The sequence below is a fragment of the Rhodamnia argentea genome, chromosome 5, assembly GCF_020921035.1.
Source record: "Rhodamnia argentea isolate NSW1041297 chromosome 5, ASM2092103v1, whole genome shotgun sequence".
Lineage (NCBI taxonomy): Eukaryota > Viridiplantae > Streptophyta > Magnoliopsida > Myrtales > Myrtaceae > Rhodamnia > Rhodamnia argentea.
In genome coordinates, this window is record NC_063154.1 from 3,811,353 (window position 1) to 3,928,565 (window position 117,213).

Consider the following 117,213-nt stretch of genomic DNA (forward strand, 5'->3'; position numbering starts at 1 on the left):
CTAAACTTTTGATTTAGTTCCTCTCCAAAACTTTTTTTTGTCTAAAAGAATTTCAACTTTAGGTTTAGTCTCAATTCTGTCTAAAAATTATCTCCAAAAAAGTTCGAGATAAATTTGGTACTGAATTTAAAGTTCGAGGGTTTTTCAAAGTAAAAAAATTAGGGCAAATTTAGACTGAATCTAAAATTGTGGCTTTTCCTTAATGGGAAAAAAGTTCAAGATGGGATGAGGACTTAAACTAGAGTTTGGGAATTTTTTAAGGCATCAGTGTTAAGTCTGTTGGAGAGAGTATCTGAAATACCGTTGTCTCCTCTCTCTCTCTCTCTCTCTCTATCTCTCTCTCACATTTTCACTTCCTCTCTAGCCATGGACGACAAACGAAGCAATGGCACCGCCAGCAACGACGGCCCCGGCAGCGGAACCAAAGCCGCCACCACCTCCACCAACGACTATGCGAACGCCAGCTATGTCTGTAGCGGGTTCGTCGACACGAGCAAAGCCGAGAGATCGGTATGGCTCATGAAATGCCCGCCCGTCGTATCCCGGTCTCTGTCCCTGGCGAGCCCGCCCGCGTTCGAAGGAGGCGGAGATGGCGTCGCGTCCTCCGTCCCCGCCGCCAAGGTCATTTTCTCCGTCGATCTTCTCCACGGCGGCGAAGATAACTCTGAGGTATGTATGTTTCGAAGTATATGCGGAGCGCGTCGCGGTTGTTGTTGTAGTTTCTGAGGTTTGTGGTTTGGATTTTTATTTCTAGTCCCTCGTCGTTGCGTCGTTGTCTAGGGCATGCCGGTTTTGCGTTGAGTTTCATTGCGTGAGCTCGTCGCGTTTGTGTCCTGCATTTTCCACATGTTTACTTCCGTGGAGTTGTCGAGTGAATTTGGTGGTGGTATTGTTATAGGCTTCTGGCCTCGATTGGCGTTTTTGGTTCGTCTTCAATATGAATTGGATGCGGTGTCTGGTCTTTTTATATTTTGAGTTTGTGATTTGTGATTGTCTGCTTGGCATTCTGGTTTGCGTCACTGGAATTTTGATTTGAGGTCTCCAGCGTGCTTTCTGTTTCAGGTGTTCCAGGCTGCCATTTGACAGATGAGTTCACATGTTTTCGCACATGCTTGTTGCATCCGTTTCTCAATTTATGGCCGTTTTCTCTGCTTAAACAAACGTGATGTGATCATGTCAACTTCACCAGCTTCTGATCAAAATAGTGACCTAAACTTCGCCATTTGTGGAGTTTTCCATTTCTGTAACAGTGGTTACGTTTGGCATTGTAGTAGTTTTCCCCTCTCTTTTCGACATTTTCTTCTTTCAGGATGAACCTTAAGAAGTAAAATTTGACACGAATAGTCAGAGTAAGCCCCCCAAAACATGTTAATTTGGGACCAGTTGATTATACATATCCTCTGTGCCCAAAAGCCGCCATGGATGATGTGGAGACTCGTTAATAATGCTAAGAGTAAATTTTAAAGTTCTAGGTTGTAGGGCCCAAGGAGCATAAACCTCACTGATATATTTGCTTTACTTTGGACTGTTCTGATATAACTTTTTGCTGGCACGCCTACTGCCAATTTGTGTACCTTATATAGCATATGGTATGACATGTCTTGGAATGCTTTCAAGTTTCACACTTGTTTTATTGAGTGGAAAATGAGTATTGCACTTCTGATAGTAGACGTGTGGCCATATGATTAAATCTGCTTAAGAAAGATAACATTTTTTTTAACTGATAATACTGTATTGGGAGAACTAGAAGACCTTATGAAATTGCTTATATGCACCCTGCATCCATCCTTATGGAGGGTGACACATAGACCAACGATTCCTACTCCTAGTTGGAGGAGTAAAATTTTAATTTGTTTCCAGGGTAAAGTAGCTTGGCTACATCTCCTATAATGTCCTCCCAGCTCTATCTTGATGCCTCTGCTACTTTTGCTACACCTTCCTCATCAACGGATTATCATTTTTTTTCAAACTCAGCCGCGTGCTTAATATTAAATCCTTGCATTTATCTTTTGAAAGAAATAGATGTGGATTGTGTTTTGGTGAGCACAGATTGCAGTTTTATTTCCAAGTCTTGGGCTGTTGCATTTATACGTTTGCTGAAATGACCTCAGTTTATGATGGAATTGGCTTCCACTGAATCTGGAAACGTACCAAGGCGGTACTCCATGGAAATGTCTAAGGACTTCATCCCGATGTCTGTTTTTTCAGAGTCTTCTCAAGGTACACAGAAAAATAATCTTTCTCTAAGATAAAGTAGGCATCAGTTACTTAGTTGTTAAATTACAACCTTAGTCGAATTTCAAATTCTTTCATATTTTCGTTCTGACTGCTTAGGTCTCAGGCCCTTCTCCAACATGTTGTGCTTCAGTTTATTTTTGTTACCAATTCTCGCGAAAACTGCAGATGGATCATTTAAGTCATTGCATACTAGTATCTCAGTGTTCTCTGGTGAAAACAGTAGTTCTTAGAGATGTTTCTGTACTCCTATTTTGAAGGATAGTCTGAATTTTGCTGCAGACTTTTACTCTCGCAATCCCAGCTAAAAAGTAACGGTTTTTGCTTAGGAAAAATCTCTGTGGAGGGAAAGATCCTGCACAAATTTGATATGAGGCCCCATGGTGAGAACATTGAGACTTATGGAAAACTCTGCCGTGAACGAACAACCAAGTGTATGAACAGATCTAGACAGATACAGGTTTCTTCAACTTGTTCCACTGTCCTCACTGTCTATTATAGAGATGCTCCATAATTTACCAAACTTTCCTCTCCCTTAATTTAGGTGATTGACCATGATACTGGCTCTCTTATGAGGACTATGCCATTGATGGTGGGTCTCTGGCTTCTAGCTTGTTTACTACTGGTTGATTTTCTTTCCTGCTTTGTGTCCGCTTGGGACCTTTAATTTGCTTGCCATTATCTGAGAATGCTCCTTTGCTACTGCTTATCTGTCATGACATATGAGGACCTGTGTGAAATAGGAGAAGAAGAAATTGCCAACTAAGGTGCCAGAAACAAAAAGAACAAGAAGAGATCGTGGAGAGATGGAAGAGATCGCGTTTAAGCTCTTTGAAAGGCAACCAAATTGGACTTTAAGACAATTGATCCAAGAAACTGATCAACCTGAAGTATGTAGCTCCTTCATCCTAGCTCTCTGAGTTATCTCGGTATCAGTATGTCTGCTAGGTGAATGCTGTGAGGTATGATTAGATATCTATGCAATATGGCTTCATATAAAGATGGACCGTACATATGCTACGCGACAAGCTGATTTCTAGTAATTGCCCATTGTGCCATCAATAAAGGCCTAGTTTAATGAGTCCACACTTGTCTTCAATCTCTTCGATTGAGGCTCCAATGCTCGATTTTAAGGTATAACCAATGACACTGTCTACACATTCCAGTCATGTATGACACTAGTTTGGGTTTTACACCGTTTCGGCAGATCGTGTTTAGCAATAGGGCTTTGTCCTCAAACTACTAGGGCATCATACTGCCCTTCAGGCTTGTATACTTCCCACCAGTGGAGAGTTTGGTGGATTGACTGTTTGCAAGCGCTTGCATTGTTATTTTACTGTTGTTTTTGCTCCAAAGAATTGTAGCTACTTTATGGAAGCAAGAAGTGATACTGAGCCTCCTAAACCTGATGAACCTACGTTTTTGTGCTTGGGGATCCAAACATTTTTGTAGTTGATGCCTTGTTCTCTCGCTGCAGCAATTTTTGAAAGACATCCTGAAGGACCTCGCTGTCTACAATAACAAGGGGCCCAATCAAGGAACCTACGAGCTGAAGCCAGAATACAGGAAATCAACTCGGGAACCAACTTCTGGCTAGGTTGTCTTACTCTGCCTACTGCTCTGTCGAAAGACGGTGATTGAACTAAGATTTTGCTCTTATGACTGGAAAAAAAAAAAAAGCTAAGATTTTGCTCATCTGTGCTCATTTTGGTTCTGAGAAAAAGGTCAGTTTTTTTTTTTTATCTTTTTGGGGGTCAAACTGAGAAAAAGGTAAGTTCAAAGGGCGAAAAAGCACAGGCCCTGTTTCTTAGTGTTATGCTTGGGCTTAATATGTGAATATACTCATCTCTCTCTTTTCGCGCATTCGAGCCTCAAATATGTTGGAAGACTCCATGATTCATTTTGTTATCGGTAAATCAAAGGACGATGAGGTCCTAAAACCTTGGCAGCCTAAATTAGGAAATCCTAGCAGTCCTAGGAAAGCAACAGCTTCGACAATAAAGTTCCAAAAGCTTCAAAGATGATGATGATTCACGCTTGTTTAACAATGCTATTCATTCTTCGACCCCAAAAAAAAAAAAAAAATGCTATTTATTCATCGATACATCTGAAACTTGAGAATGTACTGTTTTCAAAATGAAAATGCTTGTAAGCGGTACGAGTTGTATGTGCTGAAACTAAAAATATCTTACCATGCTTTTTCTATGCAATGAATTCTTGCTATTAGAAAGCATTGATGTAAATTCATGGAAAGGGCTGCAATAATTTTAGCCGAAAAGTTTCGGAAATAATAGTTGATCTTAGCCAAAAGGCTGAGAAAGGCATGAAAAAGTTTGTAGATTATGTAGAACTCGCTACACTAATGGTTATCTTATCGTCTCCTAAAAAAGTCCTGTGAAGATTAGAATAACATCCACGTCAGCAATTTTTTTTTTTTTCTTAGTTGTTAGTACAACAGCTAATTTTGCCCTTTTTGAATTTGCGTTTTTTGTTAAGGAATATCTAATATGGACACTCACTGGATCATGGGAAACCGAACCCGATCCAAAGAACAAACCTGAGCACAAAAGGACTGGACCCGCATTTGATTGATTGGCTATGTAATCAAATGGACCAGTTAAATCTAAAGAACAAACTAGGTTTTTCATTTTTGTCCAAAAGAAAAAAAATTCGAACAATCGAGGAGATTCCCAGTGCCCGGGCAATGACGACTGCGACTCCACGCACATTCGGACTTCCGTGGCCGGAGCTCAACGACGGAATCCTCTACAAGGACGTCGTTTCGTCTTCCGATCACGGTTACCTCTCTCTCTCTCTCTCTCTCTCTCTCTCCGTGCTTCGTCTTCAACCTGAAAGTTTTTCAACTTGCATGCATATATCCTTGCAGAGATGACGCTCATTCAGTTCTATTCGAGCAAATACATAAATTCAGCTCCAGTTGAAGGGTACGTCCGTTTGATTTACTCGAGTGCTGTCTGTTCTGTTGATCGCCAACTCCTGGTCGCGCTTGTTTCAAGTTTGCGCTAGAGAAGAGCGTGTAGGGTTCATTATTGCGGACGAGAAACCGCGCGTTACAGTGGATCAGAATCCAGAGCATCGAGAAATTTTGTGGTATTGGTGATTCGATGCGTTATGGTTTGAGTGCGTGGACCAGGGTGGGAGTGGAAATTTATGGTGTTGATCGGAGTTGTCCTCCCTTGGATTGCAGGGACTAGAGAGTCTCGTTCTTTTTCTTCTTGCGTTTTCTCTTCCATTAACGGATTGGCGATTGGTATCCATACACTGAGGGTTTTGCTTATCACGATGCAGTTGGTTGCAGCGAATCCAAAATGGACAGGTGCCTCTTCTGCAAAGAACCGAACTTCAGTTGGTTATCTTTCTAGTTTGGTGGTTTGTCATAATGTTGGCAAATGCGAGTCCTTTTAAGTGCTTATTGGCTTGCTTTCACAGATCAAAATCGATGGGAGAGTCGTTAAGGATCCAAACCAAAGCTTAAGGTGTCTGAATAGTCATGCTTATTTGTGTTTTCTTCACTATTGTTGGTTAAATGAACCTAACATCTGTAATTTGCAAATTATTCTTATTTTTCTTTCTCTTTTGTTTTGTTTGCGCTTCCCAGCGCAGGATTAGAAGTAGTCTACCATAGACTTCCTTGGAAAGAGCCTGACGCGCCTTACTTTCTTGAAATCCTCTATGAAGATGATAATATGGTAATTTCATTTGCGTACTGATGAAGTTCATGTTTTCTTATGATGGGAATGTCTAACTGAGAATTTGTTTAGGATATAAATAAGCTGCCTAGGCGCCTGATAAATGTGGACATAAGACGTCCTAGAAGTTAGACCCGTCTTCAGACTGAGCAGAGCTTGCTTACATTTGCTTATTATGGTACATCAATGCATTTATGAAGCCAAGTTATGCATACATATAGCATGGACAACATGGGAGTGAGCTTTAGAAAGGACCACTACAGCATTGGGTGGTGCTACTGACACAAATTCAAGTTGGGGTGTGTCGTGGTGAACCACATGAACAACAGGACTTTGGATAATCTGTGTCTGCTTTGAGGACTAGAGAGTTTCCTGTTTTGGAGTCTATATAGTTGTTCATAGTTTCATTTCATGATTCTCATTATCAACTTTCTTTGGAACCTCTTTTTTCAGATTGCTCTCAACAAGCCCTCTGGGCTGCAAGTTTTACCTGGAGGGCTTTTTCAACAAAGGACCGTCTTGTCGCTGCTCCAATGGCGAGAAAGCGAGCAGAGCACTTTGTTAGCATCACGAGAACCACATCCTGTACCTGTCCATCGGCTTGGAAGGGGCACGTCAGGTTAGTCTCTTTGGCTGCTAATAATTAATGAAGGCTCAGTCTGACTATTCAGAAACAACAATTACTTGTTTGTCTAGCTTAAACATGAGATGAGAAGCATGTTGGTGTAAATAAGTATCTACTAAAGTCGAGGCCATCACTTGAGATTGGAATGATGATCACAAAAGAGACTTAACTGAATGTTTGTCATACTTTTTATCTTTATGATGTTGCTTCAAAATCATGGAAAGTCATTGATTAGTGAAGAAACATTCCGATTGTTACAGGCATACTACTTTGTGCCAAGACAAAGATTGCAAAGTCTTGCCTTTCCATCTATTTTGCGGATGGAACATCTCTCATTGGAGGGTAAAGGTTCAAAGGAATCTCTCGATTGATGGTCTTCTTTTTTACTTGTTCATTGTGTTGAAAGGGAACAGCTGATACTCCCTGATAATTGTTCTTGTCTTCCCAATCAAATGATCTGTTGACAAAACTGCAATTCTTTTGATGTAGAAATACCACTAAGGAGTCCAGTTCTGTCAGGAAAATTTCAAAGATATACCGTGCACTAGTAAATGGACTAGTTGACGAGGATGAGGTAATGCTACAGCATTACTTTATTGTTCTTCCATTCTATTACTTTATTTCCATGAGTCTTAACCTGCTATTTTGATTTGTGCTGTTGCACTGGATTGATATGCTATTAGCAAAAAAGTATGTGACTAAGGCCTTTATTTTTGAAAAATGACTGAATTTTTTTACTTCAGTTTCCATGTGAAGACAACTTTTCACACAAGGTAGATAACCCCTGCAAAACTACCAGAGAATCGTTATTCAATGTGTATGATATCTTTCTATCGCTAGTGAAATTGCTTCATTCGTGTCCTATTATATGATATTATAGTTGATCCCTATGAACAACAGAACTGAAGTACATTGGCATGGAAATTACTATGTATAGAAGCCAAATTCCATATCATTTGAAGTAAGAATTGCACTTTAAATATCATGCACCCCTGGGTGGTCCAGTAAAAGAAAATGCAGAATTTTTCTCATTTTGAGTGGAAAAATTTAGAATAATTGTAAGAACTGATTACATTAGAGACGATTTACAAATTTAGGGTGGGAAATGCTCTACTTGACTTATTTGGAGATTACGTCCTTGACCTTTGCTGGTTCATGAACCCATACATCATCCTTGCGGAGCTGTTATGAATCTTCATTTTCGTCCAGATGTCTCTATTTCTCTTCTTTTGTTAATCTTGAATGAATAAAGAGGATTGGGGGGTGAAGTTGCAAGAAACTAAGGGCATGTTTGGGTAGGCTTTTACTTGTTGCTTGTTGCTTAATCCAAATTTTGCAACGGATGCATTCTGATCTTTTCTTAGGCCGTAACACCTCAAACCTTTCATGAGATACAAATTTTGACACCTAGATTCACATATAACATTTTCATAATCTTTTGAAATTTGGATAATTTTAAATTGCGGTGGAAAAGCAAAAATTTTATTATTGCTTTTTCTGAAACATGAACAGACATGCCTCGAGTCTCTGAAACATAAACAAACATGCCTTGAGTCTCTAAAAGACTCAGGTGATATTTTGCTGTGAAAGTTAAAGAAGGAATGGTAGATGGTTGAGTCCCACGAACTGCTGAGTAAGGAATTGCCGACCATGCAAAGGATGTTCTTGAGATAAGATGGACAGACTAGAGAGAAACATGAAGTAAGGTGGTTCAAAGAAACAGAAGGCATAAGATCACAAGTCCCTTAGCATAGGTCTTTGGTTGCATGGGTCAGCTTCAAAGAGGTAGAAGTATAGTGAAGTACCTAAGCATTAGTAATTTAATAAAAAGGAGTCCAGGCTTATTGGACTTCTAGCAGTTTGCCAAGATGCAGCAGATATTGAAGCTCTCTTGTGATGTTAGTGTTGGGTATTCTACTTAACCATATTAATTTTGAGCAACTCGTCAAGCCTTATTTTGTGGTCAAGCCTGGCCGTAACAACCAATTCCTGCGAGGGAAGCCTAATATAGAGGTGGGTTGCCAGTTCGTGCTTAGGATTTGTGCTCATTGGATTTATTTCTATACAAATTTATTGTAATAGAACTCACTTGATAAATTCCTAGATCTTGCAATGGATCATGTCCTACTATTACACAGAGAATCAAATGCTACACTACAAATCAATGTTCCATTATAGTAACGATACAAATGAATGTTCCATTATTGAATTTTTTTCGAAGTATTTGTCTGAACAGTTGATTCGAAACCTCATCAATTTCTCCGTTGCTAATATAGTTACTAATTTATTCCTTAGTGCTTATGCATCATGTTTTCTTGTCTTTTCTTCTCTAGCTGATTATTCACTTCTTATTTCTTCTGTCTCCATTCAAGAGCGATGCTCGATTCTTGTTATTTTAATAGTTCTCATTTGGATCTAATTATCTTATTTGAAACTTCCAAAGTGAATAAGGCATTGGTCATCTTTGTGCTGATTGCCTTCTCTTACTTTCTATGTTTTCTTTGAACTTTTAAATATTGGCTCTTCATTTTCTTCTCTGCAGGTTATTATTAGTGAGCCAATTGGAGTAATAAAGTATCCTGGTGTTGCTAAAGGGCTTTATGTTGCTTCCCCCTCAGGTTCGATGATATTTCCTAACAGTACTATGCTTTCTACGGGTTCTATGATTTTGCAAATACCATGACCTCAAGGGGACCACAGTTTCCTAGCAATTCTCCTTTCAATTTCTGCTGACTTCTGGTTTCTTCAATGTGTTCTCTTGCAACTGGGATTTATGCATCACTGTCTCATGCAGCTTTTAACTGTTTCAACCAGGTAAGCCAGCTCTGAGCAAAGTTAAGGTTCTTGAGAGAAATGTGCCGGGAAATTGCTCTTTGATCCAGGTATTCTGCACATGTCGCACCGGTAAACCCTAAAGGATTTTAAGTTTCATTTTCTGAAGTACCTGTGAGGGTGAAATCTAAAGGAGAAGTCCTTGAAAGTGATGGCACTTGAATATCCACTTAAGCATGCCCAATCATAAGCATTAGAGCTGGGCCTTCATTGTAAAGGAGTTTGTTGTCTGCTGTTTTTGGACCGTCTTTCAATATTGCACATTTCCACTTGCAAACAGCTTATCTTAGACAAAGTATCATGCACTCTATATTGTTCATAGTTTGCATGTATTTATGCACAAGTTCACTCATTTGCATTGGACTTTAACAGGTTGAGATCCAGTCTGGTCGCCCACATCAAATACGTATTCATCTTTCATTTATAGGGCATCCCTTGTTGGGTAAACATTCACATTTAATATGTTTTTCATCGATATGAATTTGTCAGTGCAATCTATGTAGTGTTAAATCTTTTTAGAAGAATTTGGATATGTTCATTGAAGATAGGACAGTGATGGATTATGAGTTGTTCGTAAGGAAGGAAATGTTGTGATACTGCGAGAGTATAAAAGGGTATCTCATTGTATAAATCAATATAGTCATACTCAGTGCTATGAAGTTGCTCCTTGAAAAGTAATTTCCCATCCCAACGGATATGCTTGTCAATGTCCTCCCTAAAGAACATGGTACAGGAGGTCTGTGATCTAGCCTGAACTGAACAATGGCAGCATGTTCTTATTGAAGACTATATATTAGGTTAAATTCTTACTAAAAGGGTGAAAAGCTCAGTTATGATAATGGCATCTTACAAATTAAGGTTTTTAACTGATGTTGAAAGAATTTCTAGCAGATGATGTGCCATATAGCTAGTCTTACATAAGCAATAAAAGTTGAGAAATTGTGCATTGTAGTAAGACGAAAAAGAAGCATCTCATCGATACGGAGGGGAGAGGCTATTATATCTCGTTAGAAGGGCAAAATGCATTAAGCAGGCCTCAATTTACTTATTCAGATCAGCAAGATATGGATGGCTTCAATATACTGATGCAATTTGTACAAGTCACTAAAAAAGTGACGGGATGAACATAATTTTAACATTGGAGATGACTCAGTAACACAACTTGTGGCAAGAAATTACTTTGATTTGGTTGATAATTTGCCTTTACTTTTTTCTATTTGATGCAAAGAGTGAGTAGCTGGAAATTGGATAGACCAAATTTGTAAAATGGAGTACTGTAGATAAAAGGCCTATACTCAATTTGTGAAAATTCTGGACTTTAGTTTCATTCCCTTTAACTTTATTTAAGATCAACGAAAGATAGACTAATGGACCTACATGCAAACTGATGTCAGATTATTTCTTAAATGTTGATTTAGTTTTCCTTTTCAGAGGTGTCAAAATTTTGTTGATCTTCCTCTTTTGTTTTAGTATGAAATTTACCTCTTGCTTGCAATATGTAGTTTCTGATGTTTAGTTCGTCTGATGTCATTTATCAGGTGACCCTCTTTATGTTAGTGGTGGGAAACCAAGATGCTTTGATTCTCAATCTGTTGATGAAGGTTTTGCGCAGGATGGGTATGTAGATGTCTTATGGATTAATAGTGGATAATAACAATTCCTTCTTACTTTTGAACCTTGTCAAAGCATCTCTCTTCTTCTGGCCTCTACACTGCGATAAATAGTGTGGCAATATGATCTCTCTTCTTCTGGTCACAGTGTGTTTAAATTTAGAAACAAAATGTAAAACTGGTTAGAAAACATGAAGCTCGTCTTAGTGAATAAAGAAATTGGTTAGAAATAACTTTTGTCAAAGTTTAACAAAACAAAACAATTTTCTCGAAAACTGGAAAATAACTGTTACAAGTGAAAATGCCACGAAAGTGTTATGATGCTTTGTTTTTCTTAAACTGTTAGGACAAAGTTGGTTAAAAACCCGAGTTGTCTCACTTGAAAACCCTATGCCAAACATGCTTTTAAAGAATTCTTTGAAATTTTTTAGTGAGAGTGAAGAGACTGTTCTGTGGAACCTCTGATCTTTGAGTGTTCAAACTAATTTCAAATGTTGTCAGTGATTTGACTTCTTTGTTATTCCAATGTTCAATACAAGTTGGGGCCCACAAACGTGAGTTTAATAATTGATGGCTCTTTGAATTTGCGTAGTCATCCTCATTATTGGAAAATGTGTTCCGTTTAGAAAAGGAGTGGAATGGAGAAGATTTTGCCAGAATGCATCATCCTCCTTACCCATCTTTGAAAATGAAAAGATGAGAGGACTGCCTAACTGGTTTAATCCACTTGATTTGCTTGATTAATTTATTTAGAGAAGTACGTGCTGTCTTACCATGCACTTTATTTTGGCTTTGCTTAGTGGGTATTGTAGGCCTCAACACGCAGTTCCAGGGGACTCTGGCTATTTCTTGCACGCACATCAACTGCTTCTGTCACACCCAGTTACAGACGAGGTAAGTGCGGGACCAAGCCTTGGCTGTCAAGCCATCAAGCTATCATTCTTATGTCCCAACATATTGGCATTACCCTACTCTGAGCATACGAAGAAAGGTTTTTTTGCATTGGTCGCATGGATGAGATTGTGTAATGGACCAAAATCACACTGCCCACGTAAAATGCATGCTAACCGTTTTGTCCTTGAATTCTGAGAAAGCTCGTCCCTCGTTGGTTTGCTTTTCCCACTTATCATGACAAGACAGTTGTGTATTGACCGCTGTGGCAGGTAATTAAGATAATTGCACCTTTACCATCTATCCTCCAAACTCAAGGAGAAGCCCAGAGCATTCAACAAGAGTCGGTTGGAAACTTTCAGTGATCTTGCTGGGTAAGAACAACGCTGCTTGGCAATCGATTGCGCATAAATCATCGTAATTCTCATATGAAAGATCGGGACCAGAAATCTAGCATGACTGCATTGAGGCGCTGGGTCAGCGCGGGGATGTCAATGCAAAGCTTGTTTCCCTCTTTTTGGGTGTTGAGGGCAATGTTTTCTGATGGATTAGGCCTTTCTTATTCGCGTTTGACCCTTTTTTTGCTTCCATGATAATTATGATTAGTTTCTTAGATAACTCGACAAGGAAAGGTTTAGAAATGAAAATTGAACGAGGCCGTAAATAGACTCGGGCCATAAGGTATAACAGGCCCTTTCTATCCTGTTTAGCCTGGGTCAAGTAAGTCCCCATGCCCTCCCTCACCAAAAAAAGAGTAAACCCTCCTGCCAAGGCCACTGGAAATGACGGGCCTGGCGATTGGGTCATGCCCTCTTCGTTAGGTCTTGTCAAAGCCCTATAACTATGCTTCGAAGCCCGATTTCCGGTTAATGGGCCAAATATGCGCTCTCGACTAGGAGATGCCTATTAGGCCCAGCCCATGGACTTACGGGACTACTTAAGGGCCGTAAAGGCCAATATAATGTGCAATTGACAGCCCATTTTGACCTTCAGGAGCTGAATTGAGGCTCGATTTTCAACTAATGGACCTATGCTATGGCCCAGTGGGCCTGATCAATGAATATGGACCATGATGGACTGTGCGAACCCCTTTGGGAAAGGAAAAGAACTGACAGTCCTTGCTGTGGGCCTTAAAGCCCAATAAATTGGGGAATTTGGGGCCCATACGTTGACCTTAAGCAATCCAGTTGAGGCCCAACTTTCAACTAATGGGCCTATTGTGGCTCTGAGTGGCCCATTAGGCCTAGACCATGAACCTAACGGGCTTATTAAGTGGGCCTTGAAATTCAATGCAATGGGCCCAATTTCAGCTATCAGACCGACAAGGCCGAAAGTGCGAGGGCCATTGGGCCCAGCCTTTGCACATAATGTGGGCCTTAAGGCCCAAAATATTGGGCTACGAGAGCCCACATCACGACCTGCATTAGCTTAATTCGTCTGTTGGACCTACGCTAAGGCCCATTGGGCCTGATGAATTTTCTGCACGAGGCCCAGTGAACCCAGCCCATATTCACGGTCCTAGTTGTGGGCCATAAAGCCCAATTCTTGGGGCTATTGCGGGCCCGATAGAAAAAAGAGGGGTCGATAGGCTATCTTCTTTTTCTGGGTTCTCGAGTTTCCGTCCGTCTCACAGAGAGAAAATGGTACCAGCTAGGCAACAGTGTGAACACACCAGTAAAGCAACAGTATGTGAACACTATCCGTCCGAAAGCGCCACTTAAATTGAACATAAAATTCAACAGACGTGATTATTAGTCTGACTTTGGAATATAATAACAGCAACAACAAAGAAAAATACCTAATGGTTTCGCAAGCTTGGCACATACACCACAGCTATAGGACCCAACGCAGCCACGAAGTCAAAAGACAAAACACACAAAGCTATGACCTACCCACCACCATATTCACCACTATAAAAGGGTCAAAAGCATCTTTTGACGATAAGGCGAGATGCTCCATCCCGCCTCCAGAAGAAGGGTAGAGAAAAGGATAAAAGATTTCCAGAGATTATTGCTGTATATCCCACCTAATACAACAATACAAGGACTGCGGCTGCTGCAGCTGCAACATTACAACCAACTACAATCATTTCTTCTTTTTTTCCCAAAAAGCAGACAGTTCTCCTGTCCGTCTCGCCTACATTTTAATTGAACAATACGAAATCTAAAAGAAGACTTAAAATGGAGCGATACAAAAACTATTATACAAGTCAAAACGGCAAAAAGAGAGAATTGCCGTTGAGGACCCCTTTCAAAAGGCCCGCCCACCGTTTCAACTACCTTCCTAAGTCCCCCTTACCTCTCCAAGACTCTTCCTCTCTGACAATATTCCCATTCTGATGCCCCACCAACGGATCAGACTGCGCAAATTGCATTTTGATAGCCGTCACAGGATCCGAAACGGTATTACATGGGGACCCCACAAGCACACCTCCTCTACCCACTACGTTCATTGCAATCATCCCCCTCCCTTGATGCTGAATGCCGGCAGACACTGCTTCAAACCCATTATACCGTTGCATCTCAGAGCATGCATCTTGACGTTGCTTCACATCTATGGCGAACGGTTGAACTTTCAATTCATCCCGGCTCCTATAAAGCCGATAATCCACAATCCCATTGCCGTTGGTCACTTCTCTTGATGGGAAAACAGAGACACCATTCAAACTACACTCGCTGCTCTTGGACACCGGCTGCAATGTGTGCTGCTCCAGTTTAGTCGCAGGCAGAGGAAAATTACTGAATGCAGCTGGATACTTGGCCAGCAAGAGTGCTGAATCAGGCAAAGACGAAATCTGAATTCTGTTACCATCCCAGAAACCGTAGCTCCTCAAGGGAACATTCTCCAGGCCTGTGTAGTTATTACGGTCGAACTTTAGCATCGCCGAATTCCCACCCTCATTATGATTACTATTGGGTTTCAAATCAGACTCCTTCCTGCCCGACTTCCGTTGAGGGACTCCATTCTCATCATTATCCTGGACATTTACCTTGGGTGTAGGCTGAGACGGTGGATGGCTGAGTATTTGGCCAAAAAGTTTGAAATCACCAGACTTACTCTGTTTCTGGGAGTCTGGTAAACTTGGAATATCAATTTTGGACAAGCCAATAGGTTGTTCTGATTTATGTGGCAGGAGAGGAAGCTCAGCTACAGAACTGTGAGATTTGCTGGTAGTACACTTCCTAAGATGGAAATCCGGCAGCACATATCGACAGGAAAAACTATTCTCAGGCTTCGAATGTTTATGAACGTCGGAAAACTCTCCACTGGTGGACCCACTGTTCTCCTGTGCATGCAACTGTATCGGATAACCTCGAAGTATCTGGGATGATTCCATCTGGCTCAGCAGGGGACTTCCAGAGACATGCTTGTAATATTCGTCATTACTGACAAATTGCTTGTGCTTCTCTTTATTAGGTGGTCCATCAGATGTTGATGACATTCTATCTTGGGTTCTACTGTTCTTGGAATAATTGGGAGCAGAATCTGATGACAAAGATCTAGTGGCACCTTGAAACTTTTCATCATGCCGTGAATCACTGGAAGATTTTTCGACAGGGTCCAAAATAAGCGAACCTTGATGCTCTGACTCAGACTTGAGAATGAACCCAAAACACGGGCTTCTATCAGCAGGCAATCGAGAAGAATTAATCTTCGCATCAAACTCTCCCGACGAGCAGAGCAAACTACTTCCATGAGTTGTATCACCATTGCACTTCTGAGGAAGCAACGCCTCCTGTCCCCATGCTACATTTTTAAAACCTTCCGAGCATGCTTGAATTGCATGATTACCATCAGCAGAAGCTGAGAAAGGGTAGCTGTGATCAGTATCTTCCCTGATAGATGCTGAATCTACCAGAGCAGCACCTGCTCCAGTTGCTTCCACTCTTGTGACGTCTAAATCTGCTATAGATTTCTGAGTTCCAACTGATGCAGAAATGGAACCAACACCTTCAGAAACTACCTCATCCCCATCTCTCATCTGGCAGACATCAGGGACCACAATTTCCATATCTTTGACGTATTCACAGCTTAACTCTCCACTACCAGTGTTCCCATCTGATTTGTTCAGGTCATCCTGAAAGTTCAAGGATTTACAATCAGTTTCAACTCGATTTACGTCTTTGACAAGCAAGTCCTCATCCATTTTAGAGCTTAACTTATCACCACAAATGGCTGAACTAATTTCTAAGCCACAGGCATCCTCCATGTCACCATCGCCATTGGCATCTTCACTGACAGGCGTATCCCTACTTCTGCAGATAGGAAGCAATGAATCCAAGCCAAGGCATTTTCGAGCCTTACTAAAGAAAACTCTACATTGATCTACGGATCGTGTCCCAACGAACCGTGAGATCAATGCAAAATCTTTACCATAAGATGATACAGCTCGCATGAATGCAGACTTCTCATCATCCGTCCAATCAGAGGCGTCCATTTCCCCAGAACTCTCACCTGAACATGTCTCCTCCTCTACATTCTCCATAAATTCAGGTGTAAAAGGCCGTTTTCGGACAAAATCCACCTTTGAACACTTCAGTTCCCTGCTTCCCTCAGCTGGATCAACAGAACTTGTGACACACGAACTCATTGCTTCCGATGAAAGCGACCCGCATATTCCAGCTAAAACATCAGCAGCAACTGTCTCCCTTTCACTCCCGAGAACATCAAAACTGCTACTCCTCTCCAAGTCACCACAATCAGCTCGTGATGATCTAGAGTTACAATAGCCATTCATATATATCCCTCCAGCGCATCCTTGTCGTTCTAGCATGAATTCATCCTCCCGGGCTGCCATCGCAGAAGCAGCGCCGAGGACATCAAGGGAGACAGCATTCACCTCACGGCTCCATCTTTTCTTTGATGTTACCAGGTAATTATTGGCAGCTAGTGACTTTCCTCGCTTTCCAAAGTCCAGCTTCTTCATAGTTCTCTCAAAAGTATCAGACTTGTGGTTTTTGTAATAGAAATCAACACAATCCGCAGTTGTCTTGTGATCAAGGAAAGAAGCAATCTTGCTGAAATCTTTCCCAATGGTTGCCAACTTATCCAGAAAAATTTCTCTTTCTTCTGCCGTCCATGGATTAATCATTTTCTTCTCTTTCTCGACGGCACAAGGATCTTCAATTAGACCATTCATGGAGATAAACCTGGATGCCATCTTCTCCCTGTCATCTGAGATCAATGCCGGCATTTTTAAGTACTTCCTGTAAGACTTCATTTGGGAATCTGAGAGCAGCTTGCTTGCATGGCTTAAAACATGTGATGATGGTACCAGGCTCAAATTGCCCACTGTAAGGACAAAAAAGGTATACAGCTCAGAAAATCAGAACATAAACAAACGGCCTATGTCGCCTAGAGTAAGACTTCATCAGAACATCAGCGCGGTGCAAAAAAGTGGCAACCTACACTAGTCAAACGATTTCAGTGAACCACTCAAAAATCAAATCACAACCAGAATGTCAAACCATATATCTACTTTCAGCAAAAAATGACGAGAATCAAGTAAATATCTAAAAGATAAGTAGAACCACGAGAAATTCCAATGCAGTTAAGGTGTCAACCCAAATTTCTACTTTCATGGAAAAATGACAAGAATTAAGAAAAAATATCTACGATAAGTAGAATCACAAAGAAATTTCAAATGCAGTTGAGGTGTCCATCACTGTCATCATTTCTTATAAAGACAAATGGCAGCCAGCATAAACCCAGTGAATAGCTACTGTGAGAAAATGGTGCTAACACAGACGTGCGCGCGCACGCTGCAGACTAAGGATGTAAGCAACTCAAGCTACTGGAGCTCAACTCTTCTAGTCCCCTATACAATAGACCCCTTAGCCTAATTGAAGAATGGCATCTTTGTACCATTCTATGATATATGTTCACAAATACAGGATAAATGGTGCAATTTTTCAATTTACTTATTGTTGTGAACTTCATTCAAGCTAATAGAAAATTTCTGGTCAAGTCCCAATCAAATGTGAGTCAAGAATTGAGCCCCGCATATTCATTTGGAGTCGACCTTTAATATCAAATTGCGTCAACTCCACCCAATACGACCCCATCGAAGACTAATTGGGATAATCCAGATGAGTTTGTTGGAGAGCCTAACAGAGAATAATCCAAAAGTATAAGCCCAATTTTCAGCTTAAAGTCATTGATTATGATGATAGAAAAAATCATTTTCCATCAATCATCCAATTTCACTTTGCATGCCTAGTTTGACGGTTTTTAGGTCCAAAATACGTATTATGAAAAGGTCCCAGCGTTGAAAATAATTTAACTGGAAACGAGTTAAAAGATAAGTAGTACAAACAACCAGAATGGAACTTCTTGTTCTGTAGAAGTAAAAACAATTGAGTATTTGCTCTTAAATAAAGTTTGCCAGTAGGAAACACGAAAAAAAAATGTAGGGGAGACAGTATAGTATGTCAACGATAACAAAGGAATAACCAAGAATAACGTCATAATTCATCAAAGTTGACTACAAAGTGACAATTAATTGATCTGGTGGCAAGAAAAGTAAAGTCAAATGCAGCTTGAGCAAAGCACAGCATCGACTACTTAAGAAAGGAAAAACAGGACTCCTACCATAACAGACATGCACAAGCATATTTACGTAGACCCCGACTTGGGTAAGTCACTTACCAGGTGAGGAGAAACGAGAACGAATGGAGGAGCGATTCTTCTGAGATCCATTAGGGGTCACACGAAGGCTCGACTCAATCTTCTTCTGAGATTTTGCACGTACTTTCTTCAAGGAAAGCAAACGCAGATCTTCCTTCCAGATGTACTGAAAGGCCTTAAATTTAAGTGTTACAGCCCTCTCCTTAAACCTTAGAGCACGCTTCCTCATCACAAAGTTATTTATGATGAGTGAGTCGATCTCAGGTGATGCCACGTAAGCAACCCTCGATACATCAAAACTACTTTGATCTCTCGGCAACAGCTTGTCAAAAACTTCACATGCTTTGCTTGCAGTTTCCTTATTAGAGGCCACAATAAACTCGGGTAGCATCATTTCTGAGTTAATGAGCATATTGGCACTATTATTGGCCCTATCTTCCTCACAGAACAGCACCATGGTTTTATCCCTCGAGGGAGATGCATTAGTTTTCTCCACAGATATTTCAAGCGATAATGCTCCTCTTCCAACGTCTGCAACCTGTGCTGCATCCATATCTTCAGCACGTTCACCTTCCTTCACTCTATCAGTGGTTACAGCTCCCTTCAAAAGACAGAATGGTTCAGCAAACTTAGATGTAGCAGTTCCAGGGCTATCAACACCAGCATTATTTGCAGCATGAGTTTCCTCTGATCTTCCATCACCAAGAGGCAACCCTCCCTTGTCCATGTTCCCAGAAGAAAAGATCTCCAAAGGAGATGGCCGAGAAACAACGTTAGAGATTTCATCATTTTCACCAGGTTTTGCGTCGGCCTCAACTACCAGAGAACTGGACGATGCTGTGCATGGACAGTGATCTCCAGACAGAGAAATGAGGGACTTACGTTCAGTTTCAAGAGAATCAATTTCCGATTCAGTCATCTCCAAGGCTTTCAAAACATCTCCCCTCAATAAAAGCAACTTATTCAGTGCAGTAGATCTCACGAAACCAGAATCCATTGAGCTAGGATCATCCAATTGCAGCAACTCAACAAGTGAAGACCCCATATTAGCAATTGAATTTGCATCCATTGTCTCCAGATTAAAAGAGAAACCCTCCTGTTGATCCTGGGAACTAGGATATGGCGACTGACATAGATTATTGAGATCAGTATCCCCATGTGATCCCTTCAGAAAAGATTTATCCTCAATCCCTGTTCAACAAAATAAAACTCTACACATCAAGAACCAACAGCAGAACTAACAAAAAATATCTGTGCAGCATTTTTCCAAGTTAAAGACCAACTGCACCTAATTTCATTGATGCAGTAAGACAACAAAAATCAAAGTACTAAAATCATATCAAATGTACAAAAATTAATCTCATCTTTGAGACAAAGAACAACATAATCAATAATCACTAACTGAATTTACCAAATCAAAATTCGAAAAAGGTGCAAATACATGTCAAAAAAGCAACTATTCAAAGCTATCTCCGTGATAAACTTAGAAACAGACAAAGAAATGTGGACAGACTAATCCAAACATCATATTCCCCCGAAATGTGAATGACATCTCATGGAGTAAAACGTGGAGGCCAAACCATGAAGTCAGAGACAGAATTGAAGTTTTCAAAAAATAAGTTAATACGCTAGTAATAACAATGGCAACATCATTCCACATCCGGATCTGGTGGTTGTGGATTCCACGCATGATGTCAGTATACTAAGTGAGATGACCCACCACCAACACGGAACTGGTTTTGCTTCTTGACTTCTAATAAACATATATTCCACTTTTGCATTTCAAATCATATTTTGAGCGTGTTGATTCTTTCATTGAGTCACTCATAGTCAAGCATACAGTACACATAATTTTCACCAATGCTACTCAGGAAATTGAACAGTTTTATATCAGTTCTACATAGCTTATTTACTTCATCTATCGGAAGTCTCCTTCTGACAGAGCTCACACGATGGTTTTGGTTTCTTATCAAATCACCCATTTATCGGTGCATATACTTTATCTTCCCTAAAGATAATGAAAACTAGATAATCTTTATGTAATTTCACATGTTTTTTTTACACATCTAAAGTCAGCCTGATGTCTGACCGAACTCGCGCTTGGTTTTGTTTTTGCATCAAACCAGTCCAACTTAATCCCAAGGTGGAACACGATATGGAATAAAGCACATGTATGAACATCAAAATCCAAGTGAATACAAAAGAACTGTTGGCTGCAACGCTTAAGATAGCTCAGATGGTGCTATTCACCGACTCAACTTGATTCAAACACCCACCAGCACCGCAGCAGACTCAAAAGCACACTTGACTAGAAGATCTACAAGGCATCACATTCAATGGAAATCGACACGACCGTCGACTTTACACCCTACAGAAACATGCACAAAAGCAAGCTCTAAAAAAGCTGCTATACAAACACTACCAATTGAACAGAGGAGAGCAGGTATTTCATGGAGGCCAAACATCAGCTTAGCTAAGAGTTCTTCCATCTTCATATTTCCGAGGGCAAATTTTATATAGAAGCATAGTTAAAAAAATTGCCCGAAAAGAAACTTTATTAACAAGAAAATTCAACATAATACGCAAATGACTTCACAGCACAAGAGCAAGCTTTACAAAAGCTGCAATGCAATATAATAGCAATTGAACACAGGATATCAGGTCATCAGAACAGAGGCCAAACATTAGCTTTAATATTTTTTCCATTCACAAATTCTCCAGGAGAAGCAAGAAGTAGCTGAAAACTTTGCCAAGAAAATCAAAAAGCTTGTAAAGCGGTCACAAACGGGTGCAATTTGTGTGCATCTATTTAATCATTTGCATATGCACCACAAATCCTATGCTAGTCCAACCGAATACTCATTACTAACTCTAAAGGGCTATACGCCAGTCCACAATAATTGTCGTGAGCTGTTCAGAACATCAAAGTGATTGTAATCCAAACAGATACTGAACCTTGCAGTATAGAACGACATCTAAACTCCCATATGCATTCAACAGAAAGATAACTGCTTCAATCATACTGAGATCATTTAGAATTTCAGTTCCATGTGAAACCATAAAAAAAAAAAAAAAAATTAATTGACTGCTCAGAGTACGTACACAACCTACCTGGAGAGGAGCTGCAAGCAACAGAAGATGGAGTTGCAGGAGAGGCGCAATCAGAAAATGCTGCAAGTCTAGGGCTTTTGTCAGCCACACTAACACCAATAGAATGGGCAGGCTCCATGACATTCTTCAATACATTTTCATCTAGACCTTCAACTTTCTTCTTCTCATACTTTGCCAGCCCTTCACCCCACCCAAGTCGAGGCTTCTTCTTTGAAGTCATCTCCTCAGATGGAGCAGCAGAAGTCACACATGTAGCTGCATCCTGGGATGGGGATGGCACTGAAGTTACATCCTTTGTCGATACTCCAACCTTTGTTTCACTGGAATCAACGCCCCCCATGCTTTTTGAGCTGCTAGAATGACTCAAGCCTGACCCACGAGAAGACAAGCTCCCAGAACGGGACCACTTAAGAGGCTTCCACTCCATGGCCACTTGTGACTTGTCAGGCTTTGGGCCTGAGGTCAACCCATTGGCATCATTGGTCTTGGCACCGATCAACTTCACATCACTAGACTTGTCATGATGGTCTTTTGGGTGCAGCTGATGGTAATCCCTTAGGTTTGTGAAGTCACCATTAGGGGAAGATGTTTGAGTGAGCATGTCAGCTGGCCTCTGACTATTATTATCAGTTGGCCTCCCAGGTGTATAAGAGCCGTTGCTTGTTTCCCATGAATGAGAGACCTTGCAATCTCTCTGCCCAAAGGACCCTCTATTGTCCCTGTAGCTTCGACTATACTTTCCATCTCCACGGAGACCTGATCTACGGCCGCTTTCGTCCTCCAACAGCTTGTCTGCAGACCGAGAAGGCACATAGCCATAACCAGATTCCTCAGGAAACAGGTGCCACCCACCCTGCTTACCATGACCTTCAGAAAATATTTAAAACAAAACAGGGAAAATCTTAAAAAATCAACTTGAGAAATATCCATACTCCGTCCCAACAAAGAACAAAACTTTATCAATCTCATCGCCACAAAAAGATATTATTCCATACTAAAACCGAGAGAAAAAGAAACTAAGATCCATGGACAATAGAAGAAAGATAAAAAGGTTCACAAAAAAGCTCTTACGGACCATCTCCTTTGCTTTTCACCTAAGGACCAAAGGAGATTAAAGCGCCTCAACTCAGATCATCTGGCCGAACGATCGCAGGCTTGCCAGAATATTAAATGAATATGCAAACCAAAAAATAAATATCTATCTTACACATGCTACAGAAGCAAAACCAGAAGAAAGAAAAAGAAACGGCACCACAAATGAAAAAAAAAAAAAAGCTACCTGGTGGCCGGCGAAAATCGGCAGATCCCCAGCGAGTGAAGCCACGAGATCCGGCGTGATGAGAGGACGACGACGACGAGTCCCTCCATCTGGCGACAGAACCCAACGACTCCGATCTCTCGTGCTTCCTCTCCTTGAAGAAGTCCTTCCGATCCCAAGGCAATGGTTCTGGCGGCATAAATAATCTGACCACCCCTATCGCATGGGCTTTCAAAATCTCCGCAACCCTAATTCGATCAAGATCCAACGCACGACGCCAATATAACTCAAATACCTCTCACCAAGATCTCTCAGCTCCACCGTAACGAATCTAGGGTTTTCAAAAGCAGGCACGAGAAAAACAGCGCCTGCAAACTGTAGCTCCCAACGTTTTCAACCGGAGATCGGATCAAAACCGCCTAGCAAGCGAAGTCAGGGTCCCCCGATCAGTGCCAGACACCGGAGACCTCGAATCTAGGGTTTCCGCCGCAGAAGTAAACCGCAAATCCCGTCTGCCGACCTAAGGAGGGACTGTTTCACAGTTTAGGGCACGAAAAATCCCCAAAAACCGCCAGCCTGGGCACAGGAACTGCGAGAAGCTGAGTGCTGGGACCGACACCTTCCCCGACTGAACCAGATCCAATGGATTTCGACTCTAGGGCTAGGAATTCTCTCCAGGGGGAGGAGGAGGTGTTTCAGGCTGTAAATTATTCGCGAATAAAATCAAAATTTTCTCTGGTTTTCTCTCTCTTTCTACGCAAAGGAAAGAAAATCTATGGAGCAAGAAAGTCAGAACGTGAGCCGATAAGGGACAAAAGCGAGCCTTGAGTGAGGAGAGAGGAAGAGGCAGAGGAAGGAGAGAGAGAGTTGTGTGTCTGTGCGTGTGCGCGCGTGTATTCGGATCTCAACGCCTTATTGAACGGCATTGCAGACCCATTTCGGGTCCGCATTTATTAATTTCCGAAAATAAATGGCGAGGCAGCGAAACAATTCTTTATTATATTAAAAATTAAATTTAATATCCTTTCTTTTTTTTATTATTATTATTCTCGCGCTCAATCGACTTTATCTTCTTCTTCTTCTTTCTCTCCTTCGTTTTTTACTTTGGGCCCCTCACCCCAGCGGCGTTTTCTTCGGTATTCCGGAAATGCCCCTGTGTCGGGCGGGATTTTACGGTGCAAAAGGGAAAGTGCTCCCACGCGCCGCCCATGGGATTCTTTGCTTTTCGATGACGAAATTGGCCTCGGGAATTTCCGGAAATGGCATCCCCGCGCGTGTCGACATAGTGTTTGCTTGACCCTCCGAAATTCGGATGCTCACCGAATCTGCCGTTTGCCTGCCAAACCAGGGACGGGCCTCAAATAAAGGGATGCGAGAAGGCGGTGACATGGCCCAAATTGGACAGGCCCATTACCTGGTCTCTAGCAGGAGGCCCATTACGAAGTCCAAACTCGGCCCGTTTTAAGCCCGTATGAAGTTCACGCCCCCTCGGGCCTCTTCCTCTTCTCTCTCCCTCTCTATGAGCATGGGCACTTGCGTGGCGAATGAAGCAAATGGACGCTCAACTTTCAATCTTTTTAACGTGGGTTCTTGAACTTCAGGTCAATATGTAATATAATTTCTAAACTTTAAATTTATTCAATACAAACTCTTGAATTTTTTATACATGTTCAATCTAGTCTATGAACTATATAAAATTATTCATTGTCGCCATTCCAGTAGTCCAAGATCGGATATAACATTAAACATCTTCATATGGTTCGGAAACTAGATTAAACATGTACCGAAATTTTACCAATTACATTGTATAAATTAAAAGTTTATGGATAATATTGCATGTTGGTTTAAAGTATCATGTGATCTGATTAAAAGTTCAAATATCACATTAGATATTTAGTCAAAGTTCATGAATTATTTGTATAATTATCTTGCACGTATCTTGCACGCATATTATTGGTCGTTGACCGTGAATGAGCTCTCATTGGTTGATGACCAGCAGTGCGCTTGTACTCATTGGTCAAACCAATAAAAGCTATCAAATTATTTTCGGTACGTTACTTTATTTTTTGCGACGACTAAAGGCAAAATTTGACAAAACCCTGGCTCGAGCCGACCCCACCAAGAAGGGTGCGGCGTAACCGCATCAAGTCTTTTGTAATCCTCTGCTCTCAGACTAGGGGGAACAAAAACTAGGGAAACGTCGCGAGCTTTTTGGGTGAATGAAAAACGGATTATAGACAGATTATAATGTTCGGGAAAGGATCTTTGATGAGATTCGAATAACAATCTTTCAATGTTTGAGTCTGAAACAATATGGGTGATGTAGATTCGAATTTGAAATTTTGGGTGATTTGAAAAACAATCATCGCCCTATTTATTTATGAATTACTATCTTATTGTTGCTCTTGTAATCAATCATTAATTGATTGATTATGCGTGGATTATGAGAGATTATTCTATGCGGTACCAACACATTCCCCGCATGCTGTAAATTTCATCATACTTGGAGTCACGTATGTATGGATTTCAATTTTGATTAGTTGGTTACATCACACATCATTGTCGCATAAAACGCGCGTTTTTGGTTTAGACCGAAAATAGCATTAGTAACTTTGTGGCAACAGACATGGGTCCAAGCAAAGGCCAACACCAACCTTAAGTAAATAGATAACCAAATGAAAATATGACATTAGGATTTCAAAATTTAGGAAGGTTTAAACAGGAACGCTCGAAAGCATTGGTGTCAAGTGAACTCGACACGTGTGAGCAATCAAATCATAAGAGGCAAATAAAGTATGATATCTCACACACGATGAATTCACATGAGTCTGGTGAATGTTATAATATTTCACCAATGAATGGTACATTCATCACCAACAAGTGTAGATCCTTCAATAATCTCGTCGAACTAACATCATTAGTCTACCAATCTATTTGTCTATACTATGCATAAAACCAACTTTTAAATAGATGTCCATTTTTCATATTACCAACACCCCTTTATCCCGTGTCGATATAGAAAAAAGCAAATAGATTGGTATCTAGTATTGATAATTAAAATTTGCATTTCTGGATGATTACCAAACAAATCTCCTATTTCCCCGAGCACGTATGGTCGCATTGTAAGTTCATATACAATTTCTCTACCAACAATCATTCACAAGAAACCAATATCTATTATATGTACAAAACTAAGTTTTCATTGTTAAGATAATTACTTTGTTGTTACATTTTTCAAAGCACTCGTGATTAAATATAGTTTTCTTTATCAAAAGAAATATTACATTTATATATCATAATAACAGTTGAAATGGTAAACGAGGACAATGGTGTTGACATAAAGCATATAAACACTCGAAAGGAAAATTTCAAATAAGGGTCCCGAAGTGCTTTGATTTTATCAAATAAAGATTTGAAGTGGACGTTGCTTTAAAAATTGGTCTGAAGTGCCCTCTTTAATTCAAAAAAAGGCATAATCAAAGGGCATTTTCGTCTTTTACTATTTATATTTTTCCTTTTTTTTGTTTTCCTTTCTTTCATTTTTTATTTTCTTTTTCCTTTTTCTTTCCCCTTTCCTAGCCAACGCCGGCCTCGCCCGAGGGCCGTCCACGCCACCATCGGGCGGGGTTGCCCTGGCCTCCACGCCGGGCGTTTGCTTGCCCTATCTGGCGAGGAAAGCCCTCATCTACATGGTTGCCTCGCGGAGTACTTCAATTGATCAACATTTCATGAACTTGTAAAACTCTTCGGTATCACTATATCTCAGTATCATCTCTTTCAGAGGTTGTACTCTCTGGAAATCAGCCCGATGGATCAGCCCATCTGGGGATCTTGCAGGAGTGGTTCGGCGTTCGCTAGTGGAACTCTCGAGAATTTGCTCTCCTCTTCATTCTAGCATTTGTGATGCTTCCATTAGTCTTGCTGCGCCGTGTTGGTGAGTATTTGTAGACCATCTTTCTTTTGACTCCCATGCAGTCATCGGAGCGAGCAATTGTGGCTAGAAAAGCCCTAACCTGAGCTGGTGGGCTGGTGTCAGGCGACCCTCGTCCAACGGTGGCATGGGCGGCCCTCATGCGAGGCAGGCGTTGGTTGGGGAAGGGGAAAGAAAAAAAAAAAAATTATAAAACGGTAAAAGACGAAAATGCCCTTCAACCGAGCCCTTGTTTGAAACAAAGAGGCAACTCGGGCCTTTTTTGAAACAAGATTCACTTCAATACTTTATTTAAAAAAATATATCATCTCGAGTATTTATTTGAAATTTTTCCATACTTGAATGACCGGATATTTACATACCCATCGACAAACTTCTCTACCGTTCAATATTTTTTTCAGTTTGTTCTGTTCATTCACTCTCAAATTCCATTATTTTTCCATGATTTCGCAATTCAAGTTTTCTAAGAATATAATCGGATACAGAATAATATTTCCTTCAGAAAAATATATTCGCGTTTCTTAAGTAACGAAATTTAAGTGAAACTTTTATTTTACTTACGTCTATTTCGGGAGAAAATAAAAACGGAAAAGGAAGAAAAAACCAAGTGAAAAAAAAAAAAACAATCGTCCTTTCCAATCAAACGGAAATGGACGTATACGGTTCCCGCTCTTTGATCCGTTCCGCTAGATGCCATTTTCGGTCATCTCTGAAATCGTCCTTCCTCGGCATACGTCAGGCATGACGCTTGACGACACGTGCTCAGTGTCTTTTCTTCTGCGGAAATATTCACACGAACCCGATCCCCACCGAATCACAAATCAGGACCGTCGAATTTTGTGGGGCCCATATCAGAAGATAAGTTACTGGTTGTGATTTACTTAGATAGTGTCCTGTAGTCAATGAGCAGGAAAGATGTACGCAGCACGTGCAAGCACATCCGAGTTATACTCGAACTGGTCGGGCACGACAAGCGCGTGAACGAGGGTTGGCGTTGATATACAAATAGCAACTGCTAATATAAATTAGGAAAAAAGATTTTTTTTTTCACATAAAAAATCCTAAATTTCTATTGTAACATATTTACCCTAGATATTTTCTCAACCTCAAATTTATACTCGCTTGACACGTTTACCATCAATTAAGATTTCATAAAATGATGTTTCAACCAAAAGGACATCATTTTTATTTGCACGGCCTGCCTTCTGTCATTCATACAAGCGGATTTTTAAGGTTGTTCATTGACGAAACCTTATCGAAGGGTAAATGTGTCATATGGATACAAGTTCATGCCTTTTGGTATTATAAATAAAGTTTATGATTAGCGTGTCAAAATAAAAATAATTTGAGATTTTTAATGACTTAAAAGTTTCGTTAACAAGTGTGCCAATGAATCTAGGCCAACCATGCGAGCATTTCAATAAAATGACATTACTGACCTTAAACAAAGGTCTTGAGGACACTTTTTATCATTTAGGTTAATTTAATTAGCCTAATGGGCAAATCTATACAATACTCATTAGCCAAATGGGTATTTTGTGTGAAACACTAGTGTAAGCTAGTTCACCCTTTTTTTTTTCCACAGGAAAATTCCAAATAAATCAAAGTCCTAAATGCGAGAAAACCGTCCATAAAGTTATAAACTTATTGTACTTGTGGCAATTGAGTTATAAACCTTTTAAATTTGCTAATTAAGTCATAAATCTTTTCACCTTTTTAGATAATTTTCCCTTGATCTGGCCATATCCAACCCACGATGAAGTACGAGATAGCCAAAAGATAGTCCTACTTGTTTTAACTATTTTTATTGATTTTTGTTTTTTTTTTTTTTTTGTTTTAAAGGGGTGGCGGGGCCGTCGGCCACTGGTTGAGGGCCAATGAACCTTGCCAACTATTGACTTGTCGGACCCCAAGCGAGAGAGTTGTGACCCCTTGCCTAGGCTCTTGCGAGCCCTTGCTAGACCCGGCGAGGGCTTCGTGACCCTCACCCGGGGGTCGGTGACCACCTAGCGGGCAATGGAGGTCGCCTGTCCTTTGAACAAAAAAAAAAGATTAAAATTATATTGATATATTATTAAAAATTGTCTGCGTTATCAATGGCCATGCCATATAAGCCGACGTCCACATTGACAATTTCCAGCTAAAATTGATCGTATGGACTTAATTGGAAAAATATGAAAAGGTTTATGGTTCGATCGATAAAATTAAAAGGTTTAAGAATTTTTGGACAATTTTCGCTCTTGAAATTTGAAAGGTGATTCTTATGGATAATATGGAAAACACATTCTGCCACATTCAATTTAAGTTGGTAACTAGTCTGGGTTAAGTTTTATTTACTATCGAAGGTATACTTGCTTGATAGCCATCATACTATGTTATGTACAGATTTTTATTTTATTTTTAAACAGCGGACAGAAACATGAATTCCATTCAGGTGGGTAAGGGCTTGGTTTGACACAAAATCGGTCGTTCCCGCTCCTGAACGACAAGCGAAATTCTATCTATTCTCACAAAAGTGTCGACCTTAACTAGATGACCTCTATGGGATGGGATGGACCAACTCTTGTTACTATGGTCAGATCGTCCCAGGCTAAGGCGACTAATTGAAGTCACTTCCTGCTTCAGGGACATATGGTCTATAGTAGCAAATGAGCCGGTGGCACTGCAATCGAACGCGATCTAGGCTGCAAAGGCACTTTTGCTCTTGAGGCCTTTGATCGGAAGCTTTGGAGCTTGTGGCCAAGGCAAAGGGAGCGGAGGCCTCTAGACTTGAGGCGGGAAAAGGAAAGGCTTATTTTCTCAGGGAATACGCACACCGCGACCCAGGAACGGTGCCAATTGGTCGTACGTCAATGCAGTTCGACAAAAGCGTCTAGGCACATTCGCTCACCTGCATGGGTATTATTGTCTCCTAGAACTTTAAAAACATCCCATGACACTTTAAAAGCATCCCATGACGAGGTCCATACAATCTCCTTAGGTTTGCTTCCTTAATTATAACTATCATTATGCTATGTACATTAGGTGATTTATTTACATGTTATTTGTGAAAGGAAAATAACAGACTTAACGTCAAAAACATTTGAAGATGGCCTCGGGAAGCGGAAACCGTGTGGATGTCACGGCCCAATACGTGCAATCATGCATCAGCTCGTCCGAAAAGCCATCATTTCTTTGCTTCACTTATTTTCAGTCCTCAACATGGTAGGTCCATTTTGTGGTCGAAAAAGAAAACATGGTAGGTCCATTTGAAGGCAAGAACACATAATTGTGTCGTGAAAAAAGTTCTCTATATATTGGAATTGTCCACTCAGTCCATTCGATTTTTTGGCCGGAAAATCGTTGATATGAATATTTTTTTTTAATATTTTTTAATTCATTTTTATTATTTTCACATATTTCCTTTTTATTTTTATTTTTTTCATTATGACTGGAGAGGTCCGACAAGGTTCGAGCCCTGCCTAGCCACTAGTGAGAGTTGCCCTCGCCGGATCTAGCGAGGGTTAGACACTCGCGGCCCTCGCCCGCCCAGACGTTGGCGAATTCAAGCCCAAATTGAAAATAAAAAGAATGAAAAATGAAAAAAAATAAAATCATATATATTCTTAAAAATTATAAAATTGTTTACATTAATATCGATGGTATCATGTAAGACGATCAATATTTATGTCGGTAAGTTTTAGCAAAAATTTTATGGATGAACCGAATTGACAAATTAAAAATGTTAAGATTGAATTAATGCAAATACAATAAATTTAAGACTTTTTTTCTTGTAATTTCCCAAAAGTTGGAGTTACACCTTCTGTGAAGTCGAAATAATGCAGCGTTCTCCGTAAAATCCATGTGATCTAAATATATCGGCATATTAATCATACATGTCACCTCGACATCTTCAAGGACAAGGCTACTTTTTGTTGAAATTCTCGTCGATCAATACAGGGTTGATGGAAATTGTCCACTCACGGCAAGATTTGCGTTTCACTAATGCTCTCTATTAGAGGATAAAGATATAAGTGGTGAACCATTTTTTAGATTTGTGGATGAAAGCGAGGACCTGACTTGGTCGGTCAGTCCTATAGTCGTAGTGGTGGCTCTAACATAGTGTTTTTTTCCCCACTAATCGTACGATGAGAGTAGCCGTCGATGGGTATCGAATGAAGCGGTGTAGATAAATGCTAGATGGTAGACAACATCGTCAACCTCCGATACATTTGAAAGCTGCGAGTGATGGCCATTCTGCGCGATGTCTTCCTTTTGGACTAGTTCATGAGCAAGGGAACTGTAAATAAAGACAGAAAAGTGCTTTTGTTCCTAAATTAGACGAAGAAAGTGGATCAATAGGCACCTAATTAAATCCTCCAATTAAGTGGTATTGCGTGGGAGATGTTGTTCCATAACGTCTCAAGTCTTAACAAGCCATGCCAAATGAGAATACCATATTAGAAACCCAAATCGGTTTCCCCCCCTTTTTAAAAGCTCTACGTAATTTCATCTAGTTAAAATGAGACATAGAGAAAGATTAGTGCGTATTGGGAATGATTAAATTTGAATTGATTGTTAATTAAGGACGAAAATGACGAAGTACCTTTGTTTTCGCATTTCTAACACCTAAGTATCGTTGAAGTATTGTCTCACATCGCCTTATCAATGGGCTCTAAATGCTATTTATATTCATGGCGTCTCCATCAATTCATCAATTTAAGTTTTTAGAATAATTAATAGTAATCCCATCAAAACCTCATATAGTATCAAAGTAGGAGGTTTTGTCAAATTCAACACATCTTCAGCACATATGAGAGAATGTGTTGAAATATCGTCCCATAAATGATTTTTACATTCACGTGGTCTTCCTCCACTATCAACTTTAAGTGTTTAGAATAATTACTAGTAGTCCAACTTCTTGATTTCTCAAAGGGCATTCGGAAAGGTTTAAACTCCAAAAAAAAAAAAAGTGAAGTTGTGGTCGATGGATTAATGAATTGAAAGGGTTAAGATTTAGAATAGGAGGGCAAAAAGCTTTCCTTTGTTGGCTTCTCGAAAAAAAAAAAAGGTTTCGTTGACTTTGACACTACAACAATTTTTCACACAAAAGATGCCCATCATGCGATTTCATAAGTAGATTGTTGATGTAAACCGAACTCAGAAAATTAGTTGAGTAGAGAAGAGAGTGCCGAGTCCGTACTAGGATGTTAGAATTGCATTTTCTCGTGAGTCCCTAGTGCGGCGCCACTCAACATATATCGTGCGCTCTACTAAACATATTACATTGTAATTTTACACAAAGATTTAACGCTAAATTGATAAAATTGAAAAGTTAAGATTGAATTAGCATCCGTATAATAGGTTCATAACATATGAGCACCTTTTGATCTCACTTTCAGTATATTCCTAATAATGCCCTTCTAAAATCAAATAAATTGCTAATAAAAGGGACGAAACCGTCAATGCACATGTTACTAGTGGCATGTAACTTCTATGTGTTGGTAAACCTATTGATTCCTTATCTTCCGGATCCACTATTAAATTTTCTCGCCCTATTGGATATTCACCCCGCCCTGATCCGACCCGACCCGTACAGAACCGGCAATCCATGGTTTTGGGGTAGGGATGGAGCGAACTTTCATGCGCTGTACCACATGCAGGGAGGTTGGGAATGGGTTTGGTCAGCCCCACCCACTCCGCAAATCTCCATTTTAAATATTCCTAATTCTAGTTTCCTTAAATGAATTGTTCAATAACTTTTTTATTTTCAAATTGTTTTCATTTTATATTCCAAAGGGTTTTAATAATAAAAACTTCTTGTTTTCTTTTTTCATTAATTGCTTTGGTACATGAGGAGATTCGCACGTCTGCGGAATTGAGGATGCGGCGTATAAACTTGCCCGGCATAGGGCACCGAGCGGGCTTAGGGCGCCTCCAGCAAATGTGGGCAGGGGATGGAGGATGCAATCCCGTCTCCTATCTCACCACATTGTTATATTCATATTCCTCAATTGCGGCTTTAAGACGAGAATCGCTCTGGATATTTGGTAATCGGATTTCGGCATCCTCAGAAGAGAGACTAATTGCGCACGGGCATAGCCGCGTGAGCCCGAACATCGGTACTTCTAGCTGAACTCGGATCCGCCCAAACATTCGCAAGACGAGTGTGCAAGCAATTAGCTACAAGTCCTATTCTTTCTCTGTCTTTTGAATGTTCAAAGCCAGAATTGCTCGAATTGTACATGGGATTGATTTTTCCCGCCCCCTTTCCCCAACTACCCGCTTCTTTTTTCTGCTTGCTATGTTTGACTTCACTGCATTTAAGTAATCAAATTCGTCGCACACACCTCCTCAACTCGCCTCACCTCGCCCGGCCAACCCAGATGGATCCAAGATCACAGAAAGTGCCTTCCGCTTTCGCGCGTTGAATATGACTAAATTCGACAACCAACCCCATGTGCGCCTCCGTAGTTGTAGATTGGTCCTCTTTTGGTTGCTTGATTGGCCGACTAAAAGCCAAGCATCGCACGAGAACACACCACCTACGCTCAGTCTACATAAACAAGCCATTGAATGCGTGGACCCTGCATCGGGGCCTCTGATAACTTTTCCACCCGATGGTTTCGCCGCAGTCGCAGGAATCCGTTCATCTTCTGTGGCTGGGGCTCTACTTTGCAAACCAAGTTGATTCTCTCAAGCTCGCAGAGTGATCAATGGTCTCTTCAGATTTCATGCTTTGCTATGCCTAAAGATATCATAATGCCATTGCACTCTCACTTCGAGTTCACAGTGCAACATTCGTCGACTGATAATTGCTTGGACATTAGATTCTTTTCATTATCTTATAAACATTACATTTTTGCTTTAGTCGTTAGTCCTGTTTCTTCAAAAAAGATTTCCACCAACATGATGGCGGTGATGAATTCGTTAGGGGAAAAAGACAAAAAAGGAAAAAAAGAACCCAAAAAGCTGAAGGAAACACGAACTAAATGCTAGTACAGTTCAACCTAATTCCATACGTAATTGATTTCACCACAAATCCTTCTTTAATAGGCGGCTAAAAGTAGTGCCGTATTATAAACGTCTCGAGGCAGTTATCGAAAATACTCGAAAATGAACGGAACTTCGTATATCAACATTTTTCTATCAAAAGAAAATATCAGCATTTCAATTTCGTATTCTCATCTTTTAATTTCTGAATAAATCTAACTCGTGCCCTAAATCAGTTTACTAAGACACACATGCAATTTGGCGGTGAACATGGAAATAAAATCAAGCCCGGATTCCCGTTGTCCATTGAGCCCGCTCTGAATTACCCCTGACTGTCTTAGTCAACTGCTGCATCTCAATGCATTTCAAGGAGAACCGGCTAGCTTTGGCACGTATTTGGCTAGATGTGACCGGACAAACCTCTGGACCCTGGTAGATAGAATTACTACAAGCATTATTTCTTCCGTTTTCGTCAGGACACGAACGATGAAATGAATGATGATCAAACGTTACCCAAAGAATTCCTCGTTCCCAATCAATCATTCCCATTTTGAAATTTTATTGTTTCTCTCTCTCTCTCTCTCTCTCTCTCAAATGGAATCTCCTTATATTCCTGTGAAGTGTGAAAGCTTGTCGGGATCCTAACCTCCCATCTCCCCCTCGGCCGCAGAAATATCCCGTCTCGCCATTGAATGGGCTCTGCTTCTTTCCCCATAAATTTCACTCCTTTGCACGGCAGACTGCTTCGTGAATCGCGATTCCCGTCCCTGTTCTTGATCCCATCGGTCCGCAGTCAATTCTGCATTCGACCTCGTGCGCGGGTGTGATGTGTTGTTGACTGCGAATCCATATCGGCGCTCGTGACTTGTGCCTTTCTTTTTTTTTGGGCCACGAATCAACATGGATCGCTCTCGCCTCCACTTCCTTCCGCTCTCTGTGTTGCTCTGCCTTTCGCATCTATCCGTCTTCGCTCCTAGCGCTTCGACCTCGCAGGAGCGAGAGCGGGACAGGATCGAGGAGTTGCCCGGGCAGCCCGGTAATGTGGGCTTCGCTCAGTACTCCGGCTACGTGACTGTGAACCAGCAGGCCGGAAGAGCGCTGTTCTACTGGCTGGTTGAGTCGCCGGCGAGTCGCCGCCCGGAGTCGAGGCCCCTCGTGTTGTGGCTCAATGGAGGCCCCGGTTGCTCTTCCGTCGCTTACGGAGCAGCTGAAGAGATCGGGCCTTTCAGGATTAGGCCCGACGGGAAGACTCTTTACTTGAATCCTTACGCTTGGAACAAATGTGAGTGCGGTGACGTGAAAATTCGATTTTGGTTTTGTTACCTATTAAGCACCAGTACAGAGATATCGGAATTCAATTGAGTCGTGTCGAATTGTTTGGGACAGTGGCGAATTTGCTGTTTCTCGAATCTCCAGCTGGTGTTGGGTTCTCGTACACCAACACGACATCGGATTTGTATACTGCGGGCGATCAGAGAACTGGTAAGTGCTGACTGCTGAGTGAGTCTGTTTGTTTGTAGTATACGCATAGAACATGGGCTCCTGCAGAGCCTGGTTTTAGCATAGAAGACGAAGAATTTGAGTTTGACATCCATGGTTTGCTACATGAATGGTTTAGCTGAAGATGCGTATGCTTTTCTGGTCAACTGGTTTGAAAGATTTCCAGAGTACAAGCACAGAGATTTCTACATTGCTGGGGAAAGTTATGCAGGTTTCAGATTTCTTCTTCGTCAATTCTTCCATTTATTTATGAGTCTCCATGTGGGAAGTGACCAGTTTAACTTTACGTACTTCATTTGTGACAGGCCATTACGTTCCACAGTTGTCTCAACTTGTTTATGAAAAAAATAAGGGAATTCAGAATCCGATCATCAATTTTAAGGGATTCCTGGTAATCATAGATATTGATCTCAAGCTCGAAGAACGATGTCCTGGCATCATCATTCCTTTACTTTTCCTTTCACCCTTTTTCAGGTCGGGAATGCTGTTACAGATGATAATCATGATTTCATTGGTACTTTCGAATACTGGTGGACCCATGGCTTGATTTCTGATTCTACCTACCATGCCCTCCGAGCTGCTTGTCTGTATGGATCTTCGCAGCATCCCTCGGCGGACTGCATGAAGGCCCTTGAAGTCGCGTCGGTGGAGCAAGGAAATATTGATCCGTACAGTATTTTCACGCGGCCTTGCAGTAATACTTCGTTGTTACGGCACCACTTAAGGGGTCACTATGTGAGTACTTGTACCTGACAATGTTTGCTTGAACTGAATAAGCGGATTTGACGCATGCTTGCCGACGTTTATCAATTGAGCTTTACCATAGATCCCGAATTTTCTCCAGTTCAGATTCTACATAAGATATTGAAGAGCTTGGTAACTACTAATGATACACTCTGGTGGGTCATCTGAGATCCTCCAGCACCCATGGGATTGATCATTTTAGTGAACGCCTTCCTTTTTCTGAGTCTCATCCTCATTGGATGAGTAACTTTTCTGGCTTATCCAGGGATTTCACCCTTAAAATCTCTCATGTTAGAGTTTTTGGCAGAGTCCTGTGAGGGTCGTGACACCAATGCCTGGTGTTTCTGCAGATTCAAGTTATTTATTGTTTCATCATCATGGACACTCTACATGGCACTTCTCATTGTCACAAAAGATATATACTGTGATTTTTCCTCTGTTGCTAAATTGCAAACTGCCTAGTGAATTTTGCTAAATCAAGTTCTCTGTTGCCTTCTATACTCAGCCGTGGATGTCCAGAGCGTACGATCCCTGTACAGAGAGGTATTCCGAGGTTTATTTCAACAAACCGGAAGTTCAGAGAGCACTTCATGCAAATGTGACCGGCATACCATATGCATGGAAGACATGCAGGTGCAAGATTGCTCTTGAGTAGATTACAAATATGCGCCGGTCATATAGTAACTGCCCACCAAGCAAAAGTTATGCCTGCTAATTCATTGAATTTTGTTGTCTACAGCGATATTGTTGGGAATTACTGGGCAGATTCTCCACTTTCTATGCTTCCTATATACCAAGAGCTTATTGCAGTCGGTTTAAGGATATGGGTGTACAGGCAAGTTTGTGCAGATTCTCCCACTGTTCTGTTTCTATAATCTTATTTTTTTTAGAATATCCTTGATCATGACACTTGATAGTCATTAAAATATCTAGACTCATCTTCTGCACGACCAGGTAGTGACTACTTCATTTGATAGAGGCAACCTTTGATGGTCAGAGTACCATCACTTGTTGAAATCTGTTCCTCTTTCACTGTTGTAGCGCACATCTATTCCAGTTGGCCGATTGGCTATTATCAATCTTTAGCAGCTCCTTTTCCTCTTAGAATGCGATATCGTAGCTTATACTGAAGCCTGATTTAGTTTTGAGTTGAGTCTGTCTTTCCCTGGCATGGGTCCTTAATTTACCTTGGAGATTCCTTTTGAATGATTATCTAGTGAGGTGCTCCAGGAAGTCTTCCAGAGAGAAGAGGGTGGAACACTGAGCATGACTTGTTCAATGGTTGCCTGTCTACCATCTCTATTGATGCATATTGGTCACAGTTTCATTTTGTCTGTTGCCGTCTTTTGAGTTTCAGCATGTCATGTTAGGGTGTCGCTTGTTATATTATATCCTACATCTGACATCTGATCAAAATCTCTCTACAGCGGGGACACTGATGCTGTTGTTCCTGTTACTGCCAGCCGATACTCAATTGATGCCTTGAAGCTTGCCACTGTTATCAATTGGTACCCATGGACCGACAATGGGAAGGTCTGTACTCTTTACAGTTAGATTGAGATCTTGTTCTTTTACTTGTCTGCAGTTAAACAAACTTGAATTTCTCTTTTGCTCTTCCAATCTTTATCTGTAATACGCTGGCTCAGATCTCACCTGCTTAAAGTAGCAGATCATAGCAGCTGTTTATACAGGTGTTCGACAACCTTTTGACTTCTTTCACTTGCGAGATATCACCTGGCTAGTTAATCAGGCGATATTCACGGCGATACGTTTGTTAACCTAAACTGATAAAACAGAATCTGATTGTTGACCCTCTTCTCAACATTAACCAGCCAAAACCGTTTCCAAGGAAAGTTGATTGAGAACTTTATCTGGAAGTGCTTGCTTGTCCTCAAACTTCTTCTGGCGATACAGGTCGGTGGGTGGAGCCAAGTTTACAAGGGGCTGACATTCGTAACGGTGACTGGAGCAGGACATGAGGTTCCACTCCACCGTCCTCGACAAGCCTTCATTCTTTTCAGATCATTCTTGGAGAGTAAACCTATGACAAGATAGAAGAAGCCATTACTTTGGTGCAGTTCAGTGTGAATATCCGAGGAAAATTAACGGAAAAATTCTTTCTATTTATGAGGATACAGAATAAGAAAGATGCACTCCCCTCGAGTGCCTATTGATTCTTGCCTCCTTTGTGGAGTTCCTATTCAATTGTTTAGGCCATTCATTACAGATTGTTGGTCACTAGAAGAAAGAACGGCCATGATGAAATGTCTTGAAGTTGTCAAATCCTTACCCTTCAAAATCCAGAAGGAAGAATGATTCTTCGCAGTTTTCCTATTGATGAATGTACTGTATTACTCTCTCAACTCTGAGACCTTGCTTGTGGGGGTTCCGGGGGTCTTGGCTTCGTCGAAAACTACTCAATATCTGTTCTATCTGTCATTTTATAATCGTGTTCAGTGATCCTGGTGTCGAAGAAAGATAACATTCGCTCAATATTTCCGTTTGACACATACAAAAAAGTCAGGAAACAACTGATGAAAAAGCAAAGTCATTCAGAGACTTAATAATGCCTAGGCGTGGATTATTTGTCTCCCTCATTTAAAAAACTCCATCTCTTCGCACGGGATCTAATTCTTTATAGCCTAGAACAGAAGCCCGTGAGCTAGGGCGTGGCACGAGGAAAAGTGAGCTGCCCTCACTTCTTCGGATCCAAGAAAATGCCCTGTTCAGGAAAAGTCAAGAAAATGCCCTGTTCAGGCCCAAAGTAACATACAATTCAAATAAAACACTTGCCCTGTTCAGGAAATGTCGAGATGGATCAGCACGATGAAAGGTGTGGATTGAAACCACGTGACCTGTAACTTGTAAGTGATGCCTAATGGTTTGTAAAAATAAACGGCGCCATCCAAGGACTAAGAAAAGGTCAAAGGAGGGGGGGATGTTAGTCAACTGAACAGTTGGCTGATCCTTGATCGTGCAAAAGAGTGAAAAGTAAAGAAAAGAATGGTAAGTAGAGTCTTGAATGGTTCATAGAGATCCGATATTAGGTCAACTGTCCACGATGAGGCCTTGATGTAGATGGCTTTGACTTGTGTGGGATCCAATGAGTTCCTGATTTGATGATGGCTGTCTGAGGTCTTGACTCAGTTTTGTTTCATTCAAGAATTTTTCCAGATCATGAGATCGACGGCAACATGGGTTCTGACTTCTCACAGGTTCATACCTCCTTTTGCTGAGCGGATTCATAAACTAAAGTTTTTTTTTTTTTTTTTTTTGGGGGGGGGGGGTGATCGTCGGATTCATAAACTAAGTTCAGACTGTCCTAAATAAACTCTGCAGGTCTTATGATGAAGCCGAGTGTAGATCTGCATAAAATTCCACAACACGAACTTCACACTCGGCGTTTTCCGTCGAAGAAAAGCATAAAAAGAAGAAGAAGAAGAAGAGAAGTGCACATCAGAGTCAGCATCCAGATGACGTTCTGTTCAATGTATTAGGTACATACAAACCTACTGATCCCCACAAGGCCCTTTCCATAAGTACTAACTGATTAAGCATTTTTTTAGCATGATTTAGAGTAGGTGAGATGGGGAATTCACATCAATCATGTTGTGTCGGTCCGCCTTCCTCCCCAATAAAAGATACAACTCTAGCAAAGACGAGAGATAAAAAGAGGACAATTCGAGAGGTTGAGATTGTTTTTTCGAGAAATTTCATTAATTTGAGGACCTATAGAGTAAAATTGTACTGAGTATCAAGCGACTGGGCGGTCTCCCTCAGTCCGTTAGTTATAAAGTATGGCTACCCTGCCCGGCTGCCCCCATGGAAAAAAAAAAAAAGTCAGAGCCAGCATGAGCTAAGAAATCGAGTTTCACAAGCAACATTAACAATAGTATAAAAACGATGCCGTCCTGGCCATCCTAGAACGAACCTATGAATCATTCACATGGCACAATAAATTCCCAGGGCATCACTTAGAAACCAATTCGCAAAAGTTTCACCGAGCTGAAGACGAACTCCTTTCCAAAAGCTGCCCAAAAGCTAAACAGGGGACGTGTCTTCAAACCCAATCATGAGCAATAAGAACACGAGCAAGGACACTTCTTGTTCTTTGCCTCACCTTCTTCTAGTCCTCGCGATCTTGCTGCTATCTTTTACTTCTGCAACTTCCGTTAATGTCCAACAAAAGAGGGACAAGATCGTGAAGTTGCCGGGACAGCCAGGGAATGTGACCTTCTCTCAGTACTCCGGCTATGTCACGGTTGACCCCAGTGCAGGGAGGGCTCTGTTTTACTGGTTGATGGAGGTGCCGCGCAGTCTTGGCCCAGCATCGAAGCCACTGGTCCTGTGGCTGAATGGCGGGCCTGGCTGCTCCTCGGTGGCGTACGGCGCGTCAGAGGAGGTGGGGCCGTTTCGTGTGAGGCCTAACGGCAAGACTCTGTACCTCAACCCCTATGCTTGGAACGCAGGTGAGCGAGCATGAATTGTGGTGTGTGGAGTGCAATGTGCATGATATGAGATTCTACGTCGTAACATCTTCATGCGCAGCTTGATTGTGATGGGGTTTGGTTTTGCAGAGGCAAACTTGCTCTTCCTGGACTCTCCTGCTGGTGTGGGGTTTTCTTACTCCAACACGTCCTCTGATGTGTACAACCCTGGTGACAAGAGAACAGGTCTCTCTCTCTCTCTCTCTCTCTCTCTCTCTCTCTCTCTCTCTCTCTCTCTATATATATATATATATATCTTTCTCAAGTCGAAACGACAAAAATAGTTCTAACACTCAAATGAACGCGCCTTTATAATGGTTTAATGTGAACAATTCGGATTCATCTGAACCATTTGAATCAATCTGGCTGTGGATCGACTCCTCTCCAGCAATCTCATGCGAGATCACGAATTCACTGCCGATCGGTCTAGGCAAAGATATGCTTCTTACCAGCTGTTTTGGCTGTGCAGCTCAAGATGCCTTCACATTCCTGATGAATTGGCTTGAGAGGTTCCCTCAATACAAGCATAGGCCTTTCTACATTGCCGGGGAAAGCTATGCAGGTTCAGAACCGATCCCATGCACCTCTTTTTTCCGGTAACTGTCTCAATCTTTGTTTTGATTGATGTTCGCTTTCCGTAATCTGCAGGTCATTACATTCCTGAGCTGTCTTTGGTCATTGCACGGCACAACAACGGGACAAGGAACCCAGTTCTTAACTTCAAAGGCTTCATGGTACGTCATTGTGTTGTCCTCGACTTCAAAGACCTTCTTGTTTGTCTCTCTCTCCTTGGATAGAATGTCGACGACACAAAGCCCGTATAAAATGACACCTTATTTTGATCGACAAGCATTAGAGATCGTGACGTACATCGAGATAGAGGCAGACAAGGTTAGTTGGATATGGATACATCTCGTGTCTTTTATCTGATCCAGTGTTGCTGGGCAGGTGGGAAATGCTCTTTTCGATGATTTTTATGATACCATCGGCACGTACGAGTTTTGGTGGAACCATGGATTGATATCGGACTCCACGTACGCGGCCTTGAATGAATCTTGCCCGTACGATTCGTTCCTCTTCCCTCATGACAAGTGTAACGCGGCGCTTGTCCGCGCTACTACCGAGTTCGGGGATATCGACCCTTACAGCATTTATAGCAGCCCTTGCCCAGCAACAGGCACGCTGAAGCACAGGGCGGACCAATCCTTGGTGAGCCTACTCAAAACTCATATTGGACAAAAGAAAAGCCACGAATTTTACTACCCTCATTTCTTAAACGAACATTTAAACTGTTCTCGATGGATCAAGAAAATCACGGTTCAAGATAACTGGCAGCAAGATGAAAATTCTAGGTAGAAAGTCGCAATTCAAGGGATTAGTGGGCCAATTAATCTAATTATTGCTAAACTTTAAGTGTTAATCTAATCGAACATATTTGTGTCAGCATATACTCTCTTAGCTCATCGTCTTTCCTCTTGACCTCAGCCATGGAAGTTCGGAGGGAACGACGAGTGCATAGTGATGTACACGAAGAAGTACATGAACCGACGAAGCGTCCAAAGGGCTCTCCACGCCAACGTCACTCGCATCCCTCATCCTTGGGTCACTTGCAGGTCTCGCTCCCTCGAAACTCGTTGTGGCATTTCCTCAAACGCTTGGGTGACCCCTGATTCCACCCATTGTTTTGTTCCTCTCTGCAGCTCTGTGGTACGGGGAAAGTGGACAGATTCTCCGAAATCGATGCTTCCCATCTACAAACAGCTCATAGCCGCGGGTCTTCGGATCTGGGTCTACAGGTCAGCTCTCGTCTTCGTTATTTCCTCCTCCTTAGCGATGCTTCATCACATCAGACCGTTCTGATTCCCCTCTTGAACGCTGTTGTCGACAGTGGCGACACCGACGCCGTGCTGCCGCTATCTGCGACCCGGTACTCCATCAAAGCTCTGGGGCTCAAGACCAACACCAGTTGGTACGCTTGGTACGATGATCGCCAGCAGGTAATTCCTAGCCTACACGTTAGGACTTTCAAAGAAAATGCAAAGATTTGAAGAGTTGAGAGGAATCTGACATTGGGTGCGAATGGGATCCAGGTTGGTGGATGGAGCCAGAAATACGAGGGCCTGACTTACGCGACGGTGAGAGGCGCGGGACACGAGGTCCCCTTGGGCCAGCCCAGGCTCGCCCTCTTCTTGTTCCGGCATTTCTTGAGCGACCAGTCCTTGCCTGGCTCTCTTTCTAGTTCCTAGTCCCCCCCCTCCTCCCATTTGTACATTCACTTCATTTTCGCATCTTCCTTCTTAATTGGCCCCTGAATTTTTGGCAATTTTTTTTTGCTATTTTCTTTTTGGCTTTTGATTACGATGTCGTTGAATAAGAGGCTCTCCACAAATAAATCGAGACGAGAAAAGGATGCGAATGCCGCGCCCTGCTGCTTTCTCCGTTCGCAGTTTGGTTTCTTCGTTATTTCTCTGTGTTCTTCTCCGTTCGCAGTTTGGTTTCTTCGTTATTTTTCTGTGTTCTTGTTTGGGTTGTACAATTCAAAAAGAAAAAAAGAAAAAACATAAGAAGTGAACAAAAATCTCAGGGCACTAGATTAACGAGTTCCTTAATGGCTAAGAAGTGCGAATTCTATATGGTCATTGTCACGTTTGGGATGTAACTTTTATAATTGAACACCCAACACACGGAAAGCCAAAAAGAACAAAAAAAAAAAAAAGCAGATCAAAGCTATGTTTTTTTTCTTGAATTCTCGAAGCTTTTTGCCCTAAAGCTAAAGGCGCAATTGAACTTGTGTTCTCATTTAAATACACAACCTAAAGGAGACATCGCATTTTGAGATTGCCAGAATCACCTTCCCTTACTCCTTCCTTCCCCATACTCAAAACGGACTCGTAGTATCTTTTGGCAATGTGTCGTTTCATGAGCAACACGGTGGTTGGTTTCTTGAACCTCCTCTCGCTCTTGGCTTCGATACCCATCATCGGAGCCGGCCTGTGGATGGCGAGGAGCGGTGCCACATGCGAGCACACCCTCCAGACGCCGCTTCTCGTGATCGGCTTCGTTATCCTTGTTGTTTCTCTGGTGGGATTCATCGGGGCATGCTTTAACTTGGTGTGGGCGCTCTGGGTCTACTTGGTGGTCATGCTGTGCCTCATAGCAGCCTTCATGGCCTTCACCGCGTTCGGGTTTGTGGTCACCGCCCCTGGCGGTGGGGTGGCAGTCCCTGGCCATAAGTACGAGGAGTACAGGCTCGAGGGGTACTCGACGTGGCTGAGGGGCAGGGTCAAGGACCCTCGCTATTGGAGGACGATCAGGAGTTGCCTTTTCAGGTCAAGGACGTGTGAGAAGATTGCCTCTTGGACGCCTATTGATTACTCGGTGAAGGATTTGTCTCCTATACAGGTTAGGCTATGGTCTAACATGTACTTTGCTTAATCTCGATCTAATTTCATCCGAGTAGGTTCGATTTAATTAGAGGCACCTCTTTTAAGTGCAGTCGGGATGCTGTAAGCCGCCGACATCTTGCGTGTACAGTGGGGAGGTGGCGGTGGCGCAAGACCCGGACTGCTACAAGTGGAACAACGCGCCGACGTTGCTGTGCTACGACTGCGACTCGTGCAAGGCCGGAGCGATCGAGGAGGCAAGGAGGAGGTGGCACAAGATCTCGATGCTCAACGTGGTCGTGCTACTGCTTCTCGTTCTGTTCTACGCGGTGGGCTGCTGCGCGTTCCAGAACGCCAGGAGAGAGGACGATCTGTATCAATACCCTTACGGACGCGACCCTCGCGTGCCCAAAATCTGGCCCGGGACGAGGCGGCACGACAGCTACTGGTGGTGAGTTGAGATATTCATTGCTTCATCTCGTCCCCAATGCCTTCCTTAATGCAATCACTTACTCCTCACCTTTTCTGTACAAGGGGTTTTGACTTTTTTGTGTCTTCGAGATTACCCTAAGTTGGCCCATTTGCTTTTCCTTTTTCCCTCGTGACCAGTGCCCTTTCGGACGTGCACCTTCTGCCACTCGAAATTCAGTGCAATCTTTCTATTATGCTTTTTTAATCCTAAACCTTTTGGCATGATCGAAAGATTTAAGATTAAAGTGGACACATCATCAAAAGGTTTAAGACTAAGGTTTAAGATTGAATTGACCATTATATAATATGTTTAAGACTTTTTGGACAATAATCTCATATTGTAAGATCTCTTTTTAATTTCGCCATATCTTTACATGCGGTTGGCTTGATCAAGTGAATTAAATTAAGACATGATCACTTGCCGGACACGCTACGATTTTCATGTCATTTGCTTTGCTCTTCTTCTCTTTTTTTTTTTTTTCTTAATGGATTTTTCTTTTCTTTTTGATTTTAGGTGTTGTTGATCCGCATAGAGATGGGCTGCTGATGAAACAGGGGCATTGAGCGAAAAGCTGGTGGCTCCACCGTCCAACGCATGCATACAAGAACTATGAATACCGAGCGCAACACCTTTGTGTATACCGTCAAAATTTTCCCTCTAGGAATCCGCAGTTAATGTAGTAACTTCTTTTTGTAACTTTTGGTGGGTAATTTATTCAGAAAAGAAGATCGGGGAGTTGCAAAGCCGATTGAAGGCCAGCTTGTGTGATTCCTCTCTCCGGCCTAGACCGAGTTCGCCCAAGCTCATTATCTCCTTGACCCATGTTAGTATCATCGATAGAAACGTCTTTCGTCGGGTAATAAACACCTACACTTTAGTCCACTTAGCCATCTCCCCCAACTGAAAAAGTACAATCACTATCTAACGGCGTTGGAGAGATATTTCGAATGAAAAAAAATAACAAATCAAGAATAAATCTTCTTCCGAAAGAGCTTTTTAAGAAAAGTTTGTTATTTAGAATGGAGTGTCTATCTCATGTCATGTGTGATTATTGCATTGAAAACAGAACTAATTTTACAATGGCGGGGAGCAAACGTTAATAAGATCCTTGTTAAAAAGCAATAGACGAAAAGGAGGGAAAGAGAGATTCTTAAAAGGCTTAACGGCTCGATCAAGAGTTGTCCTGTAACTCGTATCTTAAAAGGCTTAATGGCCCGACCAATAGTAGTCATGAAACTCGTATAGTTTTTGTTAGAGATATGTTTTCCTTGATTCCGGATATCTCTCAAGATTGTATATTATCTTTCTTGATTGATCCCGCTTAATTGTAATTAATATTTTAATTTCTATTAATATATATAGTCATCCTTAAAAACCCATGCTATACTAAGTCTCTTATACTTTTTATAATGAAATATACAAAAATTACACAATTAATTATTTCTGATTTATGCTTATCTTGGTATCAACACTCTCGTTGTCTGAGTAAGTTCCCATCGAGTCATACGGTGGTTGTAGCCACGTTACGCCAGCGGCGCCGGTGTCTCGTTTCCAACTCTACGTCACCGCCCTTGAGTGTTCTTCTGACATTTTTTGTTGTTTGTTTTGGAAAACGAATATACCACCAGACTCGTCTCAGACTAGCCAGATCTTGGAGTTTTGTCATGATCTGCCACCGGTTGCCTCCTCATGTGCCATTACGCGCCGTCACGTCTTGGAACCATCAAGTCTGATGCGTATGAGTGCTATTTCGACACTTTCATTGGTTGTTTCGAAAAAACCAATACCACCATCGGACTTGCTAGTCTCATATGACCCAAATCCAGAAATTTCGCTGCCAATACCTTTATGATATTCCATCTCAGATATTGCTCATCGGCATTGGTTTGGTAGTCACATGCCGCCACACATTGCTACGCATTCCATGCGCCGCTCCTCGTGTCAATCGTTGACATCATCACAAAAATCATTAGATTCTTACTTGGTAACAATTCGATTCTATCTATCAAACTTCAGTTTGGCCCATTCAATAAGACTAAGGACGCATGAGATCTACTCACCATACGATATTCCATTTCGGATATTGCTCATCGATGGTAACTGTTAAGGAATTTGCATTGCATGCATTAGGAGAGAAATCGGTCTATTAATGATTTTTTATCATTCGTGCATTCTATCTGGGATCAATTAGTCTTATCTGAGCCATAATGGAAAGCCACTTCTGATGCTTGCAAGTTTGTTGAATATCGCAATTGTAGACGTATCATAAAATTTCTGTCTGAAACTTGATGATGAGTTCGAATCTATGCGAGCTCCACTTCTACGTCGAGGTCTATTACGTGTCTTGAAGAAGTTGGCTTAAAGTGTTTGACTGAGGAGGCTTGACTTACTACATTGTAGGCGCAACGCGTGAACGCACTACTTTGTCCACTCCTACAGATTTGGTGCTTGCCACCCGCAACCAACATGGTCACCATGCATCCAATTGCCATCGACGACAACCCAGGCAACCGACAGTTGACTGGAACAGTTGCGTTTAATGTAACATGTATTCAACGAGGTTCACCGCTGCTCGATGAAGCAGAAGCCGAAGCTGTCGCAAGGATAACCAGTAAAGATCAGCAGAATCTCAGCAGCAGCACCGGGTCACTTTGTGCAGAGCCAAGTGCCCTCGAGAAGATAGACTCTGAACAGCGTATCTCTAAAGATGGGCTGATGATCGTAGGTGGATGTGGAACTTCACCTGGGAGCTGCATTGAGCTACTCGAGTGCCGCTTCCTATATAGCTCCAAGCATCCACTGTTGTAGTAGTATATGGGCAATCATTCCTCACAGTTGCTGCCGGAAGAATCCTCCCTCCATTGAAACCATTGCCCGGATCAAAGAAGCTCCATCCTGCTTGCCGAATGCGAATAATGAGAGTAAGAACTTGCACATTGAGATGGCTGCTGTTGAGACGGGCACCAGTAAAACATTAGCGGGTGGCTCCAATGTCCAACTTACTCACCCAAGAACTGTGACTACCAAGTGCTCACATTTGTATAAACTTCCAATTTTCCCCTAGAAATCGGCATTTTTTTTTTGTCCAAATAGCATTGCATTCATTTCCCCATAAATACGAAAGAGAAACAAGGCAGTCCAACATCAATTCAAGACAAATTTCAGACAACTTCAAAGCAAAACAAGTTTCAGATAACAAGATGAATTGTCAAGATAAGGTTATAGATCACACACTCGGAGAATAGATCTTTGCCTTCTTCAAACCAAACGTGCGCTTTCGTGTCTTTCGGTATGGTCAGCATTGGGTGTGTCCGAGTAGCAAGGCTTGCACTCATTCGCATTAATTCAACCAAAGTTCCTTAGCCTTACACACGAATTTTTTTTTTAATGATTTTTGACTTCTTCAAACCAAAATTGAGGTCCGATGACCTAATTGTTCTCGATAATGAACATACACTGAGATTTTTAACTATTGCTGTGATTTTGCCTTTAGGAGGTGCACATTTAGATTGGCATCCCCGACATCATTGCGATTCGGAATAACAAGGTTGAACGAGCAAAGATTTCACATCCATGATTGTGAGAGCAAAATCTTCACGAAACTCTTCCGATTTTCTTCAAAATTGAACTTATACACTACCAAAAAAAAAAAAAAAAAACAAAAAATCAAAACAGCAAAAGAAAAAGAAAAAGGGAGGAGAGATCTAATTCAAACCCTCTCCTCCTTGGAGGTTGAAGAAGATGGTTGTGCAAAGATGATATGAAGAGGAAAGAGGAAGAGATATTAGAAATCCTAGTTAATGCCGTAAAATTTTTGCTCCACCCCCTGATTTGAGTTTCTTGGGGTGTTCTAAAGAGGAGCTTTGGATAAGTTTCAAATACTTTTAGAAAGTCACGTGTTCTTGAGCTTTTTTAACTTCAAACACTAGCTTAAAGGTGAGACTTTTCCTTATATTTATTGATAGATCATCAGCCCCTTTCAAAATCGATATAAGATAATTTCAACACGTGGTAATAGTACTCTCGGAAGCTAACAAGTCGTGTACTCCAACAATTTGTGTTGATGTTGAAGTAACGTAAAACCTAGCGACACCTTCGAAAGGCTGTCGCCACGAGCCATACCAGCAAAATCACCCGAAGGAGCCGCCATCGAATTTCGGGCACGAAGCGACGTGTCCAACCGAATGGACCGGAATCCGTCAAGTCGCGTTAAGAAAATCTAGATAGTTTAGACAGGTAAGCGAGAAAAGTCGGCTAGTGATGCGACATCATTGGGATGTATCAGTTGTTTGTCCCTTCTGCAACGTACGTTTGGGGTCTTCCCTTGCTTGGCCGACTCAAGCCAACGGGTCAAATAAGATCAACTGCAAATTGGCTAAAGGGAAACAGTTACAAGAGGAAAGAGCTTTGATCTGGGTTCGGACATGCGAGCCAAAATCAACTTCACGAGGAGGAAAATACTAACATCACCTTCTTCTTCACATTTCTAACCCTACAATCCGGCCATGTCGGGATTGGTTCCCGGCTGCTATCGCTTTCGACGACGACTCCTTCCACTGGTTCCTGCGAATGTCGAATTGGTTTTTTATCCACAGTCCTGGAATTAGTAGAGAGGACACTGGGATTGCCAGCTTCCTCTATTTATTGCTTATAACACGGTCCTCGTTAATAAACGCAAACCGTCCCTTCCGCTTGCATCGAGCCAGGTTCCGCACCGCAGGGCGACCGAGTTTGGCCCCCGAAGGGCTAGTATAAGAGGGTGGAGTAGTGGTTTGAAAGGGTTACGAATCAAGCACTTGACCATTTAACTAGCTCCTCAAAATTTAATTTAATAATTTTCCCCGATGCACAACATATGACGACCCGTGTACCGGACAGCCCCATGGAACACAGAATTCTATGCTAAATCTTTCTTCTCGGACGCATTTTTTCAGGGTATGCTTATATTTTGGTCACCTGTGTTTTATTCCTACAAAGATCTTAAGGGCTCACTAATTTACATGCTCCTCATGAGGGAAAATTTCAAATCAAGACTTAAAGTTTCTTCACTTTCTCAAATAAAGATATGAAATGAACATTATTTCAAATAAGGGTCTACATTGCTCAAATCGTTTCAAGCACTAGTGAGGACAACCCTCACCCAGGCCGGCGTCGAGCGACCCTCGCCAAATACGGCGAGGGTAGGGGCGCTATGCATCTTTTTCATTGAAGCATCTACCTCTCTGCAAATCCTCAATTTGAACCCAATTCGTCAAAACCCTAACTCTCTCGCGTTGGCTATTGGGCGATAGAGAAACCATTATGAATCAGTAGTGACCCAGAGAGAGAAGCCAAATGGAGCTGAGCAAGGGAGATCTTCACCAAACTCGAGTAGAAATGGTTGTCCCACTGCGAGGCTGCCAAGCGCACTCGCCTCCTCTGCATCAAAGGCGTTGCGGGACCACTTGCATTGTCGCCAGTGCTGCCCTCGTCCGCCTCGAGGACCAGATCCCCATCAGGACCGGCGACCTCCACCCCTCCGTCACGACTTCTTCGACGTCCTCGCGTAGATCGGCATCGGGGGCATCCTCGCCGCCATTCTCGCGATCGACGATGGCTCCGATCGCCCACTGTACTCTGCCAGGAAGGCCGTCAAATGGTTGCAGAAGACGCTGGGGAGGAAAGGGCAGGGAAAGAAGAAAAAAAAAACAAAGAAAAAGAGAAAAATAGGAAAAAAATAATTTAAAAAATAAAAAGACGAAAATACCCTTCAATTAGGTAATTTTTTGAAACAATTATGACATTTGAGACTCTTAGGCCCTTATTTGAGAAAATAAAAGGCACTTAGGCCCTAAGTTGAAATTTCGCCTCACCCTAACGAATGAAGGCATCGGATGGAGTCAAATTGTAATAAATAGGAGGCCCAACGTACTCCAACTTCCGTTATGCTTCAACTAGACGATGCATTGGAGGAGGCCGTCAACTTCATCACATCAGAAGCAAACTCTGGTTCTTTCCACCATTGGTCACGTATTATGCTCTTCTCTTGCCGCCGGTCGTGGGACGTTCCAAGACATTTTCCAAGTGATTGATCGCTTCTTCTTGTCCGAACTTTCTTTCTCCTCCTTCTTTCACTCGAATTTTCGACATTTGGTCCAGTCAAATTGTCCCCCAGCGGACCGCTTCAACCTCCACGAGACAACATCTTGTCAATGCGATGGACGCAAAGGAGACGAGTCACCCGTAATTAGAGCATTAACACCACGAATGCTCACAAGCTTTATTTTTAAGTTTAATCGGTCACCCGTAATTAGAGCATTAACAACACGAATGCTCACAGCATCTTATCAGGCGATAGACGCAAAGGAGATGGGCCAAATAATTGAGCGGCCGTCGGGGTTAAAAAGGAGGGAGGATTCTTAATTTGAAAAGGGGAATCTGAGACAATCGCACCAAATCCGTGTCAGAAGATAACATATGTACGTAACAAAGGACAAGAATCGAAACCATTAAACAACTACCTTAAAGTCAGAAGTATCAAAAAATTTGAACATAGGACAAGATAGTAAGAAAGGAAACCACGGGGCACACTGGGATTCTTCCACGGTCAAACCGATGAGATTAGCAGCTTAATCGTCCCTTGACTTATCTAATCTAAATCTAACAAATAAACATCTCGTTGGGGCCAAGTCTCTAATCAGATTAGTTTTCTTTTTTCTGGCGGATATTTTATGAAGTCACGTAGATTATTATTTAAGGCTTCCGTTCTTGGAATGAAGTCAAAGTGCCAAACACCCGCGCGTTCTCTCTCTATCGCGCAAGTTTGTGTTGGACCAGTCTCTGGATTCATTGCCCAGTTGGAAGAGTCAAAGCTCTGAATGATCGCCTCTTCCCAAGAAGAGGCATGTCGACTCGAGTACGTAAAATGGATTCTCTCTCTCTCTCTCTCTCTCTATATATATATATAGGAATGTATCACACTAGTAACGTATATAAGTTGTAAACATAATTCTCTCTTCAAAGAGCACAGACGCTAGTCAAGAGCTCCAAACTCATCTCGGGAAGAAGAGGAGAAGAGAACTCATCAAGCTCTTCTGGGAATTAATATTTGCTTTTGTCTGACACTATTTCTTGATCATCATCATCATCATCTTCACCGGAGAGAGAGAGAGAATGTCGAAAAAGCCGGTCCCAGAGTACGAGCGGACATTGGAGAAGACGTCGACATGGAGTGTGGCGGTCGTGTGCTTCGTCTTGCTCGCCATCTCCATCTTCATCGAACATGTCATTCACCTCTTGGGCAAGGTACCCGCTTACATCTACGTAACATGTACAAAGTAGAAATATTTCTTTCTTTCTTCATATGTTTGTCTGCGTCGTAAAGATTAACTAAGTGTGCGTTGCGCTCTCATGCTGCAGTGGTTAACAAAAAAACGCAGGCCAGCCCTTTTTGAAGCCCTTGAAGTGGTTAAAAATGGTACATACATGATCTTCTCTCTCTGGTACTTTCGTTATTCTGCCGAAACTTGTTCAATCTGAAAACGCGCGGTGCTCAATAAGTTAAATATCATTGAAATCGATTAGTGATCCGAGTACTAACAACTTATAAGCAAAAAACTCAATCCAAAAGCTTAAGCACACTGAGACATGTATGTCTAGAGCATGAGACCGAACGTCTTGCGGAATTAACGTGCAGAGCTCATGCTGCTGGGGTTCATATCCTTGCTCCTGACGGTGTTCCAAGATCCCATTTCGGGCTTCTGCATTTCAAAGAGCGTTGCGTCCTCGTGGCTTCCTTGCAGTGAGGACAAGGTTAGCGACGTGAGTTCTAGCAAAGGACGGAGGCTCCTTGACTTTTCCGGCGTCGGGACCGTCGCTCGCCGGAGTTTGGCCACTAAGGGATACGACAAGTGCTCGGAAAAGGCAAGCTAGCTCTTCCAGTTTCTCCTTTCTGAATCTCAATGCTCAATAACTGACAAGAAGGTGGCTTCGTTGTTGCAGGGGAAGGTCGCGTTTGTGACAGCATACGGAATACACCAGCTGCACATATTCATCTTTGTATTAGCCATTTTCCATGTGCTCTACTGCATCACAACTTTGGCTCTCGGCACCATCAAGGTAATGCCTCTCTTTCTCCCCCTCGTTCTCTCTCTCTCTCTCTCTCTCTCTGTGACAGATCAACTGCTTTGCAGATGAGGAAGTGGAAAGTGTGGGAAAATGAGACAAAGACACCTGAACACCAATTCGCTCATGGTCAGTGTCATCTTCGACTCTTGATTGTCGTAAGGGTGTGGGTATCTTCAGTAGATATTTTTTTTGGTCCATGGTCAGTGTCATCTTCGACTCTTGATTGCCGTAAGGGTGTGGGTATCTTTAGTAGATATTTTTTTTGGCGGACCAGCATTTACTGAGCTATCACTTGGCATGACAACTTCTAATATCTGATTTGCTTATCTTTCTAAAATATTACACGTCCAAGATTTGTAATATGCAATTCCTTCAGTTATTATCAAGCAATTACATGGATATAAATGCACAAATATCAGGTTGTCATTCCGACAGGTAATCGGCTCAAGTCATTGTTCACTCAATCATTTTTGGGTCGACTCAGTCCACTGGTCGCACTATGTAGTTATGCAGTCAGTTATACGGCACGGCGACTTAGAGCCGCTTTGTGGAGTAGAAATCAGTATTCAAAAATGGTGCTGTGTTGCAGATCCACAGAGGTTTAGGTTTGCAAGTGAGACATCATTTGGGAGAAGACACTTGAGCTTTTGGAGCCGTTCACCAATTTCCCTTTGGATTGTGAGTCAATCTTAGACTTTATCAATTTTCTCTGACTGTGATCATTTCTCCGTCATGGCTATAACCATGTGAAAAAGCACGGCTTTGAACTTTTATGTTGATATAAATGCAACTCGTCACGTAATCATTTATCTATCTCAAATGGGTTTCCTTGTTTTTGCACCAGGTGTGCTTCTTCAGACAATTCTTTGGATCAGTCACGAAGGTTGACTACATGGCACTGAGACATGGCTTTATCATCGTAAGCATCACCCCAATTGATAATTCAATTGTCCCTTTCAAGATAGTCAAAAGCTAGTTTCATCTGTCGATCATCTGTATTTGCAGGCGCATTTAGCACCTGAAAATGAAACCAGGTTCGACTTCCAGAAGTACATTCGCAGGTCGCTCGAAGAGGATTTCAAAGTGGTTGTTGGGATAAGGTTCATTCTTTCGACCCCGCCAAAGTTTATTGTCATTATATCGTATCCGACCGATAATGCAACTAAAAATTCTAACTTTGCATTTGCAGTCCTACTATATGGTTCACTGCAGTGTTGTTCCTGCTGTCCAATGCACATGGTAAGTTCAGCTTCGAACGTATGACCAATCGCTACAAGAAAATTTTTGCAGAAGATGATACTTGCATCAAACCATAGGAGATCACTATATCAGCAAGTTCACCAATAAGCAAAAAACGGATATGCAGATCCAGTGGTCATTTTAAGGTCCAAATGTGTCATTGGGAAAGCAATACACAGTCAGACTCACACAGTACAACCAAAAATCTTACCATCAAGCATTGCTCATAACATGTCAAAGAACTTTTCATAAGCCAGCTTTAGCATAAACAGATGAAATCTGTCTCTACTTGGGCTAAGATGAAATGAAAAGCTTTCTCTTATATGTTGATATCGGTAATTTAGAATTAACATTGGAATTGCTCCATCTATCTTTTGATGACTAAAGATCGTTCCTTTCTCTACAACTTCAGGGTGGCACTCTTACCTGTGGTTTCCATTCATTTCTTTGATAGTAAGTACTGATCTATGACATATTTTACTTCATCCGTATAAGTTGGTTCACAAGTTCTGAGTAAATACCCGACATGAGATTGACAAAGATAAATTGACTTCTGCAGATAATCCTGATGATAGGAGCCAAGCTACAAGTTATTATCACAAAGATGGGACTAAGAATTCAAGAGAGAGGGGATGTGGTTAAGGGAACACCTGTGGTTCAGCCAGGCGACGAGCTTTTCTGGTTTGGTCGGCCGCACTTCATCCTCTTTTTAATTCACTTTGTCCTGTTTCAGGTACTTTCCTTCATGTTGCTACTTTCAAGCATCAGTTTTTGTTAAGAACATGTTTAGCTCACGCCAACTTCGAAAACTGAAATAGAAAGGAGCACAGAATAAGCTCCTTGGATTGTCCTGTAAGACGAGATGAGAAAAGTAGAACTTAATTTTCTTCTGAACTAGAACAGAGAATATGAAGACACATGAAATTAAACTAGACATACTGAGGTACTGGAAAATCCTGTATATTATCATCTCAGATCACGTTTTGTGCTTACAAGTTATTCTGTCATTTTCTCTGCAGAATGCTTTTCAACTTGCTTTCTTCGCCTGGAGCACCGTGAGTATTTCGGTTCAGCGAGCACTTTCCCCTAGTTTAACCATCGCCTGATCACTGAACATGCTTCTCAATAGAGGGAAGCCACATTCTTGGTTTTGTTTGGGAAGAAGACAAATGTCTAAATAGCCTTTGATGATGCCTTCTCGTTCGGACATCCGGTGCACGCTACTGAAAATAAACTCGTAAAATCTCCAATGATCAAAGTTTCACCTAGCGAGACTTGTCTAAGATGTCAGCTAACTTCCATATTGTATCTACGCGTCATGCAGCTAAAATAGTCTTGCTAACTATTCCACTAATTATGCTTTCAGTGGCAATTCACCTTGCGGAATTGCTTCCACCACAAACTCGAGGCCATCATCATCAGAATTTCAATGGGGTGAGTCTCATTCAGTAAAGACACAGATAGGGTTCTGGAATGCGGCAACTAATGAAGATTTAAAATGCCATCGATCCATCCATCCCAACATGTGTAGTTTCGATTTTTCAAAGGATTTCTATTAACTGGATGGTCAGATTTTATGGTGAATGTCTGTTTCCACCAAACTTTCCTCCAAACAAGCTTCTAACATAAAGCATATACCTCAATTCTCCAGGGTCATCATACAAATCGTGTGCAGTTATGTGACTTTGCCACTCTACGCCATAGTGACCCAGGTTAGTACTTGTGGCTTACTTGATCATTTCACTCTGATAATGCAGTGAGTGTCACAGTAGTGATTGTTTTCCCTTAAGAATAAAGGCAGCCTCTTCTTGGTTGATCATGGAGATAACACTTCTCTTCCGTTTTGCAGATGGGATCCACCATGAAACCCACCATCTTCCACGATCACGTGGCGACAGCACTAAAGCACTGGCACCACAGGGCGAGGAAGCATGTCAAGCACAGCCAACACTCGGGTATCTCAACACCCTCTGCGAGTGCGCCAGCAACTCCAGAGCATGGCTCGTCGCCGATCCATCTCCTGCACCAATACCAACAGAGGAGCCTCGAGAGTGCTCGCAATTCTCCAAGGAAATCCGATGCCGAAAACGAGCAGTGGGCAGTTATCGGCTTGCAGTCCCCACAGAACCAGGAAGTTGGTGACATGCCCTGGAGCAGGCATTTGGAAACCACAGGACAAGAGGGATCGACCGGACAACCAAACTTGATGAGTAATCAACATGAAATCGACATAACACTATCTGATTTCTCATTTCAGAAGCAATATTAGTGGTGTTGATTGATAGTTCGCTGCCATGCATCTTACTTAGAGGTTTGTACACAAGCAGTACTTGAGAGCTTCTATAAAAGGATGTTCAAACAATAGCCTAAGTGGATTTGGCCAGGGCCAATCATTCTGTAAGAATACATGGATTATGCATATGTAGTTTCTATACTGATTCTGTCAAGGAAAAATATGGTACGACTTTGGGAGTATTCTTCTGTGTCAAGCATCAGATTTTGACGTGCACCGGAGAATGCGTCTAGATTTCTATCCTCTGTGTATTAGTTTAAATGATTTAGATCGAGTAAGCTGACTCTCGCTCCATTTTGGCAACTTAAAGTACGGCTTTCGTACTGCCAAAGGCGCAAATAGAGGGGGAATATTTTGTGCTTCTTCACTTGTATAAGAAAACTCAAACTCTTTCAGCAAAGGATAGAAGACAGGACAGGAAAATAGAATCCTTCGTGGCTTTCGTAGTGACATTCGTTATATCTATGTATAGATCAATCAAAGTACAAGCAATGCAGAGATGAGGAGAAGTTTCTCAACCAAAGGCCTGGGAAAACATGAATTGATTTGCGGTGCCATCAAGATGATGGTCCAAGGTAGCATGAACCAAGAATGACTCGACTGCAATCGTAATGTAACATGTTTTTGAGGCAGTTACCTGACATTCAGATTGTCACGAGTAATCAACCATTCCGCATGGCATCTCTTCGTGGTTCTTGCTACGCGTGCCTCAACCAACCTCTCTACTGCAAGCATTTCTTTCAGTGCCCGACCTCCTCAATCTCTGAACAAAGGTACTTGCCCGCATTCAGGAACTCTGATAGAATCAGCCTTGATGATTTTTCTGTTAGGCAAACAAAATATACTGTATGCACTATCCATGAATGCAATCTGCCAGTTTGCTATGAAGTCTGGATGCATCTAGTGCATGCCTTGCCTCTTCAGTTAGAAGAATACACTAGTGCGGAGAGACCAATATGCAAGCTTTAGTGAAGTCCACAATCACATAAATAATGTACTCTTTAAGTGCATTATTACACTACCGCTACAGACATTCTTACGTAAACCAGGTGTTAGTATTAGATTGTGCCATTCTGGGCACAGACGTTTAAATATTTCTGTGTATACCCATGTACAACTACCACCTCGTTAAAAAACCACTCAGAAGCTTCGTGCCAGAATCCAGCAAAGCACCGAACAGGACGAGATCTTCCTCAGATCACGTCAATCAAGCATGAATACGCACTGCAGATACCGCAAAATGATCCAATTTGAGGGGGGAGTGAGAGGGGACTGGGGACGACAGAGTAGGAGAGCCCACCGATCGCAGGATTTTGGCAGCATAGCTGTTCGGTTTGCAGAGCGCAATGCATTGGTGGAGTTTAATTCTGAGTTTAGTTCATTTTTCCCTGTTTTCCTGATTTGCGGATATTCAGAAGTACGATGCTCAAAGCTTTAAGTATTGATCAAGCTTAGATCAAGAACCTCTGTCCATCAATGGTTCTAGTGAACGAATGATCGGCTCGCGAACTGCCTGTCTGTAGTTACACCCCTCTAACGACAGATACAGCGGCAAAAGGCACTAAGAAGCTAGTTTTGAGTTCTGCCGCCAAAATCAAAAAGGTTACTTTGAGAGCAAACGGAAAAGTTTATGGCAATTTTGGGCGTTCAGGTTTAAATAAAACTATGATTCGTACTTTAAAAGGGAGAGAGTAAGGCCTAAGTCAAATGCGAAACCCACACGACTGATTTTCGATATGATGGTTCCACATGTTTGCACTCGCTCAGCAATTTTTCCAATGCTCCAGCTTCTCTTACGACTTAATTACAATGTCTCAGCCTCAGAGTCAGAGGTACTCGTATCCAAAATAAGCAATCGCTCCCAAGAGGATATATCAATTCTCTCGTGTCCTACACAGCTCACACAACCGAAGTTTGCTGTATAAACTGTTAAAGCTTTCCGTATACTACACATGTACTCTACTCTCTACATGATTCATTTGATTCTACACACCTCTCTCAATGCAAGATTGACCACCCTCCATCCTGATCACTTCCCGGCTCCAACCACAGCATGCAACTGAGGTTTGGGTCGAGTGGTAGGTAAATAACCGATAGCTCTATGTAGATAACTCAAAGAGCAAAAAGAAACTGCATGTCAGTCAGGCTTCTTAGATGATGCTCGCCCTCCCCATATGTACCTACCAAGAATCTTGCGAAATCTGCCCCCAACTTGGAGTTGGTGGCCACTTATTCCGACGTTACCAGTTAGGAATCTCATGTGCTGATTGCGAATCGCTTGGGAGCAAATGGCATAGGGCCGAGATAGGCTTCAGAGAGATTCACCACCACTTGATGACAAGCCAAAACCGAAGCTGTCATGAAGATAACCAGTGAAGACCAGCAGAATCTCAGCATCAGCACTGGATCACTCTGTGCAGAGCGAAGTGCCTTCGAGAAGATGACTCTGAGCCGTCTATCTTTAAAGATGGATTGATAATCGTAGGTGGACATGGAACTTCTGGAAGGTGGACCTAGTTCACAGTCACTTGTCCCGCTTGCCAACTTCACCTGGGAGCTGTATTGAGCTACTCGAGTGCTGCTTCCAATAGCTCCAAGCATCCACTGGTATAGTATATCCACAATTATCCCGCACAGTTGCTGCCGGAAGAATCCTCCCTCCTTTGAAACCATTGCCCGGATCAAAGAAGCTCCATCCTGCTTGCATAATGCGAATAATGAGAGTAAGACCCGGAGATGTTATCTGCATATAAAATTGTCCGGAGGCAATGCCAATTTATGGTTCCCATTAACCACCATGAGCTCTATATGAGTTTATCCCTGTTAGTAGCATTAAACCGATTACATTTTTCAGAGCCATCAGATGCAGATGAAGCATCATGCATTTCTCTAACCACTGAAAAACAGATACAGAACACTCTAAAGGCAGATAAAAAGGTCCAGCTCAGATGCACTTACTGCAGTCATTAAGAGTCTTCTAAGAACAGTGCCCTGTTTAGATGGCAGAAGTCTTAAGACCAAATTCGCAACATCAAAAATGCTGGTGGCTCTGTTTGGGGTAATATCAGGTGAAGTGTCATCATTTGAGGCTATTATACCTTGCATGCTTTTTCTGCAGAGAAACATGACCAACATAAGAAGCTTGGTGACGAAGATTTGTAATTATTCTAAAAAGGGGTTAGAAACTGACTTTGAGGTATTCTCATGTCTCGTGAATATCTAACAATGGATAAACTTCTACACAATTTTCTGACTGTAGGAAAGCTGTCGGACAACAGATGATGTTGAACACGAAATGACAAAACTAGTAATCCCCTCTTTAAATATCAGAGAAGGATAAGTGACAGAAAAAAGACAATCAGTCTATGAGAAAGATTGAATACCTAGTAACCCCCACTTTTAAAAACAAAGAGAGCCTTTCCCACCGGAACTCCTTTTTCTTGGTGAAAACCACCTAGTCAATAAGTAAAATGTCATCTTAAAAAACATCATCAGAAGTCACATTGCTCACGGAGAGACAAGCAGAAACACTTGATCTCAATGTTCCAAAGCTATTTCTTCCGTGATATTTGCACATTCAGAACAAAAACTTCTAAAATAATTGTCATCAGCAACAGAAACTCATTAAGTAAAGATGGGCCTCAAGACCCAGAAAGCACATCAGAGAAGTTACTTCCGGATCCATAATTGTTCATCAAGTATCAAGTACATTATGTATGACAATGCAGAATGTGGCAGCACATTTTAGGACTTGAACAGAAGGTGCTTTTTTTCGGGAGAGTTTTCCTACCGAATGAAGAATTTTCTTTGTCGCTGCTGTATTTTCAGTCAAGAGCTTCCTGACAACATATGGATATGCAGCCTGAAAAGTCTTAAAATTTGGATCAGCTGCTACTGCCAAACCTGAAAGAATATGTGGAAGAAGAAACATAAATAGAACAAGCTGTCTTCTCTGAAAAAAGGTTAAGGACAATCTTCAAGATCCAAAACTTGCATAGTTCATATTTTAATAGGCAGAGATCTTCCAGGAATTTCTCATGCAGTCCTTACTGCATCTTAAGAGGATATATAACCAATGGCCAGCAAAGTAGTCTTTCATACTCAAGTATCTTTTACCTAATATTTGCATCTGGTTTCCATTGAAGACATAATAAAAGATCCACAAGGACATAATATAGTCAATTTAGGACTTTCCAAGGAATGTTGATGTTACGATAGAGATGATCCCGTGGAATAACCATAGAGTCTCCTTTATTCATCACAATCATATTCAGAGAGAACTTAGTAAAATTTTGCATTCATTAGGTAGATATTCTGGTAACCATCGTGAAAATAAAAAATACTGTGAATGCATATTGATCAATCAAAAACATCTTATTGCAAAATTGAATAATCTCAGACTTGTAAACTTTGTGTACCCCATACGCGTTCGTTTTGTTTTGATCTAAAGTTTTATGAAAGGCTCATTGAGAGAGACTTGATCAGATAGCTCAATCCAAGAATGCTCTAAAAATGCCTCTTTTCTTTGCTGCTGGTTCTAATAAAGCAATTTTAACTTTTTGTTCTTTTCCTGTGTTGCCGATGAGAAATATAATCATTACACTCCCCTCCAAAGAAGGACACTTTTCAGTATGGTTAATAGTACTATACTTAATTTCTGCTATATTCTAGTTTATTCTGGTCTTCTTCAGTTCAGCATGACCCATGAACAATCCCCCTGATATTATAATACAAAGAGACACTCTAATGAGAAGAGCCTAACTTTTACCTTCCAAAGATGCAAGAGAACGTAGGACCAAAGTGTAGTATGGTGGCATGCGGAAATGGTACTTGATGGCAATGGACCATATTTTTCCAAGAACCTTAAAAGATGAAGTCAGTTTTAGTCCTTTAGTAACTAAAAGTAAAAGGAAAGACCTTGTTTTAATAAGTTTTCAAGTTTCCACTGATTGGAAGTCAACCGCATTGAATATAATACTGCTGTACGCTAGGCTCCTAGCTAAACAGAGTTGACCAACAATAAAAAAACTAGGTCAAAATGTCCTTACGCGACTGAACTTGACATCAGGAATTCCATCTCTAAACTCCACTTCTCCCAATGCATCTTCCAAATCCTGAATGATCATGCATCAACATCAGAATCATCAAAGCATTCTCACAATTAGCCAATTTGAGTTTATTTCTTCCAAGGCTTCTGACACAATGCTACAAATACTGTCATACAGTTTCATGGACTAGTTCTCGATCTCCCAGCAATAGTATAGCAAAGTTGCTGGAAAGGAGAGATCTATACCATGGTAACACGCCGTAGATTAGTTCCGGGCCTTACGACATCCATTTCAGTCAATGCCTGAATAAGGGATGCCCAATCCTCATTTACTATGTGTACTATGGACGCAAGCATTGCGAGTTGATGTCTCCTTTCCATTCGACAAATCAAACCAAAATCTAGAAACCTGCCACACAATCACCAGCAGATATGGCATGATATTACTGTTATAACTAGATTTGAACCGCACAACCATGATAACATCTAATGTTCAGTACAAGATGAAATACCCTATTTGTCCTGTTGATGTGTAGCGCAAGTTACCAGGATGTGGATCTGCATGCAGCAATCCTGTTTCAAGGAGCTGAACTAATGTTGACTCGACCCCTTTGCTAACCTGAAATGTGCCATGAAGAAGTATCCATCACCATTTGCTTGAGAAATGCAGAAATTTAAAACATGATGCATTTGAGCCTCTTTCGAAACGAGAGGTCACCTGTTTTTGAGTAAAAGGATTGCTAAACTGCATAGCCTAGCACTTGAAAGAAAAAAACAATAGCCAATATCAAGTAATCATTTACAAACTCAACTTACCAAATCAAGAAGGCGTCTCTTTGCATCAAATATTTGCTTCTCAGAGTAAACATAGCCACCGACCACAGCATTTGAAGTAGAAACTTCAAGTAGGTCAGTCGGGCTCTCACCAACCATCCACTCCATTGTCAAAACCCTCTTCCGAGTAAGATGTTTCAATACTTTTGGAACACGCATAAAAGTAAAGGGGGAATGAGTTTCCTGTATTACAACCAAGAGTCACTAAGTAGCAAGAGCATTTGCACATCTTCTAACTGACAGAGAGCAAATTGGTGTCAGTCACGCTGCCAAAATAAGGACCTATGGATAACAACCAGTCATTTTGCTAAAATAAGGGTCTAACTATTGACATTTTGCTAGCTCCTCTGTGCTTTTCTAGATAGCGTCAGTTATCGAAACTTTCTCAGTTTGCAGAAGGATGCTGATTGTCCAAGTTAGATGAACGGTGCTCAGTCACTGAGCACTGTCTAAAAGTTCAGATAAATGAACAAATTTACTTTGAAGGTGCATCGTAGAACAAAGAATGGTGAGTTGTAGTGGTGGTTAAATTTGACAAGTATTATGAACTCCAAATTTATGATTCGATAAATGAAAATGAAAAGAATAATTCAAGATATAACTGGTACCGAAAATTCTGTAGCATTTGATGCCTCCAGGGTGTAATCCAATTCTCCCACTAAACCCCTCCCAAGCTCATCAGCATACAGTCGGAGGTCACTTCTTCTCTTAGCTATCTTTTGCACTAGCCCCAGCTGAAAATTCAAACAAATTTTTTTTTTGGTCGAAAAAAGTCCAAACAAATTAACTAATTAGAAACCTGAGAAGAAAATAACACAAAGAAGAAATAGCTTGCTTCTAACCCCTAGACGGAGAAGGTAGATATCTCGCACAACCACTTGTCGTAAATTAGGACGTTGAACTTTTATAGCCACATCAAGTCCATCAAGAGTCTTTCCACGATAGACCTGCAATAAATGCCAGTTTCCACGCCATGGAAACAGCAAAATTTCATATTTTAACCTACAACAGGACAATATGAAACGCAAAACACTGCAATTGTGAAATATTGAATTACTAATGACGGATCATCGGCAATGAACTACAATTTAGTGCAGAGGCACCTGACCAAATGATGCAGCGGCAACAGGATCCTCAGAAATGTAACTGAAGACTGATTGGACAGGAGAGCCAAACTCTTCCTCAATGATTTGCATGGCCAGAGTCCTGGGAAAAGGAGGTATCTGCTCATGCAGCTCAGACAGTGCCTGCAATCATAGCATTATTTGAAGAAAACGAAGATTCCCTCAATACTTTATAACTGCATGCTGTTTTATCAACGTGCAGTCCAAAAGAATACTGCTCAACATACAAACTAATTTCATCTAAAGGACTTTCTTTTCCTGACTGTGAAGATCAAGTTACCAATCCCTGCTCATAAGGATATATTGAGCGATTTGGGTGAGATCATACTCAACCAAGTCATCTTGGAGGACTATGCACGAGCAGTAAGAGCATGATTGACACAAAATGTAAAACAGGATCATCTTGCAGCTACCAAACACTATTTCAGATTATAATCAAGCCTCTCCATTTTACAGAGGCCTTCAGCTAACCTTTGAAATTTCAGAACCGATAATATCTGGCCTCGTGGAAAGTGACTGTCCGACTGCAGCAGCAAGCAAAGGGACATAACTAGCATATAAACAATCTTGTGACTGCATGGCAAAATAAATTGCCGAGTATATGATTCTAAAAGCATTATGAATAGCCAGAATGTCATTCAGCAAGCATATTTAAGATGCGAGTGTGAGACACTCATTGCTTAGAACGATCCCAAAAAAATTTACCTTTGATGAAAGTGGGCCCCAGATTTAACATTGTTTCTTTCAACATCAACCCAAAATTGTACTGGGAAATGTTGCTATCAGTGTCCTTATCTGAATTCAATCTTAAGAAACTGCCAATTCCTGATGCTCGAATTTTGACAGTGGCAGATGCGAAGGAGGAGAAGACCTATGTTTGTAGTGTGAGCAAGTTAATACTGTCAGACAAAGAATTTTTTAACCGAAAAAGAAGAATCTCATCCAACATGCAGAAGACCAAGTAAACAACGACCCAATCCAGCATAATACTCCCACTAGAATGTGTTAATCAAATATGAGGAACTTAGCTGCCTACCTCAAGGAGTCGAAGGGCCACAAGATGAGGTCTACAACTGAAATAATAAGCGACATCTTCCGCATTATAGACTTCAGGAAGTGGCTTTGACCAGACCCTTGATAGACAGTAAAAATAAGCAATGTATGCCTCCAAAGCTCTGAGATCAGCCATGAGCAAGTCCAACCCAGAGAGTTCTGTCAAACGTGACATTAATCAATGTTATAGAGGGCTGAGATGGTTTAAAATAATGCCCTGAACTTTCATTGTGCGGTCAATATCCTCCCTAATCCCCACTCCAGCCGTCAGGAGTAAAGAAAGGGAAAAAGCCAGGTCGTCGTTGGAGCCTCCAGTTCTCACTAGTTGACTATTGGCACCAAACTATGGAACAAGACAGCGACAGAATATGAGACTAAAAGAGCGAACTTTAAACAAGACATCTTTGTTAATATGCCTACGGTAACAGAAACCGTTTCAGTTGATATATGGCCACACTGAGGCCGATAATTTTTGGAGATTTTAAACAAGAGCAGGTTCTGCCAGTGTTCCCTCGAGTGGTCTTCGAAAAAGGAAAATGCACTCTAATTAGCACGGACAACGACATGTTAGTGTTGAAGGAAGCATCATATTTATCGAAGCACACTCCATGTAAAGACAAGCGGACAACAAATTCAGGGAAGGGTTACCCTGATAGCAAGGTCGAGGCCAAGGACAATCCTCGACAGGAGGAGCGTCGGGATTCTCCAAAACCCTAAGCCACAGCACATCGTCGAGGGTTTTGGCGACCAACGGAATGCGGAACGCCTCATTCGCCCATTCGATGCCTCTACCGATCCTCTTCTTCAGGAAACTCGCGTCCTTCTTGATCGCGTCGGCGAAATGGCTGAAATCCCCGAACGCTCGGACTCGGTTCCGGTTCGTTCCAGCCGACGCCGTCACCGCGAGCGTGCGAGAGTTGAAGCTGATCGCGGAGACGGGCATGGACGGCGGCGGCGACAGAGCGACCGCCGTCGTCGCCATCTGGTGGCGATGGTTGGGTATGATTATGACTGATTCCCGATGCTGTGAACGCGTTGTGATAATTCACCGGTCGGCGAAACGGGAAGACATCGGGGCAATGGCGGACTCGAGCGACGGAGCGAGCGAGCGAGCTCTTCCTTGTGGCTCAGAGAGCGAGTGGACTAGAAGCAAACGGGAGAGGATTCACTGTTCTCGGCATATCTAGTCTCGCCACGCGTAAGGAGGCTATTGGTTTTCGAGCGGTCCGGGACGGGGATTCTCCTCTCCGGTTCGCATGCTCTCCAATGATGTCGTGATACGTGGCAGAGTAGCTTAGTTGCTCGGTTAAGTGCCCGCACGTTTTGGCGGTGGCGCCGGTGGGGTTGGCAACGTCGTCGAGGGTAAAAAATTTGAATGTTTCCTAGAGGCAAATTTTTTTTTTTTTTGGGGTCATAAGCTAGTTGGTAATATTCGGATATTACGATTCTTATTAACGAGTGTCCTTGCGCTAATTTTTTGAAGTTAAGAAAACATATTTCTTAATCATAAAAGGTGAAAAAATATTTTTCTTAAATATTTTCCCGATTTATAAAGTGATGCATAGTTGCATACAATCATTTTATGAAATTTTTTTTGAGATCATTGGTTTTTTTGAAAAAAAATATGTAGGTTTGTGAGTTCCCGTTTTACTTTTCTCTTGAAGAGATTGGTGCAATTATTTTTAAAAAGTATTTTTTAAATCATTCATTCTTTACAAAAATAAATATATTAGTTTGTGAGTATCTATATTACTTTTCTCTTGAAGAGATTAGTTTATCATGGTTATTAATAGGAAAATTTTCAAATAAAGTTTTCAAGTGTTTTTATTTTTTCAAATAAAAATCTGAAATGCCCTCATTATCTTAAACAAAGACCCAAAATAGCCATGACTGTTTCAAATAGGGGCCTAACCTCGCCGGCCTACCAGCTAAGTATTCCGATAGATCAAGAGAAGGGCATTTTCATCAAAATATAAAATTTTTCCTAACTTTTAATTGAATTAAATTAAAAATGAAAAAAATAAAAGAGACAAAAAAAAGCAAACACATGGGGGATGTTAATAGAAAAAAGGAAAAAACCAAAAAAAAAATAGAAGAAAGAAAAAAATAAAAAAAATAGTAAATGACAAGAATGTCCCTACTAATCTATAAGTAGGCCATTTTTTGAGATTAATGAGATCAATTCAAGCCCTTATTTGAAATAATATCCATTTCAAGCCCTTATTTGAGAAAAAGATAGCACTTTAGGCCTTTATTTGAAATAAAATCAACTTTAAGCCATTATTTGAGAAAATGAAGCCGCTTTGAGACCCTTTTTTAAAAATTTTTCCTTAATAATGTTTGAAACTTCTAACGGGTATTGTTAGTGGGAGAACTTAGCCCGGTAACCACCTGTTCGAAAGACCGATTTTGATTAAAATGGGATTTTTTATATTCACGTTAGTCCGATCCTTAGAGATCGGGGTTGGTCCGGTCCCAAAATTTCTACCTTATAATGGAAACGCGTTTAATAACTGCACAAATTTATGTTTCAAAATACTGTTTCTCTTCCTAAGTTTTTTTCATTTAAGTCAAATAACTATGTAGTTCTTTGAACAAAATTTCACCCATAATATTGAATACTAATTTTTACATATATACAATTAAAAAAATGAAGCTTTCATTTGTTTTAGATGTTCATTTCTCGAGCCATTTCCATTTTTAGGCCGTATATTCTTGAAATTCGATTGACAGCTCCTCAATGTTATGAATGACTGATTTTATCCTATTTATTATGGTATTTTTCAACAATGCATTGTGTGGTGAGTGTACGCATAGCATGTAAATTATCCTCCTTGATAAGAAATAATTCAATCGGTTCATTTAATATAGTGGTAACAATTTCTTATTGTTCAGTGCGTGTTTACTTCATTTCAATGAGTAATCATATATTTTGTATTCTATATATATGTTATCATGTGGAATCCGTTTAGTGAACAACATCACTATTAGTACATGTCTTCACCGATTAAAAGTTTTTATCTGAAATTTTGTCCCAAATTTATATATCTCTATGCGTGTCAAACGGTTAGACCAATATAAGCTTATTATGTTTTTGGAAACTTACTAAATTTTTTGTGTTTTAAGACATTTACATCCTTCATTATTGAAGTTGAACAAACTTGAAACAAGCGTGTTTTTTTAATTTAAAAGTGAGTGTATGAGATTTTGTAATTTAATTCTTTCTAATAGAACCATATTGTATTTCAAGGATTAGATTTTAGCCGTCCCAAATTATTCGGGATTCTCTAAAATTGATTATGATTCTCTAATCAGAATCAAATTTATTTGCATTATCAAATGCAATTCTCATCTCTTTTTGTTCCTAATAATCGGAATCGGACAGAATGAGACCATGCACACCCTAGGTATTGTGGGAGCCCTTACTAAATAACCAATTAAGAATGAGAGTAGTTTCAAATATGCTACCTTGTTGGAGTCAATCAATGCATTTGAAAATCAAAACATCATCATATTCAATTACTCAATAGACGGACTTGTCGATGACATACCCATGGTTCAAAAATACCGAGTGAAGAAAAACATTTATAACCAAAGAAAACGTCCACGCTAAAATTAAGAAAATGTATTTCCGATTATGGATAGAGGATATTATTTTCCCAAACATGACAAGTCTCTTGCTACAAGCGCTAGGCAACTTTTTCACCTTGTTTGTGTTCAACGTTTTGGATTACACTTTTCACCGTACCATCAAACAAATAAAAATTTGCCATTTTCTTGTGAAAATGAATTCTTAGGAAATCATTTTCTTTTATCATGAACTTATCCGCCAAATAAACATACCCTTAAATGAATGCTATATAGTTACAAAATTTTGAATGTGTTGAGACGATAGAATGTTAGTTACATATGAAGTATTTAAGGCTATGTTTGTTTCGCATAATACAACATTTAGGAAAATGTTTTTTAGATTTTTTGGCATTTGGTTCAAGAAAAATAAGCTAGTCAAGGAAAACAATTTTCACCCATCAAGAAAACATCATCAAAAGTGGGGAAAATATTTTTCTCTTTTTGAAAAGAGAAAAACGTTTTCCTCATCTTTCTTCCCTCCACTCATTCACATTTTTTTTTTTTTTTTAACTATTTTTAATAATAATTCTCAAAATATTTTAATACTACTATTGATTTTTATTTTTCTTAAATTTTTATTTTCTTTCTTCTTTTTTTACCGGTCGTCGACCATGAGGCAAGGGACAAGCCTTGCCATATTTGGTGAGGTCAAGGGTTGAGCAAGCTCAACCTAGTCGTGAATGAGGCTCGAGCCTCACTAGCACCTCACTTGTGGCCGGCAACTTGTAGAGGTAGAAATTAAAAAATAAAATAAAATAATATTAAAAAATCAACAATAATACATTATTAAAAAAGGATTTTTTTTTAAATTACAAAAATCATAAAAAAAAATAAATCGAATTCTCCATACTAAATGACGAAAAATATTTTTTAGCTCATTTTTAGGTTTAAACCAAACACCAAAAAATATTGCCATTTTCCTGAAAAAGGATTTCTTGAAAAATATTTTTCCAAAACGCCACATTTTATACCAAATAAACGGAGCCTAAATGACCACATATTTGATATATCATATTAGAAATCAACAACATAGACACACCTTTCGCTTGCGCGGTGTATCATGCGATGAGGCTCGGTCCATGAAAAAGCTTGAATGTGCGTTTGAGGTATTCACAATTGCAATTTTGAGATTAAGGTTCTATTTTTTTTCGCAAAAAAAAAAATATTTAGAATAAATTTTTCTAAAAGTAATTATTTGTATTACTTAAAATAATTAGTCAATGAAAAATATTTTCGTTATCAGCAACAATCTATGTTTATATACTTTCGTAAATGATAAAAATATTTTTCATTTACTCATTTCTTGATGTAGAACATTTGGTGTGTGATTTCTTAGAGAAGCGTGATCGGTAGAAATCAGGGCGATTCCGTCGCTAATTCATTGATCGGTCGGGTGAGCTCGGATTACGTTCAAATTTGGTCAGCTGATGCGAAACGGCCTTCCGATCAATACACACATACGTCGTTTTTTCGTATTTCAGAATCGTTTAGATAGGTTTTCCGGTAATTTTTCTATTTTAGGAAACATTGAAATGTAGATAATCGCAATATTCAATTTGAATTCCGGTTTGATTTGATTAGATTAGATTAATATTATCTCGTTTTATGTTACCCTAGTTTCCAAATGAGTCATATCTATATAAAGGACGTCCATTCTATGTAATCGACACGAATTATTCTATCAATTTTAGTATATTTCTTTGGAAAGCTTTTTGTGTTATCACTTCCACTGCCTCATTTCTGTAGGCAACACAAAAGATTTCTTTTTTCAAAAATATTTTTCAAATCATTCATTTTTCGCGAAACAAACGCTCTACGAAGTTCTAGAGAGACCAATTCACTTTGGTCGGTTGCGAACACGGGAATACCTCAAAAACAATGGCAAGAAAAGGAAAACTTAAACTTATGTATTATAAAGTGACTAATGTTCCATCAAATAGATCATTGGCCCCTATTGGTGATTGTACTTTTCCGAGATCGACGGACCCGTAGCCCAGTTGGATTGAGGGACCCAAGTCAAGATTGCGGCAACGATTGACTTGGTGTTTTAGAAACCGAACCGAACCGTAAAAATAGAACCCTTCCAAGATGTTTGCTCAATCCAAAGTGAAATTTCCCCGGTGAAATTTTGTTAGAGCTATAGAAGATGCGAATTCGAGTGGTTTTGAGTTTTATGCCGGTGCTCTTGGCAACATGAATTTTGCACGCTTGATGATTTTCCAGGACAATGCGAATACTTGTGATCTTCCAAAAGCACTCAAACATTTCCCAAACCAGCCATTCTAAATCTAAGTGACGTTGTTGATGTTTGCTTGTTGAAACTTTTTCCATGTTGACTTTACTTGAAGCGATGAAAGGCACACTAAATATTATAAGGGCCTCGTTGATGAGTGCCTCCTCATCGGCATAAGTAATAAAGAAATGTTTTAATTTCCGGTCCATTGAACACCCAATGCATTGAAAATCACGAACTTTTTATATGTTGAAATTGAACAAGCTTTGCGGATGCACTTGTTAATAAGGTCCATACATTAATTGAAGCAAACAAACACCGGTCTATCTACCCCTTGGTGGGCCAATTCGGAGAGGATTGGAAGTAGCCGAATGAAGATTTGGTGGAGACATACATGAAACCTTGAATTACAATGGCTATTTCGTTGAAGAAAGATGTTTATTTCCAATGGAAAAAGAAGGGGGTTGTGAATTTTGAAGGGGAGGAGGTTGATGTTGTTGGGGTGTGATTCATACTCCCCAATGACAGGAAAGCATGTGGGTGGTTCGGGAGAGTCGCTCCGGCAGGGGTCTCAAGGAGGCAACGCCCCTTGGACATCAGAAAGCTTTTACGATTTAATCCCATTTTTTTTCATTGGTAGTTTAGGTATATATATATACATACTATTTTTTGTTTGTAATTGAGTGATATAACGAGAGATGCTATGTGCTAATTATAGTGGAATTCTCTCTTGGATGTAGCCCTAATTTAAGGATGAACCAAGATAAAATCTCGTGTCTCAATTTTCTCTTTTTCGCTATGCTTTACTACATTGTGATTATGCGACAAATTCTAACGGATGTTACCTTGCTACATGACATGAACTTGAAACTTAGGTTTTCCACATAACTTATTGGAGTTCGGTTCAGCATGTACAAGAAATCATTAACCCCGCATCTTTGACTTTTGACATTTAAGTTGCGTTCTGTCGTCCAAATTTCTAATTAGGTCACAACTAGATGTGATAGCACATGAAATTCAAGAATTTTCTTATATCCTATTCACTGTCTGGTAAATCGCAAAAATAAAGCCAAATATTTTCATATTGTATCTTTTCCATTATTTGGGAGGAATCGCAATAAATATGCCTTCCTTATATGTTGCTCACGGAAAAATACACCGCTCTCATTAGTTATTAAAAGAAACGTTACTGGTCAAAATGCAAGAAAGGATATCAATTGGAGAAAAATATAGAGGAAAATATATTCCCCTCTCTTTAAAATTTGTTCATAAAATTAGCAAATTGAGCAAGAAAGATAGAAGATTGAAAGCTCATTTGCTGTTCATATATATTTTTTTTGCTCGAGAAGCAACAAACGAGTTTGTTACAACATCCCAAGGCCCTAGTACCAACTATGACAAGAAATGTAAACAAGCTGCACATCATCAATGAAATGGATCAGACAGAGAATGTTAGATCCGATAAAAGAGAGAGATATCATGATCATTCACCTTTGGTATTTCGAAAAGTATATTGTTTCGGCTCTCTCGCAGCTCTTTGTGAAGTTGTGATGTGAACTAAAGAATTATAAAGGAGCTGTGAAGCTTCAACATGAACTAGAGTTATGGAGGAGATAGAAAAAGAGAAGAAGAGGAGTGGTCTTTTCGAGAAATAGATTTGACAGCATCAACGTAGGACACCCGAGTTATATCTTTCTTACATTAGGCCTTTATCCTGTCTTAGACAACAGCAAAACCCTGGATAGGATGACAAACCTTCTCGGCTTTTCTTTTGGCTACCAAACGTAGCCTCGGAGAACAAACATTTTGATCTCGATTGAAACCTTCCGGGGCTTACTAAGAGCGACATAACTTTAGCCATAAGCGACGCCCAAAATCACCGGGAGGAAAACCAGACAGAACTTCCCCGCGTGAATGGACACGACACGGATGAACGATCGAGCGTGCACGAAATACTTTTCAGAGTGCATGGCACCATCACTTCGAAACCGATCGGCATATCGATCCGCCACAAACACTGACTCCAAGGGGAGAAGGAGCTTCACAAGCTCCCGAGATTGGTGAATAAAAAACAACTTTGGTTACAATAATGACGCGAAGGACTCGGCTTTAAACATCCGAGAATGGCTCGAAGCTTGCTCTCTCTCTCTCTCTCTCTCTCTCTCTCTCTCTCCCCCTCTCAATTTCTCGACCAAAAAGGCCAAGAGAAAGGAATTCCTGAAAATCCGAGTATCGGAGAGAATAATACATGGAGCGGGTGCTTTTACCGTCGGTCAGTGTTCTAGCCCCCAACAGAAGATCAAGGTAGAATAGGAAGGAATCTGCTTTTCCTACACAAACCCGAGTACAATCGAAAACAGCATCTCAATTGGGCTTTGGCATACTGTCCTGAGGTAGGAGTAGGGCCCCCACTCTAGCTCGTACTCCCCTTCTTCTTCTTCTTCTTCTCTCTCTATTTTTTTTTTTTTTTTTGGTCTTTCTATTTAAAATTTTGTACTTACCAAATTCCAAATTAAATTTTGTATTATCCAGTTGAGATGAGAGGGAGGTGTCCATATGGGTGGAAGTGGTCCACCACCCAAAAAAGGAAAAAAGAGAGAGATAAAAAGGAAAAGAGAAAGGAAAAATTGGGGGGATCATAGTTCCTTTTCTTTAAGCCTGACCCCCAATGTCCTTTTTGACCTTACTTTGACCGTATAACATATTCCCTATGACCCAATCACAGAAAAGATGGACAGGTGTGGTCCCTCCTTTTTGTGCAACCCAAGATTCCCTAGTGCCCCCTTTGATTTCTTCCTTCTTTTTTCTATTCTTTTCAATCTTTCTTCTTCTTTTTTTTCTACTTTCTCCAGAATCCAATACCTCTCTTTCCTTTCTCTCCCATCTGGCCCTGACCAGATGGGTTCTTGTCTTTGTGACTTTGGCCTGTGTCTAGAGAGAGAGAGAGAGAGAGAGAGAGAGAGAGAGAGAGAGAGAGAGAGAGAGAGAGAGAGAGAGAGAGAGAGGGTGCTCATGTGCCCTAGGAGGAGGCTTATCAGGATAAACCCTAACTAGCTAAGCTCATCATGTTCCTAGCTTTTTGTCAATTTGTTGCTGCTTCATTTCTCCAACCCAAGAAAGGAGATGGGACTCTTCCTTTCTGTTCTTTATCCCCACACCTTGGGGGTGAATAATGAAGAAAAGAGATGGGACATTTCGAGCTTTTCTTCCTTCTAACGATTTTCACAAGAATACGCTCCACCGACCTCCAGTTACTTTCAGGAATCTTCGTCGTTACGAAATTCGAATAATTCGCCGGTTCTGTTTCTGGCTCTACATCAGCGATAATCGGCATTCGATTCGTTGGGCCCTAAACTTCTCGAGTGACCGGTTCGTTCGGTGATCACGTGGATAACTGTATACGTGACCTCGAAACACGTTGTCAGAAGCATATTGTGTAAATGCCACAAATCCAAACAGATTTGGTTGGGCTTTGGCTCTAGAAACTCTAACACGAGCGTCCTTTGTCATACTAAAGGTGCCATTAAGTTGGAACTTAATAAAAATTCCAAGATAGAAACAAAAGTCTCCAAGTTGCTAATGAAAATTTTGAAAATAAACCCTCTTAAGGTATAGATTTCTACATGTTTGTATCTGTACTTTGTACATGATGATGTCAAATGATCCCGAGTCTTCCCGCGGATATTAAACTTCGAAACACACATCCAAACGGGTAATCATACTCTGCCTAACCAGGTTATGGCTCTGAAGGATTCCACTTAAATTGTTCTTAACTAAGAAATCACGACATTTCTTGGAGCGGTATTTTCCTCCTTAGTCGGATTCACCAGCTTAATTAGGCAATATCCAATGCTCAGCTGATGATCAGCATGGCAATTTAATGATACAAAGATGAACAAACAAGTGCTAATAATGCTGCTCCATCTCTCAGCTGATCATTGTAAAAGTAGAAAAAACCAAGCAAGTAACAAACGATATTACAAGAACTACCGGGTGATAAGTCATATCACTTTGCCTCCTCGATGAGGCCAAAAATAGACTGGTGTGTTCTATTTAATCATATAGTACATGTTTTCTTCTGCCAAGAGAAGGATGTTTTAGTTTGCTTCTTGTCCATGAGACAGTCTAAAAGCCCTGTCTCACTCATGCGGTTTTGCTGTCCCTTGTTTCCTATGGGGGGAAAACCGGGCATGTACTACTGATTTACAAATCAAATCCCAACTTGCATATCAGAGACCTGATTCTAAATTCATGTCTTGAAATAGATTTTGAGTTTGATTATACGGAGTTGAGGTAGCGGTGTTATGGCACATAAGATATCACAATGTTTAACAAGAAATCATCTAGAAAAACTGTCTGAGAAGTGCTTTCGAAGGCATCTCTGATCAAGTCAAGCACCACCCAAGTTCGAACTCAACCTCATCAATGGATAACATTAGAATCAAACTCGAGCCGGTGTCGTCCAAAAAAAAAAAAAAAACCTCCACCCGGTTGCTTTGCCTCAAAGCCCTCATCATAATACATATTGCACAGCTTCTATTCGCAATTCGAATTACACAAAAGCACCGAGTAGGAATAATAAAGAACATCGTTTTGAGGGAGCATTCAGTAAAAGAAATACTTTACTAACTTTCTACCTGAAAAATTGCATTCTCCGTCGAGCATTAGAAGGACGAGCTGGTCCATCAACAAGAAGCAAAATTTCAAAGCAATGGAACATCTAGGAGACAAGGCGTGAAGCATCAAATGGTTCTTTTCAGGAGAGAAATGATGGGGGGGTGAGGGTTTTTAATGTGAGCTTTTGTGACTCCGATGTTGTCAGAAAACGTTTTACGATTTTAAAAAAAGGAGCAACGGGAATTTTTTGTTCTTCTGAGAGTTCCGAGGAGGGCATTCCTCGTTTCAAGCGTAACAGATCTTGGTTCATCACGGTCCCTATTAATCCCGTCGAATATTCACGATTCGAGACTGCTAATAAAAGGTAAGTACTTCAAATCGTAATATCAAGAAAATCTCCTGATTCAACTCTGCAAAATCGTAGAAGATCTATTACCTTTCGCGGATACAAAGCGTTCGTTTCTGATTTCTGCAGAAATCGCAACCTCGCCATTGTTAGATTTGGCCTCGACATGCCTCGAATGAACCGCGAAAAGAATGCGATGATGCTCGATAAGTCGTCGCCGCGAAGGTCTGGAGCTTGAACCACCGTATTCTGTAAACCTCCCTCGACTCCGGTCCCTCTCGGGGAGAACGGAGAAAGTCTTCGGCCCTGCGAGTAAAAGAATCATGGGCAGGGAGGAAGAACATATTGGGGAATCTATATGCTTGGCTCCTCATACGCCATCCGCGGAGGCCATCGATTCTCCGATGCGCTCTCTGCACATGGCATACAGGGAGCCAGGCACATACATAACGCGAATATGTCCGCACAGCTGTTTTGCTCGCATGATCTCATGCAATTATGCAGAAGGCCTATGCTTCCTGTGCAAAGAATTCGTAACGTGGACTGAAAAAATAAGATGAAATTCAAGAATGTAAGGAGCAGCGAAAGAAGAGAGCGAAATGTCCACGACTGTATCGCAAACTTGCAATGCCCTAGCTACGGAGCTAAAGCACTGAAATGACCCACGGATGGAGCAAGAAACTAGGGTTCGTAGCAGCATATTCCACTGAAGTAAAAGATTTGGAGATCTGTGGGGGGATTTGAGCTGATGAAAACTGGGTCATGATCACGATGACGATCAAACCAAAGGGTTTTTTTTTTTCCTTGCCAGGCTCCAGAAAGCGAAACCCTAATCAAATCTGGGGCATGTGAAGAGCCAAAATCCACAAAAGCTACGTAATGGCCATGGGAGGCTGGTGCTGTTTCTCTTTGCTTGGGGATGGAAACCTGCTGTGTAGTTTTGAGAGGGAAGGAATGAAGGAAGGAAGGAAGGAAGGAAGGAAGAGATGTGGGGGTTGAAGTTGCCCCCCGAGCCTTGCCACTAAATATAGACAACAGAAGAGAGAGAAAGAGAGAGAGAGAGAGAGTCCTTGGCTTAGGAAATTGCGTGGTCAGTAATCAACCCCTCCCCATGCCCTTATTTCTCTCTCTTTCATTGCGTTTGAAATCTCCTTTTCCTTGGGTCGTAAAGCAAAAGGCTTTGCTTTTTCTCTTCTGAAGCTCACTTTGTCCGAAAGTGCTTGGAACAACATGGATTCCCACATGTCCCTACTCCTCCTCCTCCTTTAAAGATCACTCTTTTTTTTTTTTCCAAAAAAGCAAAAGAGATTGGAAAAATAAAACATAATTATTATAAACTTACCCCCTTCTTTTTCTTCTCCGCACTTTATAGCTTTGCTGTATTTTCTTTATTTATATTATCACAGTGCACGCTAATGGTGTAGTAGTTCCTCTCCCTTTTGGCCATTAGCGAATCTTAATCTCGGTCTTTGTCCATTTCCCCTTTTCTTTAGGCGCCTCTTAGAAAAAAATCCCAAGCCCGGCTAATTCTGTGCCTACATAATCGAACTTTGTTCGTCCCCTTGCTTGATCCGTCGGCACAACTGTCACACGTTACTTGTATCCAGCTTTGATTCTTTTCAAATCAAATCATGCACGTAATATGACATCGGTGAGTCCGAGGACCTCGCTAGGCGAAAGTTAGACAATATTCCCCCCTCTCGAATTGGTGTTATTTATGTGTAGCGTATGTCAAGCACGCGCGCATAGGAACATCCGCACCTAACATTCCAATAAGCATCGAACCGGTTGGTTTTTTCATGTTCAGGGGTATGCATGGGGAGAAGCATCTCACACAAACGTCGGTAAGTTTTTTTTTGAAGGACGATGGCATTTTAAAGTGCCCTTATGGTTAATTGATATATTCGCCTGGCGGGGCTAAATTTTTACGCGATAAATATATTTAGGGTCTTTGGTGATATATCTAGGGTCTTCTTTGAAAGGAGAATGCAAAGTAAAAGATTGAGATTTGCAAGACCAGGTCAAATTCTATGTGCATAGGTTTCTCCGCAATCGAGGAGTAAAATTTTGAACGACCAAATACTTTTTTTTTTCCCTTACTATATGCTTTACAGTATAGTCGAAAATTCAAGCTCGTCAAACTTCTTTTACTCGTCTTTCACGTGGGTATGCAATACACAGGATGTCGATGTTCATGTTGGAATTATCACGTGAACAATCGTTCTCAAAGCTTTTCCTTCTCCCGGAAGCAAACCTCCATGGAAGTTACCGTCGATTCATGGAACTAGAAGTGGTAAAAGAAATGGACCATTTCACCTTGGCCTTGGACCAGGTTAAATTGTAATTCACGCAACGCCCTTCCTCAGAAGGAAGTTTCACCGCAATTTTCCTCCTCTCCTTCTTTTGATTTTTATTCGATTTTACGCACGTCTCTTGCCAGTAATTCGGTTTTTTTTCCACAATGGAATATTAGAGCACAAAGACATGCCGCTGCAGCATTCTGAACTCTGCTCTAGGGTTTCATCATCTCATGCTCGTACAGCGTCGCGATTCCCATTTATAGCAGGACCAGCGGCCCTTTTGGATTTTCCTAATTTTTCGACCATTTACATGGTTTTGTTTTCCCTGAAAATAAGCAAGGTTTTCGCGTACGAGTATGATATATATTATGGGGTTGATGTACACATGTAACATTTAACATCATAGGTGCGGGGTTCGCTTCCCGCACTTTGCAAAGAGGCAGAGTAAAAGTCAGAAAGAGTAGAGTTAGAAATAGGACAGACAAATAAAAAAGAAAAGACTTCTACCGTGTATTTTCCGCCTGTATTTTCGATGAAATTCTGCATCTTCTTTCCTCCTTTTTTATTCTGAAGTACATCGAAAGTGGAGACGTTTTTGACAAATGGTCAAAATGGGTCCATGAGAAAGTGAACGTGAAATCTTTTCTTGTTATTCGAGAGCGTGGAAAAAAACCATATAAAAAAAAAAACCGAAGATTACAATAAGATGGTGATACAAAGTGAAATGGCAAGTCTCGATCGGAGCATCATCCGAAAGATCAGGCTCATACATTGTTACTGTTTCAATCGTCTGTTAATTAGGTTTAACTTACATTTCTTTCTACTTAGTTTCTGGATATTACCTCAACCTTTAATATTGGGGGAAGTTTCTTGATTCGAAGATTTATCCCACTCGTATCCAAAAAAGAGAGCGAGTTCACTCTAAAATTGAATAGTCGAGGTCATGTGCCTTTGGTATGTGAACCTAGCCGGCAAAATACTAATGAGGAGATATTCACGTGAAAGTGCATGGTTGATCAGGCTAGATGTTATAAAAAAAAAAAAAAGGAGTACCAACTCTCGCAACATTCACACGATTTCCAATGTGAAAAAAGTGAATCCGGGGTTGGGCAAATAGCGTGGCATACCCGCATGGATCGTGCTCTCTCTTTGTTTCGTCGGGTGATCTATCCTACATACCACGGTATTGCGATATCAAGATATTATTTCTGATTTTTTGCTTTTTGATTTATCACGTCAATAGACATTTCATGGACGCATACATTCGAAGAGATTATTTCGACAAGGAGACAACTAAAATCCTTGGAACTGTTGTATTTACGTTGCTTTGTTCCATCAGCTTCGTCCACATGCGCGCTTGATAATCATTTTTCCGGTGGTATTATTATGTTGTCTGATGAGGTGGCTCTCCATCCATAATTATGCTCTTGACTAATGGGGGAGTTCTAATTATAGCTGCCAAAGTTGCTTTTTAGTTCACCATTTTGTCCAGAGACTGATTTGAAAGCATTAATTGTTCGGCTGAAGAGACTTATCTAAACTTATCTGTTTTCTTCCCTTCTTTTTTGACTTAATACCATAAAAAAAAATCCAAACCCGATATATATTTATGACAAATTTATTATCCGTTAATTTTTGTTAAGTTTTACTGTCAAATTTTTGAATTGAATGACACGTGGCTGTTGATGGATATATCGGTTCGAGATTTTTACCCTTTATTTTATCACATATATATCAATATGGAGATTTTTGTGACAATAACCCAACTTAACAGAAATTAACAGATGATAAATTTGTCACAAATATATCAATTTGAAGTTTTTTTTGTGGTAAAAATTAGTTTGGATTAACTTTATCACATAATATACCAATTTGTGGGTTTTCTTGATAAAAATGTTAGTTTGAGATAAATTTATCACATAAGTATCAATTAGAATTTTTTGTGACATTAATTAACCAATTTTTTTTTCTTGGACTAACTGAAAAATGTCCGGAGCACAACGATGCCATCTGCAAAGTGCACACGATCAAGAACCAAATCCTCCTGAATAGAGAACAGAGAAGAGTCCTTTTTGAAAGTCAAAAGTGAGCAACCACCCACCATCCACTTTTAAAGGGGGGAAGAAAGAATGGGAAAAAGGTCAATGGCAATTTTGCTTTAGCAACATGAGTGATGCTTTAGGCATACAGTGGAAGTACAGGTACAGCTTTTTAAAGTGGATTGGTTCCGATCTTACACCTTGGATATGCTTGATCTAGTAGGGTTTCGGCAAAGTCCTCACCGATACCCCCATGCATATTTTGGTGAAAAACACACCATGCACAACAGCTTAAGTATGCTAGAAACTTCGCCCCTACTTAAAAGGGGTAAATTTTTTAGACTTGTTTGAACGTATCGCTTAAAAAGAACTTTTCTTAGGGTCGGTCCATAAGTGAACAATAGTTACTTCCAATTCGGGCAAGAGCTATCTAGCTCTTGTCCTCCGCACGGTGACAATGTATAGTTCCAACGGTCATCGCCCGTAAGTAGCTCTAATAATTCGCATCGATGCAGTTTTAACTTCACAATAGTCAATCGCGATTTTTCGTGCAAGAGAGGCGGGATAAGCTTTGTGTGAATTGGCGGAAAGTGTTTTTAGTTTATATGTAAATAGTCACATTTTAACTCTATCCAGGATAATATCAATCTAGGTATTGGTGACATTGTGGAAATTGAAAAAAAAGAAAAGAAAACCGTTGTCGATTTGAAATATATGAATGTTAATCTTGTCAATAAGTGTCCTCGGGTCACCGTTTAAACATACTTCATGTTAAGTATTTTAGTTTCCAAAATATTGATTAAACATGATTAAGGACAATAGTATGGGCAAAATTACGAAACTCACTTTAATTGACTTCTTACAGGATGTCTAGGAGACGCTTCTTAACGAATTTGTTTAAAGAGTTGTACAAGATAATGGAAAGAGTGAACCAGAGAATGTGTCGGTAATGGTGATTAGCGAGGCTGGAGGAACCCATTTCGACAACTTGCATGACATTGAGAGAGAGAGAGAGAGAGAGAGAGAGAGAGAATCCATGCCAAGGATGGCAAACAAGAAGAGGGGAAAAAAACAAGAGAAGGCAAACAAAGAGAAAGAAATGAAGCGAAGAAAGAGTAAGGCAAGGGACAAGTGTGGGAATCTAATCTGGGTGTCAGGTTTCTCAGACACGCAGCAGGTCTTTGGGTGTTTGCAGCCATTGCTTCTGTATTCCTACTCCTCTTGCTGTTTGTATCTTGTTTGCATGTGCCTCTCTCTCTCTCTCACACAAAAATTACAGACAGTTATTCTTAAGCAGAGGTTGAAACAGATCGGAACTCAAAGATTTTTGGTCGAAAACCATTTTGAAGAAGAACGACATCACCGCATTTAGAACAGTTCTGCATGAATCCTCAAGGCTGTCTTAATGCCTCCATGAAAACGAACTCAACCACATACATGTCGTGCTTGAGCTGATTAGGGTTAGAGAGAGATTTTGTTGATTTGGGTAAATATTCTTGTTAGATAAAAAAAGGGGAAAACAAAAGCATAGGATGCAGTTCATTTAGGCGTTGTTGATTAGGTTCGATTTTGTATTATAATTTTTTCTATCTTTATTTCCATTTAACTTGGTAATTAAAGTGGCCCACGTAAAATGCGTCCGAGATTATTTTGAAAACAATTTCCAAATTAAAACGAAGTAAATTGTTTGAATATTTAAAATATACATTGGAGAGACATTTTTTTTATGTTCTCGTTATCCCAAATGGAAACAAAATAAAAAAATCCTTTTTTTTTTTTTTTTATCTGTCCCATATCTAACTCTCCTCTCTGCCTCTAAGGAGAGTGTGATAGTCTAATCCCATATCTATAATGCTTGCGTCTCCACCTCCCAACCCCTTTACAGGGCGCAGGCCTATTGATATATTTTGATTTCTGAAACAAGAAACTTCTCTTATCGCTATGGCGGAATACTAGTGTACATTTTATTCCTAAAATGGGTTTTTCCTTTCCACTTCTCAAATGCTATTTAGAAGATAACAAATCGAAAAATTTTCATATTTCATAAAAAAAAAATGAAAACATGGTGGTCTTAAGCTCAATTACAACATACTTTTTGATAATCAAAACGGAAACTTTAAAAGACATAGAGATAAGACATGAAACATATTTTATCCTGACACACCGTTCATATCTTATCATATCATCAAGTTGAATCGAGAGACTTGGCGACAACATTTCCTCGTATAAGTTAGGACGCATTAAAACTTATGAATGAAGCTGGTAATTTAAACGCAAGACAAGAAATTCAAATAGGAACCGGTGACCCAACACTAGTTTGTAATTTAGGCTCCGTTTGTGTCGCGAAAATGTGATGTTTTTGAAAAAAAGATTTCCGGAAAGTCACTTTGTAGAGAATTGACGATATTTTTTTTGTGTCTGATTGAGATTTAAAAATGAAATGGAAAGCAATTTCCATCATTTGGCACGGAATAGACTTTCCTAAGAAAAATTATCAAAAAAAATTGATTTTTTTAATTAGAAATTCTTTTTTATTTTTTATTTTTTGATTATTTTTTCTTTTCTTTTCTTTTCTTTTTGTTTGCCAGCCCACGGCCGGCCACAGTGCTTGCCCAAGGCCGGTGGTGGAGAAGTTTTTTTGGTAGAGTTTTAGGAGTCTAGGAGATTTTTTTTACAGGGAGGAGATGCGTTGGCACAGAGTTAACCCATGTTTATTCCCCATATACCATCAGGAGATGCGTTGGCACAGAGTTAACCCATGTTTATTCCTCATATACCATCCCCATCCATAAATATGCTATTTAGTTTATTGAGGTTCATCCCGCTAGTCGAGGAATCAGTTATAACCCCAAACCCTATCTACTAGATCCTTTACGTAAAAATAAGGGTAAAAAGAAATTTTATCCATCTATGAATGTACACCCAATGAATTATTTGATCTATATTGATGCAATGCAGCTAGATGAAGTCTGGACTAGATGTCTTCTAAATAGGTGTCCAGCTCACTAGCCTTGGGCGAGCATATGTGGCCAGTCGTCGGCGATCGTCAAAGTAAGAAAAAAGAAAAGAAAAGGGAAAATAATAAAATTTAAAATTTAAAAGTTAATAAAATTAAAAAAACTAAATAACTAATACGAAATACAATTTTTTTAAATTAATAAAAAAAGAGAATGAATGTAAAGAAGTTGATGGAGCAAAGATGAGGAAAAATATTTTCTTCTTCTCGAGAGGAGGAAAACATTTACCCCGATTTTGAATGAATTTTTTTCGGGGTGGAAAATGTTTTCCTTGACGAGCTTATTTTTCGAAAACCAAGCCCCTGAAAATCAAAAAAAAAATTCCTGAAAATCATTGTTCGCGAAAACAATAATTAGTAGATCACTCTAATTTGGATTCTTAATTTCGTGTGCCGGTCAATAAATTTGAAGCGTTGGTAAGCTCCGGATTCAATAGTTGGTTTGTTAGTCCAAGAACTATAACTTGTAAAACAAAATAAAAATCATAAAAGGTTCGATTCCCCACCGCATCACAAGCACTGAAGTTTCTTTCCAAATTTCCCAACTGGAATATCATCTCAAGAATTCTCCGAGTTGGAAAAAAAAAAAAAAAGATCACGAGAAAATCAATATTCAAATTCTTTTCCCTTCCTCCTCTTGAATATTCCCAATTCTGAGTTGCTGTGCTCTAGAGCTGGAGTCGCGTCTCGTCTCTCCCCGCAGTCTTCTCCGACCGCCTCAATTCTCTGCTAAGCCACCCGCCTCATCAAGCTCCGTCCGACGGTCGCGCATGAAGCTGCTGCATCCATTTGACGAGGAGGAGGAGCGCGCAATAATTTTTTATCTATTTTTATGCTGTCTTTTCTTGCAGGATCGAGCGGTCTCTGCATCTCTAACCATTCGCGCAATCTTTTTCTTTTGTCTTTCTTTTTGCTTATGGCCTGTCCAAAGAGAAAGCAGGAAAAGGAAAAAAAAAAAAAACACATTCAAAAGAAAGAAGTGTTCCCCTCGAAGATAACCCAAAGCTGACAGCGCATGTTTTCAGTTTTCTCTGGTGATCGTGCACCCCCACCACGCATTCTCCCCTCCTCCTCCTCCTCCTCCGCCATTTTTTTGCATTCTGCCGCTTTTTCTTATCCGATGAGTCAACTGTGCGTCTCTCTGTCTCTCTCTCTCTGGGAAACCTGAAACCCTAGTTTTCATCGTTCTCTCTTTCTCAGTTTCTCCGATGGCAAGCGATGTCAGTTGTAGAGCACGAAACGTGTTTTTCCTTTTGTTCAATCAAAGCGATTGTTTCCGAGTTTACAATGTAGTTTCCAGCCTCTCATCTCGTGTGATCATAACCCACGTCTGAACAAGCCCGTGAAGGGATGTATGCGGCATAATGAAACTTTGTGAAAAGTGTGTTTGTATATGCTTTGAGTCGCATGAATGAAATCTTTTCATGACCCCGCCAAATTTCGACTCGTTTGACCAAGCACTTGTGTGACTAGTTAGGGGCTCAAGATGGTTCCAAAAGATTTTAGGCAAATGAAAAGAGGAAAAAAACAATACAAAGAAAGGCTTAATATATACAAGAAATGTGAAAAAAAAATCATAAACATACTGCATTTGTGCCAATTTAGTCCATTTAATCAATTTTGACCGAAAATCGCTGACGTGGACGTCGGTCGTCCCACATGGCAGGGCCGGTGCTAGCGTGAATATTTTTTTAAATATTTTTATATTTTATATAAATTTATTATTTTCAATTTTATTTTTTGTACTTTTTTTTATTAAGGTTGGCGAGTGTCGCCAACCAACCACTGCGGCCTCGCCTAGATCCGGCCAAGAGAGGGTGTCGCAGCCCTTGCCCAGCCCCCATGAGGGCCACAAACCCGTCGCCTAAGGCCGGTAGGGGTTGATCAGCCACCCTCACCAACCCTCAATAAATAAAAAGTGTACAGAAAAGAAAAAGAAGAAAAAAAAAAAAAAAATCAAAGAAACTATTGAAAATATAAAATTATGTTAAAAAATACTTAAAAATGTCCACGTTAGTACCGGTCGTGTCACGTAAGACAACCGAAGTCTACGCAAGCGACTTCCAGTCAAAATTGGCCAGATTAACTCAATTGGCATAAATCTAAAAGATTTAGGATTGAATTAGCACCGATAAAAAAGTTTAAGATTGAATTGGTACAAATGTAATAACTATAGGATATTTTTTATACTTTTCCCTAAAAATACAGTCAACTAGGAAGTAAAATTAGCAAGGAACTTTCAAAAGTCCATGAAATTACAACACTTCTAATGCGGCCTGAATTTGCATCGACACTTCCAAGTCCGGATGGGCATCGTCCCTGTAGGAATACAGTGCTACTAAGATCTCTTGCTAAAATATTCTTCTTCACTAAATGACACGGGTCAATTTCTATATCAGATGCTTAAATAAGCCAATCCTCCTCAACACGAGCAGCACCATCTGTTCCAACACTCGATTTAAACTTGCCGCGTTACTCGATAATTTCGCTTTGGTGGACCTCGTAGCGTTTCTCGTACTCTAAACGGGCATGAATCTTCACATACTCCTAACACTGGCCAAACTTTGATAGGAGTAGGAGGTTTGTGAATTCTTCCTCGACCGGGTTCTAAAGTATGGGCAAGCCCCGTCCACCATAAAGATTCATTGACATGTTTAGCCCGCAAAGAATTTGCAAAAATGCGTACGAATCACCCCCAAAATCGGTCTAACATAATCATTAGTCAACAGCGTGCACAGTGCTCTGATCGTCTTGGCTTTGCGATCAACATGAACATGAACAGGAGGATCATGATGAAAAATGATTGAGACCTGCATTTAGTCCGCATAATCATGACCCTTTTCAAGTGCGTGGAATGCAAAGGAAAGAGAGAGAATGGTGGACCAAACGAAAGGGTCACTCGGTTTCAAAGAAAGGAATCATCACAGCATAAAATCGATGTCGCTTCCCCAGCAATGCAGGGCATATAGTATGTTGGCACTACGATTATCATTCTGCCTTTGCCTTTATGCTTTTCCTTTTGCCTTGGGAGGATAGATTCAGTCGACTCAGATGTGTTTTTCCCTTTTTTTTTTTTTTTTGGATCGGATGATTCTACAGAAAAAGATCAGGTTAATTGTATAAAGAGCAAAAGGAGGAAAAAAAAAAGATGAAGGAGAGGTTTTTCTATTGGTAAGTTTCAGGCTCATGTTGTGCACGGAGCGCGCAGTAGAAACTTAGTGCTTTTACATTGGGAGATCACTAAGTGAGAGCCTGCGTCTGAACTCGCTAATATATTTATATAGACTTACCTTCACTCAAAAATTTAATTGAATTGTGCGCCAATGTATTACCTACCCCACATCGATTTTTCGATGGGAATTTTTTTTATAATTCAACCGACACACGTATTTTAACAATCTCCTTCTCACACGGGAGTTCAGTATTAGATGTGCTCCTCTTAATTTGAGTATCATTCTAAATCTACATGTATCAACTTGAATTTCTAATGCCCACCTTCATTCCTTACCAATTTCTTGAGGCTGAGCCACGAAGTTGCCATCGGAACTACGTCTCTACACTACAATGTCCACCTTCACCGAGGTCTCTTTCACCAAATTAAACAGTGAAGGTGACACGAAGACCGCAACCGTCACCAGATTCCTTTCTTAAGATATTAACCAAGCATGAACACACATTGGAAGTATGTCACTTATCGGCTTTGTTACACATGTCGTGGTCATGAGATTCGTCCCTTGAGATGTTAACCAAGCACTTATACACGTTGGGAGTGTGGCACTCGTTGACTCTAATACAATTTGTTGGAAATGCGCAGCAAAAATATGGTACCTTTGCTTGGGAAGATTTTTAAAAGGAAGCCCAAATTTGAATTTGTCAAGGTAACCAATCGCACTTATCTTCACTCAAAACCTTGAATCAATTGGTTTTGAGCCAACCGTGATATATTAACACCTACACACCAAAGTTTCGGTGTAAATTTTTTTAACACAACTTACATGTGTATCTCAACAAAATAAACCGAAGAGATAGAAGAAAACTTCTAACAATCCTTTCGGAATACATTTGTGTCTACTCGTAAATTAGTATATTTTTGACATATTACTTCGGAATAAAATGGATGACTACTCATATGAAAAAACGAATAACCATAATGACACATTCTAAAAAACATTTTCGTGGTGATCCCATCAAAACAATAAGATTGTTTCAATTATCCTAACTAAAACGAAAGATAATCTTCAATCGATACAATGCGGACAGTATCGTACTTTGGCAAGACCAAAATATTAGACAGATGATTCCTTCAATCTCCCACACATGTAAATTACAATATTACCTTTTATGTCCGACATTCATTAAAGTCTTTCCTGAAATTACCTTGATTTGAAGTGTGATATATTTTCTAACACTCATCACTTTCCTCATCTTTCCAATACGGCATGTACTCTTTAATTGCGTACATAAGATGATGATTCCAATCATTTAATGTCTTTGTATCGCGTCTTCGTCGTGTTTCAATCAATATCATCTCATCTGTTGACGAACACCGTCTCGAATTTCGAAATAAATGGGTGCATTTTTTTCGCGGAAAATGAGTACTTTGTAAAATATTTTCCTAAAGTAAATCATATGTATAGCTTATAATTGAATGAACGAAAAATATTTTCATCTAGACAAAAAATGTTCTCGATAATAAAAATATTTTTATTGATTAATCAATTTAAGCGATTCATAGGGTTTTTCCTAGAAAAATATTCTTTAAATTATTTATTTTCATCTGGACAGAAAGGCTCTCTGCCCTTTATTGGAGAGGCCTTGCCAAGGATTGATTTTCGCATGAGCTCCGAGATTCCCCCATGGAAATGGGCTTTCGGATAACGGGCCTGGCCCGTTTCTTTCGGGCTGAAAAGGCTTCTCGAAAGTGTCCATGCAGTTCGGACCCAATCGAAGACACGATGCTGATCCACCTCGACTTTTATTTCATTTTATTTTATTTTTAAATTCTTTTTGTAAGGTGATTTGATTTGATTTGACGAGTATTGAATATCCGAAGCCTCTCAAAATCTACACATGTCGCTACCTAGAATCACTTGGAACATTATTATAATCCTTATTGTGATTAAAAAGTTCAGAGGAATAGCCAAAAAAAAAAAATTATGTATACAATTAAATGGAATTAGCAGTGCAAATCTTGAAGCGACAGAATTAAATTATTATGTCCTGATTTTGAGTTGGTAGATAAAAAGCAAGCAAAGCATATAGGGTACCTAATTCATCATTTCGTGTTATACTTTTCTTGAACGCGACATCGTCTTTCATTGTAATTCATACGTCTAGTATCGAGCAATTCATGCAATTAGTTGTAATGTGTGGCATAGGTTGCCCTGTGAAAAAAATTTGGAGAGGGTCAATCTTTGCATATCTTCTCTCCCGATCTAGAGTTAGGTTTTAGATTTGAATGCTATTCTATTTCGATCTAAAAATAGTTTGAAATTTACAAGGAAGGGAATTCCTTAGCATTTGGTGTAACAAATAATAAGATAGAGTCACCAACAACCCATGAAAAAAGAATAAGAAAAAATGACACGCATGGTCTCTAAACTATAACCCGATATGCAACGTGATCCATGAGCTTTTAATTTGACTAATATGCTCTATGAATTTTAGCCTAATGTGTAATGTGGTCTTTTGAACTTTCAATTTGTTCAATGCAATCCCGGATTTTGGGAACATATTCAACTTAGTCTCTAAACTATAAGAAAATTTCTAACGTCGTCCCTGAACTTGAATTAATGGAATGACCGCATTGAACGTCTTTCTATAGTTTGAGGACTAGGTTGAACATGTTCCAAAAATTCAAGGACCATATTAGTTAAATTAAAATTTTAGAGATCACGTTGAGCTAATTTCAGATATCATATTGGTCAAATTAAAAGTTTATGAATCACATTGCATATTTAGTCAAAATTTATAGGCCATTTATGCCGTTATTCAATAACAAAACAAAAGAAGGAACGTGAGACCCGAGTAGTTGGTGTTGGTGAATGTGGTAGAGCGGCCCAAAAAGATAATGGAAAAAAAGGAAATTTACAGATTAAGCAACAATTTAAAAATAAAAAGAGATACAAATGGTCCAGCCTCACCAACCCCAAACCTTTTTCGAAGATTCAAAAGAGGCAGCTACCTACTTCAATTAACAGGAACGCCGCCAATCCTACGTTTATAATATGTGGCATTGATTATCAGCACATGCGAAGAAGAAAGTAACATTTTTTTTTTTGGTGGAAAGAAAGGTTCCATTCATTGACGAGGATAAAATTCGAGAGCTACATAAAATACTTTCAAGCTCCCAAATAACTACAAAAAAAAGCAGATAATAGAAAACAAATTATGCAGCAAGAAGCACGCTCTCATCTTTTAAGAATGGATCGGGCGATCACCAAAATTCGGTGATGAGCATGTACCGAGAACTCTCACACTAATTACAATGACTTGCGGAACGTCCCCATTACCATCGCTAAGTAGTAATACCAACATCGGTATGTTAAAAGAGCGCAGATCAAATGCTCATAAGGAACTCCTAAATCTATATTTAGCTATAGCTCGAGAAAGTAAAATCTCTGGATCTATATCTAAATCTAAACTAGAAGAGAATAGTGGCATAATCTCGAAAAGTTTATGGAGCAACGTCACGAACATCCTCATCGGTAGCTGTCGATTGGACGAACAACCGAATTATTCTCCATATTCACCTAAGATTAGTCGCAGAAAATTATTCACACTCGCAAACTCTCAAAATATAGTGGGCGAGAAAAGAAAAGACAAGCCAAGCAAGATCAGCCATATAAAGATTTTGACCGAAAAAAAGCCACAAAAAGATAGAAACGATGGGGAGAGGGGGGGCTCCCTCAGAATTTGGGTGGCGGCTAGGGTTTGTGTGGGGGTCGGGAGGGGAGGGGAGGAGGAGAGAGGGAGGGGGGTTAACAAGTTATAGTTACTTCGTAAATTAAAAAAGCACGCATTTAAATTTGGAAATCATCTTTCTAATTTTATTTCACACATGCAGTGGGTGTATGGGCTAGCTTGACCAATAAGGGGCAATGAAATTTCTAAAAAAAGAAAACTAGCATCTTCATATCGTTCTCCTCTATATCTCTGGTTCATGTTGAAGTGTCATGACTTTTTGTAATTTTTTGCTTCACGACAAAACTCTGAGGAAATGGTTAAAGAGTCGAAACATCTTCTCTTTCGTAGCTTTCCGGTTCACGTCAAAACTCTATAAAATCAGATAGAGAGTTGAAACTCTTTCTCCTCCCTAACTTTGTGGTTCATGTAGAAATTGAACCAAAGTAGTGAGAGAGACAAAACTTTTCATACTTGCAAAGATGAATGATAGCATTTTCTCTCTGTTACTATTTTCGGCAGTGAACCATGGGACATTCTTATATCATCAATTTGTACATTTTCGGGTTCATTTACATCGATATGTTGTATATACCAAATAATGAACCAGATAGCATATTAGCATATCCATCTTTATTATTGCAATTTACCAAAAATGGATAGGATGTGACAAAATCTCTAGATTTCATATCATATGCCAATCAAATTTTATCCCAACTAGAAACTCAGACAATCAAACACAATCTTATATCTTTTTTCACCCATAAAAAGAAAACCTTTATATCTTTTCTCTCTATTGCGTATCTCTTTCTTCGAGATTCACATGATATTTAAAAGGAAATGGAGCGAATTCCTCAAGCCATGATTTAAAATTACTTGTGCGTTCTAATTATAGAAACTTCGCCATCGCCATTGACGAAACTCGAAGAGAGTAATGGAAGCTGGACCCCTTTCTCTTTGCCATAAAACTTTTCCACATGCAGTAGTCAAGGCTGACGCATTTTCCTTAAAATACTAGCCCGCCCGTCCAAGAGCAAATTAGCTGGGTTTTAAGTGTTCTGTTTATCAGCAGGATGAAGACGACGTCTTCTAAGCTCGTTCGTGATTCCATTTGGCGACAGCACATCAGATGAAGACGATGTCTTCTGACTATACCCCGCTTTCCATCATAGGACTCGGAAAAATGAGCTGTCGCGTGGGATCGTTCTTGCATGTCCACGAGACATGTCAACGGTGGAACAGAGGGGAGAACTGCATCAAAAGTGCTAATAGTTATATATGGCGCTTATTTACAGCGCTCACTTGAGTGCTAAACTTTTTTTATTTATTTTGGACTACTTAAAGCGCTAATTTTTTTTTTTAAAGAAAATAGATTATTGAAGTGCTAATTCCGATTTACTTGATCGGAAATCCAACGTTGACAATTTCTGTATTAATATTCGAAACCGAGGTGCCTCGCCGGAGAACCAATCAACATCTAAGGCATAAAAGGATGTCGTTTAATGCATTTCCCAAGTTTTTATTATTATTATTTTTCTTTTCTTTTCCTCCCTTCTTTCTTTGGTTAGTCGCCAGACCAGAGGAAGAAGTTAAGAACAAAAAAAAAAAAAAAAAAAAAAAATGATAATGGCAAAGGCCTCGTACTTCTCCCAGAACAAAGAGCACGACACCTTTGCGGTCGTGAAGATCCTGACCCCGCCACGGTATGCCGGCGTCTGGACTGATCTTATGTTAAATTTGATATTCTCTGCATGCTTTTTGGAGGATCAAGTCTGAATCTGATCTTGACTTTGTATTATTTTTCGTTCAACTTCGCCAGGGACCCCTTTTTTTCTTCGGGGTTGCAATTAAGTCCGATGGATTATCTTTTATTTGCATGATTTGATCCTTCTCTCACTCTCCCTTGGGTGTTTTGCTTCTAACTTTCTCGTGAGCTATAGACGGGGAGCCACAAGTTGGTGTTGCACAAACACCCCTTTTTCTGGATATTGTTCACATCAGTCGGCGCCGTTCCTACCTTATAGGATGTCCGACATTCACATGAGTTCAATTAAAAAATTTAGCATCAAATTAATCAAAGTGCAAGTTTTATTAAATTATTTTAGGAGCCATGAGAAAACTAAGTCTAAAGAGCGAGAAAAAATGAAATCTTTACGGCAACAAAACTCTCGTATGAGATCTCATAGAGCAAAGTAGACTTGGTAGTTAGTAGTACTCGAGCATCAAAGCAGATAAGGCCCGTTCTAGGAGGCGAAACAGATACCCTCATCCAGGAGAGTACAACGGGAAAAGAGGAGATGCAATGACTGGCTTAGAAGGTCATCCGGTTGCCCGCTACTAAGGAAACGAAAACGGCAAAAGTCGGCCGGCAACTGGCGGTCCAAATGGAGGGAGGTTCAGGGCTGCCCCATTTCAACCGGGTGCGCCCCACCCCCAACAAGGGCTTATGCAATAAGACGCGAGGTGACCTCCCTCTTTCTGGGATTTCTTTGTTTTCGTGCCAGATCTGTCCACGCTCTCGCTTTCGCTTACTTGGCAACCATATCCTGCATGTGGGTTTTTTTTGTTTTTTCCCTCCCGTGCTTGCACGCCGCTCATTGTGGTGCTCGAGCTTGGATGAGCTGTTTAGATGGGGTTAATCGAGGACCCTCGATCCGAATTGCTTTTATGTTGTACTGTGGCAACTGTTTACGGATGTTGCCGGGTGAACATTGATGCGTTCCTTGATTCCGTCGTTAGTATGAGGAGAAATGGAGTTGGACCGGTTTCTCTTTCTGGACTTACCTTGTTTGTCGCAAGTCTCTACACTTTCAACGCAGTTAGCTAGATACTGTTGCCTGGAGATGTAGTGTTGCAATGCAATTTCCCCCTCATGGACAGGGCTTTAGTTATTACTCGGATTTCTGATTGCCATTCATTTCCATAATCTTGGATTCTCCGTAATAAAGGCGTCCTTTTGATGCAGCAACTTGGCTGTCGGAGGCTACCCAGGGTAGTTCAAGCGTCGTGGTCTTTTGCCTGACACTGAGCTCTCTGGGTTGGCAACCTTCTCTTGTGCCACATTTGTGTGTCGGAGCCGGAACTCAGACAGGGTGGAAGAGGCGGCCCACTAACACATGCATGTTTGTGAATACTTGTCTTGACATGTCACGTTCTCATTGTTTGTTGAGTTGTCCTACTTCATCGTCATAACGAGTGTGATCGTACATTTGTACCTCTCTGATTGAAATGCTTGTCAGTTGTGAAATGTGTAGGAATTCTATCGGTTCGGACAGAAAGTTATCCTAGTTTCGTAACTTGCAAACATTCTCTGTGCGGGTAATGCAGATGTGTTCTCCTGTTCTAACGTTCTTGTGAGTTGTAGTCGGGAGCCACGAGTTGGTGTTGCACGAACACTCCTTTTTCTGGATATTGTTCACGGCAGCACCGTTTCTATCATATAGGATGTCCGACGTTCATATGAACTCAATTCAAATGTTTAGGACTGAATTGATCAAAGCGAAATAGATTTAAGTCTTTTTTTGATAATTTTTTTTATGAAGCTTCGAAGGAAAGTTTTATTGAATTATTTTAGGAGCCACGAGAAAACTAAGTCCAAAGAGCGATATAAAATGAAATCTTTACGGCAACATAACTCTCGTATGAGATCTCATAGAGCAAAGTAGACTTGGTAGTTGGTAGTACTCAAGCATCAAAGCAGATAAGGCCCGTCCTAGGATGCGGGGAAAATTATCAAAAAAGTCCTAAACCTATGACACTTTTTTCAATTCAGTTATAAACCTTTTAATTTTGCCAATTCAATCCTAAAATTTTTGCATTTATGCCAATTCAATTCTAAACATTTTTGTGTGCCAATTCAGTCCTAAACATTTTTTTTTTTTTGCTAATTCGGTTCTAAATCATTTGCCTTTGTGCCAATTTAGTCAATCTAACCAATTTTGATCGGCCGGCGATGACATGGATGCTGGGTGGTGCTACTGTGGAAGCCGGTGCTAAAGTGGAATCTTTTTATTAATATTTTAACATTTTTAGACTTTTTTTGTTTTTTTCTCTTCTTCTATTTCCTTTTTTTTTTCCTCTGTTCTTCTTCGTCCTTTTTTCTTCCTCTAGGAAGTAGGTCGCCGCCACCAAAGGTTAAGCCACCGGTGGCCTCGCCGGCGATGGGCGAGACCGGCCATGGCAAGTCGCAACCTCTCCCATCGCCTAGATTTGGGCCGGGCGAGGTTGACCATGGCGGCCTCACCATAGACAGCGAGCCGGATCTAGGGGGTAACCAACGAACGAACGAACGGAACGGAAGACAAAAATTGCAAAAATCAAGGAAAAAATCCGAGAGAGGTCACTTGCGAACAAGCCTTGCCCAATCTCGAGGACGAAGCCATGATGGCCCAATCCTTGCTCTTTGCCTTGTTGAAGCCGCCATGGCGGGCCGACCTCGCCGTCCATGTTAAGGCCGCCATGACTAGCCAACCTTGCACATGTCGGACTTGGATGAAGTCATGCCTCGCCTAGTGCCAACAAGGTCGACCTCACCATGGCCGGCCTCTCCATGCGTCGGCGAGGCCACTAGTAGCCTTTGGCCTGTCGCCACCATGATTTTCTCGACGGGGGATGAAGAAAGTAGGACAAAGAAAGTAGGATGAAGAAGGGAGAAAAAAAAGGAAACAGAAGAAAACAAAAAAAGGAAAAAATAAAAAATAATTTAAAAATAATAAAATATTAATAAAAATTTTCATGTCAAGACCGGCTTTCGCATCAGCACCGCTCAATAGCCATGTAATTGCTGGTCGATCAAAATTGGATCGATAGACTAAATTGACACAAACGTAAAATTGAATTGACACAAAAAAATATTTAGGACTAAATTGGCATAAATGCAAAAGGTATATGATTGAATTGGTAAAATTAAAAGGTTTATGGCTGAATTGATAAAAATATAATAGGTCTATGACTTTTTTTGACAATTTTTCCCAGGGGGAACAGCGACCTTCATCCAGGGGAGTACAACAGGAAAAGAGGAGATGCAACGACTGGCTCAGAAGGTCATCCGGTTGCCCGCTACTAAAATGGCAAAGTCGACTGGCGACTGGCGGTCCAATGGAGAGAGATTCAAAGCTTCGCCATTTCAACCCGGTGGGACCCCCCACACAAGCCCGATTCGTCCCCTCCGTATCCGCCTCTTCGCCACCCCCACCGAATCCTCTTCCATACCTCTCTTTCCTCTCTGTCTCTCCAGCGCATTGAAGGAAGAAGAGCTCATGCATTAAGACGCAAGGTGACCTCCCTCTTTCTGGGATTCCTTTGATTTCATGCAAGATCTGTCCACGCTCTCGCTTTCGCTTTCTTGGTAACCATATTCTGCATGCGGGTTTTTTTTCCCTCCCGTCGTGCTTGCACGCCGCTCAATGTGGTGGTCGAGCTTGGACGAGCTGTTTAGACGGGGTTAAGCGAGGACCCTTGATCCGAATTGCTTTTATGTTGTGTTGTGGCAACTGTTTACGGATGTTGCCGGGTGAACATTTATGTGTTCCTTGATTCCGTCGTCCGTATTGGATATAGACTTTGGCGGGAGTGATCAGGATGAGGAGAAATGGGGTCGGACCGGTTTCTCTTTCTAGACCTCCTTGTTTATCGCAAGTCTCTACACTTGTAACGCAGTTAGCTAGATACTGTTGCCTGGGGATGTAGTGTTGCAATGCAATTTCCCCTCACGGACAGGGCTTAGTTATTACTCGGATTTCTGATTGCCATTCATTTCCATAATCTTGGATTCTCCGTAATAAAGGCGTCCTTTTGATGCAGCAACTTGGCTGTTGGAGGTTACCCAGGAGTTCAAGCGTCGTGGTCTTTTGCCTGACACTAAGCTCTCTGGGTTGGCAACCTTCTCTTGTGCCTCATTTGTGTGTAAGAGTCATAACTCAGACAGGGTGGAAGAGGCGGCCCACTAGCACATGATGTTTGTGAATACTTGTCTTGACATGTCACGTTCTCATTGTTTGTTGAGTTGTCCTACTTCATTGTCATAATGAGTGTGATCGTACATTTATGCCTCTCTGATTGAAATGCTTGTCAGTTATAAAATATGTAGGAATTCTATCGGTTGGGACAGAAAGTTATCCTAGATTCCTAACTTGCAAACATTCTCTGTGGGGGTAATGCAGATGTGTTCTACTGTTTTCAGTTTCTAGCTCTAAGTCAAGTCTGTGCACTGCCAAGTTAATTAAGGGCAGGTTGCTCTTAATTGGCTTCTACACTCTTGGGAGGAAATGAATCTCATTCAGTGTTCACGGCGTTCAGACATTGCACTGCCTTTCGTTGAGTGTCTACATCATGTGAACGTGAATCCTAAGCCGGCTTTACTGGTTAGTAGATCCCTGAGGAGAACTAGATCTCATTGTGGAAGCAAGAACGTGATAAAATGTAGCCATTTAATGCCTGGGCACCTGGAAGGATCTTTTGTGGGAAAGAAGCAGGTGGAGGAGCGTCCTAAGAAGCTGCAATTTGTGAGGACATTGCTGATCGACAACTATGATAGTTACACATACAACATCTACCAGGAGTTATCAGTTATCAATGGGGGTAAGTAATTTCTGTTCATTGCATGCTTGGTCCTGTTCAATATTGCTTTCTGTCTGTCATTCTTTCACGATCCAATTCATAGAAGGTGCTACCCTGCTTCATTCGTTTGGTATGAAATATACTTCGCCCTCCCTCCCTTGAATCTTTAATTGAATAGCTAAAACAAACGATGAGATGCCAGCATGACCCTAGGGCTAATGGAGAGAGTTCTTGGATGTCACTAGGCATGCTTCAAAGGAATCCTATCGAAACCATGTCTCTATCTAGACTCAATTTACTGTCTTTGAGCCATTTCACCTGTATTTGAATTTATGAAGACATTCGGACCTTTCTTAGGAAAATAATATTATCGAAACCGTGTCTGTATCTAGACTCGAGGAACTGTCTGCAAGCCATTTCACCTGAATTTGAATTTTTTGAAGAGGTTTGGACCTTTGTTAGGGAAATAGATTTCTAGCAAATGCTGCCAGTATTTACTCATTTTATCCATCAGTTATTACATGGTGAATGTAGTACCTTAATGAGTTTCCAATAAGCAGCTGAAATAATTTCTTTTATGAAAATTCAGGGAACTTTTTTCTTGTTAAACTTCCAAAGCAGTGTCCTCTCTGGGAAAACTCAATATAATGTCTTTTTAGTACCTGAAGTAACCGTAAATGTTTCAATTGTAATTTTCTGGTTAGAAATGAGGAGTAGACACATCATGTTGCATGTCCCTTTAGGAAAGCCTGCTGTAAAATGACATTAGTCAAGATTAAATGGGCCAATCTGTTCTGTTTTGCACTGGTGAAAGATTTTAAAGGCATTGGATAGGTTTTGTTTTTGGTTTTATTTGATGTCTGTCTTTCATGCATGGACAAATAAGTCTACTCAAAATAGGGGCTTGTATTGATTCATTTCCTTTTGGTTGTTTATTGTCACAGTGCCTCCTGTTGTGATAAGAAATGATAGTTGGACGTGGAAAGACATATGTCAACACTTGTATGAAGAAAACGCATTCGATAATATTGTTATATCGCCTGGACCTGGTTCTCCAACATGCCCTGCTGATGTAGGTAAGGTGGATGCAAATCCTAATTTTTGCTTATTTAGCTTTTTTCAGCTTTTAAATTCATAGTCACTAGCTTTTGTGACATAAAAGGAGGTGTTCATCAAGTATTTGTTGTTCGACATTCCTGTTAGAGTCTGGCAACGACGTTTTGCACTTCATGTCAATACCAGAACGACATCAAACTGATTATGACATGCTAGTTTTATGTAACTGGGAAAGAAACCCCACTGCCTGACATCAAGAAAGTGAAAATTTTAGAAGAAGAAAACCGTAAGTTGGGAAGGGTAAATGACTTTGATACAGAAAAGGTATTGGCTGTTTAGCAAAGTCTGTGAAAGAAATCCATAGTCTATTGAGTTTTCATGAAGTGTTCCTTGCTGGGCTAGTTATATATTGAGGAACTTAGGAATCTGGTATAATCATGCACTGTTAGGTGGAGAGAAAGTAATCAAAGGTTAAGTTGCAAAGCACTTTTGGGGCTTATTGCATTTTTCTTCATTGAAGCACAAGATATATTGCCTCAGGCTCCTTAGCAACGATAGAGCAAATGGTAAACCATATTTGGATAAACTTCTACTGTAGAACAAGCAACATCCAATAGGGATGATCAGTTTTTGTTTTACTGTTCTCATGTCAAGGTACTCTTTGCTATCGTCGTTACCAATATTTTTAGCATTTCCTCTCACCGCTTCTGATGAATTTTGTAATCTTTCAGGAATATGTCTTCAGCTGTTGCTTGAGTGCGGAGACATACCAATTTTGGGTGTTTGCCTCGGACACCAGGTTGTTTTCAATTTTTTGTTGCGTATCTGATCTAATTCGTCAGTCACGTGCATATGCCTGTTTTAGTCTAGAGATTATCATCCAAATCCAACTTCATTATGGCTAGAGTTTAGTTGCCATCCCAGTAGTGCCTGTTTCGACCCTTTGAATGTCAGTAGTAGATTGATGATACGTGGATGCATATAACTTTATCCATCTTTTATTGTGAAGCTAAAGTATTATGGGCTTCGCATGATTTTATTCCACTCTTCTTTTTCATCTTACACTTTGTTTTAGATGACACTAAAGAGCTAAAATCATGTTCCAATACTACCATTAGTTTCCCATAAATGACTTACTATGTTTCTTATGTCTCTCCTTCTGCGCTTCATGACAAGTGGTTGCTCTTTAGTCCGTCTTACTGTATTTGACTTGTAAATCTCTGTTTGGCATTTCTGAGTGTTGAGACGTTGATATCGTCTCTACCTACTTGAACTTCACTATTTTATCATCTGAGACAATAAATTTGGCTCCAATCCTCATTGGATTTATGTATTTCTTTATGATGTGGAGAATGGCATTCACTCGTTCTTATGCCTAACCAGGCTTTTGACCTGCTGACATCATACATGAATTTGCATCTTCAAATGTGATAATCAGTGAAATTTTTGCAACAAAGTACATGCTTATGTTCAATGACTTGTTGTTCAATAGGCTTTGGGTTATGTACATGGCGCAAAAGTTGTACATGCATCTCAACCAATCCATGGTCGCTTGAGGTATGTTTCCACAAAGTTGCCAGGTTGTAATTTCTTTTTGGTCTATTCGGGATTTGTTCATCATCTTGGAGGCATACCTTGTGAGTTTGCCCAATGATGATCTTAATTTTTTCTCTGGCAATAATTAGTCAATCTTCATTTTCTTAACAAGAAGATGCAATTTGGTGGCTTTGTCACACTGTAATTGTTTGCTTCAGTGAGATCAAGCATAATGGTAGCAGGTTGTTTCATGACATTCCTTCTGGTAGAAACTCGGGATTTAAGGTTAGTCTCTCCTGAAAAATGTGAATTGAGCTTGCCAATTGGAGTGGATTCTTTTTCTGCCACAGCTTTTACTGAATCCTGATGGCACATGCTCACAGGTGGTCCGGTATCATTCCCTTGTTTTAGATGCACAAACACTTCCTGAAGAACTCGTCCCTATAGCATGGACCACTTCTAGTGATGCACTTTCCTTTTCTGAGGACAATTTTGTTTCTCCAGATGCCTATGCTAAAACCAGTGAAGGATACTCAACTTTATTTTCAGACATAAGAAACGAAAACTCTTGGCCTTTAAGCCATTCTGGAGACATACGAAGCCGAAAAGTCCTTATGGGCATTATGCATTCTACTTGGCCTCATTATGGTGTGCAGGTGCTTTAGATTCTCTTTTATTACAAGTTACAATGTACTGTGTCTTTTCGATCACTCCACTGACCTTTCTGACTTCCAGTTTCATCCAGAGAGTGTTGCAACTTGTCACGGGAGACAGATTTTCAAGAATTTCAGGCGAATAACGGAAGACTATTGGTTGAGATCAAGCTCCTCTTTCTTCAGAAGGAGATATGCTTATTTTACTGGTAACGGCAACTTATTTATAGCAACTGTATATGTTCTGCTTTTTCCTTGGGTTGTTGGGGGAAGGTTTGTCTAAGACTCCCTTTCTACCTCAGAATGTACTATCGTTGCCATTGTTCAGAATAAAGATTCAAGTTTGCCTTGGCCTTTGTCTTTGAGTGTTATAATGACTAATTATTATCGGCTCTGTCGACTCTATCTATTTCTGAGCAGTAAACTTTTTTTAGCGCAAATCCAGGTGCCCCATGCTAATCATATATCGGGACAAGTTCGTTTAACAAATACTCCCTCAGTGGAGACTGATGGCAATCACGTGCTTCAAGAGGTTACTAGAAGCAGAAGACCAGTGGATGATTTGGACGAGAGGAACTGCCTTGGTATGACAAATCTGGGAATTTCACCTACAACCATTGACATGAAGCTACTTAAGTTAACATGGAGAAGGCTAGAAGGTTTGGCTGCTAAACTTGGTGGAGCCAAGAACATATTCTGTGAACTTTTTTCTGATGACAAGGCTGAGAACACCTTTTGGTTGGATAGTTCGTCAATTGAGAAGGTCCGTCTGTCTGGAAGAGGAAGAATGCACTTTTCAGTTTTCCTTACTTCTCTTGGGAACTTTCTGTTGTTTGAGTCTTCTCACAGTTGTTTGATTTTCTCATGTCATCCTTTTTGTATGGCCATTCTGTCACTTGGATAGCTAGAAATAGATCATGCACTCTTCAATGTCGGGAGTTTGGTTCATTTTGGTGCTTTTCGTTTGTCTGATGTTATCTTTATCTATAGGGAAGAGCTAGATTTTCATTTATGGGTGGTAAAGGAGGACCTCTTTCGAAGCGATTGACATTTAGATTGACCAACAGAAGGTATGGATTAGCAACATAGAAAAGTAGAGATGTAATTTGCTTTGAAATTTAGACTGGTGCATGATGATGCTCATGTTAATTTATCTGCCGATTTTCTGTTTTGTCCATCAATCGAGTAATAATCTATCAAATGAAACATCTATGTCCTTGGTGTAGTTTATGCTTTTGAGCTTTTTTGGACAGTGATGCAGCTCATTGTGGAGGTTATCTATCAATTGAAGATGCTCATGGCCATGTTAGTAGTACATACTTGGAAAAAGGTTTCCTTGATTTCTTGAACAAGGTATAGCTAATATCTTCTCTGAGATCTGAGTGGGCACAAAGCAAACTTATACGTTCTTTCTTTTAGGAGAATGGAATCGTAATATTTTGATGCCATCTTCTTTACTTAGATTTGAATCTCTCTTCCTCTTGCGCATGTTTAAATTTGAATAAGCTTATTTAAAATGAGTGATCTTACCTGTTGTTCTCTGTGTCATGCCGAATGATAAGTCTTATGAAGCTGCGTAGTTTTCAATTTGTAAGAAGCCCAATCGGTTTTCACTCTCTACTTGTTTTGTGCCTGCATGTGTTTTTGCTATATCAAGTCTCTGTGGCTATTCTTATTCTTTTCAGTGTATCCAGATTCGTGAACGCTTTCTCTTTTCCTTTCTTGTAGGAGCTTCTGTCATTTCATTGTGAAGAAAAAGATTTTGAAGGATTACCATTTGAGTTTTACGGAGGATTTGTCGGGTACATAGGGTATGATGTCTGTTAAATATTGCCATCAGGCTTTATCTCTGAATCCATGATTGAAGTTAAAAAAGTTTCTGGAATGCTTCTTTTTTTGTTGCTTTAGTGCATTTCCATTACATAACCATTAATTTTCTGCATGTGCATGTGACCTGTTTTGCAAAGGATGTGTATATCTATGCACATTCCTCCTCTTTTATTCCCTTTCATTGCCCCTGCTTTGTCTGTGGATTAACCTCTTATGTCTTCTTGCATCTCAGGTATAACCTCAAAGTAGAATGTGGTGCAGCAACTAATTGTCACAAGTCACCAGTTCCAGATGCTTGTTTTCTCTTTGCTGATAACTTTGTAGTGGTTGATCATCTCAATGACGATGTTTATTTGATGTCGATACATGACCGCAACACACCTGGCACAACATGGCTGGATAATACAGAAGAAAAGCTTCTTACTTTAAGAACAGCTCCTACAGAAGAACCAAAGAACAAAAATATGGGGTCCATGACAATTTCCCCCCATGAAGCAGGGTTTTGTGCTGAGAAATCCAAAGAGCAGTACATGGAAGATGTCAGGAAGTGCTTGCAGTATATAAAAGATGGAGAAAGCTATGAGTTATGTGTCACGACCCAAATAAGGAAAAAAGTTGAGGAGATGGATCCTCTGCAACTGTACCTTCACCTTAGAGAAACCAATCCAGCACCATATGCTGCTTGGCTTAATTTTGCAAAGGAGAATCTCCACATCTGCTGCTCTTCCCCTGAGAGATTTTTGCGGTTGGATAGAAATGGTATCTTGGAAGCAAAGCCCATAAAGGGTACCATAGCTCGGGGAGTGACAAAAGAGGAAGATGAAAAGCGCAAATTGCAACTGCATTACAGGTAAAGTTTTCGCTTATAAATATCCAACAGCTTCAATTTCTTTTTCACTCTTTTCTTTATTTGTCTGTATAATATGTATATGCTGGTTGGTTGCAGAGGAAAATGTAGCAGAATAAAATTCGTACTCGTAACTCTACTATATTTGTCCAAATGATTGGCTTCACTCACTTTGTGCACAAAGATGTTATATGGCTTGTCAGGTTTCTGCAGGTGACACTGCATCTAGGAAGCTAGAAGGCTAGACTTATGCTTCTAAAATTGTTCATCTGTTCGCTGGTAGTGCTAGATTCTTTTTTAGAAAGCTGATTTCCTCTCTCTTTTCCCCTACCTGCCAGTGAAAAGGATCAAGCAGAGAATCTGATGATTGTCGATCTTCTGAGAAATGACCTTGGTCGGGTTTGTGAGCCCGGTTCTGTTCATGTACCTCATCTGATGGATGTTGAGTCATATGCCACAGTCCATACCATGGTGAGTACAATACGTGGAAAGAAGCGCAGCGACGTCAGTGCAGTTGACTGTGTCAGAGCTGCATTTCCTGGTGGTTCAATGACAGGAGCACCTAAACTGAGATCTATGGAACTTCTTGATTCTCTGGAGACCTGCTCTCGAGGTATCTATTCGGGATCCATCGGTTTTTTCTCTATCAATCAGACGTTTGATCTGAACATCGTCATAAGAACAGTTGTGATACATGAGAATGAAGCTTCGATCGGGGCAGGCGGGGCCATTGTCGCCTTATCGAACCCCGAAGACGAGTACGAGGAAATGAATTTGAAGACCTGTGCACCAGTGAAGGCAGTGATGGATATTCAGAACGATGAGAATTTGGCAATCCCTTTCCCCCCTCTTTTCTTCAGCAGGTGATAGGTAGAACTGTCTGTTAATTGGTTGATACTGCTTGTGCCTCGATTTGCTATTCATTGACAAAACAAGATACATTCAATTTGTGCAACAAATAAGGGATTTATTCATTCAAATCGAAAGTTATTTTTGTTGAATTTGTCTGTTGGCATGTGGAACTGTAGAATGCCAAACGTTCAGAGAGCAATTTACATGGTTTTATGGGCTCTAACGAGCCTGATCTTGTATCAGTCCGGCGATTTGAAGATTCGAAGAATACGAGAAATTATCGGTATGTATTCGGCTCACTTATGCATACCCGATGCATTGAGCAGTTCGACTGTTCACATGCATTGGGCTCACAAGAGCTGAGCACGTGTGGGTATAGCTCCAGGATTGCACACACATGAAATGGCAATGTCTCGTCATTCAAAGTGTCTAAAATGCACAAGTTGAACCAAGGAAACTGCAATTCTGGTTATTTTCAAGCAAAAGTTACTTATCATCTGTTCTTGTTTTATTTGCTTGCATTAAGACTCGGCTGCATTACCGAAACCGAAAAACGGCATACGATTAGTTAATGGTCCAACCCTATGTCCCAACAATTTCCTTCCTTCCTTCCTCTGTTTTCCTTAAAGAAAGGGGTGGGTCGATTCAACTCCCAAATCTTTCTCTTCAAGCTTTTGAAACAAAGACGAGCGTGCATAAGTGAGCCGAACATGTTTCGTCTTTGAATTTCAGAAACATCATGTGTTCAGCAGGACATGTTTTCGGTGCTCTTTGAATTTCAGACATATTTCGTCTCCTCCCCAAGTCACGATTTTGGTTGCTTCGCGATGATCAACCGATCACCGGGAGGCAAGTATAGCAAGAAGAGTAAATTTTTATAATTTTCTTTTAAACATTTCTTTTGAGGGAAGGGAAGACCCTTTTGAAGGATCTAATCGCCTAGACATTGAGGATGTTGCTCCATCAAGAATTGGATGCAATTTGAACTTTGCAAAAGAAGGGTTTTGAAGTGGTGGAAAATGGTGTTGTATTGATATGATTGGGGGACTCTGCTGGTCTCCCTGGGGCAAGTTGAAGGAAAGCATGTCTATGACGGGGAAAAGGAAGGAACTTGGGAAGAACAGCGGTGAACGGTTTTATAACTGCTGAATGTGCTCGGCAGGACATGTTCGTTGTTCACTCCTAGACTTATTCGTTCCTATGTAATGTACAGGGCCTGTTTTCCCTTCTTGGCCAAAACTGTTAGGTATCCTTGTGCTATGTAATGTAATGGTATGCATCCCGTTTCTATGCTATCTTAATTTGTGATTAACCTTTGCGAGGAGATAATTAGGGATCAATTGACAAATCCAAATGCTGGATTGAAGAAGAATTTGTTTTTTTCCATTTTTCCGTTCATCCGTAATTCGAAATTTCGGCTTTGTTAGCTAATTAAGATAAATTAACGAATTAAGGAAGGTAAGTGTGTGTGTGTGTGTGTTTTTTGTTGAAAGAAAGGTAAATGTGTTAGTAAAGGAAAGGGACGGCTATACTTTTTGCAATTCTAATTGAGACATTCCGCAAGCCAAAATCTCGTAAAAAAACGAATGGGTTGAAAAATATTTTTCTGAAGGCGATCGCTTATAACGCTTGAAATGATAAGTCAATTTAAAATACTTTAGTACCGATAACGATTTATATCTAAGTATTTTTTATGAACTATAGAAATAAGCTCTCTTCGTTCAATCTTGTATTTACTCCGTGATGGGAAAGCCAACTCTTAGTCTTACGCTCAAATTGCAGGTGAAAGATGGGAGTCCCACTAGCCGTGCAAGTTCGGGAAAAGTACACTTTTAATGTCAAAAATTAAATACGGAGATCATTTTAGTGTTAAAAATTTCAATCGGAACACTTTAGTGCCAATTTTTTTTTAAAAACGATCGTTTTAGTGCCAAGTCTAATTTGCTCCGTCGGAAATCTAACGTGACATTATTTTATTATTATTTGAAGGCGACATGGCAATGGCGAGGTCCAATAAGCAATTAGAAAAGGTAAAAATTTTAAAAATACTAAAAATAAAATAAAAATAAAAACTTAATTATTTTTTTTTGGGTCAAATAACTTAAATAAAAACTTAATTAGTTTACAAAAATCAAAAAATACAAATTTTTTTTCAAAATAATTTGAAAAATTAGGTAAAAATTAACCAAACAAAAGTAAAAGCTAAAAAAAAAAGGCTGAACTTGCAAGCGGCGAGGGGTTGCACAGCCCTCGCAGCTTGGCTGTCCACTCAGCTTTTTTTTTTTTTTTTTTTTTGAAATTTTAAGTTTTTTTTTTCTAATTTTTAGCTTATTTTTAATTTTATTTTAAATAAAGTTTGTATTTTAAATGAATTTAATTTTTAGCTAATTTTTAAATTTGAATTTGTTTTATTTTAATTTATTTTAAAGTGCACAAGTTCATGTGGCAGCCTATATGGATTTATTTTTTGTAAATGTTATTTTTTCATTAAAAAAATAATTATTAATGACAAGTGATAATTTTGATCGAAAATTCTCGCCGGAGGTATCAAAGTGATTCTTTTATCTCCGACTTGGTGCTAAAGTAATTTGATTAAAATTTTTTATTTCAAAATAATATTTTTACATAACTTTTGACATTAATGCTCCGTTTGTTTCACGGAAAATATTTTTCCGGAAAATATTTTCCCCAATTTCTGGTGTTTGGGGGGCGGAAAATTAGCGGTCAACAGAAAATATTTTCCGGTCAACAAAAAAAACCTTCTAAAACTAAGGAAAATGATTTCCTCATTTTGAGAAGAGGAAAACATTTTCCACACTTTTCATTCTTCCTCTCTTTCAACTAATTTTTCTTTTTAATTATTTTTTTGCTTTCTTTTCTTTTTTTATTTATTTTTTCAATTTTATTTTTAGGATAAAATTTATTTTTAATTATTTTCTTTATTTTTTTCCTTTTTTCGTCTTTTTTTTTTTTTAATTTTTTTAAATATTCCTTCTTCTCCCTCGATCGGTTGTTGGCCATGGCCACAGTAGGTGGTCGGCCAAGTGAGGCCTAGCATCGCCGGCCTCGAGCAAGGAAAGTTATAGTGAGAAGCAAAGCCGTGACGTTCGTACTGAACTCCTCGTGCTCCACGCAGACCTCGATAGCGGACTCGCCATGGAGGCGCCGGGGAGGATGGGGCCGATATTCATGGCGGCGGTGATGGCGAGGAGGCGGGTGGGGGAGGGGGTGACGCACGTGTTCCCGCACGACGTGAACCGGCAGGTGGAGAGGGCGTATGTGGAGGAGTTCCCGTGCATGAAGTACAAGGTGGAGCGCATGGGGAGGCTCTGGCATTTCGAGATCCCGCCGTCCCATAACATGAACGCTTCACGATTCTGTTGAGGACGTCTTTATCATCCTTTTTTTCCCAGTTTTGGTATCGTCGTCTTCTTGTTGTTACACCATATTGTGTGGAGTTTTGTAGAGAAATTTTACGAAAAATTTAAGCAAAAAAAAAAAATTGAAGCGTGTTGAGAGTGGTATTTTACGACGTAGTTGACGTTGACTAGCGGGTCGGCAAGGCACTCAACGGCCAATTTCGAGTCGTCGCCGAGGGTGGCCTCCAGGAGACGCTGCGAGACCTCTGCGACGCAATCGACGGGAATCACCTACTTCCCGGTGAATGCCGACAACATCACGGGCCGAGACTGCGCCCGAGCTTCGAGCACCGTCGCCTCACGCTTCCTCCGTAGCATCGGTGACGTGCTTCGCGTGCGCTCCGAAATCAAAATCCCTATTGCTCGGTGCGGGAGATTATATTATGCGCAGCACCTATCTCTTTCGGATTTCTCTCTCTATCTTTAGAAATGAGAACCGAGAGAGAGAGAGAGAGGAGACTTTAAAAGAAGTGACCACTAGAGTCTATTTTGAAGAAAAAAATAAGACGAATTTTCCTTATCAAACGGCGAAAAATATTTTCTGAAACATTTTCAAGTTTTTGCCAAACATCGGAAAAGGAAGTCATTTTCCAATGTTTTCCAAAAAGATCATATTTTTCGCGAAACAAACGGAGCATAACAGCATGCTTTTTCCCTACAAGTTCGAGGTTGACTACTTCACGTGGCCAACCACACCGAACCATACAAAAATGCGATCATATCGACTCCCCCCACCAACCGAGACTCGCAAAGCAAAGGGAGAGAAACGGGTGAACCACTCGGGGGGGTAGGTGGAGGCGGAGCTTCCTGATCGTGTACGCGTAGTTTCTGCGAGGAACCCATCTCTGCAAATTGACCCGCCACCCCACCTTTTCGATTCCCCACCTGCACAACCCTCCGTTTTCCCCTTCTCGACAGGATTCGTTTCTCGCTCATCGCTGTGGAGTTGCCACGCCCCCTCGGCGAGGAGAGAGAGAGCTACTTGTTCAATGGCGTCTTCTGTATCGGCCAAGCCGTTTCTTGGAGCTTCGGCTTCTGACTCCGTCTCCGCCTTCGGTTCTCGGGCCTCGGATCTCAGTAGACCCTCTCTTCAGTTCTTGTTCCGCACCCCAGCTTCCAGAAAACTCCGTTAGTCTCTCTCTCTCTCTCTCTCTCTCTCTCTCTTCGCGCTTGCGTGGGTGCCTGGGCGCGTGTGTGAAGGATCTTGGTCAGATGGATTAAGCAGAAGAGAGAAATTATTTACGTTTTCATGTGCGGAGTGTGGGTATATGGACTTTATCTTGACCAAGGCTTTATCTTTCTTACTTTTGCGTATGTGGGTTGCCATTGATCTTGGTTGCCAATTAGCAGAATCTGTTTTTTCTGGTGCTGAGTCTGGTTTCTAATTTGTGGAATACTGTAAGGTATGTTGTTGTGTCTGATCCTATAATACATTGAACTGGACGATCTTAATGAGGTTTTCCTCGTAGGTAGTGGAACAAATCAACATCGGTATCACCTTTATCCCAAACTAGTTGGGGTCAGCGTACGTAGTGGAACAAATAGAAACAGAAAAAACATAACTCGTTGCTGGTTGGCAGTCCTAGTCTGTTGTTGTCCTTCGTTTATGTGGCATTACAAATTTACACTAAATGGAAACCCTGCTTGCTGGTTTTTCTTTCTAATAGCTGTTGGACCAAAAGAGTATCGTATATATTAGGTTTCCTCATTGTATGGTTGAGGATAGAGGAATTGGAAACCTGGCTTTGCTGTGGTCGTCTTTATGTGGAATTTATATGCGGACAGATCTCACCTCAGAATACTTGCAGAGATAAAGGCTGCTGGGAGCACTTTTGGAACTCATTTCCGAGTTACCACATTTGGAGAATCTCATGGAGGTGGCGTAGGTTGTGTAGTTGATGGATGCCCTCCACGGTTGCCCCTCACAGAAGCTGATCTCCAAGCAGATCTTGACAGAAGGTACCTTGCCTTGAGCCCTTGCAGTTAATATATTCTAGCTTAAGAAAATAATGGGTTGATGTCAATCGTGGAGATTATGCTCTCTCATCTTATTGTTGGTTGTAGAAAGTATCATCTCATATCATCTGATTGTTGGTTTGCCATTAACAAATTCATTCTCATGCGTCCAGACGACCGGGCCAGAGCCGAATCACTACCCCCAGAAAAGAGACAGATACATGCCGAATATATTCAGGAGTCTCTGATGGTTAGATCATTATGCATAGATTTTCCAATTCATTGACTTTAATGGCCTGTTCCAGATTAAAACACTGTCTACTCATTTAGAATTACAATGAATATGAAGCTTGCTTAATTTGGTTGCAGGAGTGACCACAGGGACACCGATCATGGTATTAGTTCCGAATACTGATCAGAGAGGTCATGTGAGTATCCTACTATGGGTGATACTGCGATGTTTGTTTCAATTAGCAGGCAAGAAAAGTGATGCATTCAGGAGTCTGCAGTTGCTTGCTTTGAACTATCTGGAAGGATAGACATCTCCATTTGCTTGAAAACAGTTTAGGATATGTGCATCAAGGCCATTTGTATTAAGGGATTTCTTGTGCTATGTTGACTTAATCTCGTGATAATGCCTGTTACTGACATAGATAAACATGGGGAACCTTATATGCTATTTGATGCTGGAAATCGATCTGCTTTCATCTTGTTTCTGCCTGTCAAGTAGCTAAAAGGGGAACTATTAAACAGTCCAGGAAGTAGTTGGAGTCTTATTTTATTTAGTTGATGGTACTGTAATATATGACATGCACTGTTTGCTTTGTACGTTGTCCAAAACCTTCTATAAATTTCTTCAGATGCCAGCTTGTGTTTTTATTTCCTGTAATTGATAATTTTTTTATTATCTCCTTATTGCAGTTGGTCCTTAAGTTTACGAATTATTTGCCTTCTGTTTCTACAGGATTACAGTGAAATGTCAATAGCTTATAGGCCTTCTCATGCAGATGCAACTTATGATATGAAATACGGTGTGAGATCAGTTCAGGTAATGGTTTTTAACCTAAAAGGTCTGATGCCAAATCTTGGTAAAAAACTGATGTGTTGAAGCTAACTCTCATTTTTTATTCCTTATCTACGTTACCAGGGTGGTGGAAGATCTTCAGCAAGAGAAACAATTGGAAGAGTTGCATCTGGGGCAATTGCTAAAAAGATTCTTAAGGAATTGTCAGGAACTGAGGTGCCTTCATTTTCTGCACCCTTAATTTCTTTGCCCTAGATGGAACAATGGTGATTCAGAACTTGGACACATTTGCTTTATTATTTTGTTTCTATTTTCTATGTTGCTTTGTAATTGTTTGACATATTTCTCATAATGTTCTCTAGTAGTTTGCATGAGTTTCATTTAGCAAGTGAAAAATGTAACAGACTGGAGAAGCTTGTGAGTAAATTATACTCAATTCAATGTGAGAGCAATCCTTTCAGAAATGTTTTTCTTACTTAGTAATTCGAAATTACTTGTGTTGACTGTCACCTAAGCTTGTGTGTGAATTTATGAGGGTGCAACCATGCTCATGTAGGTAGATGTTAAAGTGGACGTGCAGGGTCATATGCTTTGTCTCCTAAATGTTCTTTTGGAATGATGAGCACAAGAACTGCTCTCACGGATTTTCTCTCTACATTATGGAAATGATAATTGTTTTAAAGTTCATGACTGAGATTTCTGGTATACTGCTTTATGGGATTTCAGACTATCTCTACTTTAGTCCATGCATATCATGTACAGTAGCTTATGTTAAAGGGTGAGGTTATGAGCAGCAACAGTTTGTCATTGACAAGGTGTTATCCTCATCCACCTACGATTGTAAGACAACATTTGCTTAGTAGGCAACCACATCACACTGATCTTTCTCCTCACGTTCTCTTTCTAATCTATAATGCATGTTTTGTTCACTCACCTTCCTTTGTTATGAAGAAGAAATCACTCCTCCGTATTTTTGATACACCAAAAAGGAAAATGAAGGACCTGGGTCACTGTCCTGTTTTCTTTTTCTTTGGTTTCTTCCCTTTTTCATTGTTCTTTAACTTCACCCCCACCACCTTCTTCTGTTCACCAATGGCCAAAGACACTGTAATGCCATTGCCCTTGACCAAGTCTTGGAGTTGTGCTCCTCCCACCAAAATCCACCACTAGAGGTGACTCTTTCCTTGATGGAGTTAGCGTCAACCCTGTCGCCGACAAAAGAGCTGCTGACTCATTGGTCGAAAGCTTCTTTGGCAACAGAGTCATTGGCTCGTCATAGATAATGAATCGCGAGATAGTGGAAGGTCGACCTCCATCAGAGGTAGTGGTGCAGTGGCAGTGGTGGTAAAGAGCACTAAGAGAAGAGAGACATGGCTTAGATTAAGGTTTATAAAATGGTGTGGAATCTGTCTTTGATTCATTGACAACCTCAGTGGGGGCCCCCTTGTATGGGCAGCAGCATAACCCATCCCATGTTAAATTGAGATTCTCAAGCATGTTCTTTGATATTGTCAAAGATTTTCTTGTGGTCGTCTTTTTCTTAATATAGGCTTCACATAATTTTGTCTTCAGGTGCTTGCTTATGTCTCTCAAGTCCATGCGGTCGAACTTCCACAAGAATTAGTTGACCATGAAACTCTGTCTCTCGATCAGGTAGAAATGACAACTCTCTATTTATTTGGGGGCACCCACAATTTTGGGGCAAGTTCCATATTTAGCATTGATAAATAAATCACTAAGCTTTCCAAAAAGTTTGTTTGATTTTATTGTTGCAACTCAATCTCATCATCCAGGAGTTCCTCACTATATTTCTGATGGAAAAGGTGGAGCTGCTATTTTATGTGCATGCAAATATTTGAGCTAGTAGCCATAATTCACAAATACTTCCTTCTATGAACAGCAGAAGTATAGTCGAGTTATCTATATGTTGTGAGAACTTAATAATATTAGCTGCGACATATCTGCAATCTGGAATTTACCTCTAACATCACGGGGAAGCTGTGTGGCTCCAATCCCTAATGCAATGGATATAAGAATGTCGGTTTACTTCTTTTGTCATTTACTTGTTCTCTGGATGACTCTTGCCTTGGTTGTAATATTATGCCATAAGTAGCTAAAATCTATCGTATCTATTGACAGATAGAGAGTAACATCGTTAGGTGCCCAGATCCTGTGTATGCTGAGAAGATGATTGCTGCAATTGATGCTGTTCGAGTGAGAGGGGATTCTGTTGGTGGCGTTGTTACATGCATTGTTAGGAATGCTCCACGTGTAAGAACTTTTCATTGACACCTCTCTCTACAGAAAGACATTAAGTGAATGATCAGAAGATGATTGACATGCTTTCTTTACTTTGTTTTGTAAATACGTGTATATCTAAAGAGAACATGCAGATGCACACATGACTCACATTCTCATTATGGTGAGTCTTAAAAGCTTATTGACTTTGCAACTTGATGTCAGGGGCTGGGATCACCAGTTTTTGATAAACTTGAAGGTTTGCTGGCGAAGGCTGCTTTGTCTTTACCTGCAACCAAGGGCTTTGAATTTGGCAGTGGGTTTGCAGGTACAGCAGTTGTGCTGTGGGGGGAATATATATCGATTAGATGGGGGCAATTAATTAAATTAGTGGAGCATCTTTAATACTTTGTGATCAATTTCAGGAACTTATTTGACTGGCAGCCAGCATAATGATGAATTCTTCATGGATGAAAATGGAAGGATTAGGACAAGAACAAATCGCTCTGGTGGAATACAGGTAATGCCATGATACGAATAGTTCTCCTCAATAGACGGGGTTAAAATTTTAGCATTTCTTCTATTCTATGTGCAAGAAAATTATTCAGGGAGGTATTCTTTCATGACTGTCAGGGTGGTATATCCAATGGGGAAATTATAAACATGAGAGTAGCTTTCAAGCCAACATCAACTATCGGAGTAAGTTCTCTCTCTCTCTCTCTCTCTCTCTCTCTCTCTCTCGCACACACACACACACACACACACCCACCCACCGCAGATGCAGGCAAGCACACAAGCCTGGCTGCCCATTGTAGGTACAATGGGCAGACACTGCGGCTGTACTTGTGGTTGTGCTGAGGTCTTGTATTAATGTTGGGCACTTTCTTTCAGTCTCGTATGCAGTGGGCTAGCTCTTAGTTCCCAATTCTGGACATCATCCACAAGATTTGCCATGCTTGACATGTCAAATTGTAGGGTATTACTTTCATTGCCATAATGCCATTTTCATTGATTCTGTCTTATGATGTACCCGCAGAGGAAGCAACATACAGTTACTAGGGAGAAACAAGAAACAGAGCTGATCGCCCGTGGTCGCCATGATCCTTGTGTCGTCCCACGGGGTATGTTTCCAGTAGTTTATCCATTCTGTTCACTCACTAGTTCTCCCTTAAGTTTATATCTATGATTATACCCTATATGCGAACGATAATGGGAGGCTTCTACTGTTCAAGGCTTGCTCTTGAAATAAGAAAGGCTGCTTTTAGAGCTCTTATTGCTTAAAAATGATTATTGTAAAAAAAGGGTGAAATGTCCTTTAAAATAATTAACCTTTGCATTTACTGTTTGAATGTAGCGGTTCCAATGGTAGAAGCCATGGTTGCCCTAGTGCTCGTTGACCAACTGATGGCGCACTACGCCCAATGCCATCTCTTTCCCATCAATCCTGAGTTGCAAGACTCTCTGTCTTTGTCGAGTGCTCGGAGAGGCATTGAGTTTGCCCCTTCAGAGGAGGTAGCAAACCAGTTGTGAAACCATCTCTGCCGTCAAGGGTTCGCCTTGAATACAGTATCCTCGATAATTCCCTATGGCGGGGCAATTTAAAATTGTCTTAGCCTTTTTGTAGTTGGACCCTTTCTTACTCATGTATTTTTCCTTCTGATTTGTATTTGTGATAGGCAAAAGAAACTCTTAAGATCATCATGTTTGAGCTCTCTTCTTATAAGTTTTCCTTGTCAGGGCCAAAGTTTGTTGCACCTTATCTGATGAAATGAATGTGCGATCTGTATGTAACTATTTTTATGCAAGTGCTTAAATTATTATTCTTCCATTTTTCTCCAATATCCATCTCTTGAATCTTGATTAAGCAGGCCAAGCATGTATGATGAATGGACACCAGAAAATGAAGAGTGTTATACTTTTCTTTTGCTAGGAAAACTTTTCAAGACTCCTGACTCCATGAAGCAACGATTAATATTGTAGAACAACTCATTCATGTGATAAGTAAGGCTCTGTTTGGTTTAGCATTGAAAATGAGCATTGGGGCTCTAAAGTTCCTTGACCAGATGTTGGACTCGGGATCGGACATTTGCTTGGTGGGGTTGGGGATCGGACATGTTGGACTTGGGGTCAAGGGCTCGACCCTCGATACAACCGCGAAATTATACAACAACCACACACGTGAACAAAAGTTGTCGATCTCTTGTTTGGCTACAAGAAACTGTCCGTGTCGCTTCAGATGAGTTCTAACTCAGATCATCGCTCGAAGTAGATAGACGAATGATTAGAGAAGGAAGGAACAAGATGATAACGAGACGCTGATCAGGCATGAGAGTAGTAGTAAGTCTTACATGCATGCCAATGCCAAAATAGATGACCAGATCCTTTCCTTATTAAATCAGATTAGCCTATAAACGTCGTGTCGTATAGACTCTGCGTAAGAGAGAGAAGGAATAACGTTGAGTAGGGCAACAATGGCAGACCGGCCCAACTTGACCTTTGTAATAAGAGATGAGAAAGCACCCGGGAATTAAGGGTGGCCAAACCAAATGGCCAAGAATGTCCCCATCACTCGATTTTAACAAAGAAAGCAGAGGAGACCCACGAAAGAGGAGGCAAATTGGAATATTAGTGCGTCCATGTTGCTTTAATTCTTTGGGATGTTTTGTTCAACTTTTAGCGATTATTAAGTTTTGGTTAATCATCATGATCCATGACTGGTCCAACCACCGACAATCGGGGCATTTCGCTTTGATGTGATGGCGTGAAGTCACAGTTTTTGGTGGACATGATTGGAGAATTCTATCGAGTTTTTGGGGGGGCCTCATCTTGCTTTTTTTATATCTCAAGATATGAGCGATGTCTTCTTTTCAGCTAAGGGGTGAAATCAAATTAATCCATCTCCACAATTGTAGCCAAATATCACGGCGAGCTGTCAATTTGAGTTCACGAGAAAGGAAAATGTAACGCGGTTATCCACTATTGGCGTCCACATTACCGATTTCCGACTAAAATAGGTCGGATAGGCTCAATTGGTAAAATTGAAACCTTTAGGACTGAATTGGTCAAAGTGCGATAGATTTATGACTTTTTGGATAATTTTTTCGCAATACACGTGTTCCTTTCTCGGGATCATGGACGCGCGATACGCAATAAACAGCGGTTTTGTGTAAAGGAGACTCTTGAAAGGACATACACATTTGGTTCGTTCTTCTTGTTCCCGAGGATTTCTACTTATCTATTGGCATGTAGAGGATGTTTTTACTCGAGAAGAGACGTTGCACATCTCTATCAAGCCATTATCTTTTTTATAGACATAAAGTCACCAATTCTCTCATGAATGCACTTGTCTGCAAACCTAAAGCATTGGTAAGATACTTTTACGTGATAACAGTTTCACTTATTACCCTAAAAAATCTCCAACTTTAATTTTCATCTCAGTTCTACTTTTTATATAATTAAAAATCTTTAACTTTAAGTCCAGTCACAATTTTATTCCAAACTTCTTTTTGTTCCATAAAATATCCTCAATTTCAAAACACGTCCCAATTCTTTCATAAATTCTTTTATCCTATGAAAAACCTCAAACTTTAGTTCTTATCTCAATTTTACCCCAAAATTTTTACGGTTTCATAAAAAGCCATAAACTTTTACGTGAGTCACAAATCTATCCCGATAAATATCCATCCAAAGTTTCTCGTCGATAGCCGAGACCAAGCACGAGCAATGCGAGCAGTCCCGAGTGCTTACGGTAAAAGTTGAGGTTAAAATGAAGGGTTTCTATGGGACAAAAGAAAAAAAATTACAGTAGAATTGAGATCAAACCCTAAATTAGAAATTTTTTATGAGATAAAAGTTAGAACTGGTACGAGCTAAAATTATAAAAATAAAATAAAATAAAAATTAGGGCATGAGGCAGTAGAAGTCTTGGGTGGTGTGGCCGAAAGTAGAAATTACAAAGCGTGATTCTAGCTGGCCTATGTTGCCGGGGCGATTGAGGAGGGATGCTAAATTGCTAATGAGTGGGGTTGAGATTAGGGCGGAAAGTATGAAAACAGGGAAGCTAATCTCGGATTTGACAGGGGATCACTGAGTAGGAATTGAGGCCGGGCATGGATTTTATTGTCACGTCACGTAAAGAGAAGGCTCCACATGCTAGGGGTAGCTAGGGGCAGCAACCTTTGTGAAAGAGAAAAAGCCAATTCGCCCGGCGTGATTTCCTCGGAGCTTTTGTGTGGGTTTAGTTGTCCCATCGTCTCAATCGCCGTGCTAATTAGCCCCGGTTTAGGTCGGGATTCAGCAATGGACCCGCGGCTCTGAGCAAAATGTTCCGAGATTCAGCCCCGTGATTTTCTCACATGTTTTAAGGGTACGAATCCTTATCCAAATGAAGGCTCTTGTCGTCGCTAGATAATAAATGCTGCCATAAGGCATGCGTCGTCATTCACCTCGTCAAAAGGTCTGCTTGCCTGTAACAGATGTTCGATACTTTCGTATTAGGAAACGGTCATTTAATGATTGACGATTCGAACAAACCTCCTCTCTTTTCTTTTTTTTTCGGTTTGGTCCTGGAGGATGAAAATGCTATCTTAATCGGGTCATGATAGAAATTAGCTGACTATAGGTCGAGTTGGAAAGACTTCGTGCCAACCTAATCATATTGGCAAGCGATAAGAATGTCTGAAGTCATCCGTTTTTCTAGCCTTTTGAGTTGTTTATCGGTTTCTCGCAAGAAGTTCCAGTTTCTGTAGCTGTGGGAGCGCGCAGTTTTTTTGTCTTGCGATGCATATAGAAAGTAGGAAAAATGACACAAATAGTCTTTAAATTTTGATTTAATATGTAATGTGGTCTCCTGAACTTTTAATTTATTTGATGTATTCCTTGAACTTTAACCTAATATGCAATTTGGTCCATAAACTTTTGACTTGTTCAATATAATCTTTGAATTTTTAGTACATGTTCAATTTAATCCCTAGACTATATGAAAATATTCATTATTGTCCCTGATCTTAAATTAATGGAAGGACTATATTGAATATTTTCATATAGTTTAGGGATTACAATGAACATGTAGCAAAAGTCTAAGGATCACATTGAACAAACTAAAAGTTCATGGATCATATTGAATATTAGGCTAAAGTTCAAGGACCATATTGAACAAATTTAAAGTTCATGAACTATAATGTACATTAGGACAAAGTTCGAAGACTGTTTATGTCATCATCCCTATAAAGTAAGCAGCAGGAGGACATACCCTGAAGTCGAAACTATATGTTTCTAATTTTCTCATTTCCCTCGTCTTTTTGCACGCATTATGCTGCCAAAGTGGAGGGGCAAACCATGCAGAAGCAACTGCAGAGCTCTTTCCCTGAAGCGGCGGATAAAGTAAGGCGGGATAGACGATCATGCACTTTGAAAACGGCTCCGCGGAAATACAACACGATCGATCTACAAAGTTTTTATATCAATGTTATGTCTGTTTCGCGAAAAATAGCTGATTCAAAACACATTTTCTTAAAAATATCACTTGTATTGCTTGAAATAATTAGATAAATAAAAATTATTCTTTTTCCCATTCTTTTCGCCGGTCAACAACCAACCCAAATTCTTTCTACTTTAGAACTACTCTCAACTACTCTCACCGGAAGGAATCTCTTTCTTTCCGGGGACCCGCGATAATAATTTTTGTGTAAACATTTTCACAAACAATAAAAAAAAAAAAATTTGGTTCAAATATTTTTGTAAGTGATACAAACAATTATTTATTAAAAAAAATAAGTATATTATCCAAATTAGTCATTTTTCATGACATAAATGGAGTCTAAATAACGCGTCAATAGGCGCGACTGCCGTATAATAAATTGGTCATGGGGTCAACAAGAGCGCCGATTAAAAGACGAATTGCGTGTAAAGCGAAAACAAACACACTTCATTTCACACACACACACAAACATTCCACAGAAAAGCAGGAAGAAAAAATGGATTATCACAAATGACTTTGAATAGGAAAATCCAATACCAGAGAGAGATTTTGACACAGATTTTCATCTTCATTTCAAGCTCATACGAAAGTGTCCAG

At 40.4% G+C, this 117,213-nt stretch overlaps 10 protein-coding genes across 23 annotated transcripts; 8 read left to right on the forward strand and 2 right to left on the reverse strand.

Annotated features, from left to right (window-relative positions):
- Positions 1-266: 266 nt before the first annotated feature.
- LOC115750018 (general transcription factor IIF subunit 2) lies at positions 267-3,898 on the forward strand. Of its 2 annotated transcripts, XM_048278928.1 has the most exons (7): positions 267-369; positions 403-669; positions 2,112-2,220; positions 2,565-2,695; positions 2,780-2,827; positions 2,979-3,125; positions 3,713-3,898. In XM_048278928.1, the coding sequence occupies exons 1-7, from the start codon at positions 367-369 to the stop codon at positions 3,830-3,832; spliced, it is 825 nt and encodes a 274-aa protein (XP_048134885.1). In that variant the 5' UTR covers positions 267-366; the 3' UTR covers positions 3,833-3,898. The 2 variants fall into 2 exon arrangements, with proteins under 2 accessions (XP_048134885.1, XP_030542999.2); XM_030687139.2 differs by having other exon boundaries at positions 274-669.
- Positions 3,899-4,908: 1,010 nt separating this feature from the next.
- LOC115749984 (RNA pseudouridine synthase 5) lies at positions 4,909-12,522 on the forward strand. The gene is given in 14 exon segments (XM_030687061.2): positions 4,909-5,033; positions 5,123-5,180; positions 5,545-5,572; positions 5,686-5,732; positions 5,855-5,945; positions 6,399-6,564; positions 6,831-6,918; positions 7,060-7,144; positions 9,113-9,188; positions 9,385-9,452; positions 9,775-9,844; positions 10,941-11,019; positions 11,813-11,906; positions 12,176-12,522. Coding segments are annotated over 14 exon segments (1,137 nt in total). The 5' UTR covers positions 4,909-4,939; the 3' UTR covers positions 12,269-12,522.
- A 1,359-nt stretch (positions 12,523-13,881) lies between these two features.
- Positions 13,882-23,782, reverse strand: LOC115749804. Its single transcript, XM_030686775.2, has 4 exons — positions 22,921-23,782; positions 21,642-22,508; positions 18,552-19,721; positions 13,882-17,195 (listed from the first exon to the last, which is right to left on the reverse strand). The coding sequence occupies exons 1-4, from the start codon at positions 23,096-23,098 to the stop codon at positions 14,179-14,181; spliced, it is 5,232 nt and encodes a 1,743-aa protein (XP_030542635.2). The 5' UTR covers positions 23,099-23,782; the 3' UTR covers positions 13,882-14,178.
- A 10,599-nt stretch (positions 23,783-34,381) lies between these two features.
- LOC115752428 (serine carboxypeptidase-like 27) lies at positions 34,382-38,367 on the forward strand. Its single transcript, XM_030690609.2, has 9 exons — positions 34,382-35,084; positions 35,189-35,284; positions 35,421-35,513; positions 35,608-35,693; positions 35,777-36,037; positions 36,552-36,679; positions 36,786-36,881; positions 37,474-37,579; positions 37,961-38,367. The coding sequence occupies exons 1-9, from the start codon at positions 34,703-34,705 to the stop codon at positions 38,099-38,101; spliced, it is 1,389 nt and encodes a 462-aa protein (XP_030546469.2). The 5' UTR covers positions 34,382-34,702; the 3' UTR covers positions 38,102-38,367.
- A 1,538-nt stretch (positions 38,368-39,905) lies between these two features.
- Positions 39,906-43,014, forward strand: LOC115754135 (serine carboxypeptidase-like 28). Of its 2 annotated transcripts, XM_030693094.2 has the most exons (9): positions 39,906-40,515; positions 40,624-40,719; positions 41,003-41,095; positions 41,182-41,267; positions 41,482-41,742; positions 42,019-42,146; positions 42,234-42,329; positions 42,422-42,530; positions 42,624-43,014. In XM_030693094.2, the coding sequence occupies exons 1-9, from the start codon at positions 40,119-40,121 to the stop codon at positions 42,777-42,779; spliced, it is 1,422 nt and encodes a 473-aa protein (XP_030548954.1). In that variant the 5' UTR covers positions 39,906-40,118; the 3' UTR covers positions 42,780-43,014. The 2 variants fall into 2 exon arrangements, with proteins under 2 accessions (XP_030548954.1, XP_030548944.1); XM_030693084.2 differs by having other exon boundaries at positions 42,019-42,329.
- Positions 43,015-43,301: 287 nt separating this feature from the next.
- On the forward strand, positions 43,302-45,081 carry LOC115751185 (tetraspanin-5-like). 2 transcript variants are annotated; one of them, XM_048278594.1, is made up of 3 exons: positions 43,302-43,929; positions 44,024-44,367; positions 44,902-45,081. In XM_048278594.1, the coding sequence occupies exons 1-3, from the start codon at positions 43,441-43,443 to the stop codon at positions 44,909-44,911; spliced, it is 843 nt and encodes a 280-aa protein (XP_048134551.1). In that variant the 5' UTR covers positions 43,302-43,440; the 3' UTR covers positions 44,912-45,081. The 2 variants fall into 2 exon arrangements, with proteins under 2 accessions (XP_048134551.1, XP_030544812.2); XM_030688952.2 differs by having other exon boundaries at positions 43,303-43,935; positions 44,030-44,367.
- A 6,285-nt stretch (positions 45,082-51,366) lies between these two features.
- LOC115751177 (MLO-like protein 2) lies at positions 51,367-56,206 on the forward strand. 2 transcript variants are annotated; one of them, XM_030688939.2, is made up of 15 exons: positions 51,367-51,672; positions 51,787-51,844; positions 52,064-52,290; positions 52,369-52,485; positions 52,560-52,620; positions 53,084-53,172; positions 53,339-53,413; positions 53,500-53,594; positions 53,684-53,733; positions 54,146-54,186; positions 54,293-54,466; positions 54,753-54,788; positions 55,100-55,167; positions 55,385-55,445; positions 55,583-56,206. In XM_030688939.2, the coding sequence occupies exons 1-15, from the start codon at positions 51,541-51,543 to the stop codon at positions 56,000-56,002; spliced, it is 1,704 nt and encodes a 567-aa protein (XP_030544799.2). In that variant the 5' UTR covers positions 51,367-51,540; the 3' UTR covers positions 56,003-56,206. The 2 variants fall into 2 exon arrangements, with proteins under 2 accessions (XP_030544799.2, XP_048134550.1); XM_048278593.1 differs by having other exon boundaries at positions 51,613-51,672; positions 52,027-52,290.
- Positions 56,207-57,564: 1,358 nt separating this feature from the next.
- Positions 57,565-65,218, reverse strand: LOC115751157 (uncharacterized protein slr1919). 5 transcript variants are annotated; one of them, XM_030688911.2, is made up of 16 exons: positions 64,733-65,217; positions 64,068-64,243; positions 63,737-63,902; positions 63,503-63,555; positions 63,011-63,154; positions 62,750-62,854; positions 62,516-62,641; positions 61,890-62,090; positions 61,586-61,692; positions 61,320-61,482; positions 61,075-61,140; positions 60,795-60,888; positions 59,817-59,929; positions 59,410-59,480; positions 58,985-59,138; positions 57,565-58,723 (listed from the first exon to the last, which is right to left on the reverse strand). In XM_030688911.2, exons 1-16 carry the CDS (start codon positions 65,064-65,066, stop codon positions 58,283-58,285), a joined length of 2,514 nt encoding a protein of 837 aa, XP_030544771.2. In that variant the 5' UTR covers positions 65,067-65,217; the 3' UTR covers positions 57,565-58,282. The 5 variants fall into 5 exon arrangements, 3 of the variants coding, with proteins under 3 accessions (XP_030544771.2, XP_048134549.1, XP_030544787.2); XM_048278592.1 differs by lacking the exon at positions 61,890-62,090; XR_007198324.1 differs by lacking the exon at positions 59,410-59,480 and having other exon boundaries at positions 58,591-58,723; positions 64,733-65,218.
- Positions 65,219-92,208: 26,990 nt separating this feature from the next.
- On the forward strand, positions 92,209-102,656 carry LOC115753370 (aminodeoxychorismate synthase, chloroplastic). 6 transcript variants are annotated; one of them, XM_048279597.1, is made up of 15 exons: positions 94,361-94,515; positions 94,971-95,121; positions 95,350-95,747; positions 96,671-96,802; positions 97,514-97,581; positions 98,275-98,339; positions 98,537-98,603; positions 98,702-98,974; positions 99,054-99,180; positions 99,406-99,734; positions 99,962-100,041; positions 100,225-100,324; positions 100,700-100,782; positions 101,034-101,651; positions 101,987-102,656. In XM_048279597.1, the coding sequence occupies exons 3-15, from the start codon at positions 95,435-95,437 to the stop codon at positions 102,513-102,515; spliced, it is 2,784 nt and encodes a 927-aa protein (XP_048135554.1). In that variant the 5' UTR covers positions 94,361-94,515; positions 94,971-95,121; positions 95,350-95,434; the 3' UTR covers positions 102,516-102,656. The 6 variants fall into 6 exon arrangements, with proteins under 6 accessions (XP_048135559.1, XP_048135556.1, XP_048135554.1 ...); XM_048279601.1 differs by having other exon boundaries at positions 95,539-95,747; XM_048279600.1 differs by having other exon boundaries at positions 94,971-95,056; positions 95,321-95,747; positions 99,442-99,734.
- Positions 102,657-106,650: 3,994 nt separating this feature from the next.
- Positions 106,651-112,976, forward strand: LOC115753453 (chorismate synthase, chloroplastic-like). The gene is made up of 13 exons (XM_030692069.2): positions 106,651-107,047; positions 107,728-107,878; positions 108,049-108,125; positions 108,245-108,303; positions 108,840-108,923; positions 109,023-109,115; positions 110,472-110,552; positions 111,039-111,170; positions 111,363-111,465; positions 111,563-111,657; positions 111,771-111,836; positions 112,174-112,258; positions 112,492-112,976. The coding sequence occupies exons 1-13, from the start codon at positions 106,909-106,911 to the stop codon at positions 112,665-112,667; spliced, it is 1,341 nt and encodes a 446-aa protein (XP_030547929.1). The 5' UTR covers positions 106,651-106,908; the 3' UTR covers positions 112,668-112,976.
- Positions 112,977-117,213: the final 4,237 nt, after the last annotated feature.

What these genes read in the sequence shown, in the direction of transcription:
- LOC115750018 (XM_030687139.2), top strand. Translation starts at nt 367, where the DNA reads ATGGACGACAAACGAAGCAATGGCACCGCCAGCAACGACGGCCCCGGC. An exon ending in ACAGATCTAGACAGATACAG is followed by an intron (nt 2,696 to 2,779) that starts GTTTCTTCAACT and finishes CCCTTAATTTAG; the next exon opens with GTGATTGACCATGATACTGG. An exon ending in TGAGGACTATGCCATTGATG is followed by an intron (nt 2,828 to 2,978) that starts GTGGGTCTCTGG and finishes TGTGTGAAATAG; the next exon opens with GAGAAGAAGAAATTGCCAAC.
- LOC115749804 (XM_030686775.2), bottom strand. Translation starts at nt 23,098, where the DNA reads ATGCCGCCAGAACCATTGCCTTGGGATCGGAAGGACTTCTTCAAGGAG. An exon ending in TGCTTGCAGCTCCTCTCCAG is followed by an intron (nt 19,722 to 21,641) that starts GTAGGTTGTGTA and finishes TTTGTTGAACAG; the next exon opens with GGATTGAGGATAAATCTTTT. An exon ending in TTCTCGTTTCTCCTCACCTG is followed by an intron (nt 17,196 to 18,551) that starts GTAAGTGACTTA and finishes TTGTCCTTACAG; the next exon opens with TGGGCAATTTGAGCCTGGTA.
- LOC115752428 (XM_030690609.2), top strand. Translation starts at nt 34,703, where the DNA reads ATGGATCGCTCTCGCCTCCACTTCCTTCCGCTCTCTGTGTTGCTCTGC. An exon ending in TGCTGGGGAAAGTTATGCAG is followed by an intron (nt 35,514 to 35,607) that starts GTTTCAGATTTC and finishes CATTTGTGACAG; the next exon opens with GCCATTACGTTCCACAGTTG. An exon ending in TTAAGGATATGGGTGTACAG is followed by an intron (nt 36,882 to 37,473) that starts GCAAGTTTGTGC and finishes ATCTCTCTACAG; the next exon opens with CGGGGACACTGATGCTGTTG.
- LOC115754135 (XM_030693084.2), top strand. Translation starts at nt 40,119, where the DNA reads ATGAGCAATAAGAACACGAGCAAGGACACTTCTTGTTCTTTGCCTCAC. An exon ending in CCCCTATGCTTGGAACGCAG is followed by an intron (nt 40,516 to 40,623) that starts GTGAGCGAGCAT and finishes TTGGTTTTGCAG; the next exon opens with AGGCAAACTTGCTCTTCCTG. An exon ending in GGTACGATGATCGCCAGCAG is followed by an intron (nt 42,531 to 42,623) that starts GTAATTCCTAGC and finishes AATGGGATCCAG; the next exon opens with GTTGGTGGATGGAGCCAGAA.
- LOC115751185 (XM_048278594.1), top strand. Translation starts at nt 43,441, where the DNA reads ATGTGTCGTTTCATGAGCAACACGGTGGTTGGTTTCTTGAACCTCCTC. An exon ending in CGGTGAAGGATTTGTCTCCT is followed by an intron (nt 43,930 to 44,023) that starts ATACAGGTTAGG and finishes CACCTCTTTTAA; the next exon opens with GTGCAGTCGGGATGCTGTAA.
- LOC115751177 (XM_030688939.2), top strand. Translation starts at nt 51,541, where the DNA reads ATGTCGAAAAAGCCGGTCCCAGAGTACGAGCGGACATTGGAGAAGACG. An exon ending in CCTTGAAGTGGTTAAAAATG is followed by an intron (nt 51,845 to 52,063) that starts GTACATACATGA and finishes ATTAACGTGCAG; the next exon opens with AGCTCATGCTGCTGGGGTTC. An exon ending in ATCATCAGAATTTCAATGGG is followed by an intron (nt 55,168 to 55,384) that starts GTGAGTCTCATT and finishes TCAATTCTCCAG; the next exon opens with GGTCATCATACAAATCGTGT.
- LOC115751157 (XM_030688911.2), bottom strand. Translation starts at nt 65,066, where the DNA reads ATGGCGACGACGGCGGTCGCTCTGTCGCCGCCGCCGTCCATGCCCGTC. An exon ending in ACATCAACAGGACAAATAGG is followed by an intron (nt 61,483 to 61,585) that starts GTATTTCATCTT and finishes ATTGTGTGGCAG; the next exon opens with GTTTCTAGATTTTGGTTTGA. An exon ending in CAAAGAAAATTCTTCATTCG is followed by an intron (nt 59,481 to 59,816) that starts GTAGGAAAACTC and finishes CTTATTGACTAG; the next exon opens with GTGGTTTTCACCAAGAAAAA.
- LOC115753370 (XM_048279599.1), top strand. Translation starts at nt 95,435, where the DNA reads ATGAATCTCATTCAGTGTTCACGGCGTTCAGACATTGCACTGCCTTTC. An exon ending in GTTATCAGTTATCAATGGGG is followed by an intron (nt 95,748 to 96,670) that starts GTAAGTAATTTC and finishes TTATTGTCACAG; the next exon opens with TGCCTCCTGTTGTGATAAGA. An exon ending in GAGATATGCTTATTTTACTG is followed by an intron (nt 99,181 to 99,405) that starts GTAACGGCAACT and finishes AACTTTTTTTAG; the next exon opens with CGCAAATCCAGGTGCCCCAT.
- LOC115753453 (XM_030692069.2), top strand. Translation starts at nt 106,909, where the DNA reads ATGGCGTCTTCTGTATCGGCCAAGCCGTTTCTTGGAGCTTCGGCTTCT. An exon ending in ATCGCTCTGGTGGAATACAG is followed by an intron (nt 111,658 to 111,770) that starts GTAATGCCATGA and finishes CATGACTGTCAG; the next exon opens with GGTGGTATATCCAATGGGGA. An exon ending in TCCTTGTGTCGTCCCACGGG is followed by an intron (nt 112,259 to 112,491) that starts GTATGTTTCCAG and finishes GTTTGAATGTAG; the next exon opens with CGGTTCCAATGGTAGAAGCC.